Source organism: Nycticebus coucang, chromosome 14 (assembly GCF_027406575.1).
Source record: "Nycticebus coucang isolate mNycCou1 chromosome 14, mNycCou1.pri, whole genome shotgun sequence".
NCBI lineage: Eukaryota > Metazoa > Chordata > Mammalia > Primates > Lorisidae > Nycticebus > Nycticebus coucang.
Window position 1 is genome coordinate 4669788 of NC_069793.1, and position 121896 is coordinate 4791683.

Sequence of the window (121896 nt, forward strand, 5' to 3'; positions counted from 1 at the left end):
AGAATAATTTACCAGAAGGCCAGGTGCAGTGGCTCATACCTGTAATCCCAGCACTCTGGGAGGCCAAGGCAGGTGGATGGCCTGAGCGCAGAGTTCAAGACCAGTCTGAGCTAGAGGGAGACCCTGTCTCTAAAAATAGCTGGGCATTGTGGCAGGCGCCTGTTGTCCCAGCTACCTGGGAGGCTGATGCAAGAAGATTGCTTGAGGCCAATAGTTTGAGGTTGCTGTGAGCTATGACACCACAGCACTCTACCAGGGGCGACATAGTGAGACTCTGTCTCAAAACAAACAAACAAACAAAAACAAAACAAAAAAAAAAACCTTATTGGAGTCAGCATGGTCCACCTTGGGAAGGAAACCAAAAACACACTTTCCACCAAGTATCACAAGGCTGAGACAGTATCCTCTGATGGGACCTGAATGGACCCCAATTGGGCCCATCCTCAGAAATGATCAGTTGGGACAGTTGCTTCACCCCCATTATTTCACTGGGATGGAACTTGCATCTGGGCAATGAACTTGGGGTGAACACTTCCAAGTGTTCAGCCTAAAGAAAGCTCGGTGGACCGATGAGATGTGACAGGCAGCCTTCTGGGGAAATAGGAGCTCAGGGCGTTCTCTGACTGCTTATCACATCACTGAAGGGGTAAAAGGTACTACCCTTGTGGGGTCAGAATTCTGCAGAGTAACACAGTGATGGGCTCTGATTCCTTCTCTCAGAGTGAGTTTTCTCTTTTTTTTGTTTTTTTTTTCAGTTTTTGGCAGAGGCTGGGGTTGAACCCGCCACCTCCGGCATATGGGGCTGGCACCCTACTCCTTTGAGACACAGGCGCCGCCCATAGAGTGACTTTTCTCAAAGCTCTAATTGAGGTCAGGCACCCTGGGACCTTGTGCTGATGTGCCTGGGTGTGTGGGCACAGTCCCTCCCCTTTCTGGGGTGGACTTTGGTGGCCCCTTCACGATTCTCCGCTTTTTTTTTTTTTTTTGGCCAGGGATGGGTTTGAACCCGCCATCTCCGGTATATGGGGCCTTGAGCCCTACTCCTTGAGCCAAGGCACCGCCCCATGATTCTCCACTTTTTACCATTCTTGGTACATTTTTCTTTTTATTGTTTGAACTACTGACTGTAGAGTCTTCAGCTTTTTCATATTCCTTCCCACATTGAGAACCTTGACTTGAACTTGGGAGCAGCTGGGTCCACTAGCAGGACTGCTATGGCAGGCTTCCCTGGGTTCCTTCCCCTAAGTCCAGTGTCCTTAGTGAGTCCCATCAGCAATTCCTGAAGAAGCCTGAGTCCAGCCCCTTCTCACTGTCCACACCCTTCCAAGTCTAGGACATCATCTTTCCTAATTGCTGCTATTGTAGCTACCTGTTGACCAGCCCCCCAGGGGAGTCACTTTCTTGCTGACAGTCCCATCCCCCTCAGCAGCCAGAGTGACTCAGTTCTTTTCATTTTATTTGTTCATTCAACAGACACCTACTACGTGTCAGGTCCTGGTCTAGGCACAGGAAACACACCAGGGAACAAAAAGAAATCTCTGCTTTCATGGTGCTTCTGTGCTAGTGAAGGGGAGAAAGGCAGATAAACAAGTAGTGGGTCAGATGGTCGTCAGTGCAAAGGAGAAAAGCAAAGCAGAGAAATGGAGCAGGAAGGGCGGGTTGTGGGGGCTCACACCTGTAATCCCAGCACTCTGGGAGGCCAAGGCGGGTGGATTGCTTGAGCTCAGGAGTTGGAGACCAGCCTGAGCAAGACTGAGACCCCTTCTCTAAAAATAGCTGGTGTTGTGGCAGGCACCTGTAGTCCCAGCTACTTGGGAGGCTGAGGCAAAAGGATCACTTGAACCCAAGAGTTTGAGGTTGCTGTGAACTATTATGCCACAGCAATCTACCAAGGGGGACAAAGTGAGACTCTGTCTCAAAAAAAAAAGGAAGGCGGCACCTGTGGCTTAGTCAGTAGGGTGCTGGCCCCATATACCGAGGGTGGTGGGTTCAAACCCAGCCCTGGCCAAACTGCAACAAAAAAATAGCTGAGCGTTGTGGCGGGTGCCTGTAGTTCCAGCTACTTGGGAAGCTGAGGCAAGAGAATCGCCTAAGCCCAGGAGTTGGAGGTTGCTATGAGCTGTGACGCCATGGCACTCTGCTGAGGGTGACAAAGTGAGACTCTGTCTCTTAAAAAAGAAAAGAAGTGGAACAGGAAGTGCAGGGGTGAGGGGTGTGTGTGTGGCTTGTGATTTTCAATAGGGGGCAGGGAAGGCCTGCTGGAGAGCTACCTGGATAATAGCAAGTGCAAAGGCCCTGGGGCAGGAGTGTGCCCTGTGGGTCTGAGGAGGCCACTGTGGATGGAGCAGGAGATGGGGAGCTAGGGGAGGGAGCATGGGTAAAGAGCTTGAGGGGTAAAGGAAGAGGTGGGGCTGGATTGGGCTGTAGTAGCAGGTTCCTCTCTTCTAACTGAGACGGGAGCCATCACGAACTCCTGAGCAAAGGAAGGATGTGATCTGACCTGTTTTAACAGTCTCTGTGGGGGGGGTGAGAGGTGACTCAAATGGAGGGTGGCAGTAATAGAGGGGTGGGAGAAGGAAGCAGCAAGGGTTTTAGCTGGTTACATCCCTACCACGCTCCCAATTGCTCTTGGGATATGTCCTTGGCTCCTCTCCGCAGTCAGAAATCTGGTATGTGCTGGCTCTGGCTGGCCTCTCCTACCGCACCATCTGCCTCTTTCCACTTTCACTTGCATTCTGTGCAACTTGGCCTTTTCCTTTCTTAGAGACAGGGTCTTGCTCTGTTGCCCAGACTGGAGTGCAGTGGTACTGATCACAGCTCACTGCAGCTACAAAATCTTGGGCTCATGTGAGCTATGATGCCACAACATTCTACCCAGGGTGACAGAGTGAGACTGCTCCCCACACACAAAAAAAAAAAAAAAAAAAAGAAAAAAAGAAAAGAAAAGAAAAAGAAAGAAGAAAAAAGGTTTGGGTTCAAGTGACCCTTTCTCCTCAGCCCAGATACATTTAACGTTTTTGTTTTGTTTTGTTTGTTTTTAGAAATGGGGTCTTGCTATGTTGCTCAGGCTGATCTAACTCCTAGCCTCAGGGGATCCTCCTGCCTCAGCCTCCCAAAACACTGGGATTATGGGCATGAGCCTCCTTGCCTAGCCAACATTGGCCTTTTGAGGTGCCTCCTCCAAGTCCAGCAGCCAGGGTGGCCTCTGCTCTGGGGCCTTAACATGATGTCTGCTCCTTTGCGGTGGCTCAAATGTCCTTAATTTCCTGCAGGCACTGCAACCCAAAACCCTTCATTTTTCGTGACATTCCTCATAGTATGTTAATGGAGCTTTTGCTTTTTGTTTTAATTTTCTCCATCTTGCATATATATATGTATGTATATATATATATTTTCTCTTTTTTTTAGAGTCTTTGTCACTTTGTCACCTTGGGTAGAGTGCTGTAGCATCACAGCTCACAGCAACCTCCAGCTCTTGGGCTTAGGCGATTCTCTTGCTTCAGCCTCCCGAGTAGCTGGGACTACAGGCGCCCACCACAACGCTTAGCTATTATTTGTTGCAGTTTGGCCGGGGCGGGGCTTGAACCCGCCACCCTCGGTACAGGGGCCGGCACCCTACCCACTGAGCCACAGGAGCAGCCGCCATCTTGCTTTTGTCTGTCTCTCTCTAAACCCCATGACAGCCGAGTGCCTGACCATCAACCTTACAAAGTTGTCACAAATACACGAAGAATCTTGAGTAGCCAGTTATCTAGAGAAGTATGGCAAGTCCTCTCTGCACCTACAAGGTAAGCATCTGCACCCTTATTTTATAAAGGAGGAAAGAGCGCCTGGAGAGGCTCTATTTAGACCTGCCAAGAGCACCATGGTTCTAGAAAGCAGCAGAGCCAGAGTTTGAATCTGGGCCCCTCCAGTCTCGGCCTCAGTGAGATTCTCCCCCTCTTAGTCCGTCTTCTGCAGCACGGGTCCTGGCTAAGCTGATACTGCTGGACACAGCGGTTTCCAGGGGCTGGGGGAAAGCTTGGTGCCTGCTTGTTGAAGGACTCAAAGGTGGCATCTGTGAGCCAAGTGGAGCTTTCTCCTTCAAGCAGCACAGAGCACATTTAGGACAGAGGGTCTATTGCTCAGTCTTCATGGATCCTAATTAGTAACGAAGGTACATTTAAATAAAAGTAAAACCTCAAGCCCACCCCCACTCCCAGCCAGCGGAGCTTCACCCACTTCTGTCCCTGCTCAGTCACCGACTCACAGTCGCCCTCCGCTGCCCTTCCTAAGTGAGAACAGGTGTCGCGGGGCTGCCCCAACGGGACCCTGCCCTGCCCGGGTGGAGGCACAGGCAGGAGAGCCACCGACCTGGCTCGGGACCCCTGGCTCCCAGCCTTGAGACTGCCTCGCTGTGTGCCCTTGGGCAACCCCGCCCTTCCTCCGGTGCCCCAGTCTCCCCACTCGTAAAGGCCGGGTCCTTGCAGCTAACTCCAACAGGTGACACACCTGCTTCCCTGACAAGAAAAGCCGCCTGGCCCCGGAGGGTGCAAACACTGCGCCCCAGCCCCGTGCGGAGACTCCCTGCGGCCGCCGTCAGGGCAGGGCGAGGGGCACTGGGAGGGGTCGCGGGGACCCAGGCCGGGGCGCCCGCCTCGCGCCGGCTCCGGGGGGCGCCCGCGGGAGGGCGCGGCCGGCGCGGGCGGCGGCGCGGGGGGCGGAGACGCGGCACGGCTTCCGCTCCCGCGCGCCCTGCTCCCTCCTCCCCGTAGTCCTGCTCCTCGGCGCCGGAGGGGGGGAGGCGGGAGGCGGGCGGCGCCGGGAGCCGCGCGAGGAGTCGCTGCTGCCGCTGCCGCCGCCGCGCCATGGAGCCCGAGTGAGCGCCGCGCGGGCCCGTCCGGCCGCCGGACAACATGGAGGCGGCGCCGCCCCGGCCACCGCCGCCGTGGCCGCTGCTCCTGCTGGCGCTTGGCTGCAGCCTGGCCCCCGCCGCGGGTAGGTGGGCTCGGGCCGCTCGGACAATGGCCTGGGCGATCCCGCGGCCAAGTGCGCGGGCGCGCGCCGCGTTTTGGAAGCGACTTTGCAAGTTGGGGACGAGTTGGGGCGCGCGCTGCAGACCCCGGCCTCCTGGGGACCAAGCGCCGGCTCTTTGTCTCACCCGCCGGGCCCTTCCCGGGACGCGGCGTCCCGGACCCGCGAGGAGGGCGCGGGGGCGGCGCCGATTCCGCCAGGTGCGGCGCGGGCGGGTCCTCACCTGCCCGCTCCCCGGCGCGCTCTGAAATGCGCCCGCGGGAAGCCGGTGTGCCCGGGCGGGGCTCCGACGGTGTGGCCTCGGGCCAGGCTGGCCTGGCCTGTTGGGAACTAGTTGGGGAACTCTGTTCGCGGGCCTGTGCCAGTGGCGGCGCGGCCGGCCTGCGAGCTCCGAGAGCTGATTTAAGTTACAGCGAGAAAGTTCTGAGCCCATGCGCGGGGCGGCCTGGCCTGTGGCGCTGCCCCTTTGATCTCTGTGGCTGTGGGTTTGCTAGTGTGCTGACACCTGCCGGGTGCCGGGCGACCCGAATGACCCATTTGGCCGCTGAGGCCCCAAATGGTGGCACCCGGCCGCAGCTGACCGTTGTCCCTCCCCGGGGCCAGCTGCTTGGGGGTGACGTGGTCCCACAGAGTGGCGTTGTAGGGAAATGTGCTCGTGCCTCACTTGTACACATCCTTGGGGAGATGGAGGGCTGGGGAACTTTCTCTCCAACTTTTGGTGTGTCCCAAGGGGTGGAGTTGAGGTCAGGAGGCCTCGGAAACCTAAGCAGTTGTGAAACGCTACACATGTTCTTTTAATTTGGAGATTGCCATGTGGGTTTTGAAGCCAGCCTCTTGCTACCTAAACCATTCTCTTCGGAAGTGCGTGTATTGTTTTCCTGGAGCATGGCCGGCTAAGTGGGCAGCGCCAGCAGGTACCTGTGCACCGTGGTACTTCTTCCTTAGTGGCAGTTTGGGGGAAGGACCTTGGGCCCCTTTGTCTGGGCCTCTTCCAGCAGGGACATCCAAGGGGGTTGCCCAGCCCCTCTGTGGGAGGGGGGTCAGCCAGGAGCAGAAGGAACTTTTCTCTCAAGTCCTTCTGCTGCTGCCCAGCCTGGAGGGTCTCTGGGTAGTTTCACCCCAAATTCATCCCTCCCGGCATGTTTACATTTTTGGGCCATGTTTGGTGCTAGCAAAACAAGGTGAAGACAAAACAATGACAGTATCTGGGTAGTTCAGGCTGACACTGCTTCTTTTCTTTCCGGAAATGCCTGGGTCATGGAGGCAAAAGGGTTTTTTTTTGAAACTGGATGTTTTAAAGGGGGGGTTTCTGAGCCAGCTGTGTTGTCTTTCACCTCATGCAGTTTTAGATTTTCTGGATGTTTTGGGGTGATGTTGCTAGAATCGAATGCCGTTTATCCATGTGGCTTGAGCCCCTAAGGAGAAGGAATTACATCTGTGGAGTTCAGTTGTATGTGAGTCAAAAATAGAGCTGATTATTTTAACATTAGGAAGCAAGGCCTGGGAGCACCAGCTAACGTGGAAATCCAGTCCTAAAATGGAAGGACAGGCAGGGATCTTTCTGCAGAACTGTTTTGACTGTTCATAATTTGTTATGTCCCAGATTTTCTGTGTTAGGTATATGCCTTAGTCCAAAGCAAAGCCAGTAAGTGGGCAGCTAATTATTTTTCCTGATTGCTTCCTGTTGCAATTTGAAGCTGTGAGCCCGTGGAAATGCCTTTGTTCTACTGGTGCTGGTGCTGAGGACAGCATTTCCTAGCCCCGAGTTCCCCAGGCCTCACCTCTCTAACTGGGCACTCGTTCCAAAGCCAGCCTGTCCAGACATTCCCCACCCCCCAGGGGAGTTCACTACAGATGCCCAAGGCCTGGCCCATGGGAGGCCTAGCAGTCCTGTTTAACTAGATGCTATATGGAGTTCCCTCCAAAGCAGGGCCCTTGTGCCTGTAAGCCTCTCATTCAAATTCAAGAAATGACCCAGTCAATCCGATCCAGCATTTATTCCAGCTTTCTTTGGGGAGATCTATCTCTTGGTTCCTATTGTTTTTGGAACCTGTTTAATTTCAGCCCTACCTTGTCACTGCTCAGGCATTTAGCAAAACTTGCATGCAGGGGTGGGGGTGGTAGTGGGGATATAGTCAGGTGAGGTCCTGGCGTCATTTTCTGCCTTGCAATGATGGTTTACCAGGGCCGAAAATGGAGGCTTTGGGGTTGGACTAGGCTGGCTTTACGAGCTCAGCAGCTGTTTGACTTTGAGCAATTTACATAACTTCTCTGTGACGAGAGCCCTTATCTAGTCGCTTCCTCTCCCAGGCAGTTGGGAGCAGTACCTGTAGCATGCCTGGCCCAGGTGAGCGACCGGAGGTGGCAGAGCCGGTGTGACTGCTGTTGTGTAACAGGGTCCTTGATCTTTCTGGCCTGGACAGGGTGGAGGCTTTACTACACAGTCAGGACTTTCTTCTGTGTGTGAGCTCAGATAGCCATGCAGCTGGCTAACTGATCCTTTATTGCTGTGGCCCGAGTCGGTGTTTTGGAGTAGTTAGCACTGTGGACAGAGCCCTGGTGCCCGGGGTCTAATCCCAGCGTTGCTGGTTGCTTACCGTGGTGGGGCGCTTGGGCAGCTCCACCTTTGTCACCTCAGTTTTCTCTTCTGTAAAATGGGAACAGTAATACAGCTCAGCCAGTCAGCATGCACCTGCACCATATCAGCCCTTAGCACTGTTGCCGGTTCTCTTTGGTGTCTGACATTAAGTTATGTGGGGTGTGGGATGGGAAGGAATGGCAAATAAAGGCCAGCCCCTGAAGGGCTTCCCACGTCGAGGGGAGGGCAGGGAAACAGAGGCTGATGTGCAGCTGTGGAGAGATGGGCCCCAGGGGTGCTCCCTTACCATCCTCGGGTGACCTGTGGGGGGGTCTCAGAACCCTGTCCTCAAGCACTCAGTGGTCTCTGCTGAGAGGCCAGATTGTGCTGTGGAGTCTGGGTATGATTCAGAAGACAGTGGAAGCTTCTGGAAGACTTTGAGCAGGGGTGATGGAAAATGTAGGCTGGAGTCAGATCTGTCCTGGGTGAACGGTATTGAATTTTTTTTTTAATTGAGGTGGAACTTATGTAATATAACATTAACCATTTTAAGGTGTGTACTTCAGAGGCATTTGATGTACTCAACAACGTTTACAACCATCACTTCTATTAAGTTATAAAACATTTCCATTACCCCCAAATAAAACCCATGCCTATTAAACATGACATGTAGTTCTTCCCCGCAGTCCCTGGCACCCACCAATCTGCTTTCCCTGTGACTGGCCTCTTCTGGTTACTCCATATAAACACAATCACAGAATACGTGTCTGGCTTACTCACTCGGTACGAGGCCTGCGTGTGTGTCCGTGTCGTGGCATGTGCCAGTACTTCTGTGCTTTTGATGGTTGAGTGTTATTCCATTGCATGGGTGGGTCTCATGCTTTGTTTGCCTACACGTGTATGCATCGATTGACTTGATCTTGGCTGGTTGCGTTTTTCAGCAGCATGAGCCATGGCTAGGACGTCCCTGTTTGGACAGTTGGAGGATGTGGCCTGAGGTCGTCCTGCCACAGTTCAGAAATGTGCCAGTGATGGGGATAAGCCTGAGAGCCAGCGCTGGCCTTGGGAGGAGGGCCCGGGCCCTGAGGAGGCGCTGGGAGTGGGGAGCCATGCAGAAGCCCAGAGGGAACCGGACACTTGTGGTTTATGAGGCCTCACTGACACTTAACACTCTCTCAGACTGAGGAGTCTGCTGGGGGATGGGGGCTCTGGTGGGCGCTGGGCTCCGTCCAGTTCCTTGGCTTTGTGGCTCTGTTCACACATTTGTTCAGAGAGCAGCGTGTGTTGGCTCCTAGCCAGGCTGCCCTGGGGGCCTTCCTGGGGGCAGCCTGGGCCCCAGTGTGATGTGAGGAGGCAGCTGTGCTGTACCAAGAGCTGGCCCCAGGGTCCTGCTGGCTGACTCTGCCTGCTTTCTCTGCAGCTCTAGACAGTGAGTTGCTGCCCCCAGCCTCAGTTTTCTCATCTGCCAAGCTGGGGCGATAGTGTCTGTCTCACTGCTGCGATTGGGGCTCCCTAAGCTTTTCCCTCCAGGCCATCATGGGAAAGTCACCAGGGGAAGAGTCCCCAGGTTCCCTTGGAACAGTTCACCAAGGACGTGACTGAGAGCCAGAGTCTGCAGCGCCCCATCTAGTTGGAGGCCAGGAGGGGATGAAGGTGTTTGGGGTTTGTGCTGTGCCCTGATCAGCACAGTGGCGGCTTGTGCATTCCTGAGCCCTGTGTAGTCGGCCCTGTGGCCCTGGGTCTGGCCTTGGTTTCTGCTTCCTCCTGGTTTGCTTGCAGGCCTCCCTGTTGGCCCTGGCCTGGCTTGAGCTTGTGCTGGAGCCCCTGGTCTTGTCAGCTGGGTGACTGCCTGGTCCTGGTGCTGCCAGGGTAGCAACAGCCATGTGGCTGGAGCCTCACATCCTGATTAGCCTGGAATGCTGTGGGTTCTGCCACGAGTCTGCTGTTTTCTGTCTCTCCTACTTGGGGTCTCCCTTGTGGTGGACCCCCCTGGGGGCTGTCTTGGTGAAGTCACCTTTGAGTCCTTTTTCAGTAGTGGAAAGATTTTACTTTCTGGGTATTTTCTTTCTTTTTTTTTTTTCTACAGAGTCTCACTATGTCACTCTGGGTAGAGTGCTGTGGCGTCACAGCTCACAGCAACCTCGAACTCTTGGGCTCAAGTGATTCTCTTGCCTCAGCCTCCCTGGTAGCTGGGACTACAGGTGCCTGCCCACCACAATGCCCGGGTATTTTTTTTGTTTGTTTAGCAGCCTTGGGCTGGGTTTGAACCCACCAGTCCCAGTGCACGTGGCCGTTGCCCTAACCACTGAGCTACGGGCGCCGAGCCATCTGGGTATTTTCTTATCTGCTTTATTGGATATTTAATTTATTGAATATTTTTAAGCATCTGTGTTCAGTTTACCCTAATGCAGTTTTTCTTGTGCTTAAACTGAGGTGAGGATTTGCTCAGGGAGGAGAGTGATGTTCAGCTATTAGGGAGTCTCAGGTGCCCAGTGAGAATCTGATGGTGGCTTCTTTCCCAGCAGGGTGCCTAGTGAGGGGGGCACATGCACATCATTGCTCCAAGGCCACTGAGGACTCTGCAGGGCTCTCAGTCCCCATCACTGCCTCCCTGTGGGACCTGGGGGTGGTGGTGTGTGTGCTCCCTTTCTGTTGTGCCTCAGTTTTCTTATTTATAAAATGGAATCTGATGATGCCAGTCTCTGAGGCCTCTTCCAGCACGAGGTTTACAGAGTTTTCCTTCCTTCAGGATCCTCAGACGTTCCCAGAGGAGGCATCTCTTCGGTGCCTTCCCTGGACCTTCCATTGGACACTTACCTGGTGTCATCACACAGGAATCGTCCTGGAGCCAAGGCCTGGGACTGTCCCCGTGATCGGGCCTGCCTGCAGCTGGTCTCAACCCTGGTGTTTCCCACAGGTGCCAGGCAGATAGGACTCTGTGGGGGCACTGCTGTCCTAGAGAAATGGGTTGTCTTAAAAACTGCTTTCCTGGGTCTACTTTCCTCTTCCTTGTTTGGCTATTTTAAATTTGGAAGCATATCCTAAAAAAAATTTCTTTTTTACTTTGTTTTTTAGAGACAGAGTCTCATTTTGTCGCCCTCGGTAGAGTGCTGTGGCGTCATGGCTCACAGCAACCTCTAGCTCTTGGGCTTAGGCGATTCTCTTGTCTCAGCCTCCTGAGTAGCTGGGAATACAGGCGCCCACCACAACGCCCAGTTACTTTTTTTTGTTGTTGTTGTTGCAGTTTGGCTGGGTCCGGGTTCGATCCCACCACCCTCGGTATATGGGGCCAGTGCCCTACTCACTGAGCCACAGGCGCTGCCCCCTTTTTAAATTTTTTTTTTTTTTTTTTTTTTTTGTGATTTTTGGCCGGGGCTGGGTTTGAACCCGCCACCTCCGGCATATGGGACCCGTGCCCTACTCCTTGAGCCACAGGCACCGCCCCCCCTTTTTAAATTTTTAATTGCTATAAAATATATGTAACATGAAATTTGTCCTTTTACCATGTTTAAGTATACAATTCAGTGGATTTAATACATTTACAGTATTGTGCAACCATCTCCACTATCTATTTCCAAAATTTTTCCATTACCCCAAACAAACTCTGTCCCTGTTAAGCACTCACTCCCTGTGGTCCCCTCCCCTGGGCCCCTGGTAACCTGTGTTCTACTTTCTGTCTCTCTGTATTTGCCTGTTACAGGTACTTCATATTTGTGGAATCGTACAATATTTGTCCTTTGATATCTGGCTTATTTCATTTGACATAACACTTTTGAGTTTCATCCATGGCATGGCATGTGTCAGAATGTCCTTCCTTTTTAACAGCTGAATAATACTCCATTGTATGGTTATACCACGTTTGTTCATTCACTCATCTGTCCATGGATACTTGGGTTGTTGCTGCCTTTGGCTGTTGTGAATAATGCTACATGTATAATGCAAAAAAAAAAAAATTAAAAGGGTAGGAAGAAAATTTTAAAATGCTATGATGCACACTGGTGTATAAGTATCAGTCTGAGATTCTTTCAGTTCTTTTAGTCATATAACCAGGAATGGGATTGCTGGATTATATGGTAATTCTGTACGTATTTTTTGTTTGTTTTTGAGACAGGGTCTCTGTCACACAGGCTAGAGGGCAGTGGTGAGATCATAGCTCATTGTAGCCTTGAACTCCTGGGCTCATATGATCCTCCTACTCAGCCTCCCAAGGTTTTTCCAGAATTCTTGCCATTACAAGACATGCTACAGTGAACACCTTGGCATTTTTGTAAGATACATTCCTAGTAAAAAAGTATGTTCATTTATGTTTTTAAAGATACTGGCACAGTGAGGTTTACACCGGACCATCTTACACCTTACCAAACATCTGTGGGAATACATACCTTCCCTTATCTTTTCTGATGCTGGCAACTACTAGATTCTAAGTTGTCGTTGTTGGTACCAGTTTGGTTAAAAATTATAATACTTTTTTTTTCTTCCGGCACAGTCTTGCTTTCTCCCCAAGTAGAGTGCTGTGGTGTCATCATAGCTCACAGCATCTCCTGGACTCGAGTGATCCTCTTGCCTCAGCCCTTTGACATTTGTGGGTTTTGCTGGCACTCATGGCGTGCTTTAGAGGCGTTGTGTAAGCTGGGTTGCCTGCCTGAGACGCCCCTGGGACTGCAGGTGTCAGCCACCACTCCTGGCTGATCTTTCTATTTTTAGTAGACATGGGGTCTTGCTTTTTGCTCAGGCTGGTATCCAACTCCTGAGCTCAAGCAGTCCTGCCCCCATCAGCCTCCCAGAGTGCTGGGATTACAGACGTGAGCCACCCCCTCACCTGACTGCCAACACTTTTTGATTTACCCTTTCCTGCCATTTATATTTATTTTTCTACAAATCACCTATTCTTAGTCTTAACCCATTTTTCTGATGAGTTGTCTATCCTTTTACTGATTTGTAGGAGGTCTTTGTTTGTTTCAGGTATTCTGTTTTACATTTGTTTCAGATTTCCCTTCTTGTCTATAGACTCTCATCTTTGTTTCTGGCAGTGTGTTATCAAAAAGACATTAAAAGTATTACGTAATTGAAGCTGTCAGTCTTTTCCCCTGTGACTTCTGCATTTCACGCCTTTTTCCTCTACCGCTAGATTATAAATACATTCTCCTTGGGTGGCGCTGTGGCTCAGTGAGTGGGGCGCCGGCCCCATATGCCGAGGGTGGTGGGTTCAAACCCAGCCCCGGCCAAGCTGCAACAAAAAAATAGCTGGGTGTTGTGGCAGCACCTGTAGTCCCAGCTACTTGGGAGGCTGAGGCAAGAGAATTGAGTTGGAGGTCGCTGTGAGCTGTGATGCCATGGCACTCTACCAAGGGTGATAAAGTGAGACTCTGTCTCTAAAAATAAATAAATAAATAAATAAATATTCTCCTTAATTTTCCTCTGGGACTGTTACTGTTTTCCGTTTTACACTGAGACATTAGTGATCTGATTTATTTATTTATTTTTAGTATGGGATATGAGGTAAGGTTCTAGCTGGTGGACAGGGAGATGTCCCAATGCCTAGCTGGTCATCCTCTTCCATTCATTTAAAAGGTAACTCTCTCATGTATGCGGTGTGTCCACAGATATCTTGCTCCTGATTCTGGAACCTTCCGTTGTGCTCTTTTGGAGGTGGGTGTCTTTCTGAACCAGTGTCCTGCTGTGTTAATCTCTGTAGCATCAGAGTATATTGTGAGGTCAGTTGGGCAGATTCCCTCCTCATTGTCCCTTTGAGAAAATGCACTGGCTCTTCTTGCACAGTCACTCTTTTGTGATCAGCTTTAGAACCAGCCTATCAGGTTCCATCCTTTGATCTCCTGATCTGGGGACAGTAAATGGTGACATTCAACAGGTGTCAGAGGGCTGGGTTTTAAGTGGTCTCTGGCTGTGGAAATGAATTCATCTGTTGCTGGTGTGGAGTGGCCTTGACATTTGTGGTTTTGCTGGCACTCATGGAGAGCTTCAGAGGTGTTGTGTAAGCTGGGTTGCCTGCCTGAGACGCCCCTGTGGCCTCACCATGCCAGTGTCTGCTCGGGGAGCAAACTTGAATACGAACTGATTTCAGCATTAGCCCAAAGGCAAATATAATTACTGAGTAAATTATTGCTCCCCTCCCCTAGTTCATTCCAGAACAAAATTTCAGCACCTTTAATTTCTTTCCTGGGCTGTGGCCCTCTATTAGCCCAGATGGGGAGGCGGTACCTGCCTGGCAGAGCGCTCAGGAAATTGCTCAATAGGGCATTAATAGCTGCCCGAGCGCGTGGCCGCGGCCGGAACACGTCAGCCCTGGTGCCTGGGTGCCTTCCAGACTTGGTCCACTCTCAGGCAGCTGCCACTTTGGATTCCACCCCAGGAAGGAGCAGGCCGTGTTTGTGGTGGGAGTCGAGGCTCCGTGTCCTCACTACTGCAAGATGGCTTAGAGTAAGACGTGGTCTGGAGCTTGTTTCCATGGGCAGAGGCCACGTCTCCCCACTGCGAACTGGGTTCCCCAAAGGGGACTGGAGAACACGGGTGCAGCCACGCTGTCCTAGCCTCCCGGCCTTCTCGTCACTCCAGCTGGAGCCTTGGGGTGGCTTCCAGGCTTCCACCCCGACAATGGGGCCCTGAGGCTTCACCTGCCTCTAGTGAAAGACTAGATTTGGAGTCCTTGACATTAGCTTGGATTTGGGCTCTTTGCTTCTCTGTGACCGTTTACCTCGCATTCTGGCCAGACTAATTTTTCTAAAATTAGAGTTTTCATCATGTCCTTCCCTTTCTCAGAAAACTTTTGCAATTTTTCCTCCCAGTGTGCCATCCTGGCCTACCCCATCCTCTCCTCAGAGTCTGGAACCTTCCGTGGTCCTTCTAGCTTGGGCACAACTGTCTTCACCTTTGCCTTTTGGCTCCAGCGGGCAGTCTGGGAGCTGCTCAGTAGCTGACTCCAGGCTGCCGAGGCTGCTTCTGTCCAGGAAGCGGGTCCCTCCCATTCTTCTCCCATGGCTGAGATCCCCCTCCTCCAACCTGAAATCTAGCCCGGCTGTTTCCTAGATTGGAGAACAACTGTCCTGTGATGCGACAGAAGGCTTCTGGGGCCAAGTATGGGCGCCCCACCTCCCTGCAGTAAGAGCCCCTGTTTCTGAGGCTGGACTCTTGAGAGGGCTGGCTACAGATAAAGCTGTTTTACTTTGGGAAACCCAGTGCACCCCAAATGGACCGGACCGTGAAGTTGTGTGTCCACGTGATACCTGCCAACCTTTTGCAGCCTAGACTCCGCAAGCTATCATGGTGGAGCTTAGGCATCTGCACCCATCACTAGTTCAAAAAACTTCATGTGAATATTTTTAATTATGCACAAAAGAAATAAAGGAACAATGAATTTTTATGCTAAAAAGAAATATTGCTGGTTTTGAGTTAAAACTCTGCAGTTGGTGGCTGAGTGAGTGGCATTTTTATTGTGCCTTCCGGAATTTGAACACAAAGTATTGTCCTTTTGAGGTTGTGCCTGTCAGAGTCCAGGGGCTTGTCACCTGGTCACTGCTCTAGTGGCCGAGTTTGCTGCAGTGCCCTGACTCTAGGGGCTGTATGTGCTGTGAGGCAGAAGAGCACCTACCTCTGCCCTCTCCATGAAGACGCTCGTTCTGCTACTATGGCTGCTGCTTCCCGCAGTCCTGGCCTTACTTGTGGCTGCCGCTGAAGAGGACGTGGAGAACTGCGGACAGACTGCTGACTGGTCATACGGGCCGTGTGCTGGCTTGGTGTGTGCTGTCACCTGTGTGTGTGCCTGCTTCAGAGCACAGCTGAGCTCTCCCTCCCAGCGGGGCTGAGTTGCTGCATCCCTCATCCTGCAGTGGAGTGCTCCCAGTGCGGGGGACCTGGGCACAGCCAGCACAGTCACCTCTGGGAATGGTCACCCTGTGCTGGGTTCCTGGGCCTTAGCGGGCTGGGATACAGAGGGCCGTGTCCATGGGGCAGGCTCAGAGACAGGGTGGGGCCACTGTGGCTCCGTCTGCTGACCTGGGTGGTCTGTGCCTGAGGGTCCTCCCAGCTGCCTGGCCTGTGTCCCCCTGACACTGCAGCAGAGCTGGTGCAGCAGCTGGTGCAGGGACCCCATGTTCCCCATCAGTCCCCCTCTCTTTGAAGGATAATGCACTTGGGCAGCAAACAGTTTGAGATGTAGGGAGGATCGCTCAAGATGAAAGAGCAGAACGAAGAGCAGCTTCCAACTTTTTGGCTACCAATTCTAATTTTTAAAAAATTTTCCATCTGCTTTGAAAGATTTTATCCTCTTAAGGAAACAACGTTTATTAAGTAATAATCTTTCTGTTTATTGGTCCCAGACATGCATGCTGGCTGGGCAGAGCGAGGCCCTCCAGAAGCGGAGGTTGGTGGGGATTCCTCCAGCCTCTTACTGGAGATCCATGTGGCTTTTCATGGTGTGGAGGACCCCTCTTGGGTCCAGTGCACCTTCGTGGCCCCTGAGGCTGTGGGACCCCAGGTTGGGAATAACAATTTGGAGTGTTGATGTGGGATCTGCTCCAGGATCCAGGTGGGTCTCGCCACCCTGGTGGGCTCTGGACCATGGGTGGCCTCTTTGCCTGTCTCTGAGGGTCCAGAGAGCCCTACTCAGAGCTACCAGCATTTCTCCTGCTGGTCTTCTGTACCTTTCGGTGTCCCAGTCCTGGACCACAGACCTGCCTGTGGCTTCCTCTGGGTGCTCCAATGTGGATGCAGTGTGGCTGAGAATGCGACCCTACCACGCCTGTCACCTCCCACCTGTGGGTGGTCACTCATACACTGAAGATCTTTTATTTATTTATTTATTTATTTATTTTTGGAGACAAAGTCTCAGTTGCCCTGGGTAGTGTGCCATGGAGTTGTCATAGCTCACAGCAACCTCAAACTCTCAGGCTCAAGTGATCCTCTTGCCTCAGCCTCCCAAGTAACTGGGACTACAAGGTGCCTGCCACAACACCCAGCTGGTTTCTTTTTCTTTTTTTGAGGCAAAGTCTTATTTTGTCACTGTCGGTAGAGCACTGTGGCATCATAGCTCACAGCAACCTCAAACTCTTGGGCTTAAGCAAGTCCCTTGCCTCAGCCTCCCAAGTTGCTGGGACTATAGGCGCCCGCTATAACACCTGACTTTTTTTTTTTTTTTAAGAGACGAGGTCTCGTTCTGGCTGAGGCTGGTCTTCAACTCTTGAGCTCCAGCAATCCATCTGCCTTGCCCTCGCAGAGTGCTAGGATTATAGGCGTGAGCCACCATGCCTGGCCATACCTGAGGATCTTGTTAGGAAGCTGGGCTGACCTTCTCACCACAGGCTTCAGGTGAGTTTTTATATGGGGAAACAGGTCACTGGTTTGTATCAGCAAAGCACGATAAAGCAGATGGAAAGGCCAAGTCAGGGTCCCGTTCCAACTTACGATCTTTGAGGTCCTCAGCAGGAAGGCTGCATTTGGTTCAGGTGTCCCCCTCCAGCTCTCTGTAGGTGTCAGAACAGATGGGGCTCGTTCTGTTCTTGCCTGCCCACAGTGTCTAAGGCTGTGTGGTCACCAGTGGACACTCCAGAGGGTCACCCCACCAGCACAAGCTTCTGTCCAGCAGCCACTCTTAGGTGTGGGCCTCCACGCAGCGGCTGCTATGTTCCCAGCCTCCTTTCCTGCCAACCCCCTTGTATGCTCGACTTTGTCGAGGGGGGTGGTGTATGAACCGTAGGGTCAGGGGTCCTGAGGGCTGCTCACCTGTCTAGCCCCCTGGAGGGACACGCCTGGCCCCCTCCTGCCTGGCCCTGCTGGGCTCCAGTTTCTGCTCCACTCCGCACTGCAGTCTTGTGTGTTAACTGTGCTTGGCGTCAGTCTCCTTACCGCTATGGGAGGATCATCGTCTGCCCCTGCAGACCCGTCCTGAGGATACAGACAGACCATGTTGAGAAGTGCTCAGCATAGGGCCTGGCTGCAGGCGGGCACTCGGTAACTGTTAGCCGCCAGGGTTCCTGCTGTCTAGTGATTCTTACCGTGGGCTGAGAGGGCCCTGCAGGTGGCCTCAGCCTAGTAGCTGGGTGAGAAGGTCGTGTCACATCGGCTTGCCTGCCGTGTGGAGTCTGATCTATCTCATACGGAGTCAGAGTCCAGGCCTTGGTGGAGTCAGTGTTTTATTTTGCAGCTGGAGCCCTGGTGGGGTGGGCCTGGGAGTCCGGGAGGATCAAGAGTGGGTATCTGTGGTTGCCACCCCTCCCGGCGTCTGCTGCATCAGAGGTGTGACAGGGTGTGTTTTGGAGGCTGGCCTTCTGTCTGTAGGTGTTACCAGTGTGCACCCTCCGCTCCCTGCTCAGACAAGTCTCTAGGGGACGCTGCCTTCTTTCCTCCTGTCTTCTCACAGCCGCCGCTCCCTCTCTGGGGTCTTCCCCCTCCACCATCTGACCAGCAGGACTTTCTAGTGCCCTCACATTGTCAGCTTCCTTGACCACCATTGACCTTCAGCATTGACTGCTGAAGGCAGAGAGGGGAGCCTGGGTGCCATGGTCTTCACCCTCTGACAGAGATCCCTCTTCCATCTGGCTTCCCTTGACCTGCGTAATGGATGGTCATTGCCTTGGCCCGGGGCCAGCAACAGGGCCCTGTGTCCAGTGAGAATGCTGAGATACTTAGAGACGCTACTCTCCTGCCTGTGTGCTGGACTGAGTCTTTATGGTTGTGAATAGAGCTCAACACCCCCTCTTCTTCTTCTTTTTTTTTTTTTTTTGAGACAGGGTCTCACTGTGTTGCCCTTGGTAGAGTGCTGTGGTGGCACAGCTCACAGCAACCTCAAACTCTTGGGCTTAAGCGATTCTCTTGCTTCAGCTTCCCAAGAACACCCCCTCTTCTAGAGCCTGCTGTGGCTCCCCATTGCCTGTGAAATGAGAGTTCCTAGTCTTTTGGCTGTAAGTCCAGGTGGGACTGGACAGGTGGGACCAAGTAGCCGCCTCCTTGGCCTGGCTGCACTCTGGCCTTTCCTAACTTCCTTTTCTCTCTAGCCCGGGAGTCTTTTATGCCTCGAGCACAGCAGTTCTCAACCTGTGGGTTGCAACCCACAGGAACTATATTAAAGGGCTGCAGCATTAGGAAGGTTGAGAACCACTGCTATAGCAGGTGTGTGCTGACTCTGTGCCCTGGCCAGTGTGCAGCAGGGATGGTGGGGCGTTGGTGTCCTGCCTTCAGGTCCCATTATCTGCCCTGCCCTGGTCAGATGGGGGCCTGGGTGGGGCCCACACATGGACAGCAGAGGCTTGTTGACCTGCCAGCCTGGCCAGACTACTCCCTCCAAATCCAAGTCTTCCTGGGACCTGCTCTCCTTGCCTGAGAAGGGGCTGCCGTGGGGCCTGGGCTGCAGTGTGCTTTTCCCTGGTCCATCTCCTCATCTTCCTGAGGATGGAGGGATTGTCCTGGAATGCAGGACCAGGAAGTGTGGTCAGGGAGCCAGACAGAGGCCAGGCTTCCTTCTGCGTGTTGGGGGGAGAGTCACCTAAGCACCCTGGGGGCAGATCTGCCCCACTGTGGATGTTGCTCCTGTGTCTGACCCTTTTTGCAAAGAGATCTTGGGAGGGGGGAGTCTTTCAATAGTTGTCCCATGAAGCAAAACAAATTTTAAGTTTTGTAGAATGAACCTGAGTATTTGATCTCCCCTTGTCGTTGATTACCCAAGAGTGACTTTGCGTAGGTTGCTGGTCTTCTCGTGCCTCTGTATCCTCCTCTGTACCATGGGGTGACAGTTATTCCCCCTCCTACAAGGACTAAGTGGTGTCAGGCACAGGGAGCATCTCACCGCAGCATGACTCAAAGTGTGGTCAGGCATGGCATGTAAGGGACTGGTGACACTGGGGCCAGGCACCTTAGGAAAGAGGGCAAGAGCTGCTCTCTGGGCTTTATAGGACATTCTGTTCATCCTCCGTACCTGCCTGCAGAGGCCCTGGCACACTGTGGGCCCTCAGCAAAAGCTGGCTGGACCGCTCACCTCAGGGCTGCAATAGCAGAACCCTGGGCTTCTCCGGATTCCGAAACCTAGCTTGGTTCCATGATAATCAGAGCAGGTCCTCAGCGCTGGGCTTTGTAGGCAGCTCCCAAACCCATGTTCATATTTAGAACTAAGAAATGTCAGTTCCTCAGAGACCGGGAGGCAAGGAGTTAAGAGCAACGGTGCACTCGTGACGATAGTTTGAGTTTTTCCTTTTATCTGATTGTTTTCATCTGTCTCATTTGCTGGCATGGGACAGATGTGTCTTTGGAGCCCAAGGTAGTGTCTTTAAGATTGCTTGGCTCCCGGCACGGCTCTTGGGCCTGGCTCCCATGTTCTGCTCTTTTCCAGGAACAGTGGATCGTTTGAAAGCAGAGCTCCCACATTTTGCTCAATAAAGAGATTTTGTAGAGTGATGATAAATTTGGCATGTCTTTATTATTATTCTTTTTTTCAACACTTAAAGAAAATAAAAGCTGGTACAAAGGTATGTTTGTTTCTGAAATGTGTTTCCTTCCCCAGATGTTCTTTTCTGCCAATTCTGAAATGCATTCTGAGCTCAGTGCTCCAGTTTCCTCTCTGTGGGAAAGAACAATGAGACCTTTGTAACCATACAGGGGAAGTGGCCGCTTCCCTCTCCAGTGGGCGTGGGGGGGGTGCTGGGACCTGGGATGGTCCCACCTCTTCCCATGGAAATGACAAGTCTGTGCCAACCCAAGAGACTCCATCTGACTCCTGGGGGCTTGGCAGACTATTTTGCCCTGGTGGTAATTTGCATGGTCATGTCTTAGGGTCTCCACCAGCTGCGTCCCTGTTCGTGGATCCTTGGCTTTGCTGTGTAGCCTCGGACTACATTCTTACAATCTGCCTTGCACTTGTGGACATGGGCTTTGTACTGTCTTTGTTACCTGCAGTTGAACTGACCCTTTTCTGTCTTTCTTTCATCAAATACTGGTCCCTACCCAAAGGATGATCCAGTCCTCAGGATGCAGCACAGATTCAGATGCAGCACATTTTGCTAGACAGGACCAGGTCAGCCTGGTAGGCATCACCAGTGTCCACTGGGGGGAACACACCTTCTTTGGGCACTCAGCCTGTCACTCTTCAGTTGAGATGGGTGGGGTGGGCTCTGTGGGGAGCCATGAACCATACATGGGTGCACATGCTACCTTAGATGTACCTCCTTAGTTGGTTTTGAAGGAATTTTTTTTTTTTTTTTTTGTAGAGATAGTCTCACTTTATTGCCCTCGGTAGAGTGCTGTGGCATCACACAGCTCATAGCAACCTCCAACTCCTGGGCTTAGGCGATTCTCTTGCCTCAGCCTCCTGAGTAGCTGGGATTACAGGTGCCCACCACATCACCTGGCTGTTTTTTTGTTGCAGTTTGGCCAGGGCCGTGTTTGAACCTGCCACCCTTGGCATATGGGGCTGGCGCCCTACCCACTGAGTCACAGGTGCCTCCCGGTTTTGAAGGACATTTAAAAGAAACTTGTGCTTAGGGTAGTTTTGATACTGGTCTGAATTAAGAGCAGTCTCTATGGGTTGCTTTATTTGAGATCTGTGTTTAATGAAAATCTTTACTTTTCCATGATCGCATTAATGTACACAGCTATGATTTAATAAAAAAAACTTTTTAATAAATGCATCTTGCTGTGAATCACCCTAAATTATAAAATTTAGACTTAATAGTTGGGAATAGCTAACCTTTTTTTTTTTTTTCTTGTAGAGACAGAGTCTCCCTTTATCACCCTCGGTAGAGTGCTGTGGCCTCATAGCTCACAGCAACCTCCAACTCCTGGGCTTAGGTGATTCTCTTGCCTCAGCCTCCTGAGTAGCAGGGACTACAGGCACCCACCACAATGCCCAGCTATTTTTTTGTTGCAGTTTGGCTGGGGCCTGGTTTGAACCCGCCACCCTTGGTATATGGGGTCGGCACCCTACCCACTGAGCCACAGGCACCACCCGGGAATAGGGAATAGCTAACTTTGTTTCTCATTTACAGTGTGCTGGCCAGGTTATAAAAGGCATTTGATTTCCTTTAATCCTTCCTGCTGCCTTGTGGGTTATGGGCTGTCACTGTCTCCATTTTGTACATGGGAAAACTGATGGGAGAGGTCAAGTAACTCGCTCAGTTTCATGCAGGCAGAACCAGAATTGGCAGACTGAGTTTCCAGTGTCTACTGCTATTCAAGTTATAAGAATGTTTTCTTCAATCTATAAAGCAAATCTGCTAAAGAGCCCCCAGTGCATTTATATAAGCATGGTGCTGACTACTCCTTGTCAGCCCAGACCTCAGCCTTCTCATTTAACAGATGCAGAAACTGAGGCCTAGAGGGGACAGTAACAGTCATAACCACTCTCCTGGGTGGTCTGCAGCTCTGGCCAGTCCTCCTGCCTCCCATATGAGCCTAAGTGGCCAGTTGGTGCCAGTTTAGGTGGCCTTGTGACCTTGGATGGAAGCTACTGACCTGTTCCACGGAGGGAGAGTAGTGACTCTCCTTCCCAAGTCATTCTGCATCCCAGGACGGCCACTTCCGGGAGCTTGGCAAGCCGGGAGCTGTTGAACTGAAATGGTATGTAATCAAAATGCTATATTTTGTTGAAAATAAGAATGTTAGTAATGGGCTGGTTTCTGGCAAGTCAAACAGGGACTCTGAAATACATATTTTTCTCTGTTCTGCTCTAAACCTTCTAATTAGTGAGAACGCACATTTGCAAACACAAATCAAATGTCATATTCCCTACCAGCTTGTCCTCCATATCACTGAGCTGGTAGCATTCCACAGTTGCTAAATCTGTGTGTGCATGGGTGTGTGCACACGTGTGTTAGGAAGAGGCAGAGGTGCCTGCTGTGGAGCCCTGGTGGCCTGTCTCCTTCCTTCCCAGGCTACTGGGCGTCTGATCCCTTCCCACCTCTCCCCCTACCCCAGTAGGCACCTGCAGAGACCCTAGGAGGAGATAGAGGTGTTCGCCCAATTAACACATAATTAGTAGGGGAAATGGCTTTCAGGGGAAATTACTTTCTCTCAGGAAAATTTCTGCTGTGTGTGAACTCCATTAATTTGGAAAAGCAGTTTGCCTCTGATAAGTGGCCCTGGTGGTCAGCGTTTCCTCCCCTTGTTAATCTTGGCTGGACACAGACAGCACATACAAACCAGCAGTGGTGGGTGAGGACCTTGGCTGCGGGACCCTGGTCATTTGGGTTCTGTGGTAGCTAGGCTGGCTGCATGAAGCTATGTCAGAGACCCTTGGGTCCTTTGTGTGTGTAGCTGGCCATTTGTCCTTTGTACCTGGGGTGCTTAGTTGCAAACAGTTTCATAATAGCCAGGTCAAGAAAGTCATGGCCAAAAGATGGCTCCCAGGCACAGCCTGCACTTGGTGCACATCAACCTCCTTATCTGGGAACCAGGCAGGAGGTGGCTGGGGCCTGGGAGGGGACTGTGCTGAGCCAGGGACCCCACCGTTCCAGGACTCCTCTGTACCTCTGCCGGTTTTGTGCTGGCCCCTCCTAGTCAGTGTACTGATGTGTTTCCCAGTTCACTTCTGCCTCTAGGCCAGTGTTTTTCACATTGTGTTCCCTGGGTCAAAACTGAAAAAAAAAAAAAATGGTTCTGCGATCAGATACCTTTGGAAAGTCCTGGGGGATAGAAAGTGAACTAAATTTCCTCACTGTGGACTTCTCAGAGCCTTTGAAATGGTAATTATGTTCCAGTGGAATCTGTCCTCCACTAGGTTAAGAAGGAGGCGGGTCACAGATGGGGCCCTGCCTGCCATCACCAGCACTGTTCTGTCACCTTGCTTTGGTGTGGCTTCTTCTGAGTTGTCACTTCAGAGTTTGGGTTGTGTGGAATGGCCCAGCAAGTCCTTTGCTTGTCTCCTGGGATTTTACAGAGTGGCTGAGCTGAGGCCAGGGCCAGCTCCTTCGTGGGGCCACGTCCAAGCCCCGCCTCTCCACTTACCCCATGGCCTTGGTGGCCCCGCATCAGGGCCATAGCAGGGAGACCCCCACCACGCACACACACACAGCCTGTCTCCCTGTTTAGTGAAAACCATGAAGCCCCTGTCCTCTTTCTCTGTACTTGAAGGTGTCTGAAACAAGTGACCTCTTTTTGTTATTTTATCTTTTGCAAGTGATTTCTTATTTCCTGCTGTGGCCCCACACGTGCCCCCTGTGCATTTCCTGTTTGCCTGCTTCTCTGACCTTTGAAATATGGTCCCTGCTCAGGAAACTTGCCTGGACCTCAGAGTTAATTGTGGCTTTCCTCTGGGGCCGTGTATGTGTGTGGGAGCATGAACGTGAGTTGTGTGAGAGTAGTATGTGAGTGTGTGTGTCAGGATTGGAGAGGATGGGAACGGGGCTGGGCCAGCAGGAACAGGGAACTTGGGTGGACAGGCAGAGGGCCAGCTCCAGGCTGTGACAGGAGCTGAGGCTGGTGTGTGGGTGGAGGAGGGGAGTCTGGGGAGATGCCGGGCAAGTGGGAGGCAGGGCCAGGCTGGGACGGGGGCCATGGGGCTGTGTGGGAAGGTGCACATCCCCTTGGCAGCTGGGCCCCATTTTGCACTGGGTCCCCGTTGGGTGGTACAGTAACATGCTCGGGGGAGGCAGGAGGAGCTGGACGGGCTCACAGAGGATACGGGCTCTACCCTGGGCCCCAGATAGCCAGGAGTCTGTCAGCCAGGTGTGGAGAACAGGGAGGGCTTTTTGGGAACTGCCAAAAGCATGGAGGTGGCTGGGGCGGGGTCTGCCAGAGACTTAGTCTACTTTGGGTGGGGTTGGGGTCCATAGTAAGGGGTCTTGGGGACTGGGGACCGAGAAAGACCTCCTGGCTTAGTGGGTCCTGAGGTCGGGTGGGGATTTGGGGGTGGTGGTGGTTATAGATAGTTTAGCCAAGATGGAAGGAGGGGGAGCAGAGCCATTCCTGGGGCGCCTGTAGATGTTATCAAGGATCCACTCTGGCTTGAGTTTGTCGGGCTTTCCATAAAAGGCAGCACATCTGCTTGCTTAGAGGAAACCCAAAGTTTTATTATTGTCGTAAATGTCAAGTTCTTCATTTAGAACATTTAGACAACTGCAGAATTGTGTCACTGACTTGAGCATATCTTAGTTGGTTAAAAGCCCAAGTGAAAACATGCAATTCTGTTTCTAGAATTGTGGTTACAGTCCTGGCATGAGGAGGACTTCAGTGGCCACTGTCACCCCCTTGGGACTGACGTGCAGGCACCGGGGCCGACTGTGAGTGTGGTGCAGGGGATTGAAACTGGGAGTGGGGAGGTCCCTGACTTCATGGAACTAAGTAAAAGTGATTTCGGGTGTTTGCTGTTTCTTTTACTTCAGTTCAGACAGTTCCTTAAGTAGCTAAGGTATGATTTTGCTGAGACCGTTGTTAATTTCACAGCACTAAACATTTTCAGTCACTTAAATACCTGAACTTCATTCACAGTAAACAGGTGTATTGTCCTTTTTCTCCCCTTTTTTTGAGACAGTCTCTGTCACCCTGGCTAGCGTACAGTTGTGTCATTACAGCTTATTGCAACCTCAAATGCCTGGGTTGAAGTGATCCTCTTGCCTCAGCCTCCAGAGTAGCTGAGATTACAGGTGTGTGCCACAGTGCCTGGCCAATTTTTCTTTCTTTCTTTTTTTTTTTTGAGACAGAGTCTCACTCTGTCACCTTTGGTAGAGTGCCGTGGCATCACAGCTCACATTGACCTCCAACTCTCGGGCTTAAGCGATTCTTTTGCCTCAGCCTCCCAAGTAGCTGGGACTACAGGTGCCCACCACAATACCCGGCTATTTTTTTGTTGTAGTTGTCATTGTTGTTTAGCAGGCCTGGGCCAGGTTTGAACCCCCCAGCCCCAGTGTATGCGGCTGACGCCCTAACCACTGAGCGACGGGTGCCAAGCCTAATTTTTCTATTTTTGTTAGAGATGGTGTCTTGTTTTATTCAGTCTGTTCTCAAGCTCATGAACTCAAGTGATCTTTCTACCTCAGCCTCCCAGAGTGCTAGGATTACAGGTGTGAGCCCCTGCACCCGGCCGAGTGTATGGTTTTTATACTTGCTCTTGTACTCAGAAAGGAGGGATTGGTTATTAGCCGTGTGTGGCAGCGTACGGCTATCATCCTAGCACTCTGGAAGTTCCGTGTGGGTCTGCAGGTCCAGCATGGTTGCCGACCGTGCTCTTTCCTCCCTATCTTTTCCCTTCCTGGTGCAGCAGTGTTGATGCCAGATGTCCTAAAAAGTGAGGTGGTGAGGGGGTGCAAAGTACAGGTGCCAGGAGTGCTGTGCCCAGCTGTGTCCAGCATCTGGAAGGAAGGCAGGTGGAGTGCAGAGGTGGGAGGTAGCAGAGACTGCCGTAGTGGATGGAGGTTGGTTATGTTGGGCAGAGAAGTAAATTAATCAAGCAAATCAGCACTGACAGTAACAAAAGCCAAGTTTCCCACTCTGGAGAAGGTACTTACAAACTAGAAAAAGGAAAGGCTAGAAAGTACCCCGAGATAATGCTTAAAATTGTAAGTACTACTTTGAACTCCTGGGTTTTTACCACGTGCACGTATACAGAGAAATAGTTATAACGTGTATATAAAAATATATGAATGTACATGCATTTGGTGTGTGTTCTTGGTGGTTATGCTCTTTTTTTTTTTTTTTTTTTTGAGACTATATTACCCTGGGTAGAGTGCCGTGGTGTCACAGCTCATAGCAACCTCAAACTCTTGGGCTTAAGTGATTCTCTTGCCTCACCCTCCCAAGTTGTTGGGACTACAGGCACCCGCCACAACACCCAGCTATTTTTTGTTGCGGTTGTCATTGTTGTTTAGCCGACTGGGCTGGGTTCAGACCCGCCAGCCTAGGTGTATGTGGTTGGTGCTGTAGCCACTGGGTTACAGGCACCGAGCCAGTGGTGATGTTCTATAAAGGCACCATGAACACTAAATTATTGAACAATGAATGGTTGCTCCTGGGGAAACACAAGGCTGGGTTCCTGGGAGCCTGGGGTCATGACAGTTTTGTCAACTAGTCAGTAACATTGTCTTCTGTGTATTTCTGTTTAAAAACACCTTATTTACTATACATTATTGGTGCATTAACACTGAACTCGTAGCCCTTGGTATTCTATTTCATGCCTGAATAAAGCTTCTCAGGCACGGATCTTCTTTACGTAAAGCAGGGCACAGGTCCTTGCCCCTGGCAACACTAGACAGCACTTTAGCACCATGTGTGGGGCACATTTTAAGCAGCAAAATTGCCAAGGAAAAATGTGGATGTGGAAAACGTGGTACTAGCTAGACTGAGAAAATAGTACTTGTTTCTAGTGTGAGAGCTGAACCCAGAAGGCAGAGGGTCGCTGCCTCGCTGGGCCTCAGTGGGAGTGTGCTGTTGGTGACTCAGTTTTGTCACTGTTCTGCACGTGTCTGCGAACGTGGAAGTGCTGGAGTAGTGACGTGGGAGTGAGGAGTGAATGTTGTTAGCAAGGAGATAAACTCTCAAAAATGGGATCTGGGAATGACGCAGGGGAGCTGAGCATGTATTTCCCGGGCCCAGCGGCAGTGAGCACGCCAGCACCTAGGTCTTGGTTTCTAAACACTGTTCTCCACCGAAAGGAACCAGATTCTGGGGCTGAGGCAAGGAGAGGCCTGGGAGGAGACTGGGGCAGCTTGCTGTGCCAGGAAGTAGAGAAGTCCTCAAGGAGGGAAGGGGCTGCCGAGATGGCAGAGGTCCACCTGAAGGGGCTCTCGGTGTCCACATCTGGGGAAATTTGTGCATCAAGATCAGTGAGAGCCTTGGGTTCTAACCTGTTTAGTGAAAGAGGAGAGGTGAGGATACGGGCAGTCCCCAGGCAGGTTTTGTATGTTTCTTGTTAAGTTGAATTTGTATGTAAGTTGGAACAGGTATTACCTGTAATATCCTCTGTAAGTGCGAGTTGTACATCAGTTGGCTGTTTGTAAGTCGGGGTCTGCCTGTGCACTGATTTAAGTAAGGGAACAGTAGTCTGTTGTGGACTTGCCTCAATGACCAACCCACACTTTAGACAATGCCCAGAATGAGGCTGTCACTTAGCTCTAAGCCCTTTTAGTGGTTCATGATACCTCCTGCTATTACTACCCCATAAGTTTGTATTTACTTATATATATATATATATATATATATATATTTTTTTTTTTTTTTTGGTTTTTGGCCAGGGCTAGGTTTGAACCCGCCACCTCTGGCATATGGGACCGGCGCCCTACTCCTTGAGCCACAGGCACCACCCTACTTATATATTTTTTAATTGGGATAATATGCTCATAATGTGAAACTTAACCATCATAACCGTGTGTAAATGTATAGTTCAGTGGCATTAAGGGCATTCACCCTGCTGTGCAAGCACCACTCCACCGTCTCCCACCATAAACTACTAAGACCAGACTTTGGCTGCCACAAACAGTGGTGCAGCCAATGTCGCTGTACATCTGTCTGTCCAAAGCTGTGACATTTTTGCTTTTTTATATTATAAAGACTTTAAAAAAGACTTAAAATGCCATACAAACCCCAACATGGGATGTGACGGTGATCTGGCTCTGACATCTGTCACACCGGGGTTGCTTTGGCTGATCTGGCTGGCTAGGTGGGTGTCCCTTCTTCCTTAACTGCTCCACGTGTATCCCTCCCAAAGCTGTACACCTGGTGAAAGATAATGACCTTCCCCACACAGGAGGCCTTTTCTTCAGTCACGGGTACACACACAAGGAGCTGTGCTCTCCCCTTCTAGAACCCTAGGACATGCTCTCAGGTCCATTTGCAGGAGAACATAGGGTGGTCAGGCTTCCAGGACTCCAGACACATCCAAGCGAGGCTCTGCCTATGGTGTCAACAAAGAAAAAGAAATAGAAATCACAGCATGGATGTTTGTGGAACTTGGAAGCTGATTCTAAAATGTGTAAGGGGCATAACAGGCCCAGGACAGGCAGGATGTTCCTGGGGGAGAGGAGGCAGGAGAGCCTGCTCTGCCAGGTGTCAGGGGTGGTAACAAGCCTTGCTTTTGGCATGTCGTGCTAGTGCAGGGTGGACAGTAGACCCCAGAAGTGGACCTGGAAGTTTGGCACCTGTGGGGCCCAGTACCCCTGGGGCCAGGGGTGTGAGGTGGTGCACAGGGTGTATAGTGAACACCCAGTACACCCAAAGGTACCCAGAGCTGTGGTTTGTGAGCCATTGTGAGTAGAGTTAACTGACGTGAATGCATAGTCTCACCCGGGTGCCCAGCCTGGGGACACTCAGCATTAGCGAGTCACGTTTTTCCTTCCAGGCTCCAGTTCTTCCTCCTCCGGGAAGCCAGCCAGATCTACCCACAGCCAGCTCCGCCTCCTCCAGGCGGCGTCTGTCCGCACGCTCAGCCCACCTCTTCTTCTTGGTTAGGTGGTGGTTTGGCAGCGTGTGTGAGAGATGTCTTGCTTGGTCAACACGTGGGCTCCCTGGATGTGGACCTGTGCTCTCTCCCCTCTCTCAGCCTCTCCCGTAGGGCTAGTGCTGAAGAAAGGATTCTTCCTGACTGATTAATCTATAGTTCATGTCCAGGCTCCAGCCTGCTCCAGTGAGCACTTGGAGGCCCAGTGTAACGCTTGGTGAATATAAATAAGGCATGTACTAAAAATGTTGCTTATTTTGGTATAGTAGCAGAGGATTGGATTACCTTGAATTGGGTCTTGTTTGGGGTAACCATGTAAACAGTGTAAAATATAGACTATTAGAATGGAAGCCCAGACATCTGTTATGAATTCTATATATAAATATTGGATATGCTTACATGGGTTAAAATGGGATCGTTGGCGCTTGAGCTTGCAGACTCTGGATTCTACTGTAGTAGGGACTGATTGTGGGTCCTGGCACTTAAAGCAGGAGGGGACAAAAGCTGGCCTTTCTCCAACATGGGGGTCCTGGGAATGGCAGACAGGCATCCATTCCAAAGATAGATCTGAAACGTCTCATTCCCTAATACGGAAGTGCTGAGAGCTCGTAGGAGTGTGCGGTGGCCAGAGTTCATGCTGAGAAGGGCTGCCTCAATCCAGGCCTGCAAAAGGTAACCTGCTGCCTCCATTTCAACCTAGTGGGACAGGACAGACCAGGGGAGAATGTCACAGGAGATTTAGCCTGTTCAGTGTATGGTGGTGCCTTTTTAAAAATTATTTATTTTTATTAAGAAGAAATTCTCATAAGATAAGCCTTTTTTTGGGGGGGGGGGCTGGATTTGAACCCGCCACCTCCAGCATATGGGGCCGGCGCCCTACTCCTTTGAGCCACAGGTGCCACCCGATAAGCCATTTTTAAAGTGAACAATTCAGTGCCATGCAGTGCATTCACAATGTTTCGTAGCCATCACCTCTGTCTCGTTCTAGAACACCTCTATTAATCCCAAAAGGAAACCCTGTACCTCTTAAGCAGTAGTCCCCATTCCTCCCTCCCCCAGTCTCTTAAAAATAGTAATCAACGTTTTGTGTCTATGGATTTCTATGTTTGAGACATTTCATGTAAAAGAAATCATCCAGCATGGTCATTTGTGTCTGTACTGAATATACTTCATAAAGATTCATCCAGGGCTGGGTTTAAACCTGCCACCTCCAGCATAGGGGGCCGGCCCCCTACTCCTTTGAGCCACAGGTGCTGCCCATTTTTTTTTTTTTAATAGATGGGGTCTTACTATGTTGTCCAGGCTGATCTCCTAACTCTTGTGCTCAAGTGATCCTCTCCCCTCATCCTCCTGAGTAGCTGATACTACAGATGTGCACCACCATGTCCAGCCTCATTCCTTTTTATGGCTGAAAAATATTCTGTTATATGAACAGACCATGTTTTGTTTCTCATCCTTCAGCTATGGGCATTTGGGCTGGTCCCACCTTTGGGCTGTTGTGAATAGTGCTGTGAGCAGGTGTGTCCGTGTGTGTTTGGGTTCAGTTCTTTGGGTGTGTAGTAATAGTAGGCTGCGTCACATGATTGCTTTATGTGTAACCTTTTGAGGAACTCCCTGGTCATCACAGTAGCTAGCAGTGTCCTGCTTTATAAATGAGCAAACTGAGGCTTAGAGGGGAGATGAGAAGTCTTGCCCATGGATCTCCCATTGGGAGACCAGGCTGGGGTTTGAGCCCAGACCCCTGTCTGAGTCAGAGCGCCCTTCTCTGCTGTGGAACTGGCTGGTGCTGGATGAATAAAGCGTTCATTGATGATTAATGACAACCACCACCACCACCTGCTATTATTCGTTGAGAGTCTTACCATGGGCTGCAACTGGGTGGAGACTTTGCGTGAGTTGTGCTGTTCAAGTCTCACGCTATCTGATGTGGAGGTGCAGTTATTACCCCCTTTTCACAGACAGGATGTCAAGGTCAGTGAGGGTGAGAGATTTGCCAGGCCCCGTCTGAGCCGGGCTGCTCACCATGGAGTCCTGCTGGGAGCGGTCACCCTGAGCTGGCTGCAGGGGTCCCACTTTGGAGGGCTGACGTCGTCCTTTTGCCCTGTGCTATACAGTTCTGAAAAGAATATTTGCACAAATAGTTTCATGGCCACATAAGTGGAATTTGGAATCAAGACCTTGAAAAATATCTATTTTACCAGTTTTGCCCTCGGAGACTTGCCCACCCAGCCAGGCTGTCTTCTCCTTTCAGTCTTGGTTTCCACCAGCATGTTCTCATCACTGCTGTCCCTCGAGCACACGTCAGGGCTCATGGTTGTGTTGTGTGTGGTTTTCGTTTTTGATGACACATCAGACATTTTTGATGTGACCACAGTCCTTATTACTTTATTTTTATTTATTGTTTTGAAATAGAGCCTCACTTTCTTGCCCCTAGTAGACTGCTGTGGCGTCATAGCTCACAGCAACCTTAAACCCTTGGGCTCAAGTGATTGTCTTGCCTCAGACTCCCAAATAGCTGGGACTATAGGTGCCCGCCATAGCACCTGGCTAATTTTTCAGAGACAGGTCTTGCTCTTGCTCAGGCTGGCCTCAAACTCCCGAGCTCAAGAATTACCCACCTGCAGGGCAGCTTCTGTGGCTCAGTGAGTAGGGCACCAGCCCCATATACTGAGGGTGGTAGGTTCGAACCCAGCCCCGGCCAAACTGCAACAACAACAACAACAAAAATAGCCAGGTGTTGCGGTGGGCACCTGTAGTCCCAGCTCGGGAGGCTGAGACAAGAGAATCGCCTAAGCCCAGGAGTTGGAGGTTGCTGTGAGCTGTGACAGCACGGAACTCTATCCAGGACAATAAAGCAAGACTCTGTCCCTAAAAACAAAACAAAAAAAAAGACCCACCTGCCTCAGCCTCCCAGAGTGCTGGGATTGCAGGCATGAGCCACCACGCCCAGCCTCTTATTACTTTAATGGCTATAACTTTCCTATTGCAACATTAGTCTAGTTACCCCTCACTTACTGTCTTTTGCTGGTACAAGTAAGACTGCAGCAAATATTGTGATGAAGACCTTTTCCTTCTTATGTTCCTTGAGGTAAAATCCTTCCAGGTGATCCCTGGGGAGAGGGTTTAAACATTTTATGGTCCTTAACATAGCAGTTGCCACATTGTTTGTTCTGGAGTCTGTGGCCACCAGATGATAGTCTGTTTTTCCTGGAGATCTTGTGTGGCCACCAGATGATAGTCTATTTTTCCTGGGGCTCTTGTGTGGGCCCTCAGGGCCCTGGGGTGTGATGTAGTGACCTGGCCTAGTGGCTTTAGCCCTCCGCCTATCTACCCTCCCCCGGGTGGGGGCTCCAAGGTACAGCCTGGCACCCACCCCCAGCCCTGCGGCCCACCTGCTCTCTCTTTTTGAATTATGTCATTTCGGGGTGACATCTGTGGTGCCCATATGCTGAGGGTGGCGGGTTTGAGCCCAGCCCTGGCCAAAAACTGCAACAACAACAACAAAAAGAATGATGTCATTTCTTTCTGGGATTCTTCTCGCTGCCTGGAGCTCAGGCCAGAGGTCAACAGGTGCTCAATAGGTAGAGTGACCTGGGACAGGTCTAGGCAGGTTTCTGAGGGCTACATTGTCCTCACCTGGGGGAAGTGTAGCTGTGGTGCCTGATGCCTGACCCACAGAGGATTGTGAAATGAAAGGTCTTGACCGGGCGGAATCCTAGCATTTTGGAAGGCTGAGGTAGGTTGCTTGAGGTCAGGAGTTTGAGACCAGCCTGAGCAAGAGCGAGACCCCCATCTCTAAAAATAGCCTGGTGCTGTGGCGGGCACCTGTAGTGCCAGCTAAGTGGGAGGCTGAGACAAGACAATCACTTGAGCCCAAGAGTTTGAGGCTGCTGTGATCTACGATGCCACAGCACTCTACCAAGGGTGACAAAGTAAGACTATCAAAAAAAGAAAGAAAGAAAGAAGTGAAAGGTCTTGGAAATGGGGAAGGAGCCTGCAGGACCAGCACCACCCCCTGTACCTCAGAACCTTTGCAACAGCCTGTGGCTCCCCTCCCCGGTGGTGCTATGACCCTGTAATGTTCAGCGTGTAGCCTTCTCCCACCGCCTTCCCCTGCTCGGTCTTCCTGGTCTGTGGTCATTAGGAGCAAATGTTACTAAAATTTCCTTATTTATGATTTGTATCGGCTGACGCAGGTGTGCTCTCGGCCAGGCCTGTGTCCTCTGCCCTGCACTGTTTGCTCGGCTGTTCCTCTGGCCTCTCCTGAGCAGTCTCTTCCATTTGCTCCTGGGCTTCTTCTGCCTTTGGAGAGGAGGGGGCTGTAGAGCCCTGGGGCTAGGGCCTTCATGACAGAAATGTCCTTCCCCTGTCAGCCAGGGCTCCCCAGGCTGGAGGAGGGGAGAAAGGGGAACAGGGAAGGAGGTGCTGCCTGTGCCCCTGGGGCAGGCAGGGGCCACCCACTCAGAACCCCCCTTTGCTGTGCGCCCTGGGGCCACTACCAGGTCCTCCTTCCGGAAAGTGACTCCCCAGGTGAGGGCAGAGTGATGATGTGAGTTCCTCTTAAACTTAGGAGTTAAGCCCGAGGTTGTTTCTAGAAGCCTGAGCAGCCCCTGGAAAGAGCCTGCTGCTGTCTTAAGGTGGGAAAAGAACAGGAAATTTAAAACCCCTGTCTCTGGCCTTTGAAGAATGCACCTGAATGAGCCCTGGTGAAATGTGGTCTTTCCAGTTTGAGAAGAAAGAACAGGAGAGCTAGGGGTTTTTGTGCCTGGGGTGGCTTTTTCTTTTTTCTTTTTTTTTGCAGAGACAGAGTCTCACTTTATGGCCCTCGGTAGAGTGCCGTGGCCTCACACAGCTCACAGCAACCTCCAACTCCTGGGCTTAAGCGATTCTCTTGCCTCAGCCTCTGCCTCCCTGCCCTGGGCTGATCCTCCCGGCTAAGGACCTCTGGCTCCAGCAGGAAGGGGCCATGGACTGCCCTGGGATGAGTGAACCTTCTCTTCCTCCTAGAAAGCACAGCTGGTGGGGGGCTCCTTGTCTGGCTGCTGGGCCCCTCCCTAACCTGTCTGCACACCTGCCCAGGGGGCTCACTGCCTCCCCAGGAGCTGAGTTACAGGAGGGTGCTCCATGTCTAGTCTCCTCCCTGCTGGTTTTAACAAGGGGTTCTCTTCATGGGACCTTGGCGACAGCTCTTTGTGTGTGTGTCTGAGAAGGGACTGGCTTCTCAAAGCTGGTCTTCTTTTTTTTTTCTTTTTGTTTTGAGACAGACTCTCAAGCTGTCGCTCTGAGTAGAGTGCTGTGGCATCACAGCTCACCGCAACCTCGGATTCTTGGGCTTAAGCGATTCTCTTGTCTCAGTCTCCCAAGTAGCTGGAATTGCAGGCGCCACCACAAGGCTCGGCTATTTTTTTGTTGTTGTTGCAATTGTCATTGTCGTTTTAGCTGGCCTGGGCCAGGTTTGAGCCCGCCAGCCTCAGTGTATGTAGCTGGTGACCATAGCTCAGTGGTTAGGGCCTCAGCCACATACACCAGGGCTGGCGGGTTCGAACCTGACCTGGGTCTGCTAAATGACAATGACAACTCCAACTCCAAAAATAAAAAAATAACCGGTGCCTGTCGTCCCAGCTACTTGGGAGGCTGAGGCAAGAGAATCGCTTTAGCCCAAGAGTTTGAGGTTGCTGTGAGCTGTGATGCCACAGAACTCTACTGAGGGCGACATAGTGAGACTCTGGAATTTCAGCATGCCTAGACAGGTCATGTCTTCACTGGATGAGTGGGGACAAGCTGGGGGACCTTGCCACCAGCACCTCGGGTTGGTTGGGGCACAGTCAGCTCATACACAAAATGAAACGGGATTATTGGAAATCCCTACTCCTAGTGGAGAGATGAATGGAAATGCGCTCTGGGAGTGCTGAGTTAGCCGCCGGGGTGTGCTGGGTGTCTTTGCTGGCGCCGACTCTGCCTGCCCATGCCGCTGTGCCTGTGGCTCCTGCACAGGGCGCTCTTCCTTCCAGGCCCTCTTGCCTTGTCTTTGTTGCTTCTTCCCTCTCTGACAGTTGAAACTCTTCCTGGTCTGGGCCCAGCAATTGCACCCTCCCCAGTGGGGGCAGGGACTGGCTCTCCTGGGCACCCCCTTCCTTCTCACCTTTCACCGGGCAGAGGTAGTGTGCTGTCATGGGTTGGGGTCCCTGTGGGCTGGGGGTGTGTGAAATGCAGACCTCCCCCCCTCAGCCAGTGTTCCTAGAGCAGCTGCTACAGGCCGGTTTCCAGGCAGAGGCAGGGGGTTCTTGGATCAGCAGGTGGCCCTCTTAGGGTACAGGGGAGCAGTCTGGTGAGCAGCTGGGAGGGTGGCCTATCAGTGAGGGGACAGGAAAGCTCTGTTGTCAGTTTTTCAGACCTTTTGTTGAAGCATAAACACACAGGCAAATGATGGATTTTCACAAAGCGAGCATATCCCTGTAACCATCCTGGGATAGAGCAATCTAGAGCCTTGAGGCCCGAGGACTTTGTCCTGCCCTGTGTAGGATCCAGTCAGCCTCATCGTCCCTGAGCATCCCTGCATGCGAACTGCAAAGAGCTGTATACCTTTGGCCACAAGTTTTCTTTATTAACAATTTGGACCTGTTTGGGGTGGGGAAGGGATGACATTTGGGGGTAAAACTCAGCATGCCAGGGCAGCATGCTGTGGCCAACCCTTCCTTGAGAGGTCAGATGTTTAATTCAGGCACAGTTCAGTTGTAATGTCCTGTTGTTTGTTTGTTTTTCCTATAAAGTTTTTTGTTATTGTGGTGAAATAGATAAAATACATTTTATCATCTTAACCCTTTTTAAATTTTTTTTGAAGATAGAGCTGTGCTCTGTCACCTGAGCTAGAGTGCAATGATGTCACTATAGCTCACTGCAGCCTCAACCTCCTAGACTCGAGCGATCCTCCTGCCTCAGCCTCCCAAGCAGCTGGGACCACAGGTGCCAGCTAAGTTTTCTATGTTTTGTAGAGATGGGGCGTCTCACCCTTGCTCAAGCTGGTTTTATACTCCTGGCATCAAGAGATTCTCCCTCCTTGGCCTCTCAGTGTAACCATTTTTAGGTGTGCAGTTCATCTTCCCGACTGAAACTGGCCCTGGTGAGCAGCAGCCCCCATTTTCTCTCTAGCAGCCACCAGCCTTTCTGTCTCATGAACTTGACTACTCTGAGTGCTGCATACGGGGAGGATCACGGGATGTTTGCTTTTGTGACTGGCTTATTGCACTTACCATAATGCTTTTGCTGTTCATCCGTGTTGTAGCCTCATGTCAGAAGTTCCTTCCCTTCTAAGGCTGCATAATGTCCTGTTGTGGGACAGATCCCACTGCACTTCCTCCGCTCATCCCTGGGTGGACACTTGCGTGGGTTCCACGTTCTAGCTCTTGTGAATAATGCCGCTCTGAAAATGGACAATCACACACCTGCTCCTGCCCCCGTTTCCAATTCTTTTGGGTATAGACCCCTCAGTGGAATTTCTAGTAATTCTGTTTTTAATTTTCTTTTCTTTTTTTCACTTTGTTGCCTTCGAGTAGAGTGCCGTGGTGTCACAGCTCACAGCAACCTCAAACTCTTGGGCTCAAGCGATTCTCTTGCCTCAGCCTCCCAGCCACGGGGACTACAGGCGCCCAGCTATTTTTTGTGGCAGTTGTCATTGTTGCTTAGCTGGCCTGGGTTGGATTCGAACCCGCTGGCTTCGGTGTATGTGGCTGGCACTGTAACCACTGTGCTAGGGGCGCTGAGCCTCTATTTTTGATTTCCTGCATACTGTTTTCCATAGCAGTGATACTGTTTTCTGTTTCTTCCAGTAGCGTGCGCCACGTCTGTGCTGACACGTGTTTTCTGTTTTTCTGACGGTGGCCGTCCTGATGGGTTAGGGTTGGTGTCTCATGGTAGTTTGGATTTGTATTTCCCTAACTGTTGCTGTTAAGCATCTTTTTGTGTGCTTATTGGCCATTTATGTATCTTCTTTGGAGAGTGTCTGTCTATTCAAGTCCTTTGCCCATTTTTGGGTTGAGTTGGCTATTTTTGTTGTTGTAGAGTTTTAGGAGTGCTCGCTGTATTCTGGATCTTAATACCTGAATAGACACGTGGTTGGAAGTATTTTCTCTCATTCCGTGGGTTGTCTTTTTACTCTGTACATAGTGTCTTTTGATGTGCACAGTCTTAAAATTTCCATAGTTCAGTTTGTCATGTTTTCTTTTGTTACCTGTGCCTTCCCATTGTTTGATTTTCAGGGTTCCTTCCTGCCACAAGAGCTGTAGCCTGTTACAGCCATGACGGTAGTGGCAGCGGAGCCCCCACTGCAGGTGTTGAGGACCTGAGTCTGCTCCTCCAGATGCGGCCTCCAACTGGGAGGGACCGGGATGTGAGCAGGTGCTGACCTGGCCATGGAGCCCTCCTGAGCTCTGCAGCACCCTGGGTGCATGTGGGTCTCACACCCTGATGTTCTGGTCCCGGATTCTCCCGCGTAGCCTCATAGAGGCTGCATGTCCTTCCCCTGCTGAAATGAAACTGACTCAGCCAGGTGTAGAATTCATCGACACCTGAGTTCAGTTCTTTTGATTTTCTATTTCCATAGGAACATCTTGGCGGGGGCAGGAGTGTGGACTTGGCTGAGTCTCTCCGTGTAGGAGACCCCAGCAGTCCGCCATTTCCGTGAGGAGTGTCAGTTGTCTGTAGCTGAGCCTTAAGATTTTTTTTTTTGGCCAGCTCAGTCCCGCTAGCTGCTGACAAGGGCCCTCTAGTGAGGGAGCTCTCTGGAGGTTTCCACCTCCTCAATGTCCAGACCTCATGGCTTAATGTTCCCTCTGGAGTGTGCGTGTAGGTTATTGGGCCTTCTGAGGCCTGCCGTGTCTGGTGGGGTGATGGTCCCTCCAGATTCTTGTTCAGCCCGTTGTGAGATTGAGACCCTTTCTGTGGGGCCAGTGCTCTTGCAGAGGCTGAAGAGGCTGCAGGTTGGGGCAGGGAGGTGAGGGCAGGTTGGAATGCTGGGGGTGGAGTGGTGGAGGGAGGAGGAACAGATGAGGCCAGAGGCCAGGCCGGGGAGCCTGAGCTCACTCCACATGGCACTGGCGCCATGGAACCATTTAAGGTATGTGAGCAGAGGGTGGCCTTCCAGAGTAACCCTTTAAGCTCGCTCATTGCAGGACTGACTAGAGTCAGGGCGGGGAGACATGGACTGCAGAGGTAGGTGGGCGGCTGAGTTCACAGTCCCAGGGAGAAGCCTGAGTTCAGCAAGTGGGCAGAGTCTTGTAAGAGAATCTTGAAGCTCTGTCCAGCCTGAGCTCCATCCCAGCCTGTGCTGGGGGCTTTGAGCCACCCCAAAATAGCTTGGCTCTTTAGCTGGGCCTCTGCCAGGCGGAGCTGTGCCTGCCTGTCCCCTTCCTCCACATCATGCTGACAAAGGTGATGTGTCTTCTCTGCAGAGAGGAAGACCACACAGCCTTGTTGATGGCGTCAGTGTGGGAGGTGGTGGGCTTAGCAGGAAGAGTCACCCATACTGGGGGGTGGGGAACGATAGCAGTTGCTCAGTAAACGGTAGCCTGAAAGAAGCCGCTAATAAGAAGACTGTTTGCTGCGCTGAAAGAGCCTCTGGGTGGTGTAGGCTGGGGTCCGCCTGGATGACATTCTGGCAGTGCCTTGGGGATGGAAGGAAGGAGCTGGAAGTTTCGGACACAGTGGGGCGGGTGCCAGGGCTTTATGCCCCACCGGCCCAGCCAGTGGTCCTCACACATTGCTTCTGCCCCTACAGCCTCACCGCTCCTGCTGTTTGCCAACCGGCGAGACGTGCGGCTGGTGGACGCAGGTGGAGTCAAGCTTGAGTCCACCATCGTGGTCAGTGGGCTGGAGGATGCGGCCGCAGTGGACTTCCAGTTCTCCAAGGGAGCCGTGTACTGGACAGACGTGAGTGAAGAGGCCATCAAGCAGACCTACCTGAACCAGACTGGGGCTGCGGTGCAGAACGTGGTCATCTCCGGCCTGGTTTCGCCCGATGGCCTGGCCTGTGACTGGGTCGGCAAGAAGCTGTACTGGACAGACTCAGAGACTAATCGCATTGAGGTGGCTAACCTCAACGGAACATCCCGGAAGGTCCTCTTCTGGCAGGACCTTGACCAGCCAAGGGCCATTGCCTTGGACCCCGCCCACGGGTAAACCTGCTGCTTCTCCTCCTGGGTCCTTGGTGGGGGGGGGGTGGTGCTGTGGTTTTTCTTTAAATTTACTTGAGCCCCAATTCCTTTTTCAGAGAAAATGTATCATTCTTCCTTTCTTTTTTTGAGACAGAGTCTCACTATGTTGCCCTTAGTAGAGTGCTGTGGCATCATAGCTCACAGCAACCTCAAACTCCTGGGCGATTCTCTTGCCTCAGCCTCCCAAATAGCTGAGACTACAGGCACCCGCCACAACGCCCGACTATTTTTTTGAGGCAGTTGTCATCATTGATTTTAGCTGGCCCAAGCTGGGTTCGAACCTGCCAGCCTTGCTGTATGTGGCTGGCACCATAACCACTGTGCTACAGGCGCCAAACCAAAAATGTGTCTTTCTTAAAATCAGTTTACCTTTCAGAACTTGTTGAGAATTTTTTCCCTTCAATATTGCATAGTTATGTTTCTTTTTAAAGCTTGTGTGTCTGAGGTGTGTGATGTGGCTGGTGTGGACTTGATGGTTACCCGAGCCCTGGTGTGTGTGTGGCGGGAGGCCCAAGGAGCATGCACTTACCGGAGCCCTAGTGTGTGTGTGGCGGAAGGCCTGGGGAGCACGCACTCTCTAGCAGGTGGGGTTTGCACTTTATACCTGTTTTATAACTACATTGGCTGAAAATGGGCCGAGAAAGCACAGCTCTTGTTAGAGCAGAACTTGTGAAGAGTGGGTTTTCTGGCCTATTTAAGAAGCTTCTCTGTCCCTCTGCCTGCTGATCTGACTGAGCCCACCTGGGCCCTTGGAGGCTCAGGCCTGTCCAAGAGTCCCAGGTAGGGGGGATGTGAATGGCAGTAAAGCTAAGAATGTGTGCGGAGTTGACCATGGGGGTGGAGGGTTTGCAGGGAGACACTAAGCTTCACTGGCTAGCAGGCTAGGCTTATTCCAGACTTTTCTGAGCAGAGGGAGTGGTGTGTCTAGCCCCCCTTGTCCCTCCTCTGCCTCTCCTCTGGTGGCCCAGGAGTGATGCTGGAGCATGGCTCCTGCACCCTTTTGTGTGGCTGGCAACCCTGGCCACACATGTCCAGTGTAGGCTGCTTCACTTGTCAGAAACTGGCCAAAAGACAAGAGCCTTTTTTTTTGGTCCTGAGGTTGTGTTTTAAATACTTCGCATGTTTGTTCATTTAATGTCACCACGATTTCAGTCTTACCTCCCCAGATGAGGAGCTTCTCTGGGACAGCCCAGATGTATTAAGGTAGTCAGGCCCAGAAGTGGCCTGTGCACCCAGGCCTGCCACAGCAGCTACACATCAGCCTTCCTCCCTGGAGTCAGGGCTCTGGAAGCCATTCCCTTGGCTGTCTAAGCTCAAAGTAGGAATGAAGACCTTCAAGCTCTAGTCCTGATGCCACCAGCTTGCTGTTGCCCTTGATGGTGGCCTCCCCACCCCAGGGCTGACACTGGTTATGTGGCCTGAGCAGGAGCTGGGCAGTGCAGTCCTGTTGGCAGATCCTGCAGAAGCCCCTGGGCCTGTCCTGCCAAAGATGCGTTAGGGAGTTCAGGTAACAGACCAGGTAAGGGGTGCCATGGTGGCCAAACTAACCTTTTTGCTTGGCACGTTGGCTTAGGAAGCGACCGGACTGGCCTCAGACGTGTGGGAGGAGCTGGAGGCTTTTGGAGCCAGCTGGTCTGTGTAAAAGCCGAGTGTGCGTAAGTGTGTCTTAGCAGCTGAGCGTAGAGATGGGAGGTGTGAGTCTGTGCATGTGTGTGATCGAGTGTTTGTGTGCATGTGTGTGCATGAATGAGCGTGTGTATGTGTTTCTGAATGAGAGTGTGTGCAAGTAAATGTGTGTAGTGGGAATGAGGTGGCTACTTTGCTTCCCTGAGGCCAGACCAAGTGCCCTCAGCACCTGAGGAGCAACCCTAGCCTCTCAGGGTTCCCTGCTGGGTGGTCACGCGTCCATAGGCCCCTCTCACCCTGCTTGCCCCTTCTAGGTGGGCTGGTACCTGTGAGGGGCCAGGCTGACCTGTAGGGACAGTGTCTGTGCTGCCTGGTGAACTGTCTCCCCTCAGACCTCTCCCAGGGTTCCAAGACCTCTGTGGTCACTGGTCCCCTTCCCAGGAGATGATAGCTGGTGTAACAGTCTCCCTGGCTATGAAGAGGCACCTGTCTGTAGTGGGAGAGGTGAGGGGAGCAGCCTGCTGGAAAGCCCTAGCCCAGGGCCAGCAGTGGGTGCCATGGCGGTCATGTCACTCTTCCCTCCTCTCTCAACCTCTCTTCCCCTCCCCTCCCAACTGGGAGTCCAGCCAGAGTTTACGAGTGTTCATGCACTGAGTCCCCTTCTCCTTGCTGTAGATACAGCCTGGTCCCTGTTGTCAAGGCCCTTATAGTGTCTGGGGGTTGGGGGAACGATAACTAGATGGCATGTCCAAGAGGGTCATGTGCTGTGGTGGAAAATAAAGCAGTGCTCAAGGACTGGAAGGCTGTGGCAATGGGTGTCCCGTCAGCTCAGGACCTGGGACGGCCTGTTGGTGACTTGTGAGCAGAGAACTGAAGCAGGGGAGGCTGAGAACCCTGTGGCCATCTGGGGAAGAGCAATCCAGGCAGAGAGAACAGCCAGTGCAAAGCTGCTGGGGTAGTGGGGGGCTGGGTCTGATGGAGGGTAATGTGGGGAGCACAAGATGTGAAGAGGGGCAGATCGGGTCTTAAACCTGGGAGTCACCTGATCTGACTCATTTGATGAGATGCTCTTGGCTCTTAGAGTGAGAGTAGGCTTTGGAGTGGGGTGAGGATGAGCTCGTTGTCAGCAGTGACTGCCATGATCCTGGTGATAGTGGGCAGGTGGCAGGCTGGGGGCGAGTGGTAGCCAGATTTGGGAGCTGTTTTCATGGGAGAACCACCTGGATTTGCCAGCTCTCTGCATGTGGGTTGGATAGAAGGGTAAGAGTCAGGGCTGGCTTGGTGCTGCTCTGTGCCTCAGTGGCCCCAATTGTACAGAGGTGTGATCATGTCACACATCATGTGGAAAACACCAAGAACTATTTGTGGATTCAATAAATGTCAGCTGTACTGACCTGAACTACAGTCTCCACACCTGTGCATAATTTTCTCTTTCTAATTTCTTACGGATTTTGCCATGTTAGTTGGGAGGTGCTTGTTGCTTGGTTGGAAAGTCCTAGGTGCTTGGTTGGTAGGTGCTTGGTGGTTGGTTGGGAGTGGCTAGGTGGTTGGTTAGGAGGTGCTAGGAGTTTGGTTGGGAGGTGCTAGGTGGTTGGTTGGGAGTTGGTAGGTGGTTGGTTGGGAGGTGTTAGGTGTTTGGGAGGTACTAGGTGCTTGGTTGGTTCGAGCTAGGTGCTTGGTTGGGAGGTGCTAGGTGCTTGGTAGGGAGCAGGCTTCCTCGTGGTCACATCTGGACTGGCTTTATCCGTACCATCTCTAGGAGCAATTCAGTCTCTGCTTGGCTCTACTTTTTCTTATTAAATGTTTGGAATAATACTTTATGCTCATGTTTCTTAATTCTCCCCGAAAATCACACCTGCCCCTGCATTACAGCTGTGGTTACCCTAAACTAACCTTATCCCTGGGAGAAAGTTTACTTTGGTGCTGATGCCTGGGCCTCTCCCCACACCTTCCCCTGCCCCAGCAAGTTGTCTGATGAATGAGGGAGGGGTGGATGGTGCCTGTGGCTCAAGGAGTAGGGCACCGGTCCCATATGCCGGAGGTGGTGGGTTCAAACCCAGCCCCGGCCAAAAACCAAAAAAAAAAAAAAAAAAAAGACAGAATGAGGGAGGGAAGACGGTGGGATACAGTGGTGATAACCCTGGATCTGGTCCCAAGTCCATCTGTGACTGTGCTTGATATTTGAGGTGTCTACTCTGTCCCCTTAGGCACCACGTTGCCCAGGAGGGGAAGACTCCAGCCAGTCTGTAGAATGCTGTGGCCAGCACCCGCCCTCACCAAATGCTGACTTAAATAGTGGTCCTCAGGCACAAGCTTAGCTCCTAGTCCAGTGGGTAGGACCCTATCCCAAGTGTGGGACAGTGGAGGGGAGAATTTTGTTCTGCGGGCTGGCTGCAGGCACAAGGCTGCAAGGAGCAGCTTGGCCCCCTCCTGGCCTGTTGAGCTCCTGCCAGCTCCTTGTGCCCTGTGCGACGCTGCCCTCACAAAGCCTCCCTCCTCCGAATAGGGGGTTCTCACCCTAGCTATCCTCAGGAAGGGAGGCTTTTAGTCCACATGTTCACTTTAGTGCATGCATGAGCAAGAGCCCTTTGCTGGAGGAGCCCTGGCTCTGAGAAGGTGCACCTGGCTTGGTGTGGTTTAGGCAGCACAAGTGGCCCAGCGCAGGTGTCCACGCAGATGGGGGGCAGGCAGGTCTCCCTGATGCCAGGGTGCCCAGGTGGGTGGCAGAGTGGGCTCTGAGGAGGACCCTCTGGGCCTCAAGTTCTGGGGCCAGGAAGGCACCAGCCCAGCGTGGGAGGAGGCCTCTGCCTGGGCCAGTTCCACGAGGGCAGCAGTGGCTCCAGGGGCTCAAATTAAAGCCAGGGTGAAACCCAACCCCCTCTTTAAAATGCAGAATGGCCCTTCCCTAAAATAACACAGAACCACAACCGCAGGGGCCTCTGCAGGAAGGCCCTGCTGCAGCCCTTTCCTTCGGAAGTCGATTTTCTTCCATGGAATTTGGCTGGGCTTGTGGTGGTGTTTAAGACTTGTGCTCTTTCCATGGAATTTGGCTGGGCTTGTGGTGGTGTTTAAGACTTTGCAAGAGCACAGAGGTCGTCCACGCCAGCCGGTCCCTGGTAACCAACCGGCTCGCAAATTCCCCATTTAAGGAAAGCAGCAGGCCTGTTATGAAACTCGGGGAAGGAATGTGAATTATGCTCTGCACGGCTGTCCTGGATCCTTCATGTTTTCTGGCCTTTTCCATGGCCCCGGTGGAGCTTTGGGGAGGCCTGTGTGGACCTCTCTGAGACTGATTCTCCTTATCCCTTCTTGGCCAGTGGTACGAAGCAGGGGCTCTTTCCAGGCTGCCGGGGTAGGGAACATACAGGTAAAGAACGACATCTGCCCAGGCCTGGGAGTGTTGCCCGGCTGGCCGCCAGCACCTTAGAGCCTCTGGCTGCCAGGAAAAGTTCACCCACACCCGGCCCTGCTGGCGAAGGGGTGAGTTATATGACGGCTAGGTTCAGGCCCTAACCGACACCATGCTGAGTTCCCAGAGTGGGACAGGTCAGCCTTTCTAGTCCTCGGCCTTCTCATCTGTCTAATGGGTGCAGCAGCTCCTGGTTTCCCTGCATTGGTGGGGTTCTCACTAGTGCACAGGAGATGGTGTGGGAGAGGTTATCTGGGGAGGCATCTGTGTGAAGCCTGCTGTCCTGTCCACAATAGTTGGGTGTAGTAAGCCCCAGGCCGTGGCGTAGGGAAGACGGTCCATTTGCTGTGAGCTCCTTCATTCTTGTTGATCTGGGCACAGTCCCCGTGGAAGGTGATGATGGTTTCTAGAACGTCATACAGTTGGAATCATGCAGTGTGCAGCCTTTTCAGACTGGTTTCTTTCTCTTAGTAATGGACTTTTACTTTTTTCTCTGTGTCTCTTCTTGGCCTGATAACTCATTTCATTTTAGCATTAAATACTGTTCCACCTTGCACGTTTTGAACTACCACTTTAAAAATTCATTTGCAGCATTTTCGTAATAGCAAAACATCAGAAATAACCCAAACATCTAACATGGGCTGTTTAAATAACTTAAGAGCACAGGAAGCTATCCTCCCATTGGAAGGACAAGGAGCTTTTCTGTTAGAAGGGAGGGTGCTCAGAACACAGCAGAACCTTTGTAGGCTACCCAGGGGACTGTAACAAACCGGTCCACATACAGGGGTGGTCCCCAGGAGGAACGAGGCCTGCTGTGCTGATATGTACGTGTGGTGCGAGTCCACTTTGTGAAAATCAGGTCAACTTAAGGAGGTGGCCAGTGTAGGGAAGTGGTCAACTATATTGTTAAGTGAGAGAAAGTTGGAAGCAGACTATTTTGATTACCCACTCCAAGGCAGTAATACCCAGAACCCTGAATCCTGGCTGTTTCTGGTGGGTGGGATGTCTGTTTCCTTCGACTGAGTTTGTGCAGGTGGAGAACAGTAATCAGGGGCAGACCTGTGTTAGCTGTCTCTCCGTTTGCCTGTTCCGTCCTCATTAGGTACATGTACTGGACAGACTGGGGGGAGACACCCCGGATTGAGCGGGCTGGGATGGACGGCAGCACCCGGAAAATCATCGTGGACTCGGACATCTACTGGCCCAACGGACTGACCATTGACTTGGACGAGCAGAAGCTCTACTGGGCAGATGCCAAGCTCAGCTTCATCCACCGAGCCAACCTGGACGGGTCTTTTCGGTAGGTGCTCACCCGGTCCTGGGCCCTCCCTTCCCATTGCCCCCAGTGGCCCCAGGGCTTTTGAAGGCAATCCTTCTTCACTCTGGCCCACGGTCCCCTACCTGAAACCCTGGGGACCTGAGGAACGTAGGGCTTCTCAGACCTTGGAAGGATAGAGTACCCATGCTGCCTCTGACACATACTGAGTGAGACCAGGCAGCAGCTGCCCCCCAGCACCTGGACATTCTATAGCACGATGTAGAGTGTTTACTCTAAGTGGGGCAGACGAGATGAACAGCCGCCCTGCATCCGTGCACAGGGTTTCCTACCAAATGAACAATGAAAACTCTTCCAATTTTCAGGGTGCTTTGAATTTCGGAATCATGGGTCAGAGATTGTGGCCAGACTGGGTTGTGAACACTTCACTTCCATGTACATGCTGTCCTCACCCTGTCCCACCCCAGCTCAGAATCATCATGAAGGCAGTGGCGGGGGCTGCCTCAGTCATTAGGGGCTGTCTCGGTCATCATTACATCCCAGCCTTGCCGGACAGCCTTATGCATAGTAAGTGATCAGCAAAACAAGCTGAATGGATGAATGAACATGAGTTTTTCCTTTGCTGGGTAGTTGCCTTTAAAGCTTTCTGGTCAGCTTTGCTTCACAGCCCCCTGCCTCATGATGCCTTAGAGAAACATTGTCCATGTGTGACTAAAAGGCTGTTATTCTCTGACCAACTCCTGCCTGCTGTCTCTGAGCCAGGGCTCAGGGCTCCTCCTGGGAGGGCAAACCCCATTCCTGTGCTGGTGATGCTCTTGGCCTAGGTGGGGGTGGGGCGGGTGTCAACACCAAGGCACCTTAGTGACACTGTATGGGAGGACTCAATGGCTGGATTCCTGCACACACAGGCAATGCCCACTTGAACAGACATGAAGATGTCAGCACACATGCTCCACGTCATCCAGGCCTCGTGTTAGTTATCTATTGCAACTTAGCAGCGTGAAATGGCAAAGAAGTTTTTGGGGTAAGGGGTATTGGCACCTGGGAGTGGCTTGGTTGGGTCGTTCTGGCTCTAGTGTGTCCTGAGGTCAAGCTCCTGGCCAGGGCTTCAGTCATCTAAAGGTTTGACGGAGGCTGGAAGATCTTCCAAACTCAGTGTCATGGCAGGAGGCCCCACTTCCTCCTGGGCTGCTGCTTAACCAGAGCCATGCGTCTCAGGCTGGTTTAGAAGCATTCTGTCCCATTGTCCCTGGAAGCACAGACTTACTGCGTCAGGGTCTCTCATTTGAGATTTGGAAACGGGGCTACCCTGGGGACCGTGGTTTTTTTTTAAGACTCTGTCCCATTGTCCCTGGAAGCACAGACTTCCTGGGTCAGGGTCTCTCTTTGAGATTTGAAAACGGGGCTACCCTGGAGACCGTGGTTTTTTTTTAAGACTCTGTCCCATTGTCCCTGGAAGCACAGACTTCCTGGATCAGGGTCTCTCTTTGAGATTTGGAAACGGGGCTACCCTGGGGACCGTGGGTTTTTTTTTTTTAAGACAGTCTCAAGCTGTCACCCTGGGTAGAGTGCCATGGCATCACAGCTCATAGCAACCTCAAACTCTTGGGCTTAAGCAATTCTCTTACCTCAGCCTTCCAAGTAGCTGGGACACCACAATGCATGGCTATTTTGTTGTTGTTGCAGTTGTCTTTGTTTAGCTGGCCCAGGCTGGGTTCGAACCCGCCTGCTTTGGTGTATGTGGCTGGTGCCCTATCCACTGAGCTTCGGGCGCCGCCTGGGACCGTGGTTCTTAAGAGCTGATTGTTCCTGGCAGTTATGAATGTAGATTTGAGGCTGGAAAGGCTGCAGGCTGGAGGTGCCCTGGTCAAGGGACAGTGGTGGGAGATAGGGGATGGCAGCTGAAACATGGTAATGGTGGTGGTGACCTTTACATTGTTTCCAGGGACATTTGTCAGGTCATTTAATGCTTACCCCAGCCTCATGGAGGGTTTGCTGCTGTGACGCCTGTCATAATGATGCACAGAGAGGCACATGACCTCATCCAAAGCCACACGGGCAGTCAGAGCCAGGGTGGGAACCCGGGAGCTGTGGCTCAGGGTCAGCTCTCAGCCCTTCTCCTTCCTGCCTTGCCACCTTCTGACTCTGCAGGTGACCGACGCTCCTCACAGATGGCCCACCAGGGCTGCTCAGTGGAAGCAGAGCTCTGAGGACAGGCCTGCACGGCCCCCTCTTAACTGTCACTGTTGGCTGGGGGGCTTCACTGCTCAGAGCCTCGGGCATGATACTTGCAGGTCCTGGAAGGGTATTCTGTGAGTCTGTTGTGGCACTGGCACCTGGACACGGTGCATGCTCCTGGGTCTGGTGGGAAGTGGGAGGAGGAAGGGGGCTTCCTGCAGACTGTGGGGCCCTGGGAGGAGGGGCGAGGGTGGCGAGGTTTGCTGAGGCAGGGTGAGAGGGGCAGCCTGAGAAATGAGGGATGTCTGGTTTCTCTGATCTAGAATTGGCAACATTGTGGGAAACCGTTGGGTGAATCCTTAGTATGTAAACGTTGACTTAATATTTACATTAGGTCAGCAATTCCCCTCCTAGGGATAGGCCCCAAAGAATGGAAAACAGGTATTCACATAAATGCTCATATGAGAATGTCTGTTAGCAACTTTAGTCACTGTAGCCAAAAGGTGGAAATGGCAGCCTGGATGTCCACCACAGGCGGGTAGAAGGACACATTGTGGTCTGTCTACATGCAGAAAGCTGCTCCCGTGGAAAGCAGCGAAGCACAGACATGGGCTGCAACACTGGGAAGCTGGGGAGCCTTGCAAACATTGCACTGAGGGAAAGGAACCAGACACAAAAGGCCACATACTGTGAGAAATACCCAGAATGTTTATAGGTAAATCTGTAGGGACAGAAGCTAGGTAGGTGGTGGCCCAGGGCTGGGGGTTCAGGGTATAGGCAGTGACTGCTGATGAAACGGGGCGGAAGTAGTGGTCACATAGCACCAAATTATTCACTTTAAACTGGGAAGCACTGTGTGGATTTCAACACAGGACATTTCTTTTTTTAAAGTAGCAGCATCAACAAAACACAAGAGACAGCGGGTCAGGAAAGCACATGGGCTGATGGTTTTCCCCTTCAATTCCACTTACTGCATGTTACCCTCTCTGGGGTCACAGTGGCGATCTCCTGCTGGCAGGCCCCTCTTCAGGGAGCCTCGTGTGGGGTGGGGGTAGTGGTCATAAAACAAATGATTACCCATTACCAGTGCTTATGATCTCAGCCAACTCAAGCACCTAGACAAGAAAAGCTTTTCCTTGTTTAATTTACTCTGAAAACTTAAATTACGGTCATTACAAGAATGAGCAAGTGTCTTCAGCCAGGTTGGTGTTACTGTTAAGCCTTGGGGCAGGAGAGGGACGCTTGTCAGCAGCTCTTGGTCACCCAGGGTTCACCCAGAAGAGTGTCACCCCACTCTTCTTTGGGGGAAACTTTGACAGTTGATATGCGGGCCCCCATGTGTCACTGTCACTAATAGTGGGTGGCTGGGTTTGGGAGGAGCCATGGGCACCCAGGAGAGTTTTCCTGGAGACACACAAGTGGTGTGCGACTCTTGGTCACTTTCCTGGGTCTTGCTTTGCTGGGTTTGGTGCAGATGGGTCAGCAGTAAAGCAGTGAGGATGCTCTCCTGATGGCTTCCCCGCCTCCCGCCTACAGGCAGAAGGTTGTGGAGGGCAGCCTGACGCACCCCTTTGCGCTGACACTCTCTGGGGACACTCTGTACTGGACGGACTGGCAGACCCGCTCCATCCACGCCTGTAACAAGCGGACTGGGGAGAAGAGGAAGGAGATCCTTGGTGCCCTCTACTCCCCCATGGACATCCAGGTGCTCAGCCCAGAGCGGCAGCCTTCCTGTGAGTGCCCAGGCCAGGCAGGGGCTGGCGTGCTTTCTGGGCCCCCTGCAGAAGCCAGGGTCTGGGGGGCAGCCTCTCTAAGGGGTTCCCATGGAGGCAGGGATGGGGAGGCGTGTGCAGGGGCTAGACAGGCCAGGGTGGGTGGGCCGCAGGCCTCACCGCTCCATAGATTTCGTGGTGGCTGCTCCTGGGCTCAGAGGTGGCAGTGGGCATCTACTAGCACTGTCCTCTAGATGCCTCCTTTTGAAGGCCCAAGGGAAGTTACATGCTTATTAGTGGAAGATCTGCTGTTCATCAGTGATTCTCAGCCTGTAGGCTCCCCTGGGTCGTGGCGGAGGCCCCTCGTGGTGAGGCTCCAGTGATAGGCCATCAGTGGGGCGAGGGCCCTGGGCTTACCTAACTGTCCTGTGGGGATGATCACCTCCCCCCACAGGACCAGGGATGGGAATTTTGGGTCAAGCCATTGTAGAAGTGTTGCATTTTGACCCTCAGGCCGGAGTTCAGGGGTGGCAATAGTTCTTAGTGTAGGACCGAGAGCGGGCAGGGCTGGCTCTCTCAAGACATTCGGCAAGAATGTTCAGGTTCAGGGCAGCCTGTGTGCCTCAGCCAGCATTAGGGAGGGCAGCGGTTTCTGTCCGTGACTCCATCTTTCAGGGGTGCTCAACCCTGGTTTTCCCTGGGCGGACGGAGAGGCCGCAAGTGTTTATTGAGTTTAGCTCAGTTGCTTGTTGGTCCCTGAAGGACTTGGAAAAGGGACAAGCTCTGGGAAAAGTCCCTGTAAGAGGTGCAGCCTCAGCCTGGGTGAGATGACCAAGCATCTGTGCGGACCTATGGGGTCCAAGCACATCAGCAAGACAGGGCAGGCTTTGTGCCTGGGAGACCCCTGACTTTACGGTCATCGCCACTGCTCAACGGCTGGGCCTGAGACCCTGCTGTTGGCGCACGGAGGGCAGCCTTCACAGAGTGGGTGTCCCCTGGGTCACCCTGAGCAGAAGACAGTGTGAGGGGGCAGGTGGGGAGGATGCTTGCTCTGGGGACAGGCACTTCTGGGCTGCGAGGGTGACCAGGAAGGTCACCACTGGTTTTGAGGGTATTGCAGATCACCTGGCAAGGCTGAAGGCCCGAGGTGGAGGGTGGGCAGTCCCAAGGCAGGACAGAGGTGTGCTGTGGGGAAGGGCCCTGGTGACACGTGGGGACGGTACAAGCTGGGGGACGTCATGGGGGCTGAGGAGGGGGGTGTTTGACTCATTTGGAAACAAGTGAGTCTCGGGAAGTAGTGTGGGTCGAGGGCCCTGTCTGGAACTTTTTGTCCCTCTGTCCTTTTTTCCCAGTCCACACTCAGTGTGAGGAGGACAATGGCGGCTGCTCCCACCTGTGTCTGCTGTCCCCGAGGGAGCCTTTCTACGCGTGTGCCTGCCCCACTGGTGTGCAGCTTCAGGACAATGGCAAGACGTGCAAGGCAGGTGAGGCAGATCACTGGCCGCTGCGGGGCAGGGCCTGGCCAGGTGTGACCCAGCTGCCACCAGCTTGGGAAACGCTGAATCTGTTCAAAATGATCTGTTTGATTCAGTGAAGCAGATGGGCTCTGTGCCGGGCGGACTTTGGCGCTTACTGGGCTGGGATTCGAGATCAGATCTGGGCTCTGCTGCCCGACAGGTGGATGGTCTCAGGCCTGTTACCAGCCATTCCCAGAGCCTGGGGTCCCCCTGCCTGTAAAATGACACCGTAACAGCTGAGCACGGCTGCTGCCGCCGCACATGGCGACCCCGCAGCCTGGAGGCTCGCTGTCGTCTGCTACTAACCACACTTTGTCTATCACAAAGAGAGCGCAGCCCTGCGCCCCGACAGACACGGTCCTTTCCTTGCCTCTGTCTGTGCACACCCAGTGCACCACAGCAACACTGACAGTGGCAGTGGGTGTCTTCTGCTTTTTGTGCGCATTTGCCCATGCTTCTGGGAATGAGTAATTCATTTTTATCCTGCATCTTGTTCCTGTGGAGTTTTCATGCTGTGATATCTCCCCCGTGGAAGTGTGTGTAGGTCACAGACATGCCCTGAGTGGGCATTCTTCTGGGCGCATGGGGTTAAGTTGAATTCACTCCCCACGCACAGACTGTTTGCTTTGATTCGATATTTTCCCATCTTTTCACTCCCCCCTTACTTCTCAGCACTGGCTGCTGCCGGGGGGCTCTTTATTTCCAGGTGCTGGGTTCTCATGGGAGGGGAAGGGGCTTTTCTGGAAATGATGCATGCCCAGGACACAGACTGTCTTTGGGGTGCTCCGGGGCCCTGTACAGCTAACTGGGCCTCTGGAGCTGACCCCGGGGCCTGGCGTGTGAGGCATTAGGAAAGTAGCTGTCCCTGAGACCAGTCCTCGCTGCAGAAGGCAGACCAGGGCCTGTGCCTGCTTCCTGTGCCAGCGTCCCACCTGGGGAAGGAAGGGAAGGCAGGGGCTTCCCAGGTGGGCTGGCTCCCAACACAGGAACCGTCCACATGGCAGGACTCCTCCTTGCTGTCACGTTGTCACCATGACTGGTACCTCAGGTTCTATGGCCGTTGTCAGGAAGGTTCACCTGAAGTCTGGATCTGTCTCTAGGATCCTCCTGCACCCAGGCTGGACTGTCACTGGGCGGCCAGTGGAGGATGCTCGTTCCATTTCCAATCACAGGAGGCAGGGCCCAGGGTTCAGATGGAGCCCCTGACTCCTTTCTGGTGAGTCTGGGGCCTGGCTGCCCTTGGCTGAGCCCTTTGAGGGCATGGCAGGCTTTTTGTAAATGGTTGCTACTTGGCCGCATGTCCAGGCCCACAGCAGCCCTGGGGAGTCCTCAGAGCTCACTGTCCTATGTCTGGGGCAGGTGGGGTGGGCCCCTGTGATGAGCTGAGTAAAGGAGATTGCCTGCGGTTACAGGGCCATGCTGGGCTTCCCAGAGGAGGCGACACCAGCGACTTGGCTGTGCAGTGTGACACCACAGACACCTGCGGGGTTGAACCAGTGGATTAGCAGCCAGTCCTGCCCTTACTGTTGGAAGCACGTCCAGTCCAGAGCTGTCAGGGAAGAGGGGTCCGATGCACCACCCCAGCTTCCTTCAGCAGGTTGCAGTGGCCACATTCCCTGGGGACTCAGCCATTTATGGGTCACCTTTCTCTGGTCTTGTAGGGACTATTTTTGCCCCCACCTGTTAGAGGTCAGCTTGAGACGCCAGGCATGCTGGACAAAGATGATTTTGTGTCCTTCAGAGGTCCTGCTTAGGCAGGAGTGGGCCGGCTTGGGGACATCCACACCCAGTCAGGGCAAGGACTTTTTTACTTTTTACACAGCCTGAATTTTTCTGCTTTGGCTCCAGCTGCCTTGTCTGGGATGGGTGTCAAAGGGAGGGAAACTCTCATGGATGAGACACAAAAGGGATAACTTTGCATGAGAATGTGACTGTTGGGTTCACTTTTTAAAATAAATGTGGTTCCCAAGCTTGGCCTCTTTGTGGGCTGCCTAGAGACGCCCCATGTGCTTCCCGTTAATTAACTGGTTGGTGCCACTGGGTGCTGGTGGTTGCTTCTCTCTCCTTCTGCCTAGACCCGTTGGAAGTTGACATGTTCCCGGGTCAGCTGGCCTGGGAGAGGGGAACTGGATTTTCTAAAGGTTTGAGAGTTAAGAAGAAACCTAGAGTCTTCTCAGAAGCATTTCAAGGCCACAAAGCTGACTTTCTGCAAACCTGAGGTGGTTCTGGAAAGTCTTTCCGTACTTTGTAATCCAGAGAGATGTGGGGATGAATAGATTCTGCCCTTGAGGAGTCTTGGTCTATTTAGAGGACAGATACAGCCCTGCAGACCCAGAAGCAGGCTGGAGACACAGTGGCGTGAGGCCTGCATGGGGCTTTGGACTTCATAGAAACAGTGCTAGCAGACTGTGGGTTTTGGGGTGCGGATGTCCTGACCTACTTTTTTGTTGTTGTTGCAGTTTGGCTGGGGCCTGGGTTTGAACCCGCCACCCTCGGTATATGGGGCCGGCGCCCTACCCACTGAGCCACAGGCGCCACCCTGACCTACATTTTTTATTCCCTGCCATAAAATATCACAATAAAGGAAAACTTTTTATTAAAAGACCATAATCCTGTCACCTGAGCACTGTAGCTGTCTCCCGTGTAACTGTCAAGGCGGTGTCTGTTGGCACGTGGAGCATTGTGTCCTGGTGGATGTTAAGTTACGCGTGGATTCAGATTTTGTCTGCACTGAGGTTCAGTGTGCTGGGTGAAAACTCCCTGGAGTTGGTAGCTGGTGAGATGAAGGCAGGTGACAGAGGGGCTTTGAGGTCCTGGTGGGCAGAGGCCTCGTGGGCGGTGCCCGGCTGGCAGAAATGTCAGAGCTGGCTGGAAGGGAGCAGTGCCCATGGAGGGCTGCCAGTTCCCAGGAGTCCTCTAGGTGTCTGGCTGGGGAAGGGAATTCAGAGTTGGGCAGAGGAGGCCACAGGGCCTCTCCACATGGAGATCTCTTCTGGGCTGTGGAGTCCAGGAGGTCTCGTGTGCCAGGGGGTGAAGAACTGAGGCCGTGCAGTGAGGACTTCCGAGGTGGCTCTGGGCTAACTGGAATGCGGGTAACAGGAGGAGGCTGTGCTGCTGGGACTTCTGCCTGTTTGGGAGGCGTTGGGAGTGACACTCAGGCCAGGAGGATTCAGGACAGATGACACGCTTGGTTTGTAGTTGGGAGCCTGCCAAAGGCTCTGTGGCTGCAGGGAAGCGCAGTGCCAGGCAAGCTGGACCGAGAGTGCCACTCCCAACCACTCCCGGCTGTGTGCCGGCTTTCTGGTTTCAGTCTACATCCTGGCTGTGTGATCTTGGGGAAATGACACAGCCTCTCTGTGCTTTAGTCTCCTCATTGGTAAAAAGGTGGAGATAATAGTGCCCACTTCATGAGGTCATTTGGAAGGAGTCCTGGCGGCTTAGCAAATAGGAGGTGTGCTTGAATTTGAACTTGAATTGGGAGCCAAGCAGGCAATCTGGTTTCATGCCAAGAGAGCAGTTTGAACTTTTTTGAATGTTTAGAATTAGAAGCCGCCAAGGCCAGGCACTGCCTGGAGGAGTTGGGGGCAGAGACAAGGGGCGCGGTGCTAGGAGCTCAGGGCATGTGACCCTTTCTCCTGTGGGGTGAACGTTAGCACTATTCTGGGACAGGAGAAGGGCCCGTTGTGTCAGAATCAGTCGGACTCTTAAGACACATCCAGATTCCCTGATCCCATCCTAGACCCACCCAGTCCATGGAAGGGATGGTGTGGGGCAGGCGGGGGCTGACTCTGCAAGTTCCTGAGGGAGGGGACCACTGGCACGGAGAAACATCTTAGAGTTTGCAGCCAGAGCCCAGGCATGACTTGTGATCCTGGGGCTCTCCTTGGGTACGTGAACTTTAATGTTCAGTGGGGTTGGAGATGAAGATAGTTTTGTGACATTGTGAGTCTTTTTCCTGATTTTGAGGAAATGGACTCCAGCCCAGTGTGGGGACTCAGATGCTTTCTCCAAGGAAGGGGCTGAGATGGTGGACACACTAGGACCCCAGGGAATGAGGGAGCGGTGTTTCTGGGGTGCACAGGGGTCCCCCTTGAAGTGGAGGTACATGGGGGATCCTCGTGCTGCCATATGTCAGTGGACTACAGTTTTCTCATCTCTTCCGTGGAACTTCCATGGAAGGAGCAGGGTAACCCCCTTAGTGTGAGAGAACCTGTGTGCTCAGAGCTTCTCGAGGTGTCTGGCCCGGTAGGGTCACCACAGACTACACTGGAAGGAATGTGCCCTGCGTGGGAATCCTTCCTATGGCTCCTGAGGCCCTGTGGGTGGGGTGACTGTTGGCTCTGGGGTCTCAGTGTCTCCTATTCCCCTGCCCCTCTGAAGTGGCCCCTGTGAGACAGGAAAAGATGTCCAGCAAGCATGGCCCTCTGCAACCCAGCTCTGCCCACCCGGGGGGCACCTTGCAGTTGCCTGTGGCTCCGAGGGACTCTCCTGCTGAGGAAGCTTGAGTGTAGAGGCCCCTCCTTGGCAGGGTGTGCTGGGCCTCCCAGCCTCCCCGCCCCCTCCACACAGCGGCTCACAGCTGGCTTTGGTTCTCCCATGTTTTTCCAATTATGTGGATTGGGCTAAAAACAGCAGGAGCGGGGCCTTATTTGGGAGTTGCCACCACTGTCCTTAGAAGCTGCAGCTCCCTGGCTGCCAGCCCCTCAGTGTCCTGTTCTTTGTGGAACATGCCCCTGTTGTTTTGACTTTTGTCATCCATGCAGTTCTTCCTGGCTGGGGGCATTTGGACAGTGGTGTGCCCTGCTGCTCAGGGACCACGCATGCCCAGGCTGGGTGACTCGCTGGAGCTGTGTCCAGAGCTTGCCAGGTGCGGGGGCTCCTCCCCAGCCTCCCCACAAGTCGTGGCTGTGATGTATAGTGCGCCTAGCCCTCGTTTTAACAGATGTTCATCCATCAGGGATGTGGGGGTGGTGGGAGGAACAGGGGGTCCTCTGTCAGGTCTGACAGGCAGACTGACACCTGGGCCTGACGCCCAGAGCCCCTCACATCCATCCGTCTGTCCCAACGGATTAGCCACGGGCGCATAGCCTGCTCGGCTCGGGCCGGGAATAATGGGCATTTGTTCCCAGAGTCTAGTCGCCTTGTCACTTATCAGGGAAGTAGGTCAAAGGGAACAGAAAGGAGGCCCTCTGGGGCTGAGTCTGCCGCTGCCGGGCCGTGATTGGCGTTGACTTTGCAAACAGAAGGCAGCTGCTGTTCTCAGCCATGGACCGTGAATTTTTAATAGCAAGAAAATCAGACCGCACAATCCAAGAAATGGTGGAACTAGCCTGAGCACTGACTTTTTTTTAAACCAAGGTATATAACTTGCAGACAATAAAAGTGCACACATTAAAGTGTGCATTTGGATTAACTTTGACCGTAGTACATGTCTGCACAACCACTGGTCCAGTCAAGATGCAGAGCGTGTCCACTGCCCGGCAGGTTCCCTGCTGCCCCCTTCAGCCCCGACCCCAGACCTGCCGTCCTGACTTCTCTCATTCTGGATTAGTCTTGCCTGCTGCCAAGTGTCCTGGAAATGCAGCCATGTGACATGTGCTCTTTTGTGTCTTAGTCTGAATGCTAACTGTCAAAGCTAATAAAAGAGGAGAGGGGAACACACCGAGTTCTTAGAAAGAGAAATCTTGTCATTCCAGGGCTGAGGACGTAGACCAAACGGTCCTTCTTGGGTGCAGCGGGCTCGTATGGGCCGCTTTCCTGCGCCACTGGTCTTGTCTCCCACAGCCTACTCCATGTTCCCCTTGACACAGCAGTCTGAGCCCCGCTCTATCTCGGCCCCTGAACTCAAACAGCTTCTCTTAACCACGGGAGCATCAGGGCCCTGGCCCTGGCCCTTGCTGGACTGCAAGTCCCTGACCTCCCTGGACCATAAGCCCCTTGCCCTCCCTGGGTTTGGCTCCCACTCTGCTGTAAAGCAGGAAGGAGAGTTCTGGCTTCCTTTGCACAGGACCAAGTTCAGGAGTTGGAGAAAGTACTGGAAAGTAGCTAGTTACCTTTAAGAGTATGCGTGGTGGTGAGAGCCTTTGGAGCAGCCAGGGAGGACTAGAAGACTGTATGGGGAACATCCCCTGGGGATGAGAGACGGAGGGCCAGCCTGTGAGGGGTTACTCTCTGGCTGCCTCAGCCACCTGGCAGAGCAGTGACTCCCCAGTTTTAGAGCTGAGCAGACAGAGACCCAGACTATAGGCTAAGGCACCTGCTGAATTGCTCTGGGTGGGCTGCAACCTTTCTGAGCGCTCTCTGGAGGCCCTGTGTAGGTTGTGCAGGTGGACAGCTGCTCAGGCCTCAGACTGGCCACTTCCTCTGTGCCTGTGACCCTGTGGTCCCTCAGTATGGTTTCTTGGGTAAAGGTGTGAGGCCAGGATCTCAGCATTTGTCCAACCACTTATCCCAGAGGGGCGGTAGAGAAACTTGACCAATTGCTAAAAACCAAAAATAATCTGGCTGCCTGCCAGCTGGGAAGCCACCATAGCTAGACTGTTTATGGCCTTCGAAACTGCAGAGTGGACAGCAGCCCACACCATGACCCGGCTCTGCCCACACGACTCTAGGCCTGGGAAGTGGCTGAAGTCAGCTTTGCCTTCGGTGGGGGCTGCCGGGAGCAGAGCCAGGTGGGAATCAGCAAGGCTGGGGAGGCAGGTTCTCAGCTTTCGTTTCAGATCTCAGCTTTCTGTCTCCATAAAATGATGGAAGCTGGAGCCATCCTGGGGTTGCTGATAGGGGTGGGCAGCCTGTGCCTTGGGAGCTGCACTTGGTTCAGTGGGGAGGATCGTGATGTCCGCTGGGGGCCTTCTCCGTCATCTGTGATTTGGTCAGTACACTCCCTGGGACGTTTTATTAGTTTACTTGTTGTTAAATACCCTGTTACACTGGAGCATGGAAAGGACTGATCACAATGACCTTTCAAATTCTACTTGCTAGGTGATCCTCCAGCAGAGGTTTCTCTTCTGGGGCTCTGTCCCTGTGCCACCGTGTGTTGGCCAAAGAGTTACTGAGGCTGTAGGTGGGTTCCTTTGCTACATCCCTTCCTTGCCCTGTCATTTGTCTCTTCAACATGGTGCTGACCCTGGAAGCCCTGGCCCTCATGCCCCAGCATGGCAGTTCAGTGGAGGGGCAAGTCATTGGTGTCCCCAAGGTACCCCAGGAAGAAAGCGCCGTCCTCATATCCTGACTCACCTCCACACCTGGGCCGGGAGCACCTCTAAGGATGAACCCGTTCACCATGTTTTCAGAGCTTTGTTTCAAATCCTGTTATAAAATAGCATTTAGGGGCGGAGCCTGTGGCTCAAGGAGTAGGGCACCAGCCCCATATGCCAGAGGTGGCGGGTTCAAACCCAGCCCTGGCCAGAACTGCTTAAAAAAATAAATAAGTAAAATAAAATAAAATAGCATTTATATGTTCATTGCAGAAAGGAAAACATAAAAAATAATGAAGAAAATAAAAAACAATCCATCATTTTACTACCCAGAGTTAGCTGCTGCTGGTGTGTCGATGTATGATGTCTTGTTTGTCCTTTCTCTATGATATATTCGAATCTGTTTTTATACAATTCGTTCATGTGATGTGGGCAACACTGTGTCCAGTTTTTCCCATCTATTGTTTGCGAGCCTTTCCTATGCCACTGACTTCTCTCGGCTGTGCTATTTGGTGCCCACACACTAAATAACCTGTGACTCTTACCACCCTTGTTCACTTAAAACAAGTCAAGTTCATTTTATTCTAAGTTCATTTTTTAAGATATTGTGGGACATTCAGGTTGCTTACTGGTTCTTTTTTCTTGGGTTTGGATTTTGCTGTTCTTATGAATCTGTCTGTGTGCGTGAATCATATGTTTCTAGTTGCCACTTTAGGCTGTGTTCTTAGAGGGGACATAGTGGGCTCGGTCAGCCCTGGGTTGCTGTCCAGGACACCCGTGGTGGCTCACAGGCCTCCAGGAGATTAGGGATACACCCATGCTGAGGATTCAACATGCATCGATACCTCCTCGATAATATTGCATATTACTGAGCATTTTTGCTTTTTTTTTTTTTTTTAGAGACAGAGTCTCACTTTATTGTCCTCGGTAGAGTGCTATGGTGTCATAGTTCACAGCAACCTCCAACCTCCAACTCCTGGGCTTAGGTGATTCTCTTGCCTCGGCCTCCAAAGTAGTTGGGACTACTACAGGCGCCCGCCACAACGCCTGGTTATTTTTGTTGTTGTTGTTGTTGCAGTTTGGCTGGGGCTGGGTTCGAACCCGCCACCGTTGGTATCTGGGACCAGCACCCTACTCACTGAGCCACAGGCACTGTCCATTACTGAGCATTTTCGCATTTGATGGACTATGTTTTTTCTTCCGTTCATTTGTATTTATTATGGTCTTTGCCCATTTTTTTGCTGGGCTTTTTTCTGTGTTTTCTTATTGACCTTTGTGCCTTTTTGTCTAGGTTTTTTTTTTAGTAACATTAGTAGACTTCATCTTTTAGAAAGCAGTGTTAGGTGTATAAAAACAATTGGCAAGTATGGAGAAGTCCCTGTGTCCTCGCTCCCCTCCCTACTTTTCCCTTGTCATTGTAACTTACTTTCCAGTATTATACAAGTCACACATGCTGCTCTTACAAGGGTTGGCATACCATGGCTCACAGGGCTCAGGCCTCTGTTGTTGGGCAGCCTGGGAGCTCAGAGTGGTTTCTACATTTTTACACAGTTGAGAAGAAAATCTCGAAGTGATATTTTGTGACAGGTGAAAATGACATGAAATTCAGATTTCAGTGTCCATGAAAAAAGTTTTGTTTGCAGACAGCAGCGAGGTCTAAGGCAGGCTGCCTCCCTGCTGTGTCACGGAGCTCTGTGAGGGAGCTAGAGAGAGGAATGGGAATTGCCTGGAGATAATCACTGTTGACCCTGAGCGGTTCCTTCCAGGCTTTTGTTCCAGGGTGACTGTTTGCTTTTGTGGTTGGGACCCTGCTGCAGGCCTGGTGACCTATTTGCCAGAGGCTTCCTTGAGGACAGGGCTGGGCCCGGAATTACCCCTGTGTCCTGCTCCCAGGGGTCCTCGGGGAGAGGTGGCAGGTGGCAGCTCCGACTCTGATGAGCACCTATCCTCCAGGCTCAGCTCGGCTGGGTTTCTGCTCTGCACTGCAGGGCCACTTTGGCACTTTCTGGTTTCTGTCCGGTTCCTCCTGCCTGGGGTTCCCTCCCTGACCCTGCCTGCACACTGGCCTTTGTCCTTCCACTGAAGCCTTCCCTTTGCCCTCTGCTCCCTGCTAGAAACGTGAAGACGTGTTGAAGTCCAAATCCCAGAACCTAGGTCTGTGACCTCACTTGGAATAGCGTCTTGGCGATGTGATCAAGTGAGGGCGAGGGCATTCTGATGTAGAGTGGGCCCTAAACCCACAATGCCGGTGTCCTGAGAAGAAGAGACCCAGGGACGCTCAGAAGAGGAAGCTGTGTGAAATCAGAGGCTGGGAGCCAGGGAACTCCAGGTATTTCCGGCAGTGCCGGAACTGCCGGAGCAAGAAGGATCCAGCAGCCTTCAGAGGCAGAGGGAGCCTGTCCTTGCTGACACTGTGGCTTTTGAGCTCTGTGAGGCAATACCTTTCTGCTGTTAAAAGCCACCCATTTGCAGTGATGTGTCAGGGCAGCCCTCCTGGGTGTTTACTTCTATTTGTCTGTTACTGAGAAGTAGCACAGTGTCCATATTTATTGAGTGTTTTTATTCTGTGAATTGGTATTTATGATCTTGGCCTCCTGTGTGTTCCTCTGCATCTGTGATTGGGGCCACTTTGCCTGGATGGATGGTGGCAGGGACGAGAGTATTGAGCTGGGTGTGCCCGTGACTTTGGGACATCCTTTGGGGCTGCTTCTTTGTGTGGAGGAGAACACCCCTGCTAGGAAGCAGTGCCCTGTTCTGGCCCAAGCTGCATTTGACCCTGGGGCAGGGACACTGCACTTCTCTTCTGCGTATGTGGGGGCCAGAGGAGGAGAGGTCAGCAGCCCAGTCAGAGGAGGCTCCAGGGACGCCACGGGCAGCAAGAGGAAGGTTTCACTTTGGCAGTGCTCGGTATTTGTTTAAACAACCCCAGAGAAAACCATTTGGCCAAACTTAGTTTCTAACAGTTACTTCCCTGGCATTTAAACAAACTGCTACCCAGGCCCTGTGGCTGGTCCTAGGGAGCATTGTCCTCTGCTTGTCCTGCCCCCTAGAGTCCCTGTAGCCACCCACCCACCCCCAGGCCTGCACACCCACACCTTGGGCTGCTGCTGGGACCTCACAGAGGCAGCACCTCTCGGAGGCCAGGCTGGCGGCTGTCTCTGTAGCTGCTCTGGGCTAACCTGGCCCTGGACAGGGTCCCCCACCTCTGGATTCGGGTTACCTCTATGCTGGGTACAGCTTGCTGAGACCTTCAGACAAACAACAGGGTGTCACTGCTGTCCCAGGCTTCTCAGTCTTTGTAAAATTCAAAAACCTCAAAGGCCTTGCAGCCTGAGTAGTGTCAGAGAGCACCCCCTTTTTGGAGTCAGTAAACACCTACAGATTGATTCCAGCAATGAATTACCACCTTAGACACAAAAACTTAATTCTACATAATTGCAAGGGCTGCTGAGAATGGAGTTCCTGGTGGTGGTGTATGCTTGAGGCTTTGGGTTGACCTGGTTAGCACAGGGCTGGAGCTGAGTGCAGTGGGCTCCTGAAGGCTCTGGGCCCATTTGGGACACTCTGCCGGAATCTGCCATGTGGTGATGGCCACGTAAATCCCAGAGGCTTTTTTTTTTTTTCTTTTTTGCAGTTTTTGGCCAGGGCTGGGCTTGAACCTGCCACCCTGGTATAAGGGGCTGGCGCCCTACTCCCCTACTCCTTGAGCCACAGGTACTACCCCAATCCCAGAGGCTCTTGAGCTGAAGAGCAGACCTCCCCATCTCAGCAGGCCCCTGCCTTCTTTCACACCCCCAGGTCCAGGGATAGTCTCCACTATCACTTAAAGCCCTGTGACCCTAAGGGTTTCATGAGAGCAGATCCCAAGTCTGCTTTGTCCACAACTCCACCTCAGGCAGCTGGCCCAAGCCCTAAAGTAGCTCCCCACTTTAAGGGGTAAGGCGAGATGGCTGAGCCAGCCAGGTGCCACGTAAAAAGCATGCTTCCTGTATGTGCTGGCTCCAGTGATAGACATGTTCAGGTGAGCTCATTTTTCCACTGGTTGCTGTGTGTCTTTGGGCTGGGAGCTTAACCTCTCTGTGCATCAGATTCTTCATCAGAAGACTAGGACATAATCACAGCTTGGGTTAGTGTGTGAAGATCGTGTTATTTTAGGTAATTTGTTAGGAGTATTCTGGGAGGAAGGACCGGCAGAACAGGCTCAAAATGTGTCTTGGGACCAAATGTCAATTTCCATCTGGAAGTCGTGTTTTCTTTGGAGTCGTCCTGGAAATATTGCTGGAGGTCAAGTGTGGTTTGACATCCGCCCTCCGACCTGCACATGAGGCTGCCTGGGCCTTGGCTTGAGAGCCTGCCAGCCTCTTTGGACACTTTGGCAGATACCCCTTGGACAGAGCTCTTCTTGGCCATGCGTGGGGGAGCTCTTGTGAGTGTCCCTCCCTGCATGATGGCCGATCAAGCCAGGACGCTCTGGAGTGGAGTTGATGGTCCCCTGGATGTCAGGGCAGGATAGGGGCTCAGAGACCACCAGGAAATAGTCCCAGAGATGGCCAGAGACCTGCCTGAGGTCACACAGTAGGGGCAGGCCTGGAGATACCCGTCTTATATTCTCCCTCCTCATCCCAGGATGTAGAGTTGCCTCTTCACTGGCAAGTCTGGTAGTGTTGTCCTGGGATTAAGGAGGGCAAAGGGCGCATGAGCCCAAATCCTGGTGCCCCGGTGAGAGGCAGACTGGGGGGAGGGGGTCAGGGAGTCAGATATCCAGCAGGGAGGGGGCAGGAGCAGCTCCCAGAGGAACAGGAGAGGCAGAAAGAGATGTGTGACCTGGGCCTGGAAGGACAGAACATTTGGAGAGTGTAGCCCATAGGGGTAAGACCTGGTGGAATTCAGAATTCCCCCTCCCCTGCCAACACACCAAATCAGAACTTGCATAAACACCTCTAACTAAATTTGAAACTGGCCCTCGTTGGTTAACAATGTGCCCTTGGGACGCCTTCCAAGTGCTGCCTGTTACCACCTTGCCTTCCCCACCTCCAGCCTCAGTTTCCCCGGCCCAGGGCGTGAGCAGCCATTGCTGTCCTGTGAGCACCCCCTAGTGGAGGAATCAGACTGTGCTCTCGGGGCTGGGAGCAGAAGTCAAGAGTGGCTCCTGCCCTTGCTAGAGATGTTGGGCTGTGGGACCCCAGGGCCACTCTTAGGTCTCTGCATTCCTTGGGGCAGGAAGCAAGCATGGGGGTGCAGAAGAGAAAGCTGGGAAGTCTGCAGCCTGTCCGGGCCCCAGGATCAGGCAGGCAGCTGCAGGCCTGGGCCTAGGGGCCAGGGCTATGGGACCGCAGGTCATCTACCCCAGAATACCAGAAATAGTCTCTGGCCCTGCCTTTGGTGCGGTGGGTCCTTGAGACCACCAAGGGCTTGAACAAATGAGAGGAAAATGACCCAGCTCTGGGGAAGGAGCCAGTTCCTGACCCCAGCAGCCTAAGATGGAGTTGGGGGCCCAGGGGCCCTGAGTCTGCTTGAAGCACCATGAGCTAATAAATCCCAGCAGGGGACCTGGCACATGGCACATGCAGCCTCTTCTCCCTTGCTGCCCTTTGCCCCATTGTTGGCTCTTAAGCTGTGGTCTGCACCTTAGGTCCTGGGGGTCAGGAGCATGTGGGCGGTGGGCCACAGCGGTTCAGAAGAGAGTCCTGTAGCACCCTGCCCCACACACCAAGCTCCAGAGATGTGAGAAACAACTGGAGGGTCGTGGTGGAGCGAGGGGCTCGGGGTCTCCACACTCCTCCCACCCTCACAGCTAGAGTAGGTAGTGAAGGGGATCCTGGGGCTTTGGGCCCTGGGATTTGCAAACTGCTGGACCAGAGTTGGAGACCACCACCCACAATTGATGTCCTCATAGGGCTTGCCTGCCCAGGACAACCTCTGCGCTCCAGGCCCAGATAGGGCCCGAGTTTGGCTTCTCTCATGCTGAGCCTGTGTCATTGGTAAGGCCGGCACAGGTACCTGTAGCACAGATAACTAACTTCCTTTAGGGATTCAACACGTGCAGATTGTGGGGCTGGCAAATCTTGCCTCAACTAGAGGGAGAGGCTTTTACTGAGACCAGAATTATCCAATGTCCTCTGTGCCCAGGATCTGTTTGACCTGAGGGGCCATCCGGGGAGGCCTCCCCTCATTCTCCTATGTGAGTACCACACTGAACCCCTGACCCTCCACAAAGGGGCTCAGCCCCAAAGCTGCCCAGCTCACCAGGCTTGGCTCTAGGGTGCAGCAGAGACCCAGGTGGCTGTGGGTGGGTGGGGACTTCATGGTGTCATTCTGATTGTTGCTGGAAGCGTGTGGACAGTGCCTTGCTTGTTCTAAGGGTCTGAGTTACTTGGGGTCATTGCTGTGATCTGATGGACTGTTTCTAAAGCCACGCTGTGTGGAGCCCGTGGGCATGGTGGAGTCCCACCCAAGGAGTCAGTGCCCAGGTCTCATCCTGGCCAGGCCCCGAATGCATGTGGTCCCAGAGGTGTTTCTTATCTCTTGTCTCGGTTATCTGGTGTGTAGCCAGAGCCAAGAGTTTCCTTTGGCTTGATGCTCTGTGAAAAAAGAGATTAGTTAACTTGGCAGTCATTTCTGGCCCTTCCTGGCAGCTGGGGTGACAATGAGGAACACGGGGTGTGGTCATGGGCCTAAAGCTGCCTTTTGGATGGCATGGGAAAGAGCGTCAGGGAAGAAATGGTGTCAGAGCTGGGCCAGAAAGAGTAAGCACCTATAAGGTGGCACACTGGGGATGTTGGGTCTGGCACCTACAAGGTGACACACTGGTAAGTGAGTCTGGAGCCTGGTCCCCGGGCAGGACTTGGGGTTGGGGCTGGTTTGTGCCTGGGAGAAGGGCTGGCAGGAGAGAGGGAGGACTGACTGGGACAGTCAGCTCCCACACAGCAGTTAAAGGCAGATGGCCTGGCTGTGTGGCTTCAGGCTAGTTGCTTAACCTCTCTGTGCCTCAATTTTCTCATCTGTAAAAGAAGGAAACGAAGAGTGCCAATAGGTGACCTAGCACCTGTGTGGGACGAACTAGGTGCTGTTCCTTCGAGGAAACCTTGGAGACTTGGCTAAGCCTCTCCCCTCTCCTGCCTGACCCCGACCGTGCTGCTCGTGTCTCTGTAGGGGCCGAGGAGGTGCTGTTGCTGGCCCGGCGGACAGACCTACGGAGGATCTCGCTGGACACACCGGACTTCACCGACATCGTGTTGCAGGTCGACGACATCCGGCACGCCATTGCCATTGACTATGACCCACTGGAGGGCTACGTGTACTGGACAGATGACGAGGTGCGGGCCATCCGCAGGGCCTACCTGGACGGGTCGGGGGCACAGACGCTGGTTAACACCGAGATCAATGACCCTGATGGCATCGCAGTTGACTGGGTGGCCCGCAACCTCTACTGGACAGACACAGGCACTGACCGCATCGAGGTGACACGCCTGAACGGCACCTCCCGCAAGATCCTGGTGTCCGAAGACTTGGACGAGCCCCGGGCCATTGTGCTGCACCCTGTGATGGGGTAAGCTGGGTGGGAGGCTGGGCACGAGTGAGGGGGAGATTAACCCAGACTGGGGTTCTGGAACATTCTCTGGCATTGAATCCCCTGGAGGAGGGCTTGTTGAAACAGATGGCAGGGCCCCCACAGTTGTGATTCAGGGGGACTGGGCTGAGGCTGAGAAACCACATCTCTAACAAGCTTCCAGGTGGTGCTGATGCCACCGGTCCTAGGAGGAGGCTGTGGGAAGTGCTGCCATGGACGGGTCATATCTGTGTGTAGAAAGCCCTGGAGACCTGGCCAAGTCACTGTTTCCCTGGGCCTCTGTTTCCTCATGTGTGTCAGGGAATGGCCCACCTGGGTGATTTCTACAGGCTGTGCCTCTACTAAATGCCTCACACACTGGGGGTCTTCTTGACCTCGCCGCACCCTGGGGTAGAGGCAGTTGTACTCTTGAGGACACTAAGCCCAGAGAGGCTCAGGGACTTCCCCAGGGTCATTCAGCCAGGAGGTGGCAGATCTGGGATTGGGCCTGGCAGTGCAGTTCAACTTTCCAGTTTAAGGTTCTGTGTAACGGAGCTTGCTGATGGTGTGGGGGCCTTTCTGAGGGCCTCTCACAGTGCAGAGGGAGCAGCCCGGGGCCGTCCTGAGGGTATGACCCGGAAAACTAACTGGGCAGACCGTCAAGACCCTCTGGGTGGAGGCATGGGGCAAGTCGGGGGTGCTATGGGAAGCTGCCTGCTGCCAGCACAGGACATAGGCCAGGGTCCTGGAGGGCCTGAGGGTGTCACATAGTGCTGTTGCCACAGTGCACCCAGCGGGCACCACAGTCACCTCTCATAGTGTGGCTGTGGGTCCCAAGGCCTGGAGATGATGTCACTTACCCACAGTGCCCCATGGACAGTGGCAAGGCCAGTTTAGAGTCCCAGCTGCCTGTGGGGCCTGTGCCGGTAGCCCTGCCCTGGGAGGGCGGCAGACATGCTGGCTGGGGGGCTTTCTTGCCAGGAGAGTCTCGTTTAGGTGCCAGCAGCCAGCCAGCGGGCAGCAGGGCCATGGCGGGCTGCAGTGGGGCAGGGGCTGCGGCGCAAGCAGCTCTCTCTGGACCCTGGGGCACCGCGGCAGGTGAAAAATGCTGCTCTGCATTGGGCAGGGTGGTCCCTTGGAGGTGGGCAGGTGAGAGGCGACGCAGGGTCCCCAGGGTTTTAGTGCTGCAAAGATGGAGGAATTAGTTATCAGCTCAGCTTTAGTGAGGGGAGTGTGGCCCTGAGGATCTGCTCCCTGCCCTGCGGCCATTGAACTTGATCAAGTCACTGCCTCTGTAGTCCTCAGTGTCCTCAGCTGTGCAGTGGGGGAGGCTGTGAGGCCGAGGCTCCCCAGAGAGGGGGCTTTGGTGTGTGAGATCATGGGGTCTGGGAAAGAGCGTCGGGACACATTGGAAGTGGAGACTCCGGCCTGGAGCAGGGAGACCTTCCTTTCCCAGCTGCCACCCCAGGATCTAGTTTCCTTCCTTGGGGTGGCCACAGGGAACAAGTCACCTGTCCTTTACAGAGGGAGCCTTTCAGTTAGGCAGAAGTTTCCGCTACCCCCTTCCTCCTTCCAAGTGCTTGGGGCGGACATGAGGCCTCTCCAGACCCTTGGTGGGGCATTTCCTGCCCGCTGACCAGTGGGGTGGGGGACAAGTCCCCAACCCTGAGAGTCCAAAAACCCACGTGGCGAAGCCCACACAGCTGTTCCCCTGGAGCCGTCAGCTCTGCTGACCAGCCTGCCACTCCCATTTAGGACCCATTTACCGAGCACTGTCCCTGTGATGGGGTGCACCTCGCTCTTGGCACTGGGGACGCAGCTGAGACTAGACAGACGAGTGCTTTCATGGATATCTGCTTCTTCTCCAGCCTCATGTACTGGACAGACTGGGGCGAGAACCCCAAAATTGAGTGCGCCAACCTAGACGGGCAGGAGCGGCGTGTGCTGGTGAACGCCTCCCTCGGGTGGCCCAACGGCCTAGCCCTGGACCTGCAGGAGGGCAAGCTGTACTGGGGGGATGCCAAGACAGACAAAATCGAGGTAAGTCCTCCCTGGGAGGGGCCGTGGCCAAGAGGGAGCACTGGTTCAAGGAGCGGTTCAATGTGTGTACTCTGTGCGGCCCGGCACTGCCCGGCCGTCCCTGGGCCCTGAGTGTCACACAGAGGCCAGCCCTGCACAGCATGACGCTCATACCCAGTCCATGTTGATGGGCGCCTGTGCTCTGCTGTTCGGGCAGACGGACTGTCTGCTTAGGTCATATTTTTATATAACTTGGTCCCCTGATGAACCCTCCATATACGGTAATAATAATCACTCTATAATGGCTTATGGGACAGTGGTAATGCAATGTAACCCTATAATAATCTTGTGCTGTAATAATGTTACAGAAACTGTTGTGCTTTTTATTTCAAACAAGCAGAAAATAAAAGCAATCTTACACAAAAAGTTTAGATAGGCGATAAGAGAAATTTGAAAAAAGAATATAAATAGTTAGCACTCACCTGATGCTGCATCTGTGTTGTGCTTAGGGACATTCTGGGGGCAAGAAGTTAGGCTGACACCAGTCACAAGCTGATGAGCTGCGGGAGAGAATGGGCAGGTGCTGCAGAGTCAGGGTTGGGTTCTGTTGCCGGAGGGGGGAACTCACCACGGAGGTCAGTTTCCTGAACAAGGTACCTCCTGTGGTCTGCATAGCTTTTGTTTTTGTCGTCATGAACAGCCTTCTAGCAGCCAATTTGTGCCACTCGTGTTAGGATCCTGCCCCTCGAGCTTAGCAGATCCTGCTTCAATGAGACGAAAGGCTTCCGCTCATTCTTCTGTGGTAAACTTTCTTGGTGCTGGGTCTTCTGTGTTTGTTACAGTCTCACCCGGTGGCCCTCCGTAGAGTGCTGTGGCGTCACAGCTCACAGCAAGTTCAAACTCCTGGGCTCAAGCCATCCCCTTGCCTCAGCCTCCCAAGTAGCTGGGACTACAGGCATCCGCCGCAACATCTAAGTAGTTTTTCTATTTTTAGAAGAGATAGGGATCTCACTCTTGCTGAGGTTGGTCTCAAACTCCTGACCTCAAGTGAGCCACCTGCCTTGGCCTCCCAGAGTGCTGGGGTTACAGGCGTGAGCCACCGCGCCTGGCCAGCTCTGGGTCTTCTGATTCTTTGCGTCTCTGCTGCTCTTCATCTGTGAGACTTACCAGGAGCGTAAAGGTGCTATGGCCAGTGAACTGCTCGTGCCACACGGGTTTGTTTAGATGCGTGAAGAAACTAGTTCCCGAATTGTTAATTTACTTCCTTGATTATAAACTGTCTTTATGGGAAGCCCTGGGAGCCCATCTGTAAGTACAGAACACTGTTAAGTCAGATCCCCGTGAGCTGGGGACAGCCTGCACTAAAATTATTTGTTGTGATGCTCTTTTGACAAAAAGGCCGTGAGAGGGTCTGAGCCCAAGTTGCTACCCCTGCACAGTATACTGTGGGTGCATCGGATGTTATTGTGGGAGCCCAGGAGAGGTGACGTAGGACCCTCTGTGCTAATTTTGCCACTACTCCTAAGCCTTACACCATTTCAAAACACAGAGTTATAGCAAAAAATAAATGACACATCCACCGTCCAGCTTAAGACATAAACCAGTGTTGATGTAGTTAAATCCAGAGCAGTCACTATCCTGAACTTGATTTCTCTTCAGATGGTTCATATCAGTATTTTTTTTCTTACACGGATGTCCCCTTACAAAATGTATGGTCTCCTTCTGTGTATGTATTTTTTTGTTGTTGTTGTTTGTTCAAGACAGAATCTTACTCTGTCACTGTAGGTAAAGTGCTGTGGCATTGTGGCTCACAGCAACCTCAAACTCTTGAGCTCAAGTGATCCTCCTGCTTCAGCCTCCCACGTAGCTGGGACTATGGGCACCTGCCACAGTGCCCAGCTAATTTTTCTATTTTTAGTAGCGATGGGGTCTTAATTGTTGCTCAGGCTGGTCTTGAACGCCTGAGCTCAAGCAATTCACCCTCTTTGGCCTTGCAGAGTGCTGGGATTACAGGTGTGAGCTGCCACAACGCCCGGCTGTTTTTCTGTTGCAGTTTGGCCGGGGCTGGGATGGAACCCGTCACTCTTGGTATATGGGGCCAGCACCCTACCTACTGAGCCACAGGTGCCATCCAGCATGTCCTTTCTTCTTAGAGCGGGACAGTGCTCCATTGTACGGGTAGAGCGCATTTTATTTTTCCCTTTCTCAGCTGATGGACAGTTGTTTCCACCTTTTGTCTATGATGAACTGCTGCTGTGAGCATCAATACGCAGGTTTGTTTGGACACCTGTTTAAGTATTTTGGGTATACATTGAGTGGGGGAGTTGCTGGGTCATCGGTGATTGTAGGTCTGACTCACCATAGAGCCCTTAGACTGCTTCCCACACAGCTGCCCCGTTTCCCGTTCCCTGTGGCACCATACACAGGTTCTGATTTCTCTACTTGTTCTTTTCAATTTAAAAAAAAAAAAATTGATCATAGCTGCCCTAGAGGGTGGGCAGTGGTGCTCCGTATGGCTTTGATAACCGAGACGCTGGGCATCTTGTCATAGACTTGTCCCACAGCCACGTTTTGAGATACATCGCCTGGGCCCCATTTGCAGAATGAGAAACTGAGGTTTAGGGGACAGTAACTTGTGCAGGGTCACTCGGTGTGAATAGGTAGTCTCCAGGTGGTCTGACTTCAGAGCCTGCTAAGCTCTGCTAGCCCTTTTCTGAGGCCTTTGCAGTGTCCTGGTGTCCTGGGGAAGGTCCTCCTGATTGCATCTGTGCTACCGGTGGGTTGGCCTGTATCTGGTGGTCCAGACAGGAGAAGTAGAGTGGGAGGGGCATTGTAAAGGTGAGAGGAAAGAATTCCAAAGTCTCCATAATGTCATGGGGCAGTTAGAGCAATCAGAGGCTTGGTGAAGTCAGGCAAAGCCAGAGAGCTGCAGCGAGGAAAGTGGGTACAGCTGCAGCCACCCCGGGTCTGCACATGCTGGCCCAGCTTTTGATTTCTCCCTGTGGAATCGGTCCATTCATTGTCAGAGCCCTGTGGACACTGAAGGTTCCTTTCTTTCTCCACTGTGGGCCTGGTGACACACTTTGGGGACATGGGGCAGGCTTAGTCGTGCCTACTGCCTGCTTGTATGTCCAGCACAGACTTAGCCTCCTGCCCCAAGACAACACTGAGACACATGTGGAGACATTTCTTCCTTGTTCCCTGCCAGAACTCAGTGTGTCTTTTCCTGCCAACAGTGGGAACTGGTCCTGGCTGCGTGGGCAGACACCTGTATGTGTCCTCTTGGGGTCTAGCCCAGGAACAAACCCTGGTGACATTCTTTCAGTGGTAAACGTGCCAGGGCCTGGACTCCCCCTCCTGTGAGGGGTTCCGGGCTTGCTGCTGGCCATTTGGTGAACACCCACAGAGGGCTGGTGTGTACTGGCACTGGGGCCCTTAACACGTGCTCCTTGGATGTGGCCCTCAGCTGCCTGGCATTTCCCTTGGGATTGGCGGCTTCTGAAAGCTTCCAGAGGAGTAGCTCAGGTGCAGGAAGCCACGTTTACCTTCCTGAGAGTGCAGTGGACTCCAGGTGGGAGGATAGTTAGTGAACAGGACATGCTTCACACAGTGGGTACACTTCCAGCCAGACCTTGGATGAGTTTTGCCACTCACCTGAGAGGGGGAGAGAGGATTCTGGTTTGCACAGCTGTACTTGGCCTGGCTCTGGATGGAGAGGAAGGCGAGCTTGCCCTTTGCAGAGGAATTCAGTCTCCCAGTGTTTCGCCCCTGCCCCTCGAAGGACTTTACAGGGCAGCGGTGGCTGATCCCTTGATGAACTGGGAAAAGAACAAAGGTTTGGACATGCTGAGCTGACAAGATGGGGCTTCATCTGGGCATCAGCAGCACCTGAGTCGGGTGTACTGCGTGAGTTGGTGGGTGGGTCTGTGTGGCCTCTCTGGGTGGGCCTCCTACTGGCCTTGTCTGTGACTACTGCTCTTGAAATCAGAATAGGTTCATGCCCGACTGCCCAGTGGTTAGTCCCAGGCCACAAACAGCTGGTGCCATTGTCAGTGACAGTGGGGACTGGCACATGGCTCAGGGTGTGGGCTGAGGCCACTCCCTCACTGGCTTCCTCCGGGCAGCAGCCCCAGGCTCCCCTCTCTACCTGCTGAGCTGCCCAAGTCAGTCCTGACACAGGACCTGCCTCATGGAGATGGCCCGAATAAGTGGGGTCTGGGGTCCCGCGGATGCAGCCCCACCTCTCTCCCTGTTTTCACAACCTCCCGGTCTAGGAATCCCAGGTTGTGCTGGCTTCACCCTGGGACGCCTCCTTAACCCTTTTCCTGAGTTCTAGAGCCCTTGGGTTGGAGTTTAGCACCCATGGATGCCCTTAGCCACCCCCAACCCATCCTGTGACCCTCCAACACAGCCCCCCAAATGGAGCCTGCATGTTCCTACCCACCCGGACACTCAAGCCCAGCCAGGAGCTTTCCCCTCTTCCCTGCCACAGCTCTTAATGCCTGTGCCCTAAAGCAAGCTTCATTTGTGAGTGTGACTGGCATTGCTGTCTCCCAAAGGGGTCTCTGACAGGGAATGCTCAGGCTGTGCTCACCCCTTCCCTGGCCACGCTCCTTAGCTCGCTCCTGAGCCTCAGCCTCACGTGCCCGGCTGTCCCTATCCCCTCTCCCCAGAAGCCGGGGCCCCCTCCAGCAGCTCCATGGTCTTATGTGTGGGGATGTCCTACCGCCTCCACCCACTCAGCTGCCCGGGCAGGGTCTTCCTTTCCAAAACAGTGGCATCTGGTTCCTGCCTGGAGGCTGTCCAGGGCTAGTGCCTAGCCACAGAATTATTGTCGTTGTCATCATCATCACTTGTCTGTGAGCAGATCTTGTCTCCCAAAGCAGACGAGACCTCTCTGAGGTCCAGCTTGAGTTGGGGGTCATAGTGGTGACCCCAGACAGGCTGAGAACACATCAGGTCTGGGTCACCTGTGACCTCCTGATGTCCTGTGCATTCCCACCCAGGCTTTCTAGGTGGCTCTCACCCCCCTCACCTACCCCCGCTAGATGTTTGTCACCTGTCCTGACATTTACTAAATAGAAGTGATGTTGGCAGACTCAGAAAACACTCACTGCAGGCCTGCTGTGCTGTTCCCTGTCTGTGGCACCAGGGGACAAGGTCGACTACCTGACCATCCTCCCACCTGGAGTCCACTGCACCCAGAAGCTGTGTGCGTGTATTTGAGATCTTCTACTACATGGAATAATACAACTGTCTCATCTGCTTTGGGGTTTTGTGTGTGACAGCATGGGGCAGTTAATCCTCAAACAGCAGAGCTGTTTTCCTGTTATATGCATGTTCTCAGAGGGCTGGTCTTGTGCTCATGTCTTTTTATATAACCAAGTCAGTGGGAATGTGGGATTCATTATAAGGGCATCGCAGGCTAGTCGACTTTCTGGGCGCCACCATCTTGGGGCATCGCAGGCCAGACCTCACAGCAGCGCTGCTGCCCCTTGGAGCATGGCTGACAATGGGCTTTCCTGAGGCCATCTTGTCCTTCCCTTCCAGCTGGTAGCTGGTAAGCTGTAGGTGCCCCGATGGGCTGGTTGGGGAGGCAGGCGTCCATTCCATCTGCCTTGGGAAGGGAGCTGAAGCCGGCAGCTCAGAGAGCAGGGCTGGACCCCGAGTCGCTGTCCGGCCTCTGGGCCTAGTTTCCCTTCCTAAAAAGCAGGCGCACAGGGACTCCTAGAGCAGGGTTTGAAGACTCTAGTCGGGGCCCAGACTGCCACTTGTTTTTGTACCATTCTCAACCCTAAGAGAGGTTTATTTTTTTTACATTTTTTAATTTGAAAAACATTAAAAGAAGACTATTCCATGACCCATGAAAATTTATAGTGTGTTTAAATTTTAGTGTCTACGAACAACTTTATTTTGTTCTTTTTAATCAGCAAAGTGTTGTTGGAACACAGCGGCGCCTGACCGTTCGTGTCTCCCTGGGGTTTTGTGAGCTGCTTTTGCACCCTGAGACCGCTGTGGTCTGAAAGCTGAACGTATTTTCTACCCTTTACAGAAAAATATGCTGACCTCTGTCCTAGAAAATCCATCTCCCAAGTTGTCTCCCAGCTCCATCGTCTGTGGGTGTCCCAAATTTGATCCTGTTGTTTCTGAACATTCCCCTCCCAGGGGACAGAACAAGCGCATTCTCTGCGTCTCCTCTCCTGACGTTTTGATGGCTGAGCAAGGCTCATGGTGGGGGAGTCCTGGGGAGGTGGAGCTCCAGGAGAGGGGAGGCCTGATACCTTGGAGTTATTTTCACAGCTGTGTTGCTTCTGGTCAAGGTGTGCTGAAAGTTGTCACCAAAAGACCACTTTGGGATCCCTTCTTTTCTCTAGTGTTAGAGCAGCTAAGAACTGCTTATTTTAGGCCTGCTGTGTTTGCAAGGTGGTGAGTCCATGTGGTGCTCTAGGGCTTCTAGGCAAGTTCGAACTCGGCCTGGGCCTGCTAAACAACGACAACCACAACAAGAAAGTAACCTGGATGGGCCATGGGGGACTGGGGGAGTGGCTTCTGAGTGGCCGAGGAGGTCTCCAAGGGAGGGTGCGGCTGGTCCAGAGCCACCATCCTGCCCTCAATGTGGGTACAGCCTGGGAGGAGCAGCTCACTGCCTCCTCTACTTTGCTTTGGGGCAACCAAGGAGTAGGGAGCAAAGGTGGAGAGAGAAGTAGCTCTGGCCAGTGCCCATCACAGCAGTTCACCTAGGGCCTCTGGGCTTCCTTTCATTGTTTGAGGATGAGGCTGGGAGACAGGGACTCCCTCACCACAGTTCAGTTTAACCTGGCTGGAAATTGAGTTACTAAAATTAAGAAAGGCTGAGGGTGATGGCTTACACCTGTAATCCCAGCGTCCCAGCACTCTGGGAGGCCAAGGTGGGTGGAATCCTTGAGCTCAGAAGTTCAAGACCAGCCTGAGCAAGAGCAAGACCCTGTTTCTAAAAATAGCCGGGCATGGCCTGGTACCTGTAGCTCACTGGTTAGTGTGCCGGCCACTTACACTGGGTCTGGCAGGTTTGAACCCAGCCTAGGCCTGCTAAACAACAATGACAACTACAGCAATAACAACAAAATAGCTGGGCATTGTGGTGGGCACCTGTAGTTCCAGCTATTTGGGAGGCTGAGGCAAGAGAATCGCTTAAGCCCAAGAATTTGAGGTTGCTGTGAGAGCTGTGATGCCACAGCACTCTACCCAGGGCAACGTAGTGAGACTCTGTCTCAAAAAAAAAAAAATTAAGGAAATAGGACAGTAAGAGAAAAATCAAAGAGATAATATCGCCCTTTGGTAGGTTGGATCTTTGAGTCTTTTCTTTTTCTAGGTAGAGAGGATTATTTTCCTTGTCACATTCATATACTGTGCTGATGGCCCTCCCAGCCTTGGTGACTGTGGGTGGAGGAGGGGGCAAAGGGCCCTGCTGGTGTGAGCCTCACTCCTTGCTGGGCACCCAGGCCCGGGTCTCTCCAACGTGGCGCTGTGCTGCTGGGATGAGGCCCAGCCTCTCAGGTGTTCTCTGAGTATCCACCTTGTTGGGGAGCACGTGTTTACTGCCTTTGTGTGCCTCCCTGTTGCGGGGGCAAAACTCCAACGAGAGCCCTAAACCATGTGGGATCGAGGGCCCGTCACCCGCTGTTCACTGCTCACTGGAGCTGCCAGGACTGGTACCACCTGAGCCCCGACCTCACTGGGCTAAGCCCGCTGTTTGCACCAAGCTGGCCTCTCAGAACCCAGTGTGGGGAGCTGCTTTAATGCTCCATGCCTGGGCCTTCTCACTCCAGTGTAGTTGCTGCAGGCTGGGCCCAGCCACTGCTTTGTTTTGTTAAGTTCTGTGGGTGACTTTAGCTCTTAGCTAGTAGTTGCAGGAGCAGAGACTAGGTCCGTGAGGGTGCAGAGCACTGCAGCAGAGTTGGGCTGGGGCCCAGAGCCATGTGCCCCTCCCTGTTTACCCAGCAGTTTGGTCCTGAGCTGTCCAACCACAGAGGACCAAAGCTCCCTCTCCCTGCACGTTCAGTCTGTCTCATGTTTATGGCGCCTGTGAAAAACAGATGATCTGTAGCTTTTCTGATGAGTAGGAAATGTAATCTGGCTTCAGGAGGCCTGCCGAAGCTTGCCTGTAATTGCCTTGCGTCTCTTTAATCCTCTCCTGAGAGCCCGAGAGCTTGAGAGCCTGAACGTGGTGTCTTTACTTGGTCTTCCTTTTAACATAAGCTGCTACGGGATCTTGGATCATTGGATGCTGTCTTACCTCTAGTGTCTGTAGTCTCAGCTTGTTAAGGCATTTATGTCCGACGGTATTTTCTGCAGTGTAGCTTTTGCTGTAGTTGCCCTTAATTAACACCGACTCTTCTAGGAAGAGATTTGACTTTTACATCTTGGAGTAACCAGGGTAGAAGTGTCTAGACCCACAGGCTTAGTTGTAGAACAAGAAGTTCATCTGGTCTGACTGAGTGAGAAATTAGTTCACAAAGAGTGGAAGGGACTTGGCCAGGCCCTGTAGTGGCTTGGCCTTCGGCAACTCTGTGTGGTGGTGTGAACTGGGGACCCCTAGGTCACGGGCAGGCATGGCTGGTGGACCCAGGCCTCCTGCCTGCAGAGCACACCCTGGTCCGAGACCCACTCATTGGTCAGGCAGCTCAACGGTAAGGGAGAAGAAATACCTGTTTGCCTGGCATGTTTATATTGGGCTACCTGTCCCCACACAACACCCACATTCAGGCAGGGGAGGCTGTGAGTAAGAGCTTCCGAGCTGCCCTGTCATTGCCCTGTCAAATGGAGATGTGCATCATAATGAAAATCATTTATCCAGCACCCCCATGAGCCCTGACACTGGTGTTTTTGGTCCCTGGCACAGTGTGGACAAAGCAGAGGCTCCTGGGAGCTCAGGCCAGAGGCGGGGGCAGGGTGGCTCACATTGGCGTGGCCCTAGCCCATCCAGACCTGTGTCACTCCTGTCCTGTAGGTGATCAATGTGGACGGGACGAAGAGACGGATTCTCCTGGAGGACAAGCTCCCGCACATTTTCGGCTTCACGCTGCTAGGGGACTTCATCTACTGGACGGACTGGCAGCGTCGCAGCATTGAGCGAGTGCACAAGGTGAAGGCCAGCCGCGACGTCATCATCGACCAGCTGCCCGACCTGATGGGGCTCAAGGCGGTGAACGTGGCCAAGGTCATCGGTGAGTCAGGGAGGCCCAGGCCCCTGCTCATTCACACTGACTGGCACAAGGGAGAAGTAACGGGCCCAGGTTTGGTATCCAGCTGGGAAGGGCAGGTGGGGCAGGAAAAATGGCAACATCTAGCCAAGGACAGACAGGAGTAGGGCTGGTATAGAGGATGTTGACCAAGTGGTAGGTGTGGATCAGGAATGTCAGTACTTATTGTTACCATTGTGGCTGACGTTTGCTGAGCACCTACTGTGCGCCAGACCCTGGCTGAGGGCCTTAGTGTCCAGAGCAGTGCCATGTGCTGCTGTAGCTACGGCCCCGTTTCCACTGGGACAGGGGATGTGGCATCCTGCAGCTCAGGGCCCTGAGCTCAGAGCTCGCCCCTGGGCCTACCTTGACCTCGTTGCTGGGCTGGGCTGGGCTGGGCTATGATCATTGTCCACCGTGGCCAGGCTTGACCCTCAGAAACACACACGCACCTTCTCCTGAAAGCCAGGATCTGCAAAATGCTCACCAAGGAAATCGTTGTTGGACACAATAATTAGTCTCTTTCTGAAAAGGATCCCAAGTGCAAATCAGCAAGTTACATTGGAGAGAGCAGCGTCTGGGTGGGGCCTTGGGTGCCTCAGGGCAGGGGGCCTGGGGCATGGCAGTTCTCTGCTGGACGCATGGGGGAGTGGACAGAGGTCCCAGTGTTCACCAAGTCACCTGCAATCTAGTGAGTGAGATGCCTGAGTCAGCTCTGCTACAAGTTTGATGATGGTGACTGTGATGTTAGAGAGGACTGTGGCTTCAGAATACGAGGGAGCTAATTGAGGTTGGAATTGGGGCGAGGCTTGCCCAGCAGAAGTGGAGGCTAAGGTAAGAGCTGGGAGCGAGACAGGGCAGGCAGCCTCGGAGCAGCAGGTGCTCCCTGGCCAGGGGCTGTATCAAGGCCTGTGCTCCTGATGCAGAGAGGACAGAAGGGTGGGTCTGTAGGTTTAGTTCACCAGTCACCTTTAGAAACACATTCATGAGGCCAGGCAATGCAGCTCACACCTGTAATCCTGGTGTTTCGGGAGACTGAAGCAAGAGAATCACTTGAGCCCAGGAGCTTAAGGTTGCAGTGAGCTATGATGATGCCACTGCACTCTAGCCAGGGAAATAGAGTGAGACCCCATGTTAAAACAAAGTAAAACCCCCACAAAAACACATTGATTCTCCACTGTGGAGAGTGAGACTCAATTGTGAGTGTTCAAAAAGCAAACCCCAGCAATAACAAAAAAGGCTGCACCCTAGGGCTGTGATTTAAAGTTGAGGAACTCCCCTCCTCACTGTCTCCTGATTTACTAAGGCAGGGAGGGGGAAGGATTCATTTTATAGCTTAAATATTTAACACTCAATTAAAGCCAATTTTAATAGTGCTTCAGTAGATGAGTAAGATTAACAAACTGGCCAAAAATAAACAAACATGCTTCCTGCTGTCTGCTTTCATAAAAAAGAGACACCTTTGGGTGGCGCCTGTGGCTCAGTCGGTAAGGCGCCAGCCCCATATATGGAGGGTGGCAGGTCCAAACCCGGCCCCGGCCAAATGCAACCAAAAAATAGCCGGGCGTTGTGGGAGGCACCTGTAGTCCCAGCTACTCGGGAGGCTGAGGCAAGAGAATCGCTTAAGCCCAAGAGTTGGAGGTTGCTGTGAGCTGTGTGACGCCACGGCACTCTACCGAGGGCCATAAAGTGAGACTCTGTCTCTACAGAAAAAAAAGAGACACCTTTAACCGTCCTGTCGAACCTGAGTTTTCGAGTTTGCCAAGAATGTTGATGACTTGGAGGGAACCCCAGGGTAGGGCTCCGGGAGCCTGTCTGGTCAGCAGGCCAAGGAAGGGTGACCTCCCAGCACTGCCTCAAAGTGCCCCATGTCCAAGGCCAGCCTGCTTGGCGATGCCCTTGCTGCTCTGTGACTTCCTCTGCTGCCCTCAGCAGCATCTCTGAACCTCAGTTTCCTTGATTAAACAGTAGGGATAAGAATAAGCACTACTTGCTAGGTTGATGGAGTAAGCGAAGACAGGTGACCCCAGGGGCCAGTGCCTGGCTCACGGTTAGGTCCGGGCAGGGCCTCCTCCTGCTGCTGTTGTTACTGCTGCTCGACTATACCAGGGGAGGACTGTGGTTGGCATCATCCCACCACCCACATCCTGTCCCGTTAGACTTGTGGTGGGAATAGAGCCATGCCCTCCTGTGGCTGGGTCCCACCTGCTCTTGGCTGGGCTCTGGATATTTACAGCCTGTGAATTTGCTTCCAGGAACCAACCCGTGTGCAGACAGGAATGGAGGGTGCAGCCACCTGTGCTTCTTCACACCCCATGCAACCAGGTGCGGTTGCCCCATCGGCCTGGAGCTGCTCAGTGACATGAAGACCTGCATTGTGCCTGAGGCCTTCCTTGTCTTCACCAGCAGAGCCGCCATCCACAGAATCTCCCTGGAGACCAACAACAACGACGTGGCCATCCCGCTCACTGGCGTCAAGGAGGCCTCTGCGCTGGACTTTGACGTGTCCAACAACCACATCTACTGGACAGACGTCAGCCTGAAGGTACTATGGGCTGGATCCACTACGTGTGCAGTGTATTTTTTTGTGCTTTTTGGTTTGTTTGAGACACAGTCTCACTCTGTTGCCTTGGCTAGAGTGCCGTGGTGTCATAACTCACAGCAGCCTCAAACTCTTGGGCTCAAGCAATCCTCCTGCCTCAGCCTCCCAAGTAGCTGGGACTACAGGTGCCCACTACCATGCCTGGCTAATTTTTCTATTTTTAATAGAGACAGGGTCTCACTCTTTCTCGGGCTGGTCTTGAATTCCTGAGCTCCGGTGATCCACCTGCCTCAGTCTCCCAGAGTGCAAGGATTGCAGGCATGAGCTATTGTGCCCAGCCCACATGTAGCTTTTACATGAAAACCTTGCCCATAATGTTACCACCTCAAAGACTTAAAAATTTTTTAAAGAACTGTAATATTTATTGTAACTTGAATCAAGCTAATAAAATATTAATGAAAGTATTTTTAATTAACAAATATGAATGACTATAATGAGCAGATTACACTAGACACGTGGGCTTTTATAGAGTGCTGTGTAAACTTGAAACATTTGTTATAAATTGCCCTTGACTTCAGACTCGCTCCACCCATTCCTGCTCCTTTGCCAGCGCCCAATTTACATAGCAGACTCTTTCTTCAAAATGCATACCTCCTGGAAAAATATAGGAAAAGACGTTTTTGACATCTAATGTAGGTTTGGAGCTCAGCACCCGTAGCACAGTGGTTACAGCACCAGCCACATAGACCAAGACTGGCGGGTTTGAACACGGCCTGGGCCTGCTAAACAACAATGACAACTAGAACAAAAAAAATAGCCAAGTGTTGTGGAGCGCGCCTGTAGTCCCAGCTACTTGGGAAGCTGAGGCAAGAGAATCACTGAAGCCCAAGAGTTTGAGGTTGCTGTGAGCTGTGATGCTATAGCACTCTACTGAAAGTGACGTAGTAAGACTCTGTCTCAAAAAATAAATAAAGCAGGTTTGGCACACTGGCCCCTAGGCTGGCCTCTTGGTTTTGTAAATGAAGTTTTATTGGAACATGGTGGTTCCCATCTGTTGGTGGATTGTCTACAGTGGCTTCTGTGCTGCCTTGCTGAGGAGTTGTGGCAGAGCCATGTGGCTTGTGAAGCCTAAAATATTTACTGTCTGCCCCTTTACAGAGTAGATTTGCTGATTTGTATTCTAAAATACTGGCCAGCTAAAATAGTGAAATCATCTATCTTTTATTCTATTACTTGCCTTACATTTCTTTGAAAGATTTTTTTCTGATTTTAAAAAGTCACAAGAGTTCTTTTTAGAGAAAGGAAATATACAGAAAAGAATAAAGGAAAAAATAAAAATCACCCATAACTTCCTCAGTGAGAGTCAACTATTTCTGACACTTCTGAGTGTTTCCTTCAAGTCTTTTTCTCTAAGATAGTATTTCTCATAATCACAGCCTTATGCTACATAGAATTTTGTATTGTGATTTCACTTAATGTTGTAACAGGTATTTTTTTAAGCTATTGTAAATGCTTTAATATAATTTTTTAAAAACATGTAAAATATTGCACTGCACAGATATTCTAAACAACATTCTAGTAACAAATGTCTTTGGGGCCCCACATGGTAGCACACACCTGTAATCCCAGCTACTTGGGAGGCTGAAGTGGCAAGATTGCTTAAGGCCAAGAGTTCGGGATCAGCCTGGGCAACATAGTGAGACCCTGTCTCTAAAAAAATTTTTTTAAAATTACCTGCGTACAATAGTGCATACCTGTAGTCCCAAATACTTAGGAGGCTGAGGCATGAGGATTGCTTGAACCCAGGAGTTAGAGGCTGCAGTGAGATATGATTGTGCCACTGCACAAGGGCAAAAGAGCAAGACCCTGCCTCTTAAAAACTCTGTGTATAATGTTTATAAAGCCTTTTTCTTGTATTTTGAATAGTTCTCTGTCTTTTGTATTTTTATTAGTTCCTTGGAATAAAGTTTCAGGAGGAAGATTCCTGGGTGAAGGATATAGGTGTTTTTAAGACTCATATGTACATATGTAATATCAATATGCAAGTTGCTTTTTCTTAAAAGGTTGCATTTTGCTACATTTCAAATAATCATTTTAAAACTCTTAAAGGTTGGCAACCTGATCCCAAATGCGGTCAGTCGTTGCTTCAGGTAAGCATGCTTCTCGTGGCTAGGTGTCTACAAAGGATGCTGGTTCCTAAAACGTGGCCCTTTCTTCCTCCCCACCTGCCGCCAGACCATCAGCCGCGCCTTCATGAACGGCAGCTCGGTGGAGCACGTGATTGAGTTTGGCCTCGACTACCCGGAAGGCATGGCTGTGGACTGGATGGGCAAGAACCTCTATTGGGCCGACACTGGGACTAACAGGATTGAAGTGGCCCGGCTGGATGGGCAGTTCCGGCAAGTTCTTGTGTGGAGGGACTTGGACAACCCGAGGTCGTTGGCCCTGGATCCCACCAAAGGGTAGGGCTGCGTGTGTCTATGGCATGTGTCTGTGTGCCCTGCCACCTCTCTGGGTAGCACATTCTGTGCCCGTGAGGCAGAGGGGTTGGCTGCCCACCTGGGGCTGTGTGATCAGAGTTGTCCTGGCTGTCCTTACTCATGATGTGGCTGGGGCTATCAGAACCCTTAGAAGTCATCTAGTTCACTCAGGGAGGGCAAGCTGAGGACAGAGCAGGAGAGGATGGACGGCGCTTACCAGGCACTGTGCTGGCTGCTTTTACCTGGGATGTCTCATCCGAGGATGTAGGGTCGGTATCTCTGTTTCTGATTTTACAGATGCAGAAACAGAGGCTTTAAGAAACTGACTTACCAAAGGTCATTGAGGCCATTTGGAGCAGAGCTTGGCCAAGATGTTCTACGTCAGGCACTGCCCATCAGGGCCTCCTTTCCTGGCACTGTGTTGCTGGACTCTGCGGTCTCAGAGCTGGCTTTGAGGTCCTCAGATGTCTTGCAGGCCACTGAGCTGCAACCGAGCACCCACCTCTGGAGATAACTGTGCTTTTATCTGCCCGGCAGCTTGGGGGCCCTGGGCAGGATCTCTCCCTGGACCTGAGCTTGCTTTTCTGTGCGGCAGGCACAGTGTTCACCCCATAGAGTGTCTGTAGTATTCGTGGAGCTGCTCAATCCCTGCCTGTGACATGCCCTGCAAGGGAGTGAAGGAAGATTCAGCATGGCAGGGCAAAGAGAAGAGGTCCAGGTTTATGGGAAGGAGAGTAAAACTTATACAACCCTGGAGTTAGGGTGTGTTTCTCTTCTGGATCTCTTGAAGAGGAAGAAAGGTGGGAGGGACCAGGGCTGTTAACCCAGGCTGAGTTTGCTTCCCTGCCCACAAGGCCGCCTCTGTTCTCACCTCATTTTCTACCCCTTCCAGGAAAGGGAGTGTTTGTCCATGCACCTGTGTCCATCCTGGCTTCTGCCATCTCCTGGCATCTGGGAGGGTTGTTTGGACTATAGTGGGGGCTCAGCAGGGATCTTGCCCCTTCCCTGCTTCCAGGACTCAGCTTTCCCCAGGAAGGAGAGGGCCGCACTGAGCAGACGGTGGCATTATGTGCCCCCCACCGCCATCTCCCTTTGGTGACCTCCCCTGGTACCTTCCAGCTACATTTACTGGACCGAGTGGGGCGGCAAGCCCAGGATTGTGCGGGCCTTCATGGACGGGACCAACTGCATGACGCTGGTGGACAAGGTGGGCCGGGCCAATGACCTCACGATTGACTACACCGACCAGCGTCTGTACTGGACCGACCTGGACACCAATATGATTGAGTCGTCCAACATGCTGGGTGAGGGCTGGCTGGGGCCTGTTGGGCTGAGCCCTGTGCTTTGGCAGGGAGGGTGGGGCAGCCAGGCATTGGGCACATCCCAGCCCCACCAAACAATGCACCTCTGGCCTGCTGGTTCCCAGCCCTTGCACAAGGTGTGGACTCACCATGAGCTCATTAGCCTCACCCTTCCCTGGGCTCAGTGCCATTGCTGTGGTTGTGTTGGGAGAGGCCTTGGTGGCAGCTATTTCCTATGCGCCTGGCTCTAGGCTAGAATGAAGCAGAGGTTTTCATTGATGGGGAAACTGACTTCCAGGGAGTCACATGACTTGCCTGAGATTACAGTGCTAGTGAGCTGTGGAGGACTCATCGGACACTAGCACTCAATTTCTACCCTGCCCTAAGTACTTGCTGTGTTTGTAGACTGCCAGCACCCCAGGCTGTTCTAGTTTCATTTCCTTTCTACAGATAGTGAAAACGTTCAGGGAACTTTTACAAATACCTATCCCAGGTCATCTAGCTGTAGGCGCAGGATTTGAGCCCGGGGAGATAACTCTATACCAGCTGTTCTCAACCTGTGGGTCACAATCCCTTTGTAACAGTGAAAATACATCCTCCGTATTAGATATTTACATTATGATTCATAACAGTAGCAAAATTACAGTTATGAAGTAGCAATGAAAATAATTTTATGGTTGGGGTCACCACAACATGAGGAGCTGTATTAAAGGGTCATGGCGTTAGGAGGCATTAGGAAGATTGAGAACCACAGCTCTAGACTCTTCTGCTAGAGGGGCGCGGTTATGTTAGCTGCCTTGGGTGATGCTCCAGGTGCTGGGGCTACTAGGCTGCGACCGACTGGGAGAATGGAGGGTTGATAGGCTCAGATCCTGAGTCCCAGGCAGGCTTTGGCTTCTGGGCAAACAGGAGCAGAGGGTGTGCCTGGTTGTGCAGTGCTGGGATGGTCACCCAAGTGGGCTGGCTTTGGGGATCCTGGGCTGGCCTGTTGTTCCCAGGGCCTGGCAGAGCCTCTGTGAGCCATCCAGCATAGTGGAACCTTCAGGAAGGTGAGGGGAATTCGGCTTCCTGCCTGGTGCCAGCTGCTAGATGGGTGTGGTTGTCCCCATTGTATGGATGAGGAAACTGCGGTGTAGTGGGCTGGGCGCCTTATCCCAGGCACTGTGTAGGCAGAACAGGAGCTGGAGCCCCCCATGTCCTGGTTTCTGCTTGAGGCAGGCTGCACCCACGTGGCTGACTGACTGCCCTGGTGTGTGAGGGAAAGTCTGAGTGTGCCTTCGAGCCCTCCACCCCTGCTCAGAGGTGAATCGTGTGACCTTGCTAGTGCCAGTCACTGGTTTCTGTGGCTCCTGGGGAACGATGAAGTTCATTAACTGCCCTGGAGCGAGGACAGGCTCCGATGAAAACCAGGAAAGCCCTGGAGACTGACTGGCAGAAGCCTGTAAGTTAAGGGTGGCCAGGTGGCCGTGTGCGCTGGGCCTTGCCGTCACTCTGCTGTGTGTTTTCTGCTTAATGCTCTGGACATTACTGAGCATTTGATTAATAATGTGGAAGGCCCACGCTCGTAACTGGAGGAGCAAAGGCTGAGTAACAATGCCTGTGTGGTGCGAGCTGGTGGGAACGTGGCTGTGGAGCCTCACTGGCTGGGCTGCGATCCCAGCTCTGCTGCTTAGATGCTGTTTAACTTTAGCCAAGTCACTTAGCCTCCTGTGCCTCAGTCTCCTAGTAATAACGGTACCCAGCACCTCCCTCACAGGGTTGTTGTTGTAAGAATTAATAAGATAATATGGACAAAAACATGTCGGATGCCTGGCACCCATTAAGTGCCCTCTGAGGGTCAGACTCTGAATCTCTGTGACTTCTGACCATGTCGTTGTTTTTATTGCTCTGCCTCTACGTTATGTGAAGACACCACCATTTACTGTTGACGTACATGTGTGTTGTTTCTAGTTTGTGACTATACAAGGTGTCCCAAAAGTCACTCACAGAGTCACTATACATAGGGAAAATGGGAAGTTGTAGTTAAGGAGACCTTTGTTTATAAAATATTCATGACAAAATTTTACAAAATGTTGTCCACCTGTTGGCCACCTCTTTGTAGAATTTTGAACCACGTTGCAATGTTGCAAGGTTTGGGTCAACGACAAACCTCATATGTGTGGTGGTCCCCTCAGATTATAATTTGTATTGTTACTGTGCCTTTCCCACGCTCTGGTACGGGAGATACTCAGATCCTTTCTGTTTGTTACGGGGGCTCCCGGTCTCAGCATGGGTGTGTAGCCTGGGGGCAGTAAGCCTGGGGGTGCAGTTGGCTATACCAGCCAGGTTGGTGTCAGAGCACACGTGACATTCACACAAGGATGACATTGCACAGTCAGGCCTAACTAAGCATTTCCCGGTGCCCATCCCTCTCGTCAGGAGGCTCACGACCGTCCTCACTGCCGTGAACTTTCTAGTGTGTGGGATTCAGGTGGGAGAGGCACGCTTTGCTCTCACGTATATGCCCAGGGGTGGACCTGCCGAGTGGGTGGCTGTTCAGCTTGGGTGGATCCTGAGTGGCCAAAGCCTTTAAGGCTCCCACGTGGTTGCCGGGCTGCAGGGTTGGACTGGTTTGTCCGACAGGGCGCCCGTGCTGTGTGGCCTGGCCGTGCCATTGCTGACGCTGTGCCGCGTGTTTCCACACAGGTCAGGAGCGGGTCGTGATTGCCGATGACCTCCCACACCCATTTGGCCTGACGCAGTACAGCGATTACATCTACTGGACGGACTGGAATCTGCACAGCATCGAGCGGGCCGACAAGACCAGCGGCCGGAACCGTACCCTCATCCAGGGGCATCTGGACTTCGTCATGGACATCCTGGTGTTCCACTCCTCCCGCCAGGATGGCCTCAATGACTGCATGCATAACAACGGGCAGTGCGGGCAGCTGTGCCTCGCTGTCCCTGGAGGCCACCGCTGTGGCTGCGCCTCACACTACACCCTGGACCCCAGCAGCCGCAACTGTAGTCGTAAGTGCTTCCCCCATCCCTACACTTCACCCCCACATTAGATCAGGCCGGCTCTGGGAGCTGTGGTGGAAAGGAGCTTTTTTTCTATGGATATCTTGTTGTACACAGACGGCAGGGCAGGCTGTGCACTGCAGAGGTGCACAGTGCTGCTTGGAGGCCCAGGCTAGGTGAAGGGCTTGCTGTATCAAGACACAAATACATGGACCAAGCCCTCAGCTGGAAGATTCTAAGGGAGGACGTTTGGATGTGAGAACCAGTCGCTGGGGGAGAGCCCCCACCAGATTGCCGGTACTGTGCTAAGTGGTTTCCACAGCACTCATTTGCCATGGGCAGGGGGGCACGTGACACAGTCCCCATTTCACAGAAAAGGAACCTAAGGCAAAGAGATGTGTAGTAACTCTCCCACGGCCACAAAGCTGGGAAGGTGTGAGCCAGGCAGGCTGGCTCCAGGGTCCCCCCATCTTGACTGGGAGGCCTTGCCTCAACTCCTGTAATCCTCACACTACCCTGAGTTATAGGTGGGCCTCTCTGTTCTCATTTCAACAGTGAGGCTCAGCGAGCCCAGGGGGGACTTTCCCACGGCCCTCAGGGAGCACAGGTGCATCCTGTTGGCAGGGTCTTCCCCATGACACCAGCACAGAGCCAAGCGTTGCTCAGCCTCTATGTAGCACTGTGCGGTTTATAGAGCTCCCTGACCTCGGGGCCTGTCTGAGCCTCGTGTAGCCCTGGGCGCCTCCAGGGCTGGGCTTGCCTGTCCCAGTTATATGGGAAGGTTAAGGGGCTGTCAGAGGCCCTGAGCTGGTACACGTGTGTGATAAAGTTGGTCATGTCGCTCACTTTTCCTCCCTAGGCCACACTGTGAAGGGTGGAAGTGCAGGGAACCCAGGCAAGGAGGGGATGCCATCACTCAGAGTCTCCTGCAGCCGGCAGACCTGGGGTGGCAACTTGATTTCAAACCAGCCACTATAACCCTCAGAGGGCGGCTGTACCTGGTGTCCCCAGCGTGCTCTGAGTGGTGCAGTTTGTGAACACAGGTGGCTTGCTGCAGGTCTGCAGATCTCTGCTCCCTGCCGCAGGTTGTGACCGTCCTGTGCTCCCCCCCGTAGATAGCATGTTCTTTGGGACCTTGTTCCAGAGACCCCAGGGAAGGCCTAGGAACGTTCTCAGCCCCTCCCAGTCTCTGCCTGCCTTGGGAGATGTGGGGAGACTGCCGGAGTCGGCTCCCAGGCCAGCCTGGCTCCTGGCACTGTACTGTGGGGTTGTGTGCTGGAGCGTCCACTTCTGGTGACGTCATTTACTTTACATGGTTTTTGGCAGTTCACTGGAGCAAATTACATAGTCATCCAAGCATCACATACATTTGTGGGTGTGAGTTGATGTTCAGTACCACAGCCTGCCTTTGTCTTTTTTTTTTTTTTTCTGAGGCAGGGTCTTGCTTGTCACCTCAGCTAGAGTCCAGTGGCATCATCGTAGCTCACAGCAATCTCAAACCCCTGGGCTCAAGCCATCCTTCTGCTTATAGTCCCTGGAGTCGCTGGGACTATAGGTGCTCACAATAACATCTGCCTGATTTTTATAGTTTTAGTAGAGACAGGGTCTCGCTCTTGCTCAGGATGGTCTGGAACTCCTGAGCTCAAGCAATCCTTCTGCCTTGGCCTCCCAGAGTACTGGGATTACAGGCCCGAGCCAGTGTGCCTGGTTCTTTCCTTCTGCCTTTCAGTCTTAACCATTTACAAATTTATTCTCTATTTCCAAAATAACATTTATCCTTTGAAACTTCAGAGACATGTAACAGAGAGAGTAAAACTTCCCGGTCCTCCAGTCTTCCCAGGGACATCTGGCAGGTCTGTGTGCAGATGTCCTTACTGTGATAAAGGGTCATGCTGTCCATCCCGCCCGCCCCCTTCAGCCTCCAGGCGCTGACGCATAGCCCTCTCCTCTCTGCCTCCCGCAGCACCCACCACCTTCTTGTTGTTCAGCCAGAAATGTGCCATCAGCCGGATGATCCCAGACGACCAGCATAGTCCGGACCTCATCCTGCCCCTGCATGGGCTAAGGAACGTCAGGGCCATTGACTATGACCCCCTGGACAAGTTCATCTATTGGGTGGATGGGCGCCAGAACATCAAACGTGCCAAGGACGACGGGACCCAGGCAAGTGTACCCGCTGGAAGGGTGTGGAGAGGCCTTCATGAGGAGCTCCCCCGGTGGTTTGCAGGCTGCTGGCCCCTTTTCTTGGTAGAGGGGCCCATCAGAGCCGGATCTGGGTAAACAGCAACTTGGTCTTTGACTGTGGAATCTCTGTGTATAACCCTGAGCAGGGGAACTGTAGACCACGTGTATAATCTGAATTCCCAGTTGTTGGAGCAGTTGTGGTTGGGGTCGAAACCCATGGGTTTTTTTTCTTCTCAGGGTGTTTTTTTGTCTTTTAGGGGCAATTGACATTGGTTACTCTAGATTTGTCATTTATTCTTCAGGAATTTTGCCATCATTTCTGCTATAGTGCAATGCACGCACCATTCTGCACAGAGTTGCACGGTAAAAACAACATAGCTTATGGGAAAGGGGGGCCACCTGGGTACAAGGCTCAAAAACTTGTCAGGGACACATAAAAAAAGAGAAAGATAATAAACACTGGAACACCTTTTTACACATATCCTACAATAATGTGCAATGTGTTCAATAAATATGGCTCTTTCCCTTAAAAAGACCTGAAGTTGGCTCGTGGGCATGAGCACTGGGAGGGTTGCAGCTCGTGAGTTTTCGTGAAGCGGCAGGAGGAGGATTATGTGAAATTAGATGGAAAGTTCTCCCCCAGGTGTGGGTGGCCATGGCTAACAGTCCCGCGGTGAGCCCAGGGAGATAGGAGGTAGAGGTGAGCATGTCAGGGGTCTGTACCTGGCTCTGTGCAGGGTGTGAGGTGAGCATGTCGGGAGTCAGTGCCCAGCTCTGTGCAGGGTGTGGTTTTGCTTTTCTGCATTCCTTTAGTGTTTCTCACGGGTGAAATTACACAGAAGCAAGACAAGAACTCTGTGCTGTGCTCCAGTTAGGATACGTCACCGTGTTGGACCAAATTTGTGCTTTCAAAATGAACGTTGTAGCAGAATGGACCCGTTGACAAGGTCAGGCTTCTGTGACCTGTTCCAGGAAGCATGTGTGCCCACGGTGGCCTCGGGGCCAACCCAGTAGCTCTGTATAACTAGGAAGTGGGCAGCCAAGGGCAGGGTGCAGTCGTTAGTACGGAATTTGACGTGGCTGGCTCGTGGTGGTGCGGGTTCCCGAAGACCCCTGCTGCAGAAGCTGTAGGAGCAGGTAGTTTCTCTCTCCACCATGGGTCAGCGCAGGAGCTTATATCATCTCGGTGCGGTCTCAGTGTCTTCCGAGCAGTGAGTCAGAGATAGGTTCATCTGTAGGAACTTTCAGAAGATGTGCAGTGTCTGTAAAGTCAATTTTGCTCTCCTGTCTGCTGAGTGGGAGGCTGGTGCCGCCTGTACAGGCTGACTACCCCTTTCTACAGATGCCTTCATCCTACAATGATTTTGAGTTAAGAAGTCATAGTGTGAAGTCTGTGCCCTTGGTTGTTGGCAAAAGTCAACAGAATCAAACTGGGCAGCCCTGCCTCTGCGGCTGGGGGAGCAGAGTCACAGAGGAACTGGATTCCTCTCATCTCACTTGGTGCAGGTGACAGTCATAGGGAGTCCTTTGGAGAATGGGAAGAATTAAGGGATGGTGAGTTCCCTGCTGAGAAAGCTCCTGGGTGCAAATTGCCTTAAAGTCTCACTGGAAATGAGTCCTTTTATGGTGTCCAGGCAGAGGTGTATGAAGACTCTGAAGAAAGCCTTCCCTAGGAACGGCTTCCGGGTCTGTGCTTAATTTAGAAAACGTGCTTCTCCCTCCCGAGTCTCCTGCTAAGCTCCAGCCTCTTGCTGTTCCCACTCACTGCAGGCCTTGGCTTTAATTCTTTGTTAGGGGTATCCCTGTCCCCAAGATGATGTTTTAAAATTAATATCTAATTAGCTGAAGTTTTATTTTCCATTCATTTTTCATTTTTTATTGTGGTAACGTGTATCACATAAAGTTTGCCATTTTCACTGTTTTGCTGTGCACAGTTCAGTGGCACTAACTGCGCTGTGGTGCAGCTGTCACCACCATCCAACTCCACAGAGCTCTTCTTCCCAAAGGGAAGCTCCATCCCTGTTAAACACTGACTCCTCACCCCCCTCTGGCGCCACCACTTTACTTTCTGTCCTGTGAATTTGACTCCTCTGGAGGCCTTGTGTAAGTGGAAGCACATCGTGTCTGTCCATTTCTGTCTGGCTTAATTTACTCACCATAATGTAATGTCCTCGAGGTTCATCCACGTTGTACCCTGCGCCAGACTTTCCTTCCTTCCTTAAGGCTAACTGCATCGTACGGGTGGACCACATTTTGTTCAGCTGTCTGTCAGTGGGCCTTCAGCTGTGTCTGCCTTTCAGCCAGTGTGAATAGTGCTGCTGATGCTAAACATTATAAATAACAATGCTAAACATTTCCACTTGGCTAAGGTTTTGTACTGGTGAAGAAAACAGTGTTGCTGGTGGTGTCAAATAGGATTCCATTAAGGAATTTTGTGCTAACATGAGTGCTGTTGCTTACCTTAAAATTGGAGCTCAGGGGACACAATTATAAGAGGACTTCAACAAATGCAATCAGTATAACATAATTCTTTGTACCCTCAATGAATCCCAAACAAAAAAAGTAAAATAAGGCTGGGTGCGCTGGCTCACGCCTGTAATCCTAGCACTCTGGGAGGCCGAGGTGGATGGATTGCTTGAGCTCACAAGTTCGAGACCAGCCTGAGCAAAAGCGAGACCCCATCTCTACTAAAAATAGAAAAACTGATGCAAGAGGATCACTTGAGCCCAAGAGTTGGAGATTGCTGTCATCTATGATGCCGCGGCACTCTACCCAGGGAAACAACTGGAGACTCTCAAAAAAAAAAAAAAAAGTTGGAGCTCAGGTTTTATGAAGCAGGTCCTCTGTGTGGAGCGTGCGGGGCTGTTTTTGTCTGGGGGGGACCCTGATGACTGCGTCCCACAGTTTGGTTTTCCATCTGGCTCTCACAGACCCGCCCTCTGCCTGATTTAGCCCAGAGTTAGCCGGAATCTTGTTTCTCTTCTGGCCTACTGCCTGTACCAGGCTGATGTCCCCAGTTGGAGAGCTTTGTGGCTTTTGGGAAGGAGCGTGTTCAGTTGGAGTTGATGTGCAGCCCCCAGGGTCCACAGCTTCGTGGAGCTGAGGATGCTTTTACGTACAGAGACATGGGATCCTTCATGGTGGGGCCTCTTGTTCTGGTAAAAGTGATGCCTTGCAGCTGCCCAGCAAGGCTGTTCTGCGTGCATTTGTGTGTGTGTGTGTGTGTGTGTGTGTGTGTGTACAGGCAGAGGGAGGCTGGGTCTGGGCAAGGAGCTCCTTTTTGGCCACAAGCCCCGTCTTACCCACCAGAGACTTGTCATCTTAATAACTTCTGACAGAGGCAGATAAAGAAAGCTGGAAATGACCTGTGATCAGAGCATCACCTGAGGATAATTCCCTCTGAGTCTGACGGGAACAGAGAGCGGAGGTTTTGACCCCGTCCCCTTTTTAGAGGAAGGGGCTTTTAATCCAGACAATGGTGGCAGCAGCCTAGGTTCCCCGAGTGCCTTTGCACCAGGCAAGGTCACCTGGAGAACCTGAATACAGATATCTTTTGGCATAGCCCAAAGGAACCAGATCCTGCAGAGGCCTAGGCTTCTGGGTGTGGGGGAGAGCATGATTGTGGGCTCTCCACGCCTCCTCCTACACATTTCCTTGGGGGCTCTGAAAGCCAAACCTCCTCCCTGAGATGCAGCAGGTGGCACAGGGTTAGGCGGCATTCACAAGAATCTCCTGGGCAGAACCCACCAGAAGGGCCTGGAGGGGAAGGTGGCGTTGAGTCCCTGAGAGATGTGGCTGACCCTACCCTCCCCAGAGGAGCTGGAGTCATCCCTGTACCCTCGCCTGGCCAAACCTGGCCCCTTAACCTTGGGACGGGTATTGTGAGAGGTGGGCCTCTGGTCCCCACGCCCAGATTTGAGGGTCTAATTGAGACCATGGGTCTTTCCCATGTTGTGAGTCCTACAACATGGGAAAGAAAGAGGGAAGATGCTTTAAAAAGGGCTGTGTGAGTGCCTGTTCGGCCATCAGGGGGCATCTGTGTGAGCAGACACAGCTCAGTACACAGCTCAGTCCCTCTGGCAGGTGTTAATGGGGCCCTGAAATTGGAGGTGCTGACAAGAGCTTTTCCAGGGCTGTTGTCTGAATCATACTTTTGCTCTTGGGTGGACATGTGGTTAAAAGTCAATGGGACAGGAAAGGTCCCCAACCAATGTTACAATGCTGATTTTCAGGTTAAACTCTGGAACTGTGGCCTCCGCCCTCCCCCGAGGCAGTGCTCACTGGGCCTCTGACTCAGGGTTTGGTTTCTTTGTCTTATAGCCCTTTATCTTGACCTCTCCAAGCCAAGGCCAGAACCCAGACAGACAGCCCCACGATCTCAGCATTGACATCTATAGCCGGACACTGTTCTGGACGTGTGAGGCCACCAACACCATCAACGTCCACCGCCTGACTGGGGACGCCATGGGAGTGGTGCTTCGTGGGGAACGTGACAAGCCAAGGGCCATCGTTGTCAATGCAGAACGAGGGTAGGAGGCCGATGGGTGGGTGAGTGCCGTCGGGTTGGGCTATGAGTGCTACCCCCTCTGGGCGTGCACGGCCATCTGTGGACCCTGGGGCCCTTTCCCAGATGCCATCCCCTCAGAGGCAGGGAGGGACTTTCTGCCCCCACATTCCCATGACTTTGTAGAACCCCAGCCAAGCAGTCAGAGCCAAGCACAGAAACAGACTGTCCACAGTTGCAGCGAGGAAGTGAAAACACCCCAGACAGCCTTAGCAGAGAGGAGCGCTGAGAGGGATGTGGAGAGACTTGGTGAGCAGACAGCTGGACTCTTGCGAGTTGGACCTGATGGGATCTGCGCCGTCCCCAACACAGGCGAGCCCTGGGCAGAAATCCCTTCCTCAGCATCCTAGGTGCTGGCTGTTCATTCACTCACCTGTGTTCCCTGGAAGGTCCCTGACGCTCCCACCTGCTGGTCCTCAGAGTACCTGGCCAGTGGGAAAGCACCCAGGATATGTTGACAGACTTCACGGAGGACAGATAGGTCGTCAGAGGATGTGTCCAGGGCGGGGGGGGGGGCCCTGCAACCACCCAACACGAAGCTCAGAAGCAAAACTGAGCATGACGGAGTTTGGGGCAGGAGTGGGTGGCCTCCTTCCTGCGTCTGTGGGCTGATATGAGGGACAGTGGCACAGCTGGTGGAGGTCCTGGGCCCAGAGCCCTGAGTTCCATCCTGACTCCATCACTGACAGTGTGTGACCTCGGGTGAGTGCTGACACTTCTCAGAGACTCAGTTTCCTTGTCCATGAAAGTGAAGACAGCAGTGCCAGCTCTGTGGCTGGCTCAGTACATGGAAACTGATCAGGAGCTGATGCACCTCCCAGGGCACAGGGACTCCTCAGCTGCTGGGGTGTGTGTGGGTGTTCCGGTGGCTGTTGTCACAAATTCCCACAAACTAGGTGGCTTAGAATAACAGACACTTGTTCTTTCACAATTTCTAAAACCACAAGTCTGAAATCAGGGTGTCAGCAGGGCCATGCTCCCTCTGCAGGTTCTAGAGGGGCGTCTTCCGTATTCTTTGGCTCCAGGCCTTATTTAACTTACGGTGTGACCTCTTCAGTCTCAGTCACTCACTGACATTGGGCTCCTCTATCTATTTTAAGAGCATCATGGCCAGACGTGGTCGCTCACACCTGTGATCCTCCTATTCTGGGAAGCCGAGGGGGGTGGATCACTTGAGCTCCAGAGTTTGAGACTAACCTGAGCAAAGCAAGACCCTGTCTCTACTTTAAAAAAAAAAAAAAAAAAATAGAAAAACTAGCTAGGTGTGGGGCAGGTGCCTGTTGTCCCAGCTACTCAGGAGGCTGAGGCAAGAGGATCTCTTGAGCCCAAGAGTTTAAGGTTGCCTTGAGCTATGATGCACAGCAGTCTACCCAGGGCAACAGAGTGACAATGTCTCAAAAAACAAAAACAAAAAACACCAAAAAACCAAAAGAGGGGCACCCATAGCTCAGTGATTAGGGCACTGGCCATATGCTCTGGAGCCTGGTGGGTTTGAACCTGGCCTGGGCCTGCTAAACAAAAATAAATAAACAAAAAAATAGCCAGGCATTGTGGCGGGTGCCTGTAGTCCCTGCTACTTGAGAGGCTGAGGTAAGAGAATTGCCTGAGCCCGAGAGTTTGAGGTTGCTGTGAGCTGTGATGCCATGGTACTCTGCCAAGGGTAACAAAGTGAGATTCTGTCTCAATTAAAAAAAAAAAAAAAGAGCTTTTTATTGGATTTACACCTAACCCACTGTGGTCCTTATCTTGAGCCTTAATTACACTGCATAGACCTTGCTTCCAGAGAAGCTCATGTTGTGGGCTTGGGGGACAACTATTGAACCCAGTATAGGGTGTGAGCTGTTAGCCTTGGGCTAGCTATGAGAGGCCAGGGATTTCTAATCTGAAACTGTCCATAGCCCCACTGTGCCCCAGACCCTGGCAGGGTCAGGGTGACTGGCACTTCTGCAGGCTCAGGGCTGGCATACCCTCGCATCTGTCCTTCACCCGCTGCCCTCCCGCAGGTACCTGTACTTCACCAACATGCAGGACCGTGCAGCCAAGATTGAGCGTGCAGCCCTGGACGGCACCGAGCGTGAGGTCCTCTTCACCACAGGCCTCATCCGCCCCGTGGCCCTGGTGGTGGACAACGCACTGGGCAAGCTCTTCTGGGTGGACGCGGACCTGAAGCGCATCGAGAGCTGCGATCTGTCGGGTGTGTCCCCGGGGCCTCCCTTCTGCTGTCAGGTCCCTCGGCTATCCACAGGCCTGCCCCTCCCATGGACGGCCAGCCTTCCTGTCATCAGGAAGTGGCAGCCATGTCCAGTGCAGTGCTAAGGGCTTTGTGTGTTTTATGCATAATTCTCACCCCGCTTGGTCCAGGATATGGGTTCCAAATGGCAGAGGCAGAAGTTGGGGCTCAAAGAGCGTGCGTGAGCTGCCCAGGATCCCACAGCAGGGGACAGAGCAGGATTCAAACCCAGCCTCTGCCCCAGCACCTGTGCCAGCAGCTACTTCCCCAAAGGCCCCCTTGGACCAGAGGAGCTTAGGTCCCATGGCTGTTCTTGTGCAGTGGGAGGGTGGGGAGAGCAGAGGTACTATGCTTGCAGACACAGTTGGGCCTGTGACCCTGATCCTGGGGCCAGCCCTGGTGGGAGCAGGGCTGCCTGAAGGCTTGTCCCGGGTCTGCCTGATTCCAGGGAATCTGCCCCAGCCCCCAACCCTGGCTGAGCACAGCATCTCCAGGCCCCTGGCAGCCTGAACCAAGTGTGGGTGGGCTCTTGAGGTCAGCCACCACTTAGGGGGAGCTTGACCCACTTGCAGGGGCCAACCGCCTGACCCTGGAGGACGCTAACATCGTGCAGCCCGTAGGCCTGACCGTGCTGGGCAGGCACCTCTACTGGACTGACCGCCAGCAGCAGATGATTGAGCGAGTGGAGAAGACCACTGGGGACAAGCGGACACGAGTCCAGGGCCGTGTTGCCCACCTCACTGGCATCCACGGTGTGGAGGAAGTCAGCCTGGAGGAATTCTGTATGTGGGGGCAGGCAGTGGGTGGCAGCAGGGGTGAGGGTCCCTTCAGGAAGGGCATGTGTCCATCCAAAGCACAGTTACCCTGAAACAGCCCCTTTGGAGGAAGAGTGGAAGCCAGTGTGAGAATCTATCTGGCCTCGGCCATGTGGTAGGCTCAGCCTGACACCGGCTCCTACCCGCTGGGGTTCAAGCTGAAGTTCAGAGGATATCCAGATGTCCCAAGGCATTTGTGGTCTTTTTTTTTTTTTTTTTTTTTTTTTTGAGACAGTCTTACTACGTTGCCCTGTAGAATGCTGTGATGTCACAGCTCACACCAACCTCAAACTCTTGGCTTAAGCAATTCCCTTGCCTCAGCCTCCCGAGTATCTGGGACTACAGGCACCCACCACAATGCCCAGCTATTTTTTGGTTGTAGTTGTCATTGTTGTTTGGCAGGCCGGCCTGGGCTGGGTTCACACCCGCCAGCTCCCGTGTATGTGGCTGGCGCTTTAGCTGCTGAGCTATAGGCACGGAGCCTGGTCATTTTTTTTTTTTTTTCCTGCAGTACAAATCAGCACAAACTTAGCACTTTAAGACAATAGCCACTTCCTGTCACACAGATCTGTAGGCTGGAAGTGCTAGCTCAGTGTGGCTCACCTGGGCTCTCTGTGCAGGTTCTTGTGGGGCCAAGATCTTGGTGTTGGCTGGGTGAGGCCCATTTCCGTGCTCGTTTGTGGGGTTGATGGTTGTAGGACTGAGGCCTGTTCTCTTTGGGCTGTTGGCTGTGGACCACTCTCAGCTCCTAGAGTCCCTCACCTGTGGCCCCTGTATCTGGGCAATGCAGAAGTTCCCTGTGTCTTAGGGCCGGGGATGGTGGCTACCACTTGTAATCCCAACACTCTAGGAGGCCAGGACAGGTGGATCACTTGAGCTCAAGAATTTGAGACCACTGTCTCTACTAAGTAAAACAGAAAAATTAGCCGGGCTTTGTGGCACACTTATGTAATCTTAGCACTCTGGGAGGCTGAGGCTGGGGATCACTTGAGCCCAAGAGTTTGAGGTTGCTGTGTACCGGCTGATGCCGTAGCACTCTACCCAGGGCAACAAAGTAAGACTCTGTCTCAAAAAAAAAAAAAGTTCCCTGTGTCCCTCCCTCTCAACATCTTTTTCTTGCCAGCCTGGGAGCCTCTCTGCTTTTGAAGGACTCCCTTTTAAGATCCCTTTTGCCATGTGAGATAACACAGCTATGGGCCTGATAGCTCTTCACATCCACAGTGCTGGGGATTAGGGTCGGAAATCGGCGGGGGCATTTTAGGATTCTGCCTGCCACTGCCTCGCTATACCCCTGGGCTGGGGAGAGAGGGGCCCCTGCGGCCTCCTCCCCCTCTGTAGATGGCTGGCTGTTTACGAAGGGCTGTGTGCAAGTATCTCCCTGTCTCTGTCTTCTCACTTTTTCTCTCTCTTCATTCAGTAAATACACTTGAGCTTCAAGTTGGGTGTTTGGTGCTGGAGACAGAGCAGTGAGCAAGGCCACGTCATTTCCATGCCCCGTGGCAGACACACCCTGGACAGGGGTGGGGTGGCAGCACCCAGCTGTCACATCTGCCTCCTCTCTCCACTCTCTGCTCTGGCCACTCGGTCTTGTCCCCTACTGATGCTGTGGATTCCGACTGCCTCCCTCTCCCTGGTCCCAGCCCTGCATCTTTTCTAGGCCTCCCTCCTGGCCTTGCTGCTTCCTCTCCTATGTCCACGCAGCTGGCAGGGTGGTCTTGTCCAAAAGGCACCTGGCTCCACCCTGCTTGCCTTGAAAATACCAGGTACCTCTGACTGGAGGCAGCTGTGGCCTTCCAGGCACCTGTGCCTTGCCAGCCCCCCACCCCTTCTCGCGGCCATGCTCAACGCTCCCTAGATTCTCTCTGTCACCTCCCTTCCCGGCCTTTCTTTGTCACTTACTCTTTCTAATTCTCTTGCCTCACTTGGCCGACACTCAGCTTTACCCTTAGCCAGCACCGTGATTTAACCCTCCAGCATCCTACAACTTGTGCATAGCATATTAGAAACTGCCTGTGTTACTTCACAATAATTCTGCTTTACAGAAGAGGACAGCAAGGTGTATGTAGAAAGGGTGTTAACTTGTCACCTGCCGCCTGGCTCATAGTAGGGTGGGGCTTGGATTTGAGACCGGAGTCGCTGGACTTTTCTGGGTCCTGTCCTTGTGGGTTGGGCAAATTGGTATCCAAGTTCATGTAAAATGCGACTATATCTGTAAATCAGGCTGAGGTCATGGGGCTCCCTGCTCTGCTGTCCTGGGCATTCCTGGCTAGGTCCTGGGGAAGCAGATTTGCTGGTAAATAGCTTCCGGCAGTTCAGGTACCCAGTGGACATAGGTTAGAACATCTCTGTTCTCCTGGCCCCTGTGCCAACCTGAGCAAAGGCACAGATGACTGGGTGTCATGGCCCTCAGAATTGCTGGCAGATGGTCGGTGTGGTGACTTTGGAGCCTGGGAACCTGATGTGTTACCTGCTGGTGTCAGTAGAGCTAGGTACACTTGGAGGTGACGGGGGACGCAGGCATGTTTGTTTGGTGAGCAAGATCAGGATGGAAACCAGGATGACCCCGGGGGTGCCCTTGTGAAATGTCTTAGATGACATGGAGCAGTCTTGTTTTTGGTGAGGGCAAGAGAGGCTTAGATAAATTCTCTGTGTACTTGGAATATGGGATATTCAGCCTTCTTCCCCGTGAGATCCCATAGCAAAATTCTAAACTGCAGAATGCTCTGCAGCCCACAGACCCAATCCAGACCATTGCCTGTGTTTGTGAATAAAGTTTTTTTGGCACAGCCGTGCCCGTTCACTTCTGACTATCCTCGGCCACCTTTGTGCTGTGCTTGACAGAACTGAGTACTTGTGAGAGGTGGTCGGCCCACAAAATGAAAATAATAGCTTCTTGGCTCTGTAAAGAAAAAAGTTGCTGACCCTGCCTCCACGTCATGACTTGATGTTTTTCGGGGGGGGCAGGATTGGGAGTAGAGTTCTGTCATTTCTTCTCAGCTAGGGGTGGTCAGCCTGCCCTCCAGGTGCCTCCTCCTTCCATGTTCGGTTAATTGGATAGAAGAATGTGAGCTCCCTGGGACTTGGTGCCTTTGCTGTCTTCATTCCCGTGTGTATTAGTGCCCTATAGCTGCCGTAACAAATGACCACAAAATGAGTGACTTGAAACATCTGGAGGGCCGGTCGCTGTGGCTCATGCCCGTAATCCTAGTACTTTGGGAGGCCGATTGCCTGAGTTCAGGAGTTTGAGACCAGCCTGAGCAAGTGGAAGACCCTGTCTCTAAAAAATAGCTGGGCGTTGTGGCAGGCACCTGTAGTCTCAGCTACTCAGGAGGCTAAGGCAAGAGGATCACTTGAGCCCAAGAATTTGAGGTTGCTGTGAGCGGTGACACTACAGCACTCAACTGCGGGCAAGAAAGTGAGACTCTGTCTCCAAAAACAAACAAACAAAAAATCGGAAATTTAATCTCCCACAGTTCTGGAGGCCAGAAGTCCAAGATCAAGGTGTTGGCAGGACCATGCTCCCTCCGCAGGCTCCAGGGGAGGATGGGTCGTTCCTCACCCCTTCTAGTACTGGGGTTGCAGGCGTTTCCTGGCTTGTGGCTGCATCACTCTCACCTCTGCCTGTCTCCAGGTGGCCATATGGTCTGCGTCTGTGTCTTTGTCTCTTCTGCCACCTCTTATAAGGACACATTATTTAAGGATTTAAGGCTCAGCTACATAATCCAGGATGACCCCCATCCTGGAGTCCTTGATTTAATTATATCTGCAAAGACCCTTTTTCCAAATAAGGTTTTACTCACATATTCCAGTTGTTTGCACATGGGCAGTTTTGGGGGGTGGGGCATCATTTAACCCACTACACCTTGAGAGACATATGGGCAGTACAGGTTGTGGGTACAGCGGGGGCCATTGTGGTGGGCCGTGATGTTAGATAAGTTCTAGAACTACTTCCAGCTTCCATTTTTGTCTCAATTTCCACGTCAGTAGAAATAAGACTGCAGGGTGCCCATTGAGTGAGAGGCTCCCGCATAGGGGCTGGCCTGTGGGAGGTGCTTGGGAATTCTCACCCACTCCCCAGCCCCTCTACCTTCTGAGTTTGGAGGCAGAGCCTGACTTCCCCTGTTTTGTTTTGTCCCTGCAGCTGCCCACCCGTGTGCCCGCGACAACGGTGGTTGCTCCCACATCTGTATTGCCAAGGGTGACGGGACGCCACGGTGCTCGTGCCCAGTACACCTCGTGCTCCTGCAGAACCTGCTGACCTGTGGCGGTAGGTCTGACCTTGGCGCCTTCTGTTGGGATGCTGTTCAGGGACCTGATGCTCTGTCTGCTGGATTACTGCCTGCATCCTTTTAAAATCCCATCTCTGTGGCATTCAGTCTCCAGATCAGATCATCTCTTCCCTTGCTCTCCTTTCCTTTGTAACATACATGCATTCGATGCTCTGAATTTTCCTCTAAGAGCCGTTTTTCCTGAATTTCGAGAAGTCGTACTTTCATTTTCAGATCATTCGTGTATTTTTAAATTTCTCCTAAGATGATGTCTTTGGCCCCTGTGTTATGTTGAAGTGTTTAGTTTAAACTTTAAATAGTTGGGGATTTTCTAGCCGTCTCTCTGTCTCTGTTTCTGGCTTCTGGTTTAATTCCGCTGTGGTCTGAGGGCCTGTTTTGTAAGATTTCGGTTGTTGTAACTGTGCTTAGTATGTTTTGTGGCCCTGTTCCGGTGTGTTTGTGGCCCACTATGGAGTCTCTCCTGGTGCCTAGTGCCATGTGTCCTTGAGAATGTGGATTCCGCTGCTATTGGGTGGAGTGTTCTGGAAGGGCCAGTTAGACCCAGCTATGGATGAGGGCATCTGTATCTTGCTTGACCAGCTGCTCTCACTGTCAGTTATCTGTGGGGCACGAAGTCTGCAGTTCTTGTGGTGGATTTGTCTGTTTCTCCTTGTAGTTCTGTCTTTTTCCCTCCTTCTACTCTTGACCCTCCCCCACCCCCAGGGCTTGGTGGTGGTGAAGAATGTGGGCATTAGGGCCAAAGAGACCTGAATCCACATCCCAGCTGAGTGACGCCAGCTGTCACCTGCCCTCTTGGAGTCTCTGCCTTCTCTTCCATGAAATTGAGAGCACTTAGCTAGCACGCTGTTGTGGGCATTAAGTAACTGAGCACTATGCCTGGTCCCTGACGCGTGACAGGCAGGAAGGCCAGATGCTGCATCACAGGAGTGGCAATTGTAACGAAAGTGACCATCTTTATCGTCACCGTGGTGAAGCTCACCTCCCAGGGCTTGCTCACTGCTGCGCCCCAGATGGCTTTGGACGCACATGTGTTTTTTTGTTCCCACCCACGTCCTACACACAGTGGGCCAAAGTGCAAGCTGGCTTAGTGTGCGGACACCTGATTTTTCCAGTGGTTCTTCTTGCTCCTAGAGAAACTGGCCATTGGCCAGGAGCTTCAGGAGTGGGACCCATGGGCCCATCCTTCCGGAGCTTTTTCCTGCTTTGCTTCATACCTCAAACTCCAGAGGGTTTGGTCAAGAGCAGAGGGCACACGTTGTGGCTGTTGCTTCTCTTCCTGAGCTTCCTGGCGACTTTTCTTCACGTTCTAGCCCCAGGGCTCATGTGGGCTTATGTTCCAAGGATGTCTTTGCAGCTCCCACAGGTGTCTGAGCTGCCCTAGCCGGGAGAGGGGTGGTGGATGGCACTGCACAGGCCCCACCCGGGCCTCCCTCCACATGGGAGGAAGTGTCCCTCTGTCCACCTGCCAGGCCTGGGAGACCTGTGCCTACTGTGCACAGACTTCTCTGGGGAGATCACGGAAGAACAATTTGCTGGGGCTCTAAGATATGGACCCTGTGAAGGCAGCAGGAGCCAGGCAGGGCACAGCTTTGCCCCAGTCCCAGCATTTTGGTGGAGCCACTACTGCTGTCTCAGCCCTTTCCTGAGCCAGGCACGCCCCTGGCTCTGCCCTGTTGTCTCAGTTACCCCTGCAAGGAGCTTGCGGCAGACAGTGGCTGCTTCTGTTGGAGAGAGGAGGAAATGTGGGCTTTGGGAGGCTGAGGGGTTCTCAGTTTCAGAGCTGCTGAGGGAGGCTTGAGGTCTGTCCCAGGTCTGTCCTCCCCTGCCTAGCCCTCCATCTGGTGCTGCTGGCCTAACCTCAACATCTGGCCCCACAGGAGGCCCTGGTGCCTTCTTCTTCCTGCTGGAGCTCAATTGAAGCAGTAGTGGTGGACATGGGGCATCTGGGGCTCCAGCCCCTCCTGTGGCCAGATGCAGCTTGCAGATGTCCCTTGTTGACTCCTCTCAGATGCCAAGGGTGTCTGCTGACACTGGCAGGTCCTTCTGTGGCCCAGTGATAACAGCAGCTTCTTTTTGTTTCCCAAGAGCTCTTTGCTCAGGTTCCCCCACATCACTGTCCCTGTACTCTCGGGGTGAGTCGTGCAGTTATGGGGGAGGCACGAGGGTTGCGAAGGTCCAGAGGATCACGTGCATCGTTGCAGCATGGCCTCAATGCTCCGTCCATGATCAGCCCTCAGCGTGTGGGGCTATTGCTCAGCATTAGAATAGAGCCCAGGCCAGTTTCCAGGTGTCCCTCCTAGGCCAGCCTCGGTTTTCTGTGATTTTCTGAACAAAGGATGGGGGAGTCCTAGGAAATGGGGGCAGCCCCGAGGCTGAGGGGCTCCTCTGGGCCATCTATGCTGGTGCTCTTGTGCCTGAGCCCTGGGGACACAGCCATTCCCTGAGCCCTGCCGTGCCCTTGCCCTCCTAGCCCTCCTCCCTCAGGGACCCTGGTCGGGACCCTCCTCCTCCTCCTCGCCCTTCTCCCTGCAGACATCCCCGGCCCTCTTGCCTTGCCTCAGTCCACTTCTCCTCAGGTGCTTGGGATGGGGTGACTGTGTCCTCCACCAGCTCCTGCCCTGCTCCTGGACAAGCGGGCCCCCTGCAGAGTCCTGCTGCCACCTCCAGCAGCCCAGGCCCATCACAGGGTGGGTGCTGACCACCCGTTTTCTGCCCCTCCACCTCATGATGAGTGTGCTAGGTATTCAGGTACGACCAGGCTGATGTGCCAGGAGTGTGTGTGGTGGTGCATGCTAGGTCCACAGGCCAGCTGGGCCCTGAGGCCTGGAGGAAGGGGGACTGGCCGCAGCTTCTCCACAGCCAGGGCACTTCTGCCACGTTGAATGCCAGGTCCCCAGTCAGCCCTCTTTCTCCTCTGCAGTAAGAAGCAAACAAGAAGGTACATGGCATCTTGCAGCAAATTTCTGTCATGCTTGGCCTTCTCACGGCCAGGACTGGAGGTCAGGACTGTACAGGAGACACAGCGATGGAGGACACATGGGTGCAGCTCCTGGCCTTAGGGACAGGGAGCCGGCCCACGTCATCTGCTCTGCAGCTGGGGCACTTGTGCCTGGTTTTTACTGCGCAGGGCTCTGTGTGAGGCTATTCTCTGTCCCTCCTGCAGAGCCCCCCACCTGCTCCCCCGACCAGTTTGCGTGTGCCACGGGGGAGATCGACTGCATCCCCGGGGCCTGGCGCTGTGACGGCTTCCCCGAATGTGACGACCAGAGTGACGAGGAGGGCTGCCCAGTGTGCTCAGCCGCGCAGTTCCCCTGCGCACGGGGCCAGTGTGTGGACCTGCGTCTGCGCTGCGACGGTGAGGCTGACTGCCAGGACCGCTCTGATGAGGCCGACTGTGACGGTGAGGCCACTCGCCCTGCCCTTCTGGGTATGGAATTTGGGGCTCCATCTGACATCACATGAGCAGGGCTCTGAAAAGCCTTTGCTTGGAGGGAAACTGCCCAGTTCTCCTCACTGTGGAAGAGTTAGTTGTAGGCCCAAGAAGAAAAACCTGCAATCAGACCCCAATCCTATCCCACCAGGTGATTTGACTTGAAGGCAGAGCGAGACTCTTGCCTTTCTGAATTTGGTCATGAGTTTTACAGAAATCCAGGGCAAATCTAGCAGTGAGCTGGAGATTTCCATGGTGCACACTCTGGTAAATCCCTTCCCAAAAGACAGGGCTGCCCTCCATTGAGCAGTCTGCAGGGTCACACTTGTCACTCCTGGGTGGTTTCTAGCAACCTGTTGAACCAGGAGTTATGGAGGGATTTGCTCTGGCTTCCTGGCCCACTCTCATCTAAGGCAGGATCATCCTTCAGATAATTTTCCTTTCTGTCTTTCTTTTTTTTTTTTTGGAGACAGTCTTACTGTGTTGCCCAGGCTTGAATACAGCAGTGTTATCATAGCTCCAGCTCCTGGGCTCAAGCAATCCTTCTGCTTTAGCCTGCCAAGTAGCTGGGACTACAGAGCCTGCCACAACACCTGGCTAATTTTTCTATTTTTTTTTTTTTTTTTTTAGAGACAGAGTCTCACTGTACCACCCTCGGGTAGAGTGCCATGGCGTCACACAGCTCACAGCAACCTCTAACTCTTGGGCTTACGTGATTCTCTTGCCTCAGCCTCCCGAGCAGCTGGGACTACAGGCGCCCGCCACAACGCCCGGCTATTTTTTTTTTTTATTGCAGTTTGGCCGGGGCTGGGTTTGAACCCGCCACCCTCGGCATATGGGGCCGGCGCCCTACTCACTGAGCCACAGGCGCCGCCCTAATTTTTCTATTTTTAGTAGAGATGGGGTCTTATTCCTGCTCAGGTTGGTCTCAAACTCCTGAGCTCAAACAATCCTCCCACCTTGGCCTCTCAGAGGGCTAGGATTACAGGCGTGAGCCACCGCACCCAGCCTCCTTTAGATCTTGACAGTGAAATGTCTCCTGTGTTCTCCATCTGCGTTTTCCTTTCATAATGACCTCTTTTATTGGTTATCAGAAAGTCATCCCACCCATCGCAAGGACAGGGTCCTCTTGTCTGTGGTTCCTAGGCAAGACAGGAGGGGAGCTTGGACAGCAGGTTGGCTGGGGTGCACCAGAGCTGAGTCCTGCCTTCCTCACGGAGCTGTGAGTCCCTCCAGGCCGGTGCTGGGAGGTGTGGAAGCGATGGTCAGCACCATCCTTGTTCTCCCTCCCTCTCCAAAGACTGTGAGGCTGCCTCTCCCTCTCAGAGCTCTGCTGGGGCACTGTTGCTCCCTGTAGCACCAGTCCAGGATGTTCCTCTCATTGGCACTTACCCTGCCATTCCGAACCCCAGTAACCTGAGAGAGCCTTGGTCAGGACTGTCTGTGAATCTTCAAGGTGTGCAGGCCTGACCCAAGGCAGATGCCTGACAAATACCTTCTGGGCAGGAGACGCACTGAGGTCTCGTCCCTCCCAATCCTTCCCTGGTACAACATAGGCCATGAGAAAGTGGAACTGGACTAGCCTTGACCGCTTCAGACCTGGTCTGAGAAAGAGTCCCATCTGCCCACTGTCTGCTTGGAGCCCAGACCTTGGTTGTTGGGCCATATGGTGGGGCTTGGGGCTGCCCTCCAGGCCCTGAGTGTGTGCCCCTCCTTGCAGCTGTCTGCCTGCCCAGCCAGTTCCGCTGTGCCAGTGGCCAGTGTGTGCCCATCAAGCAGCAGTGTGACTCCTTCCCCGACTGCATCGACAGCTCCGACGAGCTCATGTGCGGTGAGCCGGCTTCTGGCAGAGGGCTTGGGCGCCCGCAGCGGGTTCTCCCTGGGAGAGTGGGGCTTGGGGTGGGGGCAGTGTGCCTTGCTTGGAGGTCTGTGGGAGATTGAGGCAGCTGGGAGGTTCCTTGAGGGAGACAGTGGCCAGGAGGGGAGAATGTGATTTTAAAAGCCCCCAGCTAGGCCAGAGGACTCTTAGGGCCTCGCTCAGTGGTACTTGTCAGGCAGCAAGATTATGCCTGAAGGCTGTGGTGGCCCTGTGTCCTGGCAGCTTGCTGTCAGGCTGAGAAGGAGCAGTGTGCATGCATGCGGACACACACACAGTCGTGCACACTGACACACGTCACATGCACACACAGAGCACATCCCAAGTGCCTCTCAAGTCACATGGTCTGTACATTGGGGGATACAGGGACTACAACAGTGGGACGCTTAACCCTATAGTTAAACTTCTGCGGCATACTTAAATTATGTTGATCAAAAAAAAAGTAAAAAAGAATATACTTACTGTGCTTTGAACCTCTTTCAAAAATAATTTAATTGCGTGGCGCCTGTGGCTCAGAGGGTAGGGTGCCAGCCCCATATACCCAGGGTGGCGGGTTCAAACCCAGCCCCGGCCAAACTGCAACAACAACAAAATAGCCGGGCGTTCTGGCAGGTGCCTGTAGTCCCAGCTAATCGGGAGGCTGAGGCAAGGGAATCACCTAAGTCCAGGAGTTGGAGGTTGCCGTGAACTGAGTGACGCCACGGCACTCTACCGAGGACGATAAAGTGAGACTCTGTCTCTAAAAGAAAAGAATAATAATTTAATTGATCTTTAAAAATTTTTTGGCACACTGGTTGAAAATCAATGGGCTAGCGTATGGGAGGCCAGAGCAGTCAGGGAAGGCTTTCTGGAGGCAGTTGCTCTTGAAAGGCTTTTTGATTCAGATGGAAAAGTTGCAGGTAGGAAAAAGGAAAGAGTTGACCTGTCTGGGGACACGGCCAGCCCTTCACTGCAGAGGGACCTGGGCTGAGAGTTCCTCTCTTCTGTCTTTAAGAGAGAGAAGTCTGAGAGGTGGGAGGAGGCCTCACTGGGGATTCCCTGAACCCTTCTGCACTTTCATGCCAGCCCAGGTCAGGCACACTGGGCACCATCTCAAGAGTGGCCTGGGGCCAGATGGCAATGAAGGGGCCAGCAGGGGTCCCTGCCCTTCTGGTCAGACTTCCCATCTGACTGGATCTGTGCAGGCTGATTCTTGCCCCAGTCAAGCCTCATCACGGGGTCCACAGTTTCATCCCTTTGCCCTTTGGGGTTTTGGCCTGCAGAGGGGACGTGCTTGGCTGCCCTCAGTATGTTTGGGCCACTCCATTGAAAGTGAATGTGCCTTTGTTAAAGTTGGGTCTGGAGCCTGGAAACCCTGTGGCCAGTGGGTGGCTCCTCAGACCCAGCTTCATGGACCCCCCACCCCCAGCTATTTCACACAGGGCAGCCAGGGACGCATTCCCTTCCCAGCCACCGCCCAGGGCCCCTGGGCAAAGGAGACTGGTTGAGGGGCTGTGGGAAAGCCAGGTAGGGGTTGAGGAGGAGAAAGGAAGAAAGAAGAAGGCGAGAAGAGTGCTTCTGGCAGGATGCACGGTCCTAGGGTGGGCAAGGCTGCCCAGGCCCAGCACCCAGCCTCTCCTTTCTGTCTTCCATCACTGGGTGCTGGGCCTGGGCAGAGCCAGCTCCCCCAGGGCATGCAGTGTCTGCCCCCCAGGAGGGCCCCCAGGGCTCATGTTGGCCACCCCTTCCCCTCTGTGTCTGGCAGAAATCACCAAACCACCCTCAGACGACACCCCAGGCCACAGCAGCGCCATCGGGCCAGTCATCGGCATCATCCTCTCCCTCTTCATCATGGGCGGGGTCTATTTTGTCTGCCAGCGCGTTGCGTGCCAGCGCTATGCAGGGGCCAACGGGCCCTTCCCACATGAGTATGTCAGTGGGACCCCCCATGTGCCCCTCAATTTCATAGCCCCAGGTGGCTCCCAGCATGGTCCCTTCACAGGTAAGGAGCTTGGGACCAAGGACCTGAGCAGGGACAGGGAGAGCTGTGGGGGCCCAATATGGGGGGAGTACATAGGGGTGCTACAATCATATTCCTCCTGCTGTGCACCTGGCAGGCATTGCTAATCAATTGCAGCACTCAGCATTTCCCGCTGAGCTTGTGCTTGGTACCCACACTCCCTTAACACAGAGGCTTACTGGCCTACAGCTGCTGTGCTGGTTCACATCACGTGGGTGGTCATGGTGTGTCTGGGAAGGTGAGGTCATTGCAAGGTCTGCATGTGCCCCTACAGCTCCGCTCCAGGGCCACCGTAGGGATTGCCCCAGGCCCCTTTCTGTCCCAACCCCGCCCCAAACCAGCCTCACTGGGGCCCTGATGTCTAGGTGCAAGTGATTCTCCCTGGGGAGGGGAATCATCAGGGTTTCTCAGGAGCTCCCAAAAGCCCTGTGACCTCCCAAAAGCTGTGACCATCACTGTCCCAGCAGCCCCAGAGAGTTCGGCCCTGTTTGTGTGCCTGGCAGTCTCTGAGCTGACCCCTGGCTGAGATCTTGGCCACAAGCTCATGGACCCTGGGGACAGGTGCTGTTTGCCTACTTGACTCGAGCCTGGAAGAGGTCACACTGGAAGTAGCCAGAGAGACCTGTGAGAGGCAGGACAGGACTTAACCTGCCTCAGTCTGGATCTTGGGGACAGCAGGAGCCAGACGAGGCTATGGTGTGTCTGCAGTGTGGCCAAGTGAGGCCGCCTGAGCCACCCCCTCCCCTCTCCCGGACAGGCATCTCCTGTGGAAAGTCCATGATGAGCTCCGTGAGCCTGATGGGGGGCCGGGGCGGGGTGCCCCTCTATGACCGCAACCACGTCACAGGGGCCTCGTCCAGCAGCTCGTCTAGCACAAAGGCCACGCTGTATCCACCGGTGAGTTGGGTGGGTGGGGTGGCCAGCCGGGACCCTCTCAGTGTCAGTGCTGGCCAGGGAAACCTCTTGGTGCCGTGGGTTTCTAGAATTGATAACTGGAGCCAGGTGGATGTGTTTGCCTCACTCCCTCTCCAGACCTCTTTGGTTTTTCTCTTTAATGACCTTGTTTTATACTTGGAAAAGGATAATCCTTGTTTGTATGGATGACCTGAAAACCACACAAAAATATAAACAACTGAAGTCTCACCCATAAGCCACCTCCTGGCGTTGCTGTTGGGGCCATTTCAGCATCTGGGTGGTAGTCTTTGTTCTGCGTACACCTCCCCTCCTGCCTGTGCTGGGGCCTGTCAGGCCTGCATGAGCCTTCCCTGGGCCTTCCCACCGGGAACTCCCTGTTTTCTTACCCCAAGCTTTGCTGATTCCCAGAAAATAGCTGGATTGTTTTCTGAAGGACAGGCATAGGGCAGTGAGGCTGAGGCGCGAATGCCCTCCAGGACCCTGAGAAGGAGCCTATTCTCCAGGCTGGCTGGGGAGAGACAGCCCCGGTGCCAGGGCAGGCTTGGCACAGTGGTGAATCTGTATAAATGTTGGGGTCTGACTTGACTTGCTTAGTGTGCAGCCGTGTGCCCTCCTTGAGGTGAGAACAGCTCCTCAGTGAACCCCGCCCTGTAGGGCTGGTGCTTTGTGTCCTTCTGGGTGTCCCTCCCATCTGGGGTGTTCTCTCCTCCTCATCATACCTGGTAGGGGCGGGGCATGGAGAAAAGGGCCGTAGCTGAGTTTCCTGGAGGCTCCAGGGCCTGACTGTCCATACACCGTGCTCCTCATGCTCCTGCTACTGTGGCCTCTCAGCCCCCTTGGCCAGCAGGAAGCACAGGATGCCTGTAAGGCTGAGTTTGCCGCAGGAAGCAGCTCCCTTCACCGCCCCAACCCAGACAAACACCAGGAGGCTCAGAAGAGTGAATTGTTTTTCCCCAGGCTCTGGGAAAGCTGGGAGGATCACACTAGGCAATAAGAGGAGACACTGACCAGCCAGCTCTGCGTTTAGACGCTTCATAGTTGAACTGTACAGTTGAGCCACTGAAAGCTCACAGTTCACTGGACGTTAGTGCAGATATGTGCAACCCTCTCCATGGTTAATTTTAGAACATTTTTATCACCCCTAAAAGAGCCAGTTATTTATTTTTTTTTTTGTAGAGATAGAGTCTCACTTTATGGCCCTCGGTAGAGTGCCGTGGCATCACACAACTCACAGCAACCTCCAACTCCTGGGCTTAGGCGATTCTCTTGCCTCAGCCTCCCAAGTAGCTGGGACTACAGGCACCCACTACTATACCCAGCTAGTTTTTCTATTTTAAGTAGAGATGGGGGTCTCACTGTTGTCAGGCTGGTTGTGAACTCCTGAGCTCAGGCAATCCACCCACCTTGGCCTCCTAGAGTGCCAGGATTACAGGTGAGAGCCACTGTGCCAGGCTGAAATCTTAAGTGTTTCTTTGTTTATTTTTAGGGACAGGATGCTGCTCTGTCACCCAGGCTGTACAGTGGTATGACCACAGCTCACTGCAGCCTCAGAATCCTGGGCTTGAGGGATCCTCCTACCTTGGTCTCTCCCAAAGTGCTGGGAATACAGGTGTAAGCCACAGCGCCTGGCCTATATTTCCTTTGTTATGAACAATGTTGAACATCTTTTCGTATGTGTTTAAGATCCTTTGTCATTTTATTTTTCTTAGAGGAGTCTGTGTACATCCATTTCATATTGGATTATTGATGCATTTCCTACTAATTGGTGAGATCTCTTTAGTTACAGTATACTAACTAAATTGGCCATTGCTGGGGGTATGTTTTGAAAGTATTTGTTTCGGGTGGTACCTGTGGCTCAGTGGGTAGGATGCCAGCCCCATATACTGAGGGTGGCAGGTTCAAATCTGGCCCCGGCCAAACTGCAACAACAACAAAAAATAGCTGGGCGTTGTGGCAGGCGCCTGTAGTCCCAGCTACTCGGGAGGCTGAGGCAAGAGAATCGCCTAAGCCCAGGAGTTGGAGGTTGCTGTGAGCTGTGTGATGCCATGGCACTCTACCAAGGGCGATAAAGTAAGACTCTGTCTCTACAAAAATAAAAAAGTATAAAAAAAAAAAAAGTATTTGTTTCCCAGTTTTGTTTTGTTTTTTTTTTTTCTTTTGATTTGGGCTATAGTGTGTTTTGCTGTTTATACCATGAAATTGTCAATTGTTTATTTTATAATGCCCCAGGTTTTTTTGGTCATGCTCAGAAAGGCATTTCCTACTCTGATCATACAAAACAGTTTCTGCCAGGTGCTGTGGCTCTCACCTGTAATCCTAGCTAGCACTTTGGGAGGCTGAGGTGGGTAGATGGTTTGAGTTCAGGAGTTTGAGACCAGCCTGAACAAGAGTGAGACCCCGTCTCTACTAAAAACAGAAAAAAATCTAACCATGTGTTATAGTGGATGCCTGTAGTCCCAGTTACTCTGGAGGCTGAGGCAAGAGGATTGCTTGAGCCCAAGAGTTTGGGTTGCTGTGAGCTGTGAAGCTACAGCACTCTACTGAGGGTAACAAAGGGAGACTGTGTCTCAAAAAAACAAAACAAAACAAAAAACCTCTTTCCGTGTTCTCTTTCTTTGTGTTTTCATGTTTTATGCTTTATATTTAAATCCTGATTTTTCTGGAATGTGATTGGATGTGCAGGTATCCACCTTGTTTCTTTAGTGATGGCTACCAGATATCTTACAGAAGCCACATGACATTCCAGCGCAAACAGTTCAATATATAGGCTTATCACCAGGGCTTGGAATAACAGGAAAGTGGCCAGTGAGAGGTAAAGAGAACTCTAAGGACACAGGAACAGCAAGTGGGCTGAGGTGGAGCTCTCAAGAAAGAGACCCTGCAGGGCTGAGATTTGGTTCTTGGAGAGGGCATACCTATGGTTCACCAGATGGCCCAGAAGCTGCTGAGTGGAACTTGCCAGAAATCTGCGCACTGCAGTACTGGGAAAACCTTCTCTCCTCTTTACCTTCATGTCCCCAGTGCCCTGGGGAGTCTGGGGGTAGCAGGCATAGCTAGCGGAGGAGGGGATTTAGGCAGAATCTCAGTTTGCCTTAGAAGGTGGAAGTGAGGGTGGGGTGGCGCCTGCGGCTCAAAGGAGTAGTGCGCCAGTCCCATGTACCGGAGGTGGCGGGTTCAAACCCGGCCCTGGCTAAAAAAAAACTGCAAACGAAAAAAAGAAGGTGGAGGGCAGCGCCTGTGGCTCAGTGAGTAGGGCGCTGGTCCCATATGCCGAGGGTGGCGGGTTCAAACCCAGCCCCGGCCAAACCGCAACAAAAAGTAGCCGGGCGTTGTGGCGGGCGCCTGTAGTCCCAGCTGCTTGGGAGGCTGAGGCAAGAGAATCGCGTAAGCCCAAGAGTTAGAGGTTGCTGTGAGCCGTGTGACGCCACGGCACTCTACCCCAGGGCGGTACAGTGAGACTCTGTCGCTACAAAAAAAAAAAAAAAGAAGGTGGAAGTGAAAGAGAACCCAGGTCCAGTCAAGTTCATGGGCAAATGGGGAAACAGGACCCACAGGTCTGGGGCATGGTCAGCTCCAGGAGGCCCTTTCTCTGTTCCCTGCCTACTTGATTTTCTGAGCACACACCTGACCCCCCAGTGTCATGCCCTCCCACCTTTGGGTTCAAATCCTGGGATACTGGGCTGGCTCTCTGGGCTGAGTGGACCCTCCCCAGGATAAGGATCAGGGCAGGACAGCCTGTGAAGCAGGTCATCTTGACCCAGTGTTAGAAATGAGGAATCTGAGGCTCAGAAAGGTGAAGTCACCCCCCTGCTCCCCCCCATATGCTATAGCTGGATAAAATAGGACTTGACCCAAATCTGTCTGGCATGACAGGCTGTGCCCTTTCTACCTCTCTAGGGACCTTCCATTCACACAGTGATGGTCCTGTCCTCCTCTCTCTGTAGGAGGGTGCATCAGGCCGTGTCCTTCACAGGGACAGCTGCAGGGGACCCACGTAAACCCTCCACTCCTCGGGTTGGGTGCAGGGCTGAGTGATGTCAGTGGCAGTTGCTGGGGAAGGTGTAGGCCTGTGTGAGCATCCGGGCGCCAGATCCTGCTGTCTCTCTGTGGGGCTGGCTGTGCACTGCATGACTCTGGAGGGCATGTTCACATGGCAGATTTGTTTACTACTGCGGTTTGGGGACAAGTGACTGTACAGTCCTTTGAGAAAGGGGCACCTTTTTCTGGCAGTGGGGCTGGGCCCCTCCCTCTGCATGGTAACCCCCATGGGTCAAGGCTGAGCAGGGACCCAGAGTCACCCCAGTGTTAGGAGTGTTAGGAATAAGGATATCATTACAGACATTAGAGTGTCTGATGGTGGCAGGAGATGTGGAGGTGCAAGTCAGATGGAGAGGTAGCAGGAAAGTCTCTGAGGAGCCTGGCCAGCTGCTCCCTGATACAATTGGACATGCAGGGGGTGGGGGGCAGCGGCGGCACATGAGGACATGTCCCTCTGTGGCTGGTCAAGCTGGCTATAGAGGGGACTGGCCAGGACCCCAGCCTACAGAAGGGGGTATGAGTCCAGGACCTTGTCGAAGTTCTGCCTCTGTATTCATGGCCAAGTGTCTGAGCGTGAGCCTGGGATCACCTCTAAGGAGGGTGAGATCACATGGCCGAAAGCACCTCTGTTCTCTGCCTCTCACCTTCAGGGAAGTGGGCTGCTGCCCCTCTTTCCCAAATCTCACTTGGCTGTGCCCAGACCAGGCAGAGAAAGGGTTCCTGGGAAGCATGGCTCCAGCTTGGCCAAGCTGGGCCAGTGCAGAACCCTCCCTATGAGGACAACCCAGGAGGGCCGGCAGAAGGAATCACAGCTGGGAAGGCCCCGAGTCACCCCTGTTTGGCTCTCCTCAGATCTTGAACCCGCCTCCGTCCCCCGCCACGGACCCCTCCCTGTACAACATGGACATGTTCTACTCTTCCGGCATTCCAGCTGCCGCCAGACCGTACAGGTAGGACATTCATTCAGGGCCCTCTGTGTGTCAGGGCGCTGCGTGGGCTCTATGCAAGCCTGGGGAGGAGGTGGCCCCAGCCCCTTCCCCTCAGCTCTCCCACTGCATCCCACAGGGCCTGAGTGCTGAATCCCACACAGAGCTGCCTGGGGAGGGAGCACTTGTGGGCCAGGACTCAGCCATGGAGCTGTGGGCCCTAGATGGTGCCACCAGTGGCGTTCCCACCCCCTGTTGTCCCACTTTAGGGGAGGCTGAGGCACAGGAGCCAAGGACTTGGGCTCAAGGGTATGCCTGCGTGTTTGAATCCAGCTGTGGGCCCCTGGCCAGCGTGACTCCCCCTCTGGTGCCTGGGTCTTCGTGGGATAGAATGTGAATGTGAAGGCTGGTGTGGCATGTGGCGTTTGGGGTGTGATCGTTTTACGGTGATCCTGGCTTCTTACTTACTGTACTGGCTGCTCAGCCTGACACCAATGCGCAAGTTGGGGTCACAGGCCCCACCTCCCTGGGTGGGGAGGGGCCCCTTTAGTATATCAAGGAGAAGTAGGGTGCAAGTCAGAGCTTGGGGGAGCCTCCTGACCTTTGACCTGGGGTCTCCACCAATGGTTGCATCCCGTAGCAGCACTGGGCCTCACCCAGGGTCGTGGGTGGGGGTGGGTGGGCCTGGGCCAGGTCTATGTACAGACTAGCACCTCTGGTTCTGGGAACAGCAAGGCCTCCTGAGTGTGGTGCCTCCTGCCATCTAGTGGCAGTTTCCGGGAACTGTCAGGCCCAGCAGGGAGCTGGGAACCACAGCCTGGGCAGCAGCCCACCTCCATTTCTAGTTCCTCTATATTGGGTCACCACCCTGCTCAAAGACCTGCAGTGGTGGTAAGGACCTAGTGCCTCCGTATCACATCTGGCCACTGCTGCCCACCTGGGGCTGTCACAGTCACAGCAGCCTCTTCAGGTCTTGTCCTCAGAGTTACTGTGTCCACACTGGCAGGCCAGCCCCTTCTGCCCCACCTGTGCCTTTGCTCATGCCATCCTCCCTGGACCCCACCACTGGGATATCTTCCTTCACCACATCTGACCTTGCTGCACCTGGGGTCACCGGGTATTGGCTTCACCTTCCCACCCACTGTGATCCTCACTGTGCTGAAGCCAGGCTCATGAACCTGGACTGGGCCGCGCAGCCTGATGCGGGATTCCTGGGCCACTGCTGGGCTCCTACAGCCTTTGAGCAGACAGGGGTTACAGAGGTCAGGTTGCTTTAACCTAAGATGGGACCGTTCTAGGCCCATGGGTCCCCAGCGTTTGCAGTGTGATGTTATGGTGAATGGTTGCCCAGCAACTTCTTTTGTTAGGCACTGTTTCTGCACTTTCCAGACAGAATCTCATTGACCTTTTATCAGTGAGAAACTGTAGAAGCCCAGAGAAGTCAAGTGCATCACTGCCCCAGGCCAGCCAAGCAGACGCTGGAGGCCTCCTTCTCCATAAATGCCACCTTGGCAGCCTCAGGGGAGGGGCTGGTACACTCATGCTAGAGGCAGGGATGTTGGAGGCTCAGAAAGGGTGTGTGATGAGTCCAGGTCACATGGCAGGTTGGATCCTGGGTCAGGCCTGCCTCTTCTGGCGCTTATGCTGCCAACAGACAGGCGTTTGGTGTTCGCAGCTGTACACCCCTGTGCCCACCAGGGTGGACGTGCCTGTGGGCCTCTCCGAATCTGGATCCTACTCGTCCCTGTTTGTCCCTTTCAGGCCCTACATTATTCGAGGCATGGCACCCCCAACGACACCCTGCAGCACTGACGTGTGCGACAGTGACTACAGTGCCAGCCGCTGGAAGACCAGCAAGTACTACCTGGATTTGAACTCGGACTCAGACCCCTACCCACCCCCACCCACACCCCACAGCCAGTACCTGTCGGCAGAGGACAGCTGCCCACCCTCCCCTGCCACAGAGCGGAGCTACTCCCACCTGTTCCCGCCGCCCCCCTCCCCCTGCACGGACTCATCCTGACCTCGGCCTGGCCGCCCAGCCTCTCTGTGCCCTGTAAATAGTTTTAAATATGAACAAAGAAAAAATATATTTTATGATTTAAAAAATAAATATAATTGGGATTTTAAAACACAAGAAATGTGAACAGTGATGGGGTGGGCAAGGCTGGGAAAACTTTGTACAGTGGAGAAATATTTATAAACTTAATTTTTTTCTAAAAACATAACTGCCATTATTTTTTGTGCCCTGTGTACGTTTGAGCTGTGTGTCCCCATGGACTGAGGTCAGGTTGTGAGCTTGTCCTGAGTGAGGGCATCCTCTCTCACATGCCCCCAGGGAAGGGCTGGGACCTCAGGCAGGGACTCTGGGCAAAGGCTGGCATCTTCCCTAGGAGGCCTCCTTGACCCTGAAGGCACAACCAGCTGCACAAACATGTGGATAGTTCTGCTGTTGCTGTCCCCAAATTCTTCGTGCTGTTGGAAAAGGGCCCTATACTGTCATTTTGTGCTGGGCCTACGGATGGTGTGCCTGGGCTTTGCGCTATTCCCAGCCAGTGCTGGCCACCTCTCTATGCCCTCTGACCTCTTGTGTGCAGGCCTAGGGCTGCTGCCCATCACAAGAGTTAGGGGCTGCCATCTGTGCCAACTCCACCTGGTAGGCTGCTGAGTTGTACTTGCCTGCGGCAGGGAGGGAGCCTCTGATCCTCATAGGCAGTGAGCAAGCAAAGCCCAAGGCTTGCTGTGTGCATCCCTCTCCCCCTAGCGGTGCTGCAGATGGCCAACACGTGAGGCCTGGCCCCCTGAGAAGTCGTGTGGTGAGGAAGCTGGACTCCCAAAGGCCAAGCAGGAGCTACCTTCTTCAGAGGGCAGGGAAGAAGTGCCGCAGCCGGGGAACTTCTGACCCCAGTGAGAATGCTGGTGGGAGGTCACAGCTTATTGCTTATAACTCTACTTAAGAATCAAAATATAGGGGCAGACTGAGTGGCTCACACTTAGGATCCCAGCACTTTGAGAGGCCGAGGCAAGAAGATTGCTTGAGGCCAGGAATTTGAGACCAGCCTGGGCAATATAGCCAGACCCCATATTTATAAAAATAGAAAACTGGTGCACACCTGTAGTCTCAGCCACTCAGGAGGCTGGGGCAGGAGGATCACTTGAGCCCAGGAATTCCAGGCTATAGTGAGCTATGATGATGCCACTGCACTCCAGCCCAAGCCACAGAGTGAGACATTGTCTCAAGAAAAAATGGCTCAGCACCTGTAACTTGGTGGCTAGGGCGCTGGCCACATACACTGGGGCTGGTGGTTTCAAACCCAGCCCAGGTCTGCCAAACAACAATGACAACTACAACAAGAAAATAGCCGGATGTTGTGGCAGGCGCCTGTAGTCCCAGCTACTTGGGAGGCTGAGGCAAGAGAATGGCTTAAGCCCAAGAATTTGAGGTTGCTGTGAGCTGTGATGTCACAGCACTCTACTGAGGGTGACAGAGTGAGACTCTGTCTCAAAAAAAATCCCCAAAAACATCTGGAAGAAATGCCTGGGCTGAGTCTCTGGGCTTCCCAACAGGACCCCCAAAGTGACACTTGACCAACACCTGAGGGAGCAGAGCCTTGTGCACGTCCAGCTGCTAGAGGGCCTCCACAAGGGGAGGGTACCTAAAGCACACGGGGACCCTGACTGACTGCTCCAGGGGACAGCGGGGGAATGTCCAGGCACACAAGCCTGCTGGCACCTGGTTTCCTGTGACTTTCAAGGAGTCACCTCCCCCACCCTCTAACTTCCAAGGAGTCCTCTGGGGTGATGGGTCAGCACTGGCGGTGAGGAAGACTGGCCAACTTGCACTGCTACTGCAGTCAGCTGGGACAGAGAGCAGACAATCGGGGTCCTATGCCTCAGGCCCCTGACATGAGCGCTGTACCTCTGACGGCTTCATCCACCTGGCCCACCTGGCCCTGAAGGGCCCTGGTAAGCATTCCACGGAATAGATAATGTCTGTGAAGAAGCCTGCTCAATTGAGTGTCTGGCTGATATCAAGTGCTTGGCAAATGGAAGCTGTGACCTATTAAAGCTTGGAGAGGTGACGGACTAGCCTAAGGTCACACTGCTAAGACCAGCAAAGCCAGAGGGGCACCCAAGCGCCCAGACACCAAGACTGGGTCTCCTGCCACATGCCACAGAGCTGCCTGCAAGGCTTGGGTCTCCTAAGCGCTCAGGATTCCTGATCTTTCAGGTTGGGCCATGTACCCTGAGGTGCTCTTAAAGCACAGACATCAACCTGAATAACCTAGTGGAGGCCACTGCTGACCCAGAAGCAGCAGCTGCATCATTGTGGGGGGTGGGAGGCAGGAGCACCCCTCCTGTCTGCCCAGCCAGCCATCCAGTCTGAGAGGGCCTGCTAGGAAACAGGGAAGGAGTGGGCTGGGCTGCTGACTCCTGGCACCCTCTGCAGCTCTGCTTCTCCTTTCCTAGAGCCTAGAGCCACATGGCTGGGTGCTGTCTGGTGGGCAGAGGCTTCTTTGCTGGCCCCCTTCCTGCCCATCTGCTGGCTGCCTATTGGGTGCCAAGTAAATCCATTAGCCTCCAATAAACACTTAAGCCACCAGCATCTAAGTTGGGTGTGACCTTTCCCTTGAAGTTGCTCTAAACTCAGTGAGATGGGGAAGTTTCCAAAGCCATGGAGAAGCATAGCACCAAGATACCCTAGAGCCCAGGAAGGGGCAGTGTGTTTAGACGGGAAGGCAGGGAGGGCTTCCTGGAGGAGGCCATGTCTGAGCTGTGTCTTAAATGAAGGGGTGAAATTAACCTGGCTTATTTACACTTCACAACAGCCCTAGCTAGGTAAACTGAGGCTTGGGTAAAAAGAGACAAGACCAGAAGTTTTTTATTCATTTGTTTAATCATTCCTTTATTCAATAAACATTACTGCCTACCAGGTGTTACTCGATGAGGCCAAAAAGGCTTCTACCTTTCCTCCAGATGCTCCCACCTCTGCAGTGACAGCCTGTCACCCCTCACTGAGCCCTGTGGGGTCACTCGTGTAATGGGCTCCCTGCCTGTCATCCCTACCAGAAGGTGCCCTCTGCTCAGCTCAGCTAACCCTCTTCCAGGATGGGCGTGGGTGCTTCCTGCCTGCCCTAGGCCTCTGAGGCAGCATCTCCCTGAGCTACTGAGCAAAGTCCATGGTGGACTTTGGTGGCCAGGTGTTGGGCATTTCTACTGCCAGGGCATTTCCACGCCAGGGCATTTCCGCACGTGGGTGTGGCCACTGTGGAAGGGGTTGTCCCTGAGAAATCTGGGCTGTCAGGAAATTACTTGGGGTCTTGGATCCCACTCAGCCCCTGCAGGGCCCTTTCTCATGGGCCACATGGCTCTTCACCATATGGGGACCCCTTGTTCGAGGCTGTGGCCCCGCCGAGGAACCACTCTCAGATTCCTACAGCTCTACTTCTTTCTCCCCATCCAGATGGCCATGTCTCTTCTTCCCTGTACGCCTGATGTTGTTAGCAATGCAGCATTGTACTTGGTAGTGAAACTCAGCTAACAACCCTCAGGTGGGAAGGAAACACCCTTCCCCACCCTGGGTGGACTGAATCTGAATGCAGTGGAGAAAGGGAAGACAAACAGGAGAGTTAAATGTCCATGTTAAGGTGGATCGACCTCTCCACACCTGGCCACTTCTCTCCAGCCTCCTCCCCTCTTCATCTGACCCAGCGCCAGTCTGCAAGATGGGCTCCTGATGCCAGCCAAACCCTTCCTGGCATGCCCTGTGCCAGGGTTACCCCACTCCAGCCCATGGGTCAGTGCCAGACTGGGATGGACTGTGCCCTGGTGATATAACAAGAGGAACGACAATGCGTCTTTTTCTTCAAGTTGAACTTTTTCAATTTAAGGTCTTCTTTATTCAGAGTTATATGTGCCTACGTTAAAATGTCTTCTCTTGGCGGTGCCCGTGGCTTAGTGTGTAGGGTGCCGGCCACTTATACCCAGGCTGGTGGGTTCAAACCCGGCCCGGGCCAGGTAAACAATAATGACAACTGCAATAAAAAAAACTGGGCTACTTGTAGTTCCAGCTACTTGGGAGGCTGAGGCAAGAGAATCGCTTAAGCCCAAGAGTTGGAGGTTGCTGTGAGCTGTGATGCCACAGCACTCTACTGAGGGTGACATAGTGAGACTCTGTCTCAAAAACAAGTCCTTTCTTTTATGAAATTATAATAGTAAATGCTTTCTCTTTTTTTGTTTGTTTTTAAATCACTGTGATAGAAATAAAATTTGGCAGCTCTGTGTCTGTTCCCTGAACTTAAGACATAAAAGGCAGGCGATGGGTACATGGGCCTTCATCACGCTCTTCTCTATATTTCTGAGTATGTTTGAAAATACTTGTGTGTTTTAAAGTCAAGTTGGATTTAAAAGTTAAACATTAAAAATTAAACCACAAAAAGATTAGGGAGAAAAGGGAGAAGGTGGTGATGCATGAAATCTAGAAGTTTTAGGATGGAGCGGTCAATCAGTGTAGAAAGCAAAGCTTCCAAATCATTTCCCTGCTTAAAGCCTCCTGCTGCAGGAAGTCCCCCAGGCTCCTCAGTCCGCCGCTCAGCCTCCCTGAGTCTGTGCTACTTCTGTAGCTTGCAGCTCTTGCTTCAGTCTGTCCTGACGGGCAGCCCTTCTCTTCCCGGAAGCTTTTCCTGGTTCCTGCCGTCTGAGCATAAACCCCAAGTCCCTTTGTCTATCTTCGAGGCCTTGGTGATTCCCTCTTGACCTTGTGTTCTCGCCCCACTAAGCACGCCCACTGTGTCCTCCACCGGGTGTGCTCACTCCCTTCTGCTCCTGCAGTTCCCTGGCACACCCACTCCCGCCCTGCCCCAGGTTACCTGCCTCCTGAACTGGCTTCAACCTTATGTTCCTCACTAGCTGTGTGGCTTCTAGCTTCCTTTTTTTTTTTTTTTTTGCAGTTTTTGGCCGGGGCTGGGTTTGAACCTGCCACCTCTGGCATGTAGAGCCAGCACCCTACCCTTCTGAGCCACAGACACTGCCTTTTTTTTTTGAGACAGTCTCACTCTGAGGCTAGAATGCCCTACTGATCATAGTTCACAGCAACCTCATCTTGGGCTCAAGTCATCCTCCTGCCTCAGCCTCCCAAGCAGCTGGGACTACAGGTGCCTACCTGTTATTTTTAGAGATGGAGGGGGTATCTCATTCTTGCTCAGCCTGGTCTTGAATTCCTGAGCTCAAGGGATCCTCCGCCTCTGCCTCCCAGAGTGCTGGGATTACAGGTGGGAGCCCCCATGCCCCACCCTCTGAGTGACATCGCCCTGTTTGCTTTGTCCCCAAAGGTCCAGTACCTTTCAAGGCATGAGCACAGCTTGGTAGGCATAGTCATCCCTCAGTATCCTTAGGAGATTGGTTCTAGGTCCCCCAGTTTGCTCAAGTCCCTTATATAAAATGGCATGGTGCAGTCATGTGTCACTTAATGCTCGGGATATGTTCTCGGAAATACATCATTGGCCCTTTTTTAAAATATTTTTGATTCTGGGGGTTGGCTAAAACCATTGATGTGGGACCTGTGGATACAAGAGGATCAGATATGGCTGGGCTTGGTGGCTCACACCTGTAATCCCAGCATATAGGAGGCCAAGGTGGGTGGATTGCCTGAGTTCATGATTTCGAGAGCAGCTAAGCAAGACCCCTATCTCTAAAAAATAGCCAGGTGTTGTGGCAGGCACCTGTAGCCCCAGCTACTTGAGAGGCTGAGGCAAGAGGATCACTTAAACCCAAGAATTTGAGGTTGTTGTAAGCTAAGATGCCACGGCACTGTACCAAGGGTGACCACTTGAACCCAAGAATTTGAGGTTGTTATGAGCTAAGACGCCACGGCACTGTACCAAGGGTGACCAAGTGAGATACTTTCTTAAAAAAAAAAAAGAAGAGAGTCAGAGTAATGTGGGAAATCTGAGGCCTTATGGCCTAATGTCCTTATAGGTCCTCAGTGTGGCCTTTTGTCTGAATCTAAACTTTACAGAACAAATCCTTTTATTAAAAGGGGTACAGCAGGGCCAGAAGAGGTGGTTCATGCCTATATTCCTAGCACTCTGGGAGGCTGAAGCGGTGGATTGCCTGAGCCAGAGCAAGACTGTGTATCTAAAAATAGCCGGACATTGTGGAGGGCACCTGTAGTCCCAGCTACTTGGGAGGCTGAGGCAAGAGAATCGCTTAAGCCCAGGAGTTTGAGGTTGCTGTGAGCTGTGACGCCATAGCACTCTACCAAGGGTGACAAAGTGAGACTCTGTCTAAAAAAAAAGGGGGGGGGGAGTGCAGCAAAGAAAAATGAAACTTTTCTTGCATCCTTTGGTACTTTAAAAAGAACAATCTTGGGAGGCGCCTGTGGCTCAAAGGAGTAGGGTGCTGGCCCCATATGCCAGAGGTGGCAGGTTCAAACCCAGTCC

At 52.9% G+C, this 121896-nt stretch overlaps 1 protein-coding gene across 4 annotated transcripts; it reads left to right on the top strand.

The window, feature by feature from the left end:
• Positions 1-4750: 4750 nt before the first annotated feature.
• On the top strand, positions 4751-115680 carry LRP5 (LDL receptor related protein 5). 4 transcript variants are annotated; one of them, XM_053561200.1, is made up of 23 exons: positions 4751-4977; positions 38728-39124; positions 45301-45498; positions 49189-49385; positions 50717-50848; positions 65230-65626; positions 67495-67666; positions 76635-76851; positions 79122-79411; positions 81644-81870; positions 83008-83192; positions 85875-86198; positions 88153-88352; positions 92694-92902; positions 94941-95131; positions 95740-95949; positions 100124-100249; positions 103435-103671; positions 105422-105532; positions 107322-107558; positions 108334-108473; positions 113382-113479; positions 115217-115680. In XM_053561200.1, exons 1-23 carry the CDS (start codon positions 4896-4898, stop codon positions 115476-115478), a joined length of 4839 nt encoding a protein of 1612 aa, XP_053417175.1. In that variant the 5' UTR covers positions 4751-4895; the 3' UTR covers positions 115479-115680. The 4 variants fall into 4 exon arrangements, 3 of the variants coding, with proteins under 3 accessions (XP_053417175.1, XP_053417177.1, XP_053417178.1); XR_008374195.1 differs by lacking the exons at positions 113382-113479; positions 115217-115680 and adding exons at positions 109978-111712; positions 111981-113375 and having other exon boundaries at positions 4782-4977; XM_053561203.1 differs by lacking the exon at positions 4751-4977 and adding an exon at positions 5860-5927.
• The last annotated feature ends 6216 nt before the right edge of the window (positions 115681-121896 follow it).

Coding starts and splice junctions, on each gene's coding strand:
- LRP5 (XM_053561200.1), top strand. CDS start 4,896: ATGGAGGCGGCGCCGCCCCGGCCACCGCCGCCGTGGCCGCTGCTCCTG. Junction 83,193..85,874: donor TGAGTCGTCCAACATGCTGG/GTGAGGGCTGGC, acceptor GTTTCCACACAG/GTCAGGAGCGGGTCGTGATT. Junction 113,480..115,216: donor GCTGCCGCCAGACCGTACAG/GTAGGACATTCA, acceptor TGTCCCTTTCAG/GCCCTACATTATTCGAGGCA.